We start from the raw sequence: 144,179 nt of genomic DNA on the forward strand, positions 1-144,179 counted from the left end.
TTTACCACTGCACCACATACGTGAAAGCATTTTTATTTCTTTTATTATTGTGTTGATAGGAGAGATGTCACATTGTTAAAAAATGATGGATGTCAATGGATCTTTGATGCGTATGAATTATGCTAGCACTTTATATTTTATTTCTAATTCATAGATTTTGCTGCTTCAAATTTTTTTTCATTTTTATTCATTGATATTGATGTTTTGATGGAATATACCGGACATGACAAAATTTTATTTAGATATTAGCATTATATAAAATAGGAAAAATTGATGACAATTCACTAGAGATTTCATCAATTTTTAAAAATAAAACAATAATAAAGTTTAAATGAAGAATTTTTAGCAAAAGCAATAGTACAGTGAATGTAATATTCATTATTCAAATATATGTGATTCATTATTAAACTCTTTATTAATTCCGAATACCATAAATTGATGGATTTAATTGTACTTTATTGATCACATATAAAAAATTTCCAATTAAATTCATAGTATTTTAAACTCATTTCTTTTTTTTTTTTCTTTGTAACAATTCTATGAACTAAACATGTAACTAAGTATTCCTTATCAATTTTATTGCTATGAAAGAAATAAAGAACAATCAAGTCCTTGAAACAATGTCCATCTCATTCCAAGTCAATTGTATGAACTAAATGCACCATAAATGATATTTGTATCGCAATGGATTAGTAATTGTCTTTACCATTTGAAAACCAACTTGCAACATTAACAACTATATATGTATATAATAACTTTCTTAAAATTTTTTACTATGACAAACATTAATACCTTCTGCAGTCGATGCTCAATATCTATTCTTATAATACTCATGTCAAATAATTTCATTACTATGGTCCAAGACTAGTTAATATAGTCGAGATGATCATATGTACATTTCAAAACTTACGGAGAAACAGCTAGTTTTGAGAATATGCAAGATATGTTTTCAGCATTGTTGCTCCTGTTGGATCAGACAGCAAATGCCTCACAAGGCACATTCTCATGCTGTTTGGGGCTAACACAAACATGTAGAAGGCAAACCATATCAGGTCCACAGATGAAAGTGTCGATCCGAGAAAGCCTTGCCACATCCTGCAAATCAACAAGAATACAAGATGTAATAACACCAGGATGATTGATCAAAGGTGAGACTCTAGTCTCTATCTTTTTATAATAATACATGAATTAAACAAATCAAATTTTAAAAAAATATTATGCTATTTATGGATCATATGTGTTCATGGACAAAAGCGCAATTAGATTAAACTTGAATTATGAAGAAAGCTTGAAAAACTTGGGATATGAAGGCCAAAGAAAATTTGAATTGGAGTGGTTAAGATGAATCGATATAAAGTTCTATTATTCAATAAAAAAAATATCAATCAAGATATAATTAAAAGGATAAAAAATGAGGGCAATGCTAAATGGTTAGAATCTTACGGGCTAGAATGATTTTTTTTAAAAAAAAATTGGGTCCTTATTAAAGATGTTCAAGTAATATCATATTTTATGAGTCAATTATATCCTTTCTTATTTATTTTCATGTTTAATTTCAAAAATAATACCTAATTGGTTTTTATTAATAATACTTAATTAATTTTTTAACTAGCTTCATCAATTTTTTAACTAGATAAATTCATATTCTGGCTGGTCAGATTCTGTCCAACCAGATTTACCAAAAAAATGAATGGTTCAAATCGAGGCTAATGTTTAGATTTTTATACCCCTTGAGTTAGAAGGAAATATTTTTAAGACTAGTATGACCTACTGAAGGGAAGTCTTGCCGTAATAGAAAAGTTATTGTCACGAGTTTGAGTCGCAAAAATAGCCTCTTGAGATGCAAGGTAAGGTTGCGTACAATATATCCAGTGTGATCCAAGCCTTTGTCGAGACCTCATATTGACGAGAGTTTCGTGCTCGAGGCTTCCCTTTTAGTATGATCTACTAAACTTTATGGATCTGAGTGGTGTTTATTGGAAAATGTTAAAATGGAGTAGTTCCTAGAAAGAATAAAATAATAATATTAAAGAGTAATTAGGAGTAGTTGCAATAGATATTAAAATATGAAAAAATAAACTGAAACATCTTTAAAACTAATAGATTTTATACTTAGATCACCATCTCTAGTACTTGAGTTGGTGTTCATGTGCTTCTTTTACATTGTAATGTTGATTGCATAGAGCATAGAAAAATGAAATTAACTCTTAAAACTCATGAAATGCTCACAAAAACTTTAAAAATATTGTATCTTGAATAGTAAAACATGGACAAGGATAGGCATACCAATTTGGTAAACGGAAGAATGTTTGGAAGAAAGTCCTGATTCCCTCGATATCAAGTTCTATTATCAGTGCTAGCCCAAAAAGAAAGAATGACCTTTGCCTTTTTCTTTCTTGTGGCCAAAGAACTTTCCATGCTGCAAGAAAACAACAGAATAGATGATATAATATTAAGTGCAGGACAACCAATTGAAAATAAATGAAAAACAGTGTTTTCCATTTGCCAGTAATTGGAACAATAATACAGAATCCCTCATAATGCTTGGGTTCCAAAATAAATAAAAAAATAATGCGGAACACCCAACAATCAGAGATTAAAGAAATGGAATATTAATCTCTATCTCCCTAATTCAAAGATGTCCTTTAATTTTCTAACCATATACATCCAATAAAACATTATTTTATCCTCTATGGCCTAAATTATATATCTGAAGTTGTTCAGTCACCTTTCTTGTATACTTAGGTCAAGCAAGTAATTAATTTTCTGCAGCTGATCAAGTTTCAGAGTTTTTTCCTTTGAGAATTTGCAAATCGGTGATTGAGGAACTCCATAGTGGCAGAAACACATACTCATGATCATTGTTTCTAGATGTGATTTGTATGCACTAGTTGTTTTAGAACATCTATACTCTGCATTCATAAACCAAAAGGGCCACTAAACTTTTTTGCTATGGTCTAACAGATGGCCTATTGGAAGCTGAAAAGGATGGTGATCGTTTCACAAATCCATATTTGAATGTGATACTTAAGTGCTAATTCAGAGAGACAAGGTTGTGCTGATCAACATGAACAAAACATGTTGTTTCACCAGCAGACTGGGAAGTGGACAGATTGAGGCAATGAAAATGCCTGACATCTTTTCTTTGTGCGGTCCAGAACACTAAGTTCTTATGTTTCTTCACGGAATGAAATGAGCACGGATAAGGCAGAAAACAAGTCTCCTCAAGCAACAAATCTTCTTCCTTGATGATGAACATGAGCTTCCTCATCCGGATTAGAGTTTTCTTCCTTTAGTGACAACAAGCAAAAGCCTCAGATTTGGAGCCTTTTTCTCAATAGGTATATTGTACTCCCAGCTCCACGTCGTCCTCCTCTTTTACTCATCCTCTTCTATGTTTGCTGTTAGAGCTCAATACAAAGCTCCATTTTCTTCTCTTTTACCGCGATTGTTGTTAGGGCTCAATGTTAAATAATTGTCTTTGGGTGACTAAATAAACGACCTAAAATTTAAAAAAAATACTTAATTCTCACAAGTAACTTCCTAAAATTACTCTCATCTATCCACATAAAATAGATACCTAATGGATGCACAAAATTAAAGGGACTACACATACATTGGTCTCTTTGCCTATAAATAAAAAGACATAAATGATCCATCATAGAGTTTATAATTGACATGAAAGAAAGTTAAACTCTCGATCAGTTAGTAGTTACTTTATTGGTTACCCAAAAAAATCTAAAGGTTACATATTTTATTATCTTAACCATAATACAAAAATAATAGAAACTAGTAATGTGAAATTGCTTTAAAATAGTGAAGTTAGGAGTGAGGAACAACGTGTGAAACTGTGAACATTAAGGAAGTTAAGGTAAATATATCTATGAGTGTTCCTTCATCTAGTGTTGCTCCAAAAAGTTGTTCAAATTGTTGAAGAACCTCATAACAACATTAAAGGTCATTTAAATGAAGAAACACCCCTGAAGAAACTAACTTGAAAAGAGAGCTCATGTAAATGAGTAACGAGAAATGCTATTGAGGAAATCAAAATAATTTATTCCAAGATTCCAAGCGACTCTAAAGCTTATTTGCAAGAATTAGATCTACAAATTAAATATTCAGTTTCATTTTCATATGTCATAGAAAGTGCAAAATCTAAGAAATTGTTTTTTTAATAATGATGTTAGATATCAACGAGTTGGGTATATGGCTTTTCAAGACTAAGCCTTACTCATACGGTAATATTACACGATATAAAGCTAGACTTGTTGCTAAAGAATATACTCGGAAAGATAATGTTGATTATAAAGAGCATTTTGACCCGTCTCAAAGAAACACTCATTACTTATTATTATAACTTAGAGTTACATGGGATAGATGTGAAAACAATCTTTTTTGAATGGATTTTTTTTTAAAAAAAGTTTTATATAGACTAACATGAAGGCCTTTCAATTGAAAAAGGCCCTCGTGTAATTTTATGAAATCAATATATCGACTTAAAGAGGCTTCCATGCAATGGTATTTTAAGTTTAATCCGTGATAGATTATAAGAATTATTATGATTGTATCAAAAAACTTATATTGATGGAATTCTAGAGAGGGCTAATATAGCAAACTGATCCAATTCAGAAAGAGATAAATTAAGTCTCATGCAATGTCCAAAGAATAATAATCAACGAAAATATATAGATTCAATTCCATATGTTTCTATTCTAAGAAGTCTAATTTATATGCAAATCTGTACAAAATCATACATTAGTTGTACGATTAGAATGTTAGGCACATGATTTGAAATCTCATACCGTGCCGAAACTCGATACCACTCAGTACTAAGGTTTAAAATCTCAAATTGTGTCGTAGTTTCAATTTTTGACTTGGAAAAATATGCACACTGCTGGTAATAAATTGGAGGTTAAAGGAGGAAGGAGATGAAGTATGGAAATGAGACATTGTCTGAGTGGTATCAATTTTTGATAATTTACCCGGATATTATGTTTCAATCGTTTCACCCAGCATAGTACAAGATTTAAAATCATGTTCGACACTGAGTGTTTCATCTCCTTCAACTCCAATCCATTACTGATACCATGCATCGAAACATATACTAAAACAATATCGCTTTGTTCAAAGACTGAAACTTCAACATAGTTCGATATTTTGAACCTTAGGCAAATATCAAAGTAATCCTAGAATTGATCATTAGAAAGTTGTTAAGAAAGTTTTAATCCATTTGGAAATGGTTGGTCACTTCAATTCAGATTTTGCTAAATGCATTGACAACACAAATCCATTTTTGGTTATTTATGAAAGCACAATATCATGGCAAAGTGATAAGCAATCTATCATTGCCTTATCTACAATAGGAGTTGAGTTTGTGACATGTTTAAAGCCACAATTAATGCATTATGGTTGCAAGCTCTATTTTTGAACTTAGAGTTGTCAACACTATTACCAAGTTGCTAAAATTTATTGTGATAATTATGCAATAATATTCTTCTCCGAAAATAATAAATACTTCAGAGGTGTCAAACATATAAAATTAAAGTATTTTGTCATTAAGGAAGAAATTCACAAACAAAGAGTGTCTATTGAGTATATTAGAACATATCTTGTAGATTAGTTAACAATTAAAGTTTTCCAATCAAAAATATTCGAGGAACATTACATAGAATGAGTCTTGGTTGGTTGTGTAGTAAAATTAACATTCCGAGCTCACTTATGTGTTTTTATTATATATTTATTTTTTATTTCAAGTAATGGCATACACATTATTGTGTTTTAATATGATCTAACATAAATTGCCAAAAATATTACTATGAACCAAGGTTCAAAATCTCGATTTGTACCAAAGTTTCATAAAACAATTCTATTTCAATACCCTACTATGGTGCTAGTGAAGAATTAAAGTGGGAAAGGGGAAGGAGATGTAAAGAAGAAACCACAACTATATGTCTACCTTCAAGCTATATGTCCTATCTAGATTAATACGACAATTTTTGCATTGTATTGTACGAACACAATCTAAAAAAAATAACAATAATTATTTCAACTTATCTTGACGCATCTTATATCATTTCAAGGGGTGTCGAATGTTAGTATGACACAATACTCATTGACGTAATTGACACAATGACATAGGATAAGTTCCTTTTCTCGAGTATTATCAAGCAAATTTTAAAATTTCAAGCTATACTAAATTTTTTATCTCGATGATACGGTTTTAGTACCATATCATGCTAGGCCAATAAAATTTTACTTAATATAAGATCATTTTTAATTAGTTTTTATTATAAATAACTGTTTATATATTAATTATATTAATAAAGTATAATATGTTTGTTATTCCAGTAATATTTTTTTTATTAGTTTGATTATCTCAATCTTTAAAGTAAAAAAATGTTTGCAACCAATTCAATTTTAATTTTTATCTTTAGTCACTTATAAATTATAACTTTTTCATCTTATGATAATTTACACATAATTTATTCAAATGTGTCGAGCGACATGATTCGGCACCTTAATATACGATTAAGATAACTAACAGCTGAGTATGAATATATGACTCAAGTTGTAGATCTAAATCATCATAAGTTCATTAACTAAAAAAAAAGGACAACCCGGTGCACAAAGCCCCTGCTATGCGGGGTCCCGGGGAAGGATTCATTGTACGCCCTTGCTTTTTGCAAAAGGCGAACCCATGACCTTTTGGTCACAAAGCAACAACTTTACCGTTGCGCCAAGGCTCCCCTTCCATAAGTTCATTAATTAAAAAGAGATAATTAAGAGCAGTATAAAAGCAAGTTTTGCTATCAACAAATTCATACACCATTAATCATATAAGCTATTTCATAACAAACTCAGAGGTATCCTCTTCCCCCTGCTAGGGTTTCAATCCATACTAAAACAAGATGTATCAATGGTGGCGATGATGTATCAAATTGATGTTGATTGGTACTAATTAGGAGAAGGCAAAATTAAAGAAGGAAGAAGAAACAGAGGTGGCCTCAGTCACAAATCCCTCACATAAAATTATTGGCCAAGAGATCATGAGCTGAGCTGCTCATGGATTGACCTAATAGAAGAACCCTAATTCACAAAATCCTCAATTCACCTCGCACAACCCTCTCTATTGTTTGTCTTGTAAAGAAAGGCTTGCAGCTATGGAGGTGGCTCACAGAACTAAAGAAGATGCTCACCTTCTATTCCATGTTGCACCTCCCATTGTAACTCCATTGACATCTCATGGCACCAAGGGACACACTCCCCCAACCTATGTAAGGTGTATCAATATGTCATTGTGTCACTCGGTGATAAACAGAGCAGTAGTTTTTGTCCCCGCTAACCAGCATAAAATAAGATTTGGATCATTGTTTCATAAAACAAAGTTACAAAGAAGCAGAGATATGGCTTCCACCAAGAAATGTGTGATAAGAAACATATTAGTGCAGAAAGCCTAATAGATATAGTTTGAAATAAAAACAAACAAACCAACAATCCTGAAAAGAAAGACAAGGAATAAAAGATCTCTCAAAAAATGATAATTCATACCAAGCATCGAGGGACTACGATATGTTTGCATCATTGAGTTCTTTTCACAAAATATATCTTTCTTCAATATAGCTGCTATCGCAGATGCATAATTTGGAGCTTCTGAAAGGGACCGGACGACCGAATATCCTGTTTATTTATGAACTATAAATAATGTTGCTGCAGACATGAACATATAGAAAGAACTTACTAGGTCAGTGAAACCATAATGGAAATTGAATTCCTACCTGTAGCTGGATGCACCATGCTAGCTGCAGCACCAAATGCAAGGTTCTTCTGTTCTGTGTTTGGTAATGACCCGCCAACAGGAATATATGACCATTCCTACAGAATATTTTACAAAGTTATTGCCTGAAAGGCAAAGGGGTGAAAATCCATGCATATCAACAAGCTCTCATTAAACTTTATTTAGTAGAAATTTATGACTAGCAATCATAAAACTTCAAAAGGTGCATGACAATCTGTCTCTCAGGGAATATTGTTTAAGCAAACTAGTCAAGAAAATCAGTGCCCACCTAGGGCATAGTTTCTTAAGGCAACTTGCCAAGACAATCAGCGTCCGTGTAGAAACAACTACTACAAAATCCACTATAAAAATATACAAACTGTCAGAGGATAAGAGAGTGAACAAACTTGAAAATTAAAATGTTTGCATCAAAACATAAGGTAATAAAGAACTTTTAAGTGTCAACAACAGTAGTACCAGTCCCAAAAGATTGTTGTTTTTATTCAAATTCACAAAATAAAGGAAGGACATGACTGTTGAAACTTATGCCAAAATGAAAATATTCAGGTATAACAATGAACTATTCTGTTCAAAATCTTAGCTTCAGTTTCAGAAAAAAAAAATATGTTTCTTTCATGGTAGGTGAATAAGAAAGATCATATCTCAGCAAACAACATGATTTCTTAGCAAAGAAAAGGACTATAGATATTGATGGCATATACATGATTCAAATGAACTTTCAAAGACACTGCAAGTACTCTGACAGCTCAGCCTTCATGTGTAAGTATATTCCTTTTCTTTTCTTTTTTTTTCTGTTTTTCCAATATACGAAGAAAATGTAGAAACTTTCAAATCTTTTACCTCTTCATATACTTTCAGCACTTTAACACCCATAGTGTCCAAACGAGACATTAGTTTCTTCTTTAGAAGATCAAAAGGCATAGCATTTCTTGATGCTAAACATGTTTCCTGTAATCATGTCATGTTTAAGCCATTCATTACAATGTAAAATGAGATTGTATAAAAAAAAAAAGGAAAGTTCACAAAAATGTTAAAAATGAAACCTCAAAAAAGACCCTTGTAGGTGACATGGGCATGGCATAGAGAAATGTTGGATACTCTGCCTCAGGACATCTTTGTTTTTCCTTCATATAGTCTCTGTAGTCCATGAAAACCATTAAGTCGGGATCATATGGGTTGTTTTCCACCTGAAGATGAGATCAAATAGAATGATTACCAAAAAATAATTAGAGTTAAAGTTTTCATGCCAAATATACATCACACGTGACTTCATTGAAATAATTATAAAAAAAACATTTTAGTTTCCTTGCCTTGTTGATATTCATTTGGCATGAAGAAAAGAATTAGTTAACTAGTAGGCAAAGTTTCAGGACTAAGATGTGCTGAGAGGCCAAATGAACCCTCAATGAGCCCAAGAATCGATGAGAAAAAGAGGACACAAAAAACAATATGGTTCAATCAATCGGCCTACGTTCACATGCAAAATGACAGAGATCCTCAATTAAATTCACAAGGAGCTTACTGTAGCTCATAGAGTAGAAAAACTCTAGTACCATATATAAAGACATCCAAAATATTTTAATGATGGCTCATGAAACAAGGATATTCCAGTATAAAGACTCTCATCAGAGTTGCATAAGATAGCTAAATTCCTTGCAAGATATTTACAATTTCCTCATAGGGCCTTTAAGCTTGCATATGGAAAACAAGCATTTGAATCTTGTGAAATAGCGTAGCTGAAAGAGCCAAAAAGAATAAAAATGGGTTTCAAATGGTTGATTGTATGCGATGTTTGCCATTAATCAATCATCCACTCTGAATGGTGAGCTTGCAAATGAGTCATAAGCACAAATGCAAATGTCATTTATATCATGGACACATTTGTAATGTTTAAGTTGAAATAACCAACTTTTGTTCCAGTAACATGGTATCAAAGACCTTGGTGTTTTGTTCTCTCTCTCTCTCTCGGACACATACCAATAAAGTTTTAATTGCTCTGTTAGTTTTCAAATGATTATCTGGCATTCTTATTTATTTTATGATGATTGTTTTGCTCAATTTTATCTTTGGCCTCTTGGGGTAAAAGTATAACCTATAAGTCCAAGGCATCATCATTAAGTAACATGTTGATTGGTTATCAAAGGGATCAAGTCCTTCATCAAGTGCTTCATCTAAAGAATTACCAAAGGGCTCTTTCAAATTCCATCAGAGGTTTCATCTAAGATTAAGTCATCATGGGGGTCGAATCTTATAGTTCAACTAGATTCATCTTATTTTAGGTGAGGTAGAGACTTTCTTTTTCCTCTAGTTTATCTATTTCTTCTCCTTCCTTTTATTCCTTCCCAGTTGTATAGTCTCCTTTACATTCATCTTCATCAAGTCGTGTCACAAGGGGGAGTCTATGGGTACTTGTCTTCCTCTTCCTTCCCAACAACCTTTGTTTTGTTCTTCCTTCTTCCAACATATCCAATTTTAGAATATTTGCATGTATCATATGCATGGTAAAGAATTAAAACAAAAAAAATATTATTCGCATATTACATTCAGATTTTACAACATCCAACAAAGTTAAAGTTGTGCTTTCCATCTCTAGTGAAGACCTACCAGAGAAATCTTGTATTAGCATTTTGCTAAGTCAAGTAGAAGGTCGAGTTGTTCTAACTTTCTTCCAAAACCCTTGAATGTTTTTTTCTTTACCTGCAATCTATTATGCGTTGATGTAATTCCAGCTTTAAAAGAAATACTCAATTCAATTGAGAGATTAGTTCCTAAGCTTTCTCACTTTGCTCTCTCTCTCTTTTCTCTTTCTTTGTCAAAGTGTTTAATTTATAGACAAAGATGGTTATATGCAAATCGAAGTTTTATGAAATGAGTTAGACATAGAGAGTATTTTTACCTTGAGCTTACAAGAGAATGTTAAGAGTATTAAGTTAATAGGATATTATATAGTGAGTCAAGATTTAAGATTTTATAATATTTCTATATATGGTCATAAAATGGATATCTCAACGTAATCATCATAAGACAATATAATATCGCCTTTCTTATATTCTGGAGCTTATTGACTGGAGTACCTTTAGTCATCTGTATTTTAAAAAAATTGCCTAATGCAAGCTTCCTAGAGAGTCTTTTGGAGATAAGGAGCTCTTCAACAAATCTTTTCATGTTCTTCTTGGTCTCCTCACTCATAATTTTAATTGTCAAAGAAGAGATGAATTATTGCCGTGAAATTTTAATGTCTCCTTTCCCTTGTCTATGTCAATTAGAGATTCCTTTGCTCTAAATCACCTTAACATAATCTTTCATTTGAAGAATTGACATGATGCTAAGAATAAAATTGAAGTAATATCACACAGTTTAATATGGGTTTGGCAATTGGATTATGTCCATAAATAAAGGAGAACACATTAAATATGATAACTATACAAGCTTTTGATATTGCTCATCTATTAAGCTTGTTTGTTTCTTGTCTAAAGAAATTAAATAGAGAAATAAGTTAGAAAATACTACAAAACATCTACTCTATAGATTACACCTTATTAATAACAAATGAGTGTAGTGGATCATATAGAAGTGAAGTTTAAATATGTTCCATGTTGAAGTTTTAGTCGTCACCCATAGCCGGAATAGTATGGTTCCAGCACCATGTTATGTTGACAAAAGACACTTTGAAGTATGCAGAGATGAATTTAGACTGATTTTATTCTTCTAATAATTTCATTAAAAAAAAGAATGTTGAGATGTTCATATAAAATTCCTCCTAAAATTTTTTTCGCTTAACATGTTACTTTTAAAAATAAGACTAGAGCTTTACAAAAACATGTTACAAAAAGATATAAAGCATTACTTAAATTCATTTTAGCACATACCAACGGGGGCAAACATGCCATCAGTCGTGCCAATCAATAGTGGGTTTCAGTAATCTATCAGAATGCTACATTTCGATTGTGTCACTTGACACAACATGAAATTTCAAACCAAGCCTAAACCCTAAGAATAACATATATGGAGGCAAGCTTTAAATATTACAACTACAACAATTAAAATCTTTAGTTTCTCAATCCTCCTACATTAAATATTTTATGAAACATTTACATAACTTTATTTATGGTTGTACAAATCCTCTTAGGCTACATCTATTTAGAGAGAGGGGGTTTAGAGGGACAAGAAAAGGAGGGCAAAGGAGAGAGAGGAGTGATAAAAAAATTCTCTAATTGGATGTGAAGAGAGGAAGGAAAAACAAATATGCCTCAACATATTTTCCACTCTATTTGGAAAGTGATGATGATGATCAATGTCCAACGATGGTCCAGTCATGGTCTGACAATGGCTAGCGGTGGTTCAAGGATCAGATCTATAGTTCATCATGGTCTAATGGTCAAACAATGATTTGTAATGGTTCTGTGGTCAAATTTAATAGTCAATGGTGGTTTGACAATTAGATCGGTAGCTGTCAATGGTCCATCAACAATCAATGACGGTTTGCAATGGTTCAGCATAAGTTGATGATGGTCGAGACTGATGACTCGGGGCAGTCGATGATGGTCCAATGGTGGTTTGACAGCCACTGATAATTGACAATTGGCAATGAAGAAAAATATATATTGGTTTTTTACCATTTCCCTCTCTCTTCTTTCAATCTGTCCATAATTGGGTGTACTAAATTTGGATGCGAAGAAGTCAAGGGATCCTTAATTTTCTGCTCCCCATAGTTTCATCTAAGTAAACATATGCTTCTCATCCTTTCCCTCTTCCTCCCCTTCATTTTAGCTCCCTTCCTTCCAAGTAGACACTGCCCTAGGGTTTTGAGGGTTGTTTAATGATAAAGCAATCTAAAACCTAATTAATGCCATTCCAAATGGGAGGAGGTAATGAGTCTAAGTAACAAAGACTATAAATACCAACTATATATCTCTATCACAGTTCAATCCACCACATGGTTAAACAAGGTTTATTATATGCGAGCGGCTAAAATCATGTATTCCTTGGGTTTTATATCAAGTCGTCATTTTATACAATTGTTCAGAGATGTTGTATAAGATTGTTTATATGTCAAAAGTTAGTAGCTTTGTTAAATTCGGCCAACAGTTTAATAATCTATTAATATGGTACTATACCTCAAATTAAAAGATGTAATAAGCACTATAAATTTCATCTATTAAACAATAGCTGATAACTTGATATTGAGAAGAAAAACTAGCCAGAAGAATCTAAGTGTAACAACAGGGTGACACAAAGATTAATACGAATTGTGCTGTACCTCCACTTCAACTCCATATGCTGTTTGCACTGAAACACGAGGACCTCCTACATCATACTCGAGAAGTTTTCCTGATGCAGCTCCAGAAGCAACAGTAGTGAGCCTGCACTTTTGGAAGTTAGCAATTTAGCACTGAATTCTCATATCAGTAATAACATACATATCTTGGAGTACCTGCAAGTAATCATATAATTCTTTTCACAAACAACTATGCTACATCCATTGCTTCCTTCAATAATTTTTTCCACTTTTGAATTGAGGTACATGACTCCATATTCATGACACCTGAAGATGCAAACGGTATTAGTTACCGTTACATTTAATCACTATGTTTTGATGAGAAATGAATTACAAACAATCATGTTACCTTCTCAGCAATGCTTCATGCAATAAATGTCGGCTAACCCTACCATATGGACGACCAATGAAAATTGGTTCATTACTATCAAGATAGACAATTGTATCACGCCAGACATGCTCAATGCAGCTCTCTAAGCCAAGATCTAAAAGGACAAAAAGGATCAACAACAAAAGGCAGCTCTTATCCAATAGCTCTCAAGATAAATGCGAGGAAATCAAATACTAAGGCAGCCAGCCATTTCTTAAATATTCTGCTTAGTCTAGATTTAATTGATACTAATGAAATAAAATAAAATGTGATGGAAAACAAAGTCAGTGGATATATAGTAGGTTATATCCCCTGTGAAATTAGGTATAACAGGAAAGACATCAATCTGCATTAAGTTGGAAATTATCAATGGACAAAAAGGAATTTAAAATACAAAAATCTATATATTAACTTCACAATCGAGGCTTTCGACCTTCCTCCAGAAGATGAGGCAAATGCATGACAAGCTTTCCTCCATAAAGACTACAAACAGTGAGCCATTCTGGAGAAAACAATCAGCTTTCCTACATGATGACAAGGCTTCCTCTATGAAGATGAGGAACAAGAAGTCTTTTGCGAGGTGTGGGCAAGATTATAGGGACCAACAAGGCAGGAAGCTCCGTTTCTTCCATTAGGGTGCTATACAAGGATCGACACCGAGATCATAATAACTGATATAAGCACTAGCATGTCTCATTCTGATCGATGACTGATATCCTAGCTCGAAATAAGATTCTAAACTTGTATTAACTTGGATTTTTTACTTAACTAACGCAATTGTAAGGTGTGTAACTCCTTATTCAATTCTTTCTACATAATTGTATACATGTTAAGTTATACTTGTTGGAATCGGAGCACAACAGAAGACATATACTAAATCATGGATCTCTTCGTGGTACATATAGTTTTATACAAAATAACATAAAACATACCTCGAGTACTCAATAGGCGTGAATGATATCACAGACAGATAAGAGCCCTTGACACGATCTGTTAGATGCTAGTCTCTTGGATCGACAAAGCCTTGGAAGCACTACCGATCTCTTTCGATGGAAGAAAGCGAAGAAGAAGACGAGGGAGAAATGGAGAGAAGGAATTCGCTTGAATCTTTCCAAGGATGGCTACTTATAGCCTCTAAGGAATATGAAGAGTTAAGGTCTCCATTAATTTTTCACTTATGATCTCCGTTAATTAGGAAGATAAAGAGTTATGACCTCTATAAATTCTTCATTTATGACCTTCATTATGATGACTCTTCGAATTCTCCATTAATCATCATGATTATGACTATTCGAATTCTCTCTTCTTTGAATTAAATAAATTCATATTTGATCTGGATCTCGACTAGCTTTTGATTTTTCAGAATTAATTAATAATCTAATTAATTAATCAATTGATTAATTTTTATATCCACTAAAATAATCAATTATAAATAATGTTCATGTCTACGTGCTATGCGTGCGACCTTTTTATACATAAAGACAATGTAAATCCATACACAGACTAAGGTAACCGTCTAACAACAGTTTTTAGTCACCCAACATGATAAAATTAATATTAATCATAAACTATAAACCACTATAAACCGATTATTGTATAGTTCAATCTCTTCATCTAAGCCTACATCTCAATTAATTTAATACATTATGCATCATTACAAAATTAATTGTTTTACATTATTTCCAAGATATAATAGATTCCTCTTGAATGATAAATCATTCCTCCCATTCCCATGAATTTCGAATCATTAATATCTCTATCAAGTGGCCCGGATGCTAACTCCTAATCCAAGAGAGCGATGAATCCTCTATTGACTTAATACTATTCTCTCTACGCTTTGTCATACACCCAACTACCGTATTAATCACAATCCAATTAAAGATTGTTTTTAATGGCGTAAAAGCACATAACTCCACGCATAGAATAAATGAAAGTCTCAAATCAAAAGATCAGTTACACTCGTTCATAAGAGGAATGACCAATAATCCTTAATATGTAGTCTCCTCTTAAGCGAGTCGTGTCCAGTGTACCTCTAAACTCAAGGCACCCAAGTATAACATGGATATCCATCCCTTGGTCTATCTCGACCTAATCATACTTAGCATTGATCTAGATATTCATGTCCCCTCTAGATATCTATCTGATCAAGGACTGCTTTCATATTGATATACCCATTAATAAACTTTATCATTAATCATATACGTACAGAAAAGTAAATAATTAATGATAAATATTTTTTTATGAAATAATTATCCACAAAATAAATAAGGAGTGTCTTGGCATATAAGTGCACACACTAACAATCTCCCACTTGCACTATTGTCAAACACTATGAACTCTCAGTCCTAGGCTCCTCACATGGGTCTCATGTTTCTGTAGAGCTAAGGCTTTTGTGAGTGGGTCTGCGATGTTCTCGCTGGTATCTACTCTGCTAACCAACACATCACCCCTCTAAACAATCTCTCTGAGGAGGTGATACTTCCTCAGTACATACTTGGATCGTTAGTGAGACCTTGGCTCCTTTGCCTGCGCTATGGTCGTATTATTGTCACAGTATAGCACAACTGGATCAACAATGCTAGGAACCACATCAAGCTCCGCTATGAAGTTCTTGATCCACAAAGTTTCCTTTACTGCCTTTGAAGTTGCTATGTACTCGGACTCAGCTGTTGAATCTGTAACTATCTCTTGCTTGGAACTCCTCCAACAAACAGTTGCATCATTTAGACAAAACACATAACCTTGTTGCGATTTGTGATTATCCCGATTTGTCTGAAAACTGAAGTCAGTATATCCTCTAACGACCAATTCTTCGTCTCCTCCGAAAACTAAAAACATGTTCTTTGTTCTTCTAAGATACTTGAGAATAATCTTTACCACGGTCCAATGATCCTCTCCAGGATCTGACTGACATCTACTCGTCATGCTTAATGTATACGAGATATCTGGTCGAGTGCATATCATAGCATACATTATGGACCCTATAGCTGAAGCATAAGATATCTTATCCATTTTACTTCTTTCCTCTTGTATTCTTGGACACATAGGCTTTGAAAGATGTACATCATGTGACACTGGTAAATATCCTCTCTTGGAGTCCTGCATACCGAATCTATTCAGCATTTTGTCAATGTATGTACCTTGACTCAACCCTAGTTACATGCTTTGTCTATCTCGGTATATTCTAATACCTAAGATATAGGTTGCATCCCCAAGATCTTTCATTGAGAAACACTCTCCCAACCAAGTCTTGGTAGATTCTAGGCTAGGGATGTTATTGCCTATAAGAAGTATATCATCAAAATACAACACTAGGAACGTAATCTAACTTCCACTAATCTTCTTGTAAACACAATATTCTTCTGGATTTTTGTCAAAAGAAAAATCTTTAATGACTTCGCCAAATCGCATATTCCAACTCCGAGATACTTGTTTTAGTTCATAAATGAACTTCTTGAGCTTCCATAACTTATTGGCGTTCTTTGATTTTATAAAATCGAGAGGTTGTACCATAGATACTTCCTCCTTAACCTTCCATTTAGGAAAGCAGTTTTAACATTAATTTGTCAAATCTCGTAATCCTTGTAAGCTGCTATAGGTAGCAAAATCCTAATGAACTTAAGCATTGCAACGAGCAAAAACGTTTCATCATAGTCAATTCCTTGACGTTGATTGAAACCCTTTGCCACAAGCATAGCTTTATAGGTACTTATGTTCTCTTCCATGTCAATCTTTTTCTTGAAAATTCATTTGCACCCTATGGGTTTTACCCCAGCACATCAACCAACTCCCAAACTTGGTTGGTGTGCATAGAGTCCATTTCAGATTTCATGGCTTCTAGCCATTTCTTATAATCATTTGAAGCAATTGCTTCCTCATAAGTCGACGGTTCATCATTTTTGATGAGTAGCACTTCCTCATCTTGGGTTACCAACCAACCGTATCTGTTTGACTCTCAGTATATTCTTGTAGACTTACGTTGATCTCGTGTTTCTTGAGCAGTCTCGGATGAAGGAGACACTTGTACTTGTTGCATTATCTCATTGTCCAAGTGTTCATCTTCCAACCTGTTTGTAGAGTCTATAATTTCTTCAAGACTTACTTTACTCCCACTCCTTTCTTTAGAAATAAACTCTCTTTCCAAGAAAGTAGCATATCGAGCAACAATCACTTTTTGCTCACTTGGGAGATAAAAATAATATCCCATTGTAGCTTTGGAATAACCTATAAATGTACATTTTATGGATCTTGCTACAAGCTTATTAGAATTTTCATTCTTCACGTAAACATTACAACCCCATATCTTAAGGTAAGATAAATTTGTTTTCTTTCCAAATCATAATTCATAAGGAGTCTTATTAACTGTCTTGGTTGGAACTTGGTTAAGTATGTATGCTACTATTTCTAAGGCATAGCCCCAAAATAACATTGGAAGACTTGCATGACTCATCATTAATCTAACCATATCCATGAGTGTGCGATTTCTCCTTTCCGAAACACTGTTCCACTCTGGCGTTCTAGGAGGTGTAAGTTAAAAAATTATCCTACACTCTTTTAGGTAATTAATGAACTCTTGGCTTAGATATTCGCCACCTCGATCACTTTGAAGGGCCTTAATCTTCTTGCCAAGTTAATTTTCTACCTCATTCTTAAACTCCTCAAGCTCGTCTAGAGTTTCAGACTTATGTCTCATTAAGTAGATATATTCATATCTAATTAAATCGTCAGTAAAAGTCACGAAGTAGGTATACGCTCCTCTAGTTTAAACTTGCAATGGCCGACAAACATCACTATGTATGAGTTCTAGTGGTTCCTTTGCTCCTTCACCTATATTGGTTAAAAGCTTCTTGGTCATTTTTCCTTGTAAACATGCTTCGTATTTATTTATGGGCTCTAATTCAAAAGAGTCCAAATACCCATTACTGAGTAATCTAGCGATGTGTTTCTAGGTTATATGACCAAGTCTACAGTGCCAGAGATATGTCAAGTTTGAGACATGCAATTTCTGTTTCAATACAATAAATCGGTTCATGTAAGTTAAGAACATAAAGACCATTATTCAATGAGTCATTCCTATAGAATACATTGTTCAAATAAAAGGAACATAATTTATCCTTGAATTGAAAAACAAATCCCTTAGCGTCCAAACTCAACACTGAAATGATATTCTTTGAGAAATTAGGAATAAAATAACAATTTTCTAAATTCAAAGCAAATCCATTAGACAAATTTATTGAATAAGTTTCTACAGCTAACGCAGCAACTCTCACTCCATTAGCTACTTGTAGGTTCATCTCGCCCTTGGACAACTGTCTGCAGTCACTTAGACCCTATATATTCGCACAAATGTGAGAACTACTTCCAGAATCTATGACCCATGATGAAGACACAGAAAGATTGCACTCTATCATAAAGATACATGAAGCATCCGCTCCACTGGAATTCTTCTTCATAAAAATATAGCAGTTTTTCTTCTAGTGACTTTTCTTGCCACAATGGAAGCACATGGCCTCCTACTCATCAGATTCGGGTGCATGCATCCCTTTCTTAAGCTTCTTCTGAGCTTGATATCTAGGATTCTTCACTGCATTAGCCTTGGGATGAAATTTCCTAGTGCTAGGACGCTTGTTGGTCTTTCTGACCATCATTACATGCAATAAAGGATTTATCTTCATATCCTTCTCAGCAGTTTTCAGCATTACCATCAGATCAATCAAACTCTTGTCCATGCTCTTGTTCATGTTGAAGTTCAACACGAACTGGAAAAATGATGGAGGTAGTGATGATAAGACCAGATCAATAGTTAAGCCCTGGTCCAATTTGAAACCTAAGCTCTCAAGCCTCTCTATGTACCCGATTATCTTGAGTACATGAGACTCAACTTGGTTCCCTTCCTCCAGCATGGTACGCAATAGTGCTCGAGAGGTTTCATACCTCTCTACTCTCGCACTTTCTTGGAAGAGCACATGCAAGTGCTGATCAATCTCCCTTATTGACGATAGAATTCACATATTATTAATGATGGCATATGGTATATATAAATATCATTACAAGTGAAAATAGGAAAATTACATAAATTAGGAAAACAATAAGTATTTCCTAATAATAATTATTCTCTAATAACTAAGAAACAAATAACTATTTTTTAATAATAATTATTCCCTAATAACTAAGAAACAAATAACTATTTACTTATAATAATTATTTCCTAATACGCCCTCTCAAGATGGTGTCCCAGAAATGACACCAATCTTGCTGCAAATAGCAAACAACCGAAGTTGAAAAAGCGACTTTGTAAGTGCATCAGCCAACTGATCCTTAGCAGGAATATGAGTAACTCGTAGTTCAGAGGTCCGCACCAAATCACAAACAAAGTGATAGTCAATAGTCAGATGTTTCATCCGAGAGTGAAAAACAGGATTAGCTGAAAGATACGTGGCACCCAAATTATCAGTAAAAAGCGCAGCAAGCGTAGTAACCAGAAGAAACAGATCTATCAAAAGTGATTTAATCCATTGGATCTCAGTTACTGCAGAGACAATGACACGATATTCAACCTCAGTCTAAGAGCATCATCAAAGTCAACTTTGACATTCATAAGCGCAAGAGCATCAATATTTCTTTGATGTCCTGCATATAATCTGTGATAGATCTGTTACCCTGTTGAGGGCTAGCAAGATTTTGACAATGAGTCATAATCCTGCCATGTGAGGGAGTGGCGTAGGTTCTCTCCAGCATCTGTCATGCGTCTCTAGATGAAGTTGATGAAGAAATAAATAGCACAAGAGTAGGAGACATCGAACCTATAATAGCATTGAGGAAAAGTTGATCCTAGCGGAGCCATGATCAGGATTCGCCTGAGGGAGCATGGCATCTATAGGCGTTATCTGCGTAGGGGGTAGGGACGTGAGTCATCAACAAAACCCAGTAAGTCATATTCGAATAAAAGAGACGTGAACTGCAAGCACCAGGCAAAATAATTGGAGGTGGTGGGTTTCAACGGTGTCTGAGCATTGACGTTGAGAACCACAAGAGAGACAGGAGAATCAGGAGTATTTGTAAGAGATAGCCGACGGGTGATGTCGTCAGCGGCAGCCATTGTAGAAGACGGCTGGAGTCGGCGGTTGATGTCGTCAGCGGCAGCATTGTAGAAGGCGGCTGGTAGGTATTGTGGAGAAAAGAAAGAGAGAAAAAAAAAAAGGTTGTTGTTAAGCTTAGGCTCTGATACCATATTGACGATAGAATTCACATATTATTAATGATAGCATATGGTATATATAAATATCATTACAAGTGAAAATAAGAAAATTACATAAATTTGGAAAACAATAAGTATTTTCTAATAATAATTATTCTCTAATAACTAGGAAACAAATAACTATTTTCTAATAATAATTATTATCTAATAACTAGGAAACAAAAAACTATTTACTTATAATAATTATTTCCTAATATCCCTAGCACTCATGTTCTCATGATATCTCTGCAACTCGGGAGACATAGAAGACAACATGATGCATTGCACATCAATGCATCTGTCATATATTGAGAATAATATGATTGATCTTCGTCTGAAGCATCGGATGTAGGTTCATCTTCGAGCACGTAAATTTTCCTCGCATGTCTTAAGACGGTTTTCAGTTTCCTATACCAATCCAAGTAGTTGGAACTAAGGAGGATATTCTCTTTCTCGAGAATGCTTCGCAGTGATAAGGTACTTGTGTTTGTCATCTAAAATTTAAAACAAAGTTTTAGTATTTGTGGAATATATTTAATAAAGGATTTTATAACTCCTATTATTTTATTCAAGTCCAACAGCCCTCCCTGTTAGAATCGGAAATTAGTTGATAACAATTCCTAATAGGACCGAAATCCTGAATCATATAGAATGCACATAGCTGAGTTATACCTACATGCTACATCATCAAGTAGGCCTTAACTTGTCAATCACAAATCTATGTGACTTTCAATATATTCTTGTTGAGCCTTATATTCTTAACACTTGTCCCTCAAATCAATTGACCTTAGCTAAACATGTCAACGAATTCGAGTTAAGTCGACCCACTAATAATTATGATAAATATAGATGTTTTAACACAAACCCACGGCTGAGTTGTACCGACTTATGTAAAAACTCTAACTATCATCATAGTTATTAGTGGAGGGCTTTTAACAAATTTTGACTTTAATATATTTAAGGGATTTTATAATTATTAAAATGTCTCATCATAATTAACTACTTGTGCATTTGCACAATCTCATTACGAGATTTATCTCCATTAATCATTATAGTCTTTTAAGATAAATAGGGTCTCAGAGATTTTAACATATTAATCTACTTATGCCATAAGAAATTTATACCTAAATTACAATATGTATTACTTTATAAGTTTTTAGACAAAATTCATTTCTATCATGAAATGTTAAGGCATATAACTTGAAATAAAGAAATTAAGATTTTTTTGAAATCTCTCAAAACACTGATTCCTCAAATAAATTTTGAAGAAGAGGCTTCGTATTATACGATCCAACCACGAATTGGCTCTGATACCACTATTGGAATCGGAGCACGGCAGAAGACATATACTAAATCATGGATTTCTTCGTGGTACATATAGTTTTAAACAAAAATAACATAAAAACATGCCTATCAAGGACTCGAGGTATGTTCTTATGTTATTTTTGTTTAAAACTATATGTACCACGAAGAGATTCATGATTTAGTATAGGTCCTTGATAGGCATGTTTTTATGTTATTTTTATTTAAAACTATATGTACCACGAAGAGATTCATGATTTAGTATAGGTCTTCCGCTGTGCTCCGATTCCAACAATACTTTTCATTTTGATGTAGAACTAAGACAAAAAAAATCACACAACTATAAAAGAGAACCAATTATGGTTTGAAATCTTGCATTGTGTCGAGCGACACAATTGAGATCTAGCCAGTTCAGTAAATTATCAAACCTCAATCATGTTAGGTATGGGTATTCTCTCCCATGCCAATTGTACTTGTGTCAATGAGTATTCTACCTTGCAACTTGTCAAACCTCAACATGCGATAAAGTGTGTTTTTGTAAAGTCTTCTAAGATGTTAATTTGAATCTTTAATTCCCTCTTCAATCTAGGTTTGTGTGTTTTTCGTCTATGAAATTTTGTGCTCAAGTAGTATTTACTCTCTACAACTTTGTGAGAAATTTCCTTGTGTTCAGCATAGTATTCTATTTTTAGTGAGGATAGTCCAATATCTATTTTGAATTTCTAACCTAAGTCTGTTGGCTAAGGGTTAACCAAGATCTTCCCAATGTCACATGTTGCAAATTCTCAAATTGATAACAATACTCAAATACATTTAAGAATGATTATTTTAGATTTATCAGCATGTAACATAGCTCTCAAGTAAGTGTGGCACCATATCTTTCTTCAAGTGTACATTTGCTTTCAGGTGAATGCTTGATAGGTGGTTGCCTATTCATACTAAATTGACTTGAACTCATTCAAAATTTCTTAGCATCTAGAGGAAATTATTATGCTGGCAAGTCATGCATGTGCGAAATCAGGCTTTTTTACCATCACTCCAGTGAGAAATCATTGGATATACACAAAAGCGTAAAACTTACAAGTTAATCCATTAGTAATAAAAAACATAATGTTCTCATGGAGTGAGAAAACATATTGACCACATCCAAATGGCTTTTGGAAAAGATAGTACAGACCCACTTTGTCTCATACAAATGCTGCTTTACTACCATTAGATATGCTCGAACCAATGCTATCCCCAGTCAGCATCAACTTAACATATAGGTTCAACTTTATTTCATGGGTGGTTGAATTCTAGCTTATTAGGATCAAGCTCAGATAACTGTAGTCCAATCTTGATGCTTTGTCTTCAAAAAGTAATTACTTGGTAAAAGGAAGAAATTGGTTAATAATTTAGTCAAATCAGATTAATACAGGACCAATTGGACTGAAGTTATCCTCTATTGTCAAGATCCATTTCTATCTTGTGTCAGCTATGACTTGAACATTTTATTTTTTTAGCATCTAGTATAATAATAGAACAGAAGGAAAGTCTTGGTGCAATGGTAAAGTTATTGTCATATGGCGTTGTGGTCACATATTCGAGTGGCGGAAACCGCCTCTTACAATGCAGGGTAAAGCTGTGTATAATAGACCCAATGTGGTCTGACCCTTTTCCGAGACCTGCATAGGCAAGAGCTTCGTGCACGGATTATCCATTTAATATAATAATTGGATGTCATTCTCATCCCATTTTTATGATTAACAATGACAAATTTCAATTATAAACAACTTAGTAAGATTATGCGCAGCATATATCTTATCCGACTTGGTAAAAACTGTATAGTTGAAGGGATTAATTCCTTTGAATTTATGATTTCTGATAAAATCTCTTTTGGCTTGATGAAGTATGATAATAATGTAGTCTCCAGTATAAAATTAAGAAGAAGAGTTCAAAAGTATCTTTTGTCAGCAAGACAAAAAAAAAAAAAACTATAAAAACTAATTCATACTCTAAGAGAGAAGAAAATTTGCCAATATATGAAAAGATGATAGAATACTTACCCTTAAACTCATCTTCCCACACACCATAATTATTGGTAAATGGAAGATCTGGTCCAATGAGACCAACTTGCAATCCTTTTTTAGCTGATTCTGCAGCAAGAGAAAGACCAGCTGGACCACAGCCAATTATTATTAAATCCAATGTAGAACCCTCAGCAGATATAGGCAACAGCTGAAAGAAGGATTTGCAACTACTTTTATTAGATAGAAAACATACTAGTCCAAACAAAAGTGAATTATACATTAAGATGAATTCAACATTACACGAATATCTAAAAACTAATACACACTACCTGTACACTGGTACTATTCCTTCTGTTAATTCACAAAGATTAGCAAATCTGTTACATCGTAATGTTTTCCTGTAACTTCACTCTCTAGTATAAATTGAAAGTTCATGCAACAATGAAGAAGCACTAAATATATTGGTCATACAGTGAAATGTTATAGATGAACCATGATTATCCAATTTGGTCACATGCTGCCGTGGTTGTTTCAATGTATATGAGTTAATTAGTACTTGGATGCCAAGTGTGCTAAAGATGGTATTCTGGCAATCCTTGCTACATTGACACATTTTTGTGGTCAAATGATATCATATGAAATTCATGTCAATACCTGAAGGAAAAATAAATGCATATTCACTCATAAGCATTTCTTTAGCTTACAATGAAAAGTCAGCTCTAGCCATCTTACTTTCTCAAACATTTTGAGAAAAGATGCTGGAAATCTAACTTCTATCATCTTTGTAGGATTTCAAACTTATTAGCAAAGGGCACTTTTCTCAACTAAAATGGTATTCTAAATTTCCTTGAAAAGTCTAGAAAAAGGAATCAAAAATAAATGTTTTGGCTCATATCAACTACAATTGAGAGTTTAGTTGAAAAACATTAGTGATGATTTCACAATATAGCATAAATCCATTACAAAACTCGGCTACAATCCGTGATTTTCTGATTTATCATAACGAGGTGGAACCTCAAGCATAAACTTATCTTCCACAGTTCAGGCACCTTATTCATGTCAACTTGTCACTTTCTAAAGTGCTTAACGTTGAGAGTACAAAGATTTAACATTGTATGCCGCGATAAGGAGAAGTGAATTCGAACTTGTTTTGACGTCCATGAACAACAAACAGAGGGATAGGGGAAAAAATTGAAAAAAAAGGATCACATCAGTGTATAAAAGAGAAGCCAGATAAAACCTTATCTGCGATCTTGCTCTGTCTCTCCATTTGTTTAGTTTCCTGCATTCGGACAAACAGCCGCTCACTCCCTCCCGCCTTAACGAAATCCTCCTCGTCCGCAAACTCTTCCACTCCAGAGACCTCGTCCCTGGTGGCGACGCAGCTGTCCGCGCCGCCTCCAACTACGGCCCGCACCCTGAGCAAGGCCAGCGACCGGCGCCGCTGGCTTCGAAGAAGCTTCTGCCCCGTAACTGGAATCCTCCGCCTTCGAAAAATCCACTCATCAGGATGTACGGATATTGCAGCGGTGCTCGCGCGACTGAAGCACTCCATTGCCGTCGCCACCTTCTCCGCTGCCGCTGCCACTCCTCTTCGGCCAAAGGAACTCGAGCGGTCAAAGATATGGATCAAAGCTTGAGGAAGACAGAGACTACGCTCAGATTAGGTTTTCGGAATATGGGCTCTCGACGGAGCAGATGAACGAAAGAGAGAGACAGAGAGTAGCAGGACAGCAGAGAGAAAGAGGAAGTGAAGAGCAGCGTTCTGCCATTCTCTAAAATGAACGGTTGAGCTGTTTCATCCGCAACGATCCCACGTGTCATTTATTTATTGGAGGTTCTCTAGAAAACGGTCCCACTTCGTGGATATGCCTCGTCCTTCGTAGTGTTTCCTTTCCGTCGTGTCATTTCTACCCTTCGCGTGGGCCAGCGCGCCGTACCCATCTGCCTTGTGGTTGCAGAAACTGGCCGGACAGCTTCCGACCCACGTAAGATTCTGTTTGGGGTAGCGTCTTCGGGTTGGCGTAAGGACTCTTGAGAGCGACCCAGCGTATATATAAAAATGGAAAAGAAACGAACAGGGAAGGGAAGATAAAAAAGATAGATAAGGGAAGGGATGACATATGGTACAGTGATATTACAGCATGTGTACGGAGACAAGGACGAAGAAAAATAAAATAAAAGATTTTCTAAAAAAATATTCTAATCCATTTTAAATGGATTAAACTCATTTAAACGACGTCATCCTAATTTAACCAAATTAATTTTTCCTAATTTAAATCAATATAATCCATATCTTTACGCTTACTTATTAGATTTAGTTTAAATTTTATTATATTTTTAATCTAGCACTCCCATTTTATAAAATTCAGATTCTATATCTCAAAACATCTCTGTCTAATATTCTCTTATCGATCGGATGATCATGACATCGTTAAGATGTGTATGATATCCTCGTGATATGTAAAGCCTCCAATCAACAAGAGAACACAGGGATAAAATTATTTCGAGACAGAGAATCTAAACTACACTTTGTGTCTTACAATTTAATTCATCTCATCTATTTGTTATTATATATTTATTTTTAAAATTAATACTTAATTTTAAAGTCATGATATTTATTAATAAAAGTGATACCAATAGATACATTAGATCGTGGGCTTTTCAATAAGTAATCAATTTCCAAAAACAAACAGTAATGAATTGACCAATCAAAGTGATGATGATAACTTTCAAATATATAATATTACTTTTTTAACCAAATATGAGAGGGGGCGACCGCACCCCTCTTCTCCATGTCGCTACGCCTTGTCCACATCTAAAAAGCACTCTATACTACTTAAGTGGAGCAGTGCGATGGCGGAAGGAATAATAATAATAATAATAATAATATTCACGTGTCCTCCTATGCAAGAAATATTTAGGGTGAGCATAATCATCTTTTACTATAAAATTTATAGTAAGATTTATTTCCTAAGAGAATGATTCTTAGTAAATTCAAATATTATTCTGTGATGTAAATATCAACTTAATTATGTTCGTGATAAAGGAATGAAAGTGTGATGGAAAGAAAGAGGTAATAAAAGTATGGATAAAAAATTTAAAACTATTGGATTATTTTTTTATAATACAAGTATATAATTTTGATGATCCAACTATCATTATGGATGATCTAGTACCATAAAATTTTCAAACTTGAATATATCCTGGATGAAATTTGAATTTTCATTACTCAAGAAAACATAAATATAGCATATATTACTATTGCTTTATATAAATGCTAATAAAGAGATGTAACGTGATTAGGGAGGTAATAAAAGGTTAATAAAAATTTATAAAATTAATTGATTATCCCATATATCTTCTGTCTTCACTTTTGCTGGAAGCCTCGCAAGGTCGTATAAAAATTAACACGATATAAATGAAAATATAAATATAGCATGTATCACTATCGCTAATAAAGAGCTGTAAGATTCAAGAAACCGGTATCAGTGATAGGGAGGAGGGAGGTAATAAAAGCGTGAATAAAATATTATAAATTATCTGATTATCCTATCTTCGCTTTTACTTCAACCTTTACGAGATCATATAAAAACTAACACAATTTAAATGGAAGCATAAATATAGTATGCATGTATCACTATCGCTAATAGAGAGAGGTAACGTAATTTAAAATTCTGGTTCTACTCTATAATTTATTATTCATTTATGAATCACCCTAGGAGAACTCATTATCTTTCTCATTCGAATAACTTTTGAAGAAGAATAAATTTTTTACAAATTAATAGTTATAACAAAAGTAAGAAAGCGGTTGGGGCAGTTGTCATCCTTTAGGGTGCGTTTGGTTCGAAGTTATTCTTGATAACCTTGGTTATCTATCCAAGGTTATCAACAAAAACCTTGTTTGGTTTAGGTATTCGATGATTCCCAAGTAATGTTCCATGCCCGACACGTCAGCAAAAGGGTCATGTAGCCCGGAATCGGAAAACCTCAGAAAACTAAGGTTTTTCTTGATTCCGGGGTTAACGAATTTTTTTTACCAAAAATACCCTCCGATAAGAAAAAACATGAAAAAAAGAGAAAAAATGTAAAAAAATAAAAAAATGTTTTAAAAAATTTAAAAATTTATTTTTTTAAAAAAATAAATAATTTAAAAAAAATAAAAAATAAAATTTTTAAAAATGTTAAACAAATTTAAAATTTTTTAAAAAGTTAAAAATTTTTAAAAATTTTAAAAAATTAAAAAAAAATTATAAAAAATTTAAAAATAAAATAAATAAATTAAAATTAAAATTAAAATTAAAAAAATGTAAAAAAATAAAAAAATATAAATATAAATAATATAAAAATATAAAAACATTAAAAAATAAAAAAACACATAAAAAAGTAAAAAAATATACAAGAAAAATAAAAGTAAAAAAACATTAAAAAAATAAATAATAATAATAATAATAATAATAATAATAATATTATTATTATTATTATTATGTATAGTTAGTTTTGTAACTGAGGGTAATACGGTAAAATATTAAAGTAGGGTATTCATTAAAACCTTCAAACAAACAAGTTTTTGTTGCATTACCTAAGTTGAACCAAACAACATTTGATTATGTTTTATTCCCTATAACCTTGGTTATGTGATTACCTGGTAATCACATAACCAAAGTTATACATGATAACTTGAACCAAACGCACCTTTAGAGGATTGATATCGAAAAAATTAACAAATTATATGACTTTAATTCATTTTTATCCTAAGTGGACATATAAACAACTTAAATAAGTTTAGGCCTTTTATTTATTTATCTTTTTCACATTTATAAATTTTCAAAATATATTTGTTTTAAAAAAAATAAAATATAAATAATAATTTCAATTTGTCGTGAATCATGAATTGAATCGTAATAAGTGATTTCAAACTATAGACTGTAATCGTCTATGAAGATTAAGATTAAAACTAAGGATTAAAATTTTTTGAACGGGTGAACTAATGATTCAGAACCGTGATCGGATCTAATTACAAGAAGTTATGACAATATGTTTTATGTGAAAAGAGCAAATACACTGCCACATGATCCATATCATATGCTAAAAGCAACCAATAAAGTGTAATAAAAGTTTGAACTCAACTTTATTATTATCTGACCTGGTTATTTGAATTTAATATTCTTATTACTCTTATCAATTTCTATGAATTTTTATTTAATATTTACTATCTTAGAAGGTTACCAAAATATCATATATAATTTGACATAACGATACATTTCTAGAAAAGCAAATTAAGTAGTAATTAAGAGAATTCAGATAGAGGAAGAGTGGATTATAATAATTACATAATGTTTGAAATGTGAACACCCAATAAATACAATAAACTTTGTATGATGGGCTAACATGACTCCATCACTCTCCTCTTCTTATCTCCTTTATATAAATTAGAAGGTCCCCAGGACTATGGTATCATGGTAAGATATCTAAACTGTCATCCAGGTATTCACAGTTCAAACCTCAGCTACGATATATTTGTAGAAATTTTTCCTCCAAATGGGAGGCGTAATCAAAGGATGTTGAACTTCTGGACTGACTGTCTCGTGCGCTTCCCGATTTACGTTGGTGACTGGTGGAAAACTTTTGTGGGACCGGATCGGTCACCCCAGGGATAGTCAATGAGATTAACTGAAATTATCATTTTTTAAGATAAACGAGATGATTTTTCATTTTGCCCCACTGGATATGATGTAATGGTAAAAGGCAAGATTCATTGTCATATAACCATTGTTCAAATCTCACGTTGAACATTTCCAAACACTAGTGATGCTGGGTGTCTCTACCTCCATGATTAGTTGGAAGTGATGCTGGGTGTCTCTACCTCCATGATTAGTTGGACTACTCAAATACCTGGATATATAAAAAAAAACATCAGTAACTTTTCCTCTGGAGCAATGATACAACTCTCTCTCTCATTTCAGTGATCCTCCTTCCCCCTCCTCTTCTATGTTTTCCTACATTAAGTTTTCTCTTAATTCCACGGGTTATACGAGATGATAAATGATGATTATGTTTACAGTTGAGAATATGGGGTCGAACCATAGGGATGTCGGGGTATAAATCTCCGAACCCTGTGTACCTTACCCTATCCATCGCTTGTCCTTTCGACTACCATGATTTACCTTTTTCATGATAACCTTAAGTTGGGTACAAAAGAGACGTCGGGACGAACGATTTCACCTTTTACCGCTACATTAAACTCTCTCCTTCCATCGAGCAAACTCATTCCTGAAATATTAAAAAAAATCCTGTAAATTCAATTCAAGCACTAGAGCTTATCTTAGATAAAGAAGGCATTAAAGAAGGGTATCCACTTTATTTACTAGACTATCTATGCTAGAAATCTCTTTCAAACGTAACCATGAATATTTCAATGAAGGAGCTTTCGTAGAACAACGAAGAAGGAATAAAAAAAAAGGAAAAGCAGGAATGGATAAGACAGTTCATTTCCCCTTGTGCATAGTAACTTCAACCTGGTGCCTTTTCCAATCTCCACGAAACCCACCATACATCCAGGTTCACTGTTCCAGGACCTTGTGGACCAGCCGAGAACGACAGACGAGAGGAGAGGATTATGGATTCAGTAGTCCCGAGCCACGGCAGAAGCAATTAAAGCTGAGGATAGATTCAAACTGCAGTCACACCAGCTCAGTGCTCACTCCGATGCATTGCAGCAGGAGTCAGTCCAAAAACTTCACTCACCCTTGGCCTTGGCCATGGCCAGACTCACTGCTTCTACTTCGACGTCTTTTCTGACTATTTCTTTCTCCGTAAATTAGGACAACAGTGATTTTAAAATAAATCTAACGGCATATTTGACTGAAGATTATATTGTTGATAATCTTAATTATTTATCTAAAATTATATTATTTAATTTTGTTTGATTCAAATAATGAATGATTCTCGAGTTAGAGTATGTCCGTCATGTCAATAAATGAGGATATAATCCAGAATGTAGTTATCTTGTAAGTATAAGGTATAGTTTTACATGATTTTAGGGTTAATATAAAATTTTCTTAATTTTTTTTTCAAAATTTTTTCTTCCAAAATGATATTTCAAATGTTGAACCAGCTGCATTTGTCTTTACCCTAAAAATATTACTTCTAACACATTATGATTCCCTCCTATTGGAGGATTCTTTACATTCTTGTTATGGGAGGATTCTTCTTGTGAAGAGATTTTCATATCCCTCCTTATGATCGCACTACAACATATGAATTGACAACAAAAGATTCAAATGATTTAACACGGGATCTATCGGAGATGTATAATAGATATGTGAAATCAAAAGCGGAAGCATAGAACAAAATACTATAAATCAACACCTTAATATTGAGAGACATCCTCATCCTCATTGTCGCGGGAAGAACTTGAAGATTTAACACGAGGGCGTGATCTTCCATAGTTGTGAGGGTGACAACTCCAAAATCTCGATTTGATCGATGGAGAAAACAAGAAAGCCGTTCAGTTGCTCTCCTACGGGATCACACCCTTATATACATAACGACCCAAACCCATTAGCCATCCATCAATGCTAACAAGATCAAGTGGTATTTCAATTTCAAATTTTGTAACATTTGAACAAGATAGACTCAGGATAAGTCGATTGATGATGCATTCAGCATGAGATTTTGTCAATATATAATGCATAAACTCAAGTTTAGTCGACTGATCATAAAGCAACAATCAACAAGAGATTCAGTCATAATGCAGTCTTGATAAACTCAAGACCAATCAATTGATGATAGTAGCAGTCACTAATGACACAATCAGTAGATGACTTATTCATTCAACGTGGATGACGAAATTATGGTCTAGAGGATTCAGTCTCAATTTATGTGGTCCAGTCAACTAATGAACTCGTAAACAAAAGAATAGGTCCAGATTCAGACAAAATGGACTATGTGTCATGGATGAGTCGGCTAATGAAGGCAGTTGACTTATAATCAATACATAGTTGACTGGAGATAGTAACAATAAGGTAAGAACCATTATAGATAAGGATCGAAACTGAAACACTAGTCTATTGATTAATAACAACCAATAGACTGATGATTATCGATCAACAAGTGTTAAAGGGACTTGAAGGTTTTTCGACAAGAGCATCAAATCTCTTTAAGTATTCACCTTACGAGTCCATAGATGGTGGAAATTAGTGGTTTTTGAGGGACAACTCATCTTACGAGTTCATAGATTGCGGAGTAGGAATTAAGGTTTCAAACCATGTTAAATCATGATGTCTATTTTCTATCTTCTTTTGTGGTTTTTCTTATTTGTCACTTGCACAATTATTCATGTTAAGCAAGGTTCTCAAAAATCAAATGTCCTTCTTACTCTAAATTATATCATCATGATTTTCTCATTAATATTCTGTAAAACCATTTGGAAAACAATTCTTTCTGCTGCATATTTCAAATTATCTATTTCAGTGGATCTAAACTCTCTAATAAAAAGGATTTTAAAAGGCTTTAAATCAGAGTTCTTTTTTAACATAGTATTCACTCCTCTAGCATCCATCCATCTCAATCCAACAGGTGTATCAATTACTTTCATGCTTATATATTAGTCTTTCTTTATTCCTAATTTAAACTCATTTTTAAACATACAAAAAGGGAGATTAATGGGATAATGATTCCTCTCTAGTGGTTATGTTTAACTATTATGTTTTGATATTTAAGAATGTGAATTAAGTTAGATGTTTATATTTGATAATAGGCATCAAATGTGTATGTTGTCATAAGATTAACAAAAAATTGAAGGTTTTCCAGTTTTATTGATGGATCTCAAATTTTTTTAACCAAGATATCCAACTATTCGACAACTAATTTTAAAGATGATCACTTTAGCTTCATGAAAATTTTTCATCGGTCATCGGGATAAATTGAGAAGTGCTCACGAAAGTTGAACCAAACGACCATTGTTCTTAGAGTTGTCGTCCCATGGGAGGAGCATCTTTGCAATGTGCTGTAGGTGTTATTAGACCTTTAGATGTTTGATTAATTATTTGATGGTCCTTAACTTCGAGGGCTTATTGATGGACCTCATTGGTGGCAAAGGATCATTGACTGCGGACACTCAACAAGATTGGTCCCATAATTATTTACGGAGAGGTAAAGCACGAATGATTTTTGCCTCCGAATAGTAACCATCATATGAAGAGAATATGAATTTGATAAGTATTTCGTTATCAAGAATTGAAGAATTGACGTCCAGACTTTTTAATGGTAACCTTCCATATAATGATATCTGCCCGTCCTACGAGGACAAATTGCACCTCATTGATCAGGAGAGGAGTCGTGAGGAGCTATGTGGCCTATCTATTGGATTGTTTATTTTGTAATATTGATTTTGTTTTATGGTGTAGATTAATTGTATTGATGTTAAGTAGAATTTATTTTATTTAGAAGTCCGGTGTGCCGTAGGGCTATGTGTAAGATATGTATTTATCATGGGGCCCATAAATTGACCTCAAATTCATCTGTACCAAACGAATATAATTGTCTTCTGGTTGATTGTCCATGTGTTAATAGACGAGAGGAAAGGTCCATTAGTCGAAACCTAAAAGAAAATTAGTCAATTGCAGCCTACCCCAAGGATTGTAACCTACTTTATACTTGAACTGTGTTTATATAAGATCTTTTTTATAATTTATGTATCTAGCTAATCGATTAATTCTAAAAGTAATCGATTCAATCCTATAAAAATTTTGAAAGATAAATTGATAAGTACTCAATTAATTTTCTTATATTTATTGTCCAATTAGAAGATAATTGAGTTTTCTTGTCTTTTTTTTCTTAAAAATTAAAAACTCCGCCCTCCACTGAGTCCTGGCTAATGGAGTTTCACATGGATGAATCAAAGTCAGCTTCAACTTCAAGGAAACCATCATAGCAGACACCTAGTTTTGTTTCCAAAGTGAACAAACAAACTCAACAAAAGACTTCACGAGACAGGCGCTGCTCCTGTTTTCCACAGCAGACCCACCTTTAAATGTAGATTGTGAGTAGGTATAGCACATTTTTAATGGAGAATATGGCACGACGGGATCGAATGACTCATCTTACCATGGTGCTCCTCCTGATATGGACAGCTCAGACAATGAGTGTAAAACACATCCAAACATTTACTTAGTGGTGGGCAGAATCTAGAACCGGGCTGTCTATCTCAGGGTTAGTCGACTCATTCATGCTTTCTGACAGAGGATTCACATTCACCTATCAATATGTCATCAATGGAGCTCCTAAATTCACACACAGAGATACGATACAATTCACAGTGAAGAAAAAAGTACAAGATACCAAGTGAAAAACAAGATCATCATAAAACAAGGACTCGAGATAGATGAGAATAACAAAGATGATACACAGTTTATTGTAACTCTAGACCCACTGACTCATGACATAGATGACCCAAGAACAAGGATCTGTTCTAAATCTTTCACTTATTCAAATAGCATAGGAACATCATCGACGATATGCTAATAGACTTATTTAGCTACATCTACAGAACGCAGAAGTAACTAGACTATCTAAGCACAGGGGTTTACTATAATTCACCTCAGATTTCTTCTTTTTGATCAAGTTCATGATGACTTTGGATCAGCTGGAGCCACAGAATTCACAGGTTGGCCATGAGAAGCAATTGATGGAGTGGCCTGAGAGTAGTACATTTGAGGACGGGTATTATCAGTAGTAGCAAATTGATACCCATAGTTAGCTATTGTTGCAGGGGACTGGGAAAGATGGTGCTGCTGCACCACATGATACCCCATTCCGGCTACATATGGGTGGGCTTGGTCGGCACCGATGTGGATCAAAGGCGGCGGTGGCGGTTGCACTGTGGCAGAAGGTGGTGGGACTGCAGTTCGATATAAATTTGCTGGCACATCAGGCTTCACGGCGACTCTAGGGACAGGCATGGCACCCATGGAAGGTACTGAATTGGTGTCCCCTGGAGCGGGCTGCAATCCCCCTAAGTTGTATGCCGGACTTGGGCGAACGGGATAGTAATACATGGGGATGTGAGCTTGTGGTGATTGTTGGATTGTTTGGGTTGCAACAGGAAAGTAAGAAGGGGCAGGGATTACACCACCGGTGGAAGGGTCTTGGATGTAATAAGAATTTGTAGGGATATATTGTTGTTGTTGCTGCGGCGGCGGCGGCTGCTGCTGCTGCTGACGAAGTTGAGGATGGAGGTGTTGCTCTTGAAATTGCTCCGGCTGCACCAAGGGCAATTGCAATTGGTAGCTGGTAGAATCTGTGGCAGCAACCGATGGGACTGGGAGTTGTCGTTTTGGATCGGAGATGACATTTGAGTATGTTGTTCTGAGGAAAGAAAAAAGAACTTCTTTTGTACACCTTCACAAAATTGCATTCGATGTTGTAATTAAGAAACAGATCAATACCTAGAGCCTAAATCGGGCATGGAAGCTTCGATCTGGGCTGGATTTGGAGGCTGCACCGCCGGTTTCCGGAAGCCACCATGATCGGACTTCTCGTCGTCGGAGGAGAAAGATCTGCTAGGGTTTTCGGAAGGGGAGATGTACATGACGGATGATGAAGCAGAGAGGGGGATCGGCGGTGGGGCTTGGGGCTGAGTGACGCCCGATTGTTCCTTGAAATCGTCATCCATCCTTTGCCCGTCCCTGCTGGCTTTGGCGGTGGACGACAGGTTCATGTGGGCGAGGTGCTCATCGAGCCCGGCGATTCGCCGATCGGAAGGGCGGTCGTCAGGGCGGACTCGGATAGGAGGGAGGTTGGAGAGAGACGGAACGGAGGAGGCGGATCCAAAGGAGGAAGACGTGTCGAGAATCGGCGAGTCCGGCACCGAGTGGACGTCCTGGCCTTGGCGAGCGAGCTTGCGCGATGAGTCCGGGTGGGGTAGGACGAGCTGCTCGGCACGTTCCGACTGAGGGGCACCCAGACCAAGCCCTGAGGGAGCGGTTGCAGTACCGCCGCCGCGTGAGTGAACGGATGAATCGTCCTCAAGCCCGAGGAGACAGTTCACGGAGGCAGAGTCGGAGGACAGGCCCCGAGGGATCCCGTCGATTCCCATCCCGCCCATGGCGCTATTGAGCGCATCCACGAACCAAGTCTCCGACTTGGAATCATCCAGCAACGAACCGATCGAGGAAGTCGGCGATGTATCCGGCTTAGACGGAAATAAGAAGAGGCGCAGGCGGGAGGAGCGGGTAGCGCCGCCGCCAGAACTGACGGATAAGGCGGAGAGAATGCGATCGTACTCCTCGATCATATTCTCGAGGTCTTCGTCGGTGGCGATGGAGATGAGGGAGTCTAGGTCCTCGTTGGGTAGCTGGTATTTGAGGGTAAAGGGGCGGCCGCCGAGAAGGGTCCGGGAGAGCTTGGCGGAGAGTTCAGAGAGAGAAGAGTGTCGATCTACCACGACCATGCGGGTCTCTCCGCCGAGGTAGCACAGGGATTTGTCGGTGGGTCGGGGGCAGATGCGGCCGCCGTAGCTGCACATCAGCCGGAGGCGACCTGGGGCAGCCACAGACGAGAGAGGGGGGTCGTCCCATGAGTCACCTCCTCGTGAGCGAGGAGACGAGTCGACGGAGTCCGCGTAGCCTGCTCCTCCGCCTCCAGATGCGGCCGCCGGCGTTTCCATCACCGGGTGGGGCAGCCGATAGATCGAGTGTGCCGTGAGGGGTACCGCGTTTATATTATTCCAAGGGTAAAATTTCATTTTTGCCCACCCATTTTCACTCTAAAACAAAGATACCAACACTAACAAAGACAGTGAAATGAGATGAGAAAAAAAGACTTAAGAATTCTAAAAGGATAAGTTTTGACTCATTATCTTTTTATTTTATATTTTATTTTCTTCTTAAAATTTGAAATTATTAAGTTTTATCACAATTTATTTTCAAACAGCTTTGAATTTAATTTAATTTTATTTCTCACTAACATATTTGAAAAACCCCTCTTTTGTTTTTCTTCCCATTGTAATATATAATTAGTAGACATGCTTTTTTATTGCTTGCTCATTATATTGTTAAAAAAATACTTTAAAAAAAAAATCAAAATAGTGGTCCATTGTATTTTTCATCTAGAAAATAATTTTATTTTAGTGTTGTCGTAAAAGCTACCATAGTAATTTCTAAAATATAAAATGAAATTATTTGAACTTAATCAAAATTATTACACATACAACATTAGTATATCAAAGCCATTAAAATTATCTAACTTATCAAAATCACTTCAAAACTATTATAGCAATTATAACCAACCATCTTATACTTGAAATAAAACTTAATCACTTTTGATTTATACTTTGAAATAAAATTCAATCACTCTTACTATCAATTAGCAAGGGCATAAAACCATTAGTACACTAAAATACAAACATAAACAAAGAAGTAGTTGCACAATCTCTAAGGTTTGGTAATTTACTAGACTTTTACTCCACAAGTTAGGAATCGTTATTGAATCATTCCCAAAAGCTCTACTAACTTTTTTCTTAGTCAATAATTGGAGGTGTAGGAATCCCTTACAAATAATGAATATAATGAAAATTAAAATGCAAGTATACAAGACTCAAAATAGATTTGATCAATCCAAAATTGCATGTCTTGTGCCACCTAGAGCTCCCCTTTTTATAGCCATCAACACTTTAATACTTCATTGTTAACTGCCACCAATTAATTAATTGGCCTAAACCCACATTGATTGATGTACAATAGTTGTTAAGTATCCAACCGTTGTCACATTCTTGTACATCAATAACTCTTGTTTTGCTTTCTATATTTAGCATTAGTTGACAAGATTATGTCCTCTTGAGGCGGTGCAGTAGTTGAAGTATAGAATGTTGCTATATGAGGTCTTAGAGTCAAAACTTGATGCCTCTGAGCATGTCTTTCCCTATGTCTTGGCTACCTGCACTAATGACTAGTAGTTATCCATAATTCATCTTCTCCGTATTAGTCTAAGAATGAATTGACAAGGACACTAGAGACGAACGAATCGTCTTTTTCCATATTAATTGATAAGATTCCCGTATCAAACGACTACTCTCCCTGACATAAATATTATATTCACTAGTTCATTGGGTTGAGTTGATTGTCCAATCAACTCAACTATCAATCAACTAAATTCCACATCAATCAGCTAGAGTAAATCACAAGTTGGTCCAAATCACATAACTTGAATAATGTTTAGAGTTTACTAATAGACTGATTTGCCTCATCAGTTGATTCATCTACTAGTCGATTGAATTTCCAACTATTCTTAATGATCAAGTCTACTTAAGTTGAGTTATATTCTCACCTCATGCATATAGGTCACTCAACTCTTATAACTAACCATTGGAGTTTTACAATTGCAGCTTGACTTTGCTCTAAGGTCTTCTCCTATTAAGCTTCTCGTCCATTAGATGCACTTGATGCTAGATTTTGAGAAATATCCTAAGGCGATTAATCGTCTTATGATTTTACTATTTACTTGATAAATATAAAATTACTATTTGAGTGCATATTATATGTTTGAATAGTCTTAAACTCATTTACTGAATGTCCACAATACAATTCATAGCATGAGAGAATTTGTGATTAGATCATAACTTATAATTATCTCTACATGTGTAATTATGAATGTAGTGGAATTTCCCAGTCGTCAAATTATTGTATTTAGATATCATCAATTTTGTAATACTAGCACGAGGTATACTCCTTGATCGGCCAAGCAACTATTTCTCACTAGCTGAAGATATTGGAATGTTAAGAGTTAAACGTTGATGCTAGTTATGGTAACTAGTTCATTGGAATGACTTATTGTAAAACTTCATATGGTTCTCTACATATATGGATATGTCTATAAAGTTCTTACTATTGCTCGAGTGCAAGTTTCCTTCGACTTGAGGTATACAAGTCATCTTAGTCATAAAGACTTATAATTTGACATCTTAAGTAGACATTTCTTGGAGGTGTGGACCCGAGATAATTGAGTATAAGTCAAAGTGCTTGAAGGTGTTTGGATAGCCCACAGGTGATTCACCGCTCCTTGTGAGGAGACATATGTCCTATGCCACTCGTTAGAATTATTACTCAAGTCTTAAGCCAAAGTATCACATGTAAAAAGTATAGGACTCTTATACTTATGTACGAGTAATTTGAATCCGAGAACGAAGAAGTATTACTTGGGTTATGTATGATGTAGTCAACCTAGTGGGGGCGGACACATAGATCACGTCCTGAACCAAGTGGGGTATAAGACGAGTGAAAGGAACGAGCCACGACTCACTGTAGCCGTTGAAGGGTTCATAATTAGTTCTGAGATCAACTATGATTTTTCAGTTAATTGGGGAGGGATCATGATGTACTACTAGGTATCACTTATAATCATTCCATAATTAAGTAATTAATTATGGAAGAACAAAATAAATCAGGAACCTATTGGGTCACACACACTACGAGTCTATAAAAAACGTAAAACAAGTTAGATAATAAGATTCTCAGATCAAGAGATAAATGTTTGGTTGGACCATACATAGAACAAATATAGAAATATTTGTCGGAATTGAAGCCCGGATGAACCACATTTCTTATGAAAGAATTGATCATAATTTGGTTTAGCCATGAACCAACTTGATTTAATTGTGAACTAAACCAAGGGGTTAATGGATTAATTTTTTGTTAAAGCATAATGGGTTGTATTTGGAATTTCTAATCCAACTCATTAAAGAGGACTATATATTAATATGGTTAAGAGATAATTAATATATAATTTATTATTGGTTTGATTAGGTTTTAGAAACCAAAACTCAATACCTCTCTCTTCCTCTCCCTCTCTCTTGTCGTCGGTCATAACAAGATGTTCTTCTCTTGTTGCTGTGAGCCACCCAAAGGAAGAAGATCTTTCTTTTGCTTCTTATTCCTCTTCTTGATCATTCTCCTTAGCTTGTAGCTATTACCTTCCGAAGGTGAAGCTTGTTCTCTTAGAGTTATCCTGAAGAGCTCAGCATGGATACGAATAGAGATGAGGTTCGATAACATCATAAAAGGTTGATACTCTTCTCGTTATAGGTCATTCGTAAGGTATACTTAGAATAATTGTTATTCGATTTCATTTTGTTTAATAATTTTATCTGCATGATTGCATCTTGCATGCATGTGATGTGTGTGATATAATAAATTAGTTTATATATTGTTAAGTCTTCTGTTGTGTATATTTACGACATGTATTTTTAGTACATACCGCATCAAACATATCTCAACATTCTTTTCATTAATGTCACATTAATCTCTATTAATGGACATTAATTCTCTTTAGTGGTTGAGTCTAATCCAATGAGTCTAATTTGGATTAGACTCAATCCAATAATATAATGATTGGATTCATTTGAGTCTAATTCAGATTAGACTTAACTTTATAATCTTAGGATTCATCATATTTTAGTCAAACTAAAATAAACACATCTCCAAATCAATACGTTCTTTGTATGTGACATAATAGGTTCTCATAACGTTGACAATATTTCTAAAAATATTTTAGATACATATGCAATGAGTGAAATCTAGCAGTGTATCATTACTACCCAAGTGATGAGAATGTAGAGATCTAATCTAACTTTTCTGTGTCTATTATCTTGTATAAGTTGATCCTTCTATTCTTGAAATGTAGATTGATCTATGAGGCATATACCATATCATTCTTTTATTAATCTCTATGTTTCCTGATCTCTAAGTAAACACACTCAATCAAATAAGCTCAATATCTCATATTGACTAATTTGAGCATGACCATGCATTCTTGTGTACTACTTAATCAAGGAGTCCACAGATATCACTTTCGTCATATAAAAGGGATAGATCATATTTACGTCACTCACATTCCTCCACATAACTTATTGCATACTCAGTGATCAACTTTATAGTCCACCTTATTATAAGTGACGTTTGCTGATACCAAAGTACATAACTCCTTATGTAGGAAAGCACAGTGATTTCAAGTCTAAGGACTATTTATACCAATAGTCACTATGAGAATGTTTATGACACTAATATAATGATCCATGAAACATTCTCATGGCGGGTCAATTCAGTATATATTCTCTAATATACACTTATGTGTCAACTTGATATATTATATTTATGACTTTGAGATTAAGTCATCAATTGAGCTATATGCTAGTCTCAATACATTAATATTGCCTTTGTATATTAATGTTTGACTAGGAATAGCTAAAAGTAATGTTCTATATATATATCTACAGTTTTCCATTGTCAATTCGATCAATTGATATACTGTAGGCTAGAACCTACTACCGTAGAACATTATTATACTTATTCATCTAGTACAGTTCTAAAGTAAATATAAAAATCATAAATTTTATCTTTTATTAATGAAATATGATACAAAAGTTCTCTCGTCAATCGTCTCATAATTGATTCTAAGGGCTAATACTAACAAAAGATTGACTTGATTTATTTTTTATAAGCTTGAACTTGGTTCAAACTTGTCTTGAGCTTGGTTGATTTAGATATTATCAAGTTCTCAATTTAAGTTTGTTTGATTGTTGAAACTTTTACTTGTTTGATTGGCTATTGAACTTGATAATTCAAACTTTTTTATTCATTTTAAAAGTTTCTTTATTTATGTAGCATATTGATAAGAGTTTTATTAATGAATATCATTTGTGAACATTGTTCATGAATGTTGTTCATGAACTTTGTTTATGAATGTTGTTTACAAATATTCTTTACAAACGTTGTTCACAAAAATTATTTACGAATATTAATGAGTTAAACATATATGTATTCACAAACATTGTTCACGAATATTGTGTTGGATCGAGACGCGCTAGAGGGGGTGGAGGTGAATAGCGCTCGCGGCTATTCCGTTCGATTATCGGAATCGTAAAAACTCGTTCAGAAATAATGCAGCGGAAAGTAAATAATAAAGACACGAAGGAATTACTTCGTTCGGAGCCTGTGACGACTCCTACTCGAAGGCCCGCGATCCTTGATCGCTTCCGGTGGGCAACAACTATAAATTCGTTAAAAGTACAATAAGAGATTTACAATTGTAAGCACCAAAATAAATTATACCGACAATAACAAAATCGAAACTGATGTTCCAGGTCGTCGGTATGTCGCAACAGCACCTCGGAATGATCTTGTTAGCAGCACGTTGAAGAAAGAAAGTCTGGAAGTTGTTGTTTTGAATTGCTGGTCGAACCCCCCTTATAAAGGGTGTTCAAGGCGCCTTGAAAGCTATTCAAGGCGCCTCCATGCTGCCGAGTCACCCGCGTGGATCAAGCTTGAACTGGTCGAATTTTATCTGTTCAAGGCGCCTTATGCCTCATCCAAGGCGCCTTAAGCAACTGGTTTAAGGCGCCTTATGACTCCTTTAAGGCGCCTTATGACTCCTTTAAGGCGCCTCCAGGGTGCTTCGTAGCCAGCTCCAGCTTTGCACCCGAGGCGCCTCCAAGGCCCATGGAGGCGCCTCGGACACTGTTCATCCGAGGTTCACTTGTGCTCCTTTGGTCCTGCAAAAGTGTTAGTCCCAAACACATACCCTGCAAACCAAAGCTAGCACAATATAACAGAAAATATGATCACAGAGTAATGACAGTCTCCGGACTGTCCGGGTCTGACTTCGGATTTCCGTCCGGAAACCCTAGGTCTACCCGACGCCTACTGTTCCCTCTACGGGGAACGCGTCCTCACCTACTCCACTCAGGAGATTTACCTGCTGCTAGTGCAATCCTCTAGATCGACTGGACTTTTGCTCAGTACTCGACGCTTCCGGACTTTCTGCTGGACATCCGCTTCCCGGCTAGTCCAGTCTTTCACCTGGTTTGCGACACCAGGACTTTCCACCTAGGGTTACCACCCCCTAGGACTTTTGCCTGAAGCCATCAACCTGCCAAGACTTTCCGCATAGGGTTACCACCCCCTATGACCTAGGGTTACCACCCCCTAGGGTTTTCCCTTTGCCTAACCGCAGCTAGGACTTTCCTGAAATACTCAAGCATACTTGTTAGATCACAAAACACCTTAACTTTGAATCCTTTGCCATTATCAAAACACGAGTTCGATCGTCGGATGCTTCCCGCACCAACATATTGTTCATAATATTGTTCAAAATGTTGTTCACGAACATTAACGAGTAGAACACATATGTGTTTAAGTTTGTTTGTTTAGTTTAATGAGTTGTTCAAGATTTTTAATTTAATTGATCTCATGTATTAAACGAATATAAATAAATTTTTATCAAACCAAATACCAAACTTATTCACGAGTATTTGATTCATTTACCGTCCTATTTATAATCTCCAGATTAATTATTCTGAGTTAGATAGACTTAATTGAGAACCTTTGATAAAGGGGCATGAGTTTCTTTTTGAATAAAAATATTAACTTTATCTAGTAGAAATGCAATGACTTACAAGGGGTAAGATGAACAAAATTAGAGGATTCAGTTGTCTAATGTTTGCCTCAATAAACTACTATGCTTAATTGATTGTCTAGTCGATTAGAATCTTGTGCTCGAGTAAAAACTTGTTTTCTATTTGAATTAAGTGAACTCGAATGCTAGTTGAGTCAACTCAAGTGATTATTAAACAAGATAAGCTTGTTGTATAGGCTAGCTAAATCGACTATCATGGGTATTAGTTGATTGAACACGGTTTAAGTTGAATGGATCCTTATGGGTGTCAGTTGATATTCGACTCAATATACACAAGTCAATCTAAGTAGATGTATTTTAAAATTTTGCCCATTATTTAGATATACAAGTAGACTACTCTATAAATCAACTTTAACTTTATACAAAATTTAAATGCATACAAAATTGAAGTGCCCAATTTTGCCAGTGCTAAACTTTTTTTGAAAATAATTTATACCTCAAGTTGATTTGGATAGAGGATAAAATTAAAAATGCAACTAAAAAAATAAATTTGAGATAAAATTTTAGTAATAATATATTAATATGGAAGTGTAATTTCATTAAAGGGAACAAAAGAGACGTGATTGAATAAAAAAAACTATAGAATGTTTTCTTATAATTAACGGTTGATTTAAAAATACTAAATTGATAAATTATCTATTATGTGTATTTTTTAATTTATCTTGATAATTGATAAAATTTTTTTGTAGAATTAGATCATGTAAGCTAAATATTTACTACCAACTAAAAAAAATTATATTGATTTACTTATTAATAACATGGAAATTTATCCAAACACTCTTAATTTTTTATAAAATATTTTATTTATATGAGTTGGAAATTTCATTTTTTGGAATTAAATTATTTTGTCATTGCACCCTATTATCTTTCCAACCCTAAATCAAAACGTGTTAATTTCTTTAATTAATTACTTGACAGAAAAAACACACCTCTAATTATTTATAATATCCGCTCTAGTATTTCATCTATACTTTGATATTCAATTAAAGCTACACCATCTTTGAATATAATTGACCAAAATTATATTATTAAAGAGCAACTTTTACTAATTTTGATTAAAGTTGAATTAATAATTTTGATCAAAATTATTTATATAATTATAATTAAAGTTACCCATACCATTCAAATATTATATTTCTAAGTGGAATACTTTACTATTTTATTAAAAATCTAGACTCTTTATTAACTGTAGTGAAGGTTAAAAGTAAAATTACATTAATGTCTTTTTTCTATTTACAGTAAAAATAATTTTAAAATTTATTAATAATTTTCACAGATGCATCAATTAGTAATTTAGAGTTCAAAATTCAACTGCGGTGTATTATTAGAAAAATTAGAAAATTTTCTCATTAATTAATCAATGATTTAGAATTTAAGACTCAGATGCGTAGTCTTATTAGAATTTTTCTCATTAATAAATTAATGATCTAAAATTTGAGATTCAGTTATGGCATATTATTGAGAATTTTTCTTATTAATAATTAATTAGAAATTTAGAGTCTCTTTAATCTTATATCTTAAAATTAATAATACTATAAGCAGAGAAACTTTTATAAATATCTTGAGCTAGTAACATTAGAAAGCATATTTTTATTGATTTTTTTTTTACTAACATCAAGTATGATATATTAAATTAATTTTTATAAAGATGATTCGTTTGTTGGGATTTACAAGTAATTAGCCTTTGGTCAAACTAAAATCCTTTTTCAGTAATTTTGTATATTTTCTTAGAGCAACTTTAATTAAAATTGTGTCCACAATTACGTCATGCAACTTTAATCAATAGTTGAAATTACTTTAAAATGTTAATTAAAACTACTCTAAATTAAAGAAACAAAAGAGATTTTAGGGATTAATTATGAATAAATTATTTTTTAAATAAATATTAGAAGAGGAGTATTCTTTTACTACCTAGATTCAAAAAGTGCTCTTTTATTTATTTATTTATTTTCTAATTATCTCTCCATAATCTTGAACTATTATTTTACGTGTTAAAAAATATATTAAATTTATTATTGTAATATTATTTCTAGAGTTCTCTTTCATAATTAAAGTTCACATTAATTTATCCGCGAATGAAAAATTTATATGTGACCATTAGTCGGTTAAAAAAAAACCCCTGGATTTTTAAGAAAAAATAAATGTAACGAATTCATGTCTATTTTTGTTTAGAAGAAAGAAATAGCAACAATTTGGGATCTTGAAAATAATACGAGGGAGGTGCCTCATCATCCGCTTTCACACCTCAGACTTAGAGATCTGGCTGCCCTTGCCATGGAACCACTCCGCTCTGCTGCTCTCCTCTCTCCCGCCCCAACCTCTCTCTCTTGCGACCTTCTCCCCTCCACTCGGCCGCTCTGCCGCAGCTGGAGGTCTCTCCCCTGTCGGCATCCAGCTCGTCGGGACTTCCTCTTCTTCTGCTGCGCCAACACCTCTACCGGCCCTTCCCCGACCAAGCAGCAGCCGGCCACTCCCATATCGTTCGGATTTAACAGCCTCAAGGAGACCCTCACTGTCAATGTCGCTAGCGCCGAGGGTCGGGCCCTTGACGTCCCCCTCGCTCGCCCCTTCACTATCGCCTCCTCTCGCCTCGACCGCGTTACAAATGTTGCCGTCCGAGTGGAGCTCCGAAATGGCAGTGTCGGATGGGGAGAGGTCCCCGTGCTACCCTCGGTCACAGAGAAGAATCAGTCTGATGCGCTAGCAGTTGCCGCCACGGCCTGCTCCGCCCTCGTTCACAGCTTGCCGATGACGCTCGGAGATGTGCTTTCCGAGGTCGGCCGCTTGCTTCCGGGTCACGACTTCGCTTCGGTGAGTGTGGAAAGTAACTTCTTTTGCTGTTTGATCGATCTGTTTCGCTGGCTGTTCTGTTCAAAGCTAATTTTTGTTCGGAATTAACGATCGAATTCTCTTTTATTCGTTGAGACATGAATACATTGTGCTTCTTAGTCAAAATCACATTTAGGTAAGAAGATTGGATTGGAGTTGACCACGACTGGATAGAGTATGATGCAGATCTACTTACCGTCATCTTGTTTCACCAATTATACAATCTCTGTACAAAGCGCGCTTAGCTGTTCCCAGGCTTGACACATTCCCACGAATTTGTTCTTTATTTGTCAGATCACATGTTCTAAGGAGCCAATTTTTCTCAGCGTTGTTATTCCTATTTTTACTTGCTTAGCGCTTAATTTAAAATTGTTGGAAAATTTGTCCGATCAACTCTTCACAATCTGAAGCATATAAGGATGAAGCTCTCTGATGAGCTCTCCCAAGCCGCATGGGGGTCGTGTGGTGATGTAATATAAGTTCAGCGTTGATATGATAACTCTCTGTGTGCAGCCATATATGCTTGTGCTTGTGCGTCTTTATTTGATCTTTTTCTTCGCCTTTCTGTATTCCTAGCTTCTTGGAATGCAAGGATAGTGTCTGACTTCCAACAACATTTCAATGATCACATCACTAGTCATAAAAGATCAAAAGTGCTTATGGCACCTAAACAGAGGGTAGTTATTATTTCTAGAATTATTTGTGACTTGAAGACAAAAAAATTGGCAATGAGATAGGTTTGCTAAGGTAGTAGATAGATAGTTAGCATAACTTGGATAGTATGTCTATTTGTAGAATTTTGGATCAGATGGCCGAGCTAGAGGGGGATGAATAACGATTGAACACCTACAAGTGTGATTCTAGACTGTTCTTGCCGTTGATAGCAAGATCGCAATCAAAACATTAGCAATGGAAAACACAACATAAACAATCACATTTACCACAATTACAAACATGTTTATTTAACGTGGTTCACAACTTCCCAAACTCCTATTCTACGACCTATGATCTGTGGATCACTACTAGAAAGCCACTATACTTTCTCCTTCTTGGTCAACTATCGGAGGTGGAGAAATCTCTTATAATGCTCAAGGAATACAAGGATTACAAAAGAGAGGAGCATAGGGATTACAAGGCTTCTAATAGGGTTTAACTAACTTTATTTCACCAACATAAAAGCCACCCTAGAGCCCTCCTTTTATAGTCTTCGGAATCCTATTGCAAGATTGCCTATCGCCCAACAATCGACTGCTCATTATTCATCAGTTGACTAGTCCTCGCGATCCGACCGTTATCATGCAACAACGACTCTTTTCTACTTTCCACATGACCACCAATTGACTGGTGCCATCAATTGACTGTTCAATCAACTCAGCCACAAACAAATCCATTCTGTTTTCTTGCTCCATTGATCGAGTCGATTGCCCTAGTTAGTTGATAAACCCTAAATCCTAAACCTTGAATCTATTTGGGATATTGAATTTTTCAATCACCAGTGAATTGATCTTCAATGCTAGTCGGCTAATAACCCCAACGATGACCATCTAAGGTCGAGTTCGCCTGTGTTGAGTTCTACCTTCGTCCTCATGGATACAGGTCACTCAACACTCATCTCAGTAGTCTTACCATTACAACTTGACTTTGCCTCAAAGTTATTTTTCTTCAGCCCCACGTCCTTTGGAGGCACTCGAGCCCACGACTCCTCTCCGTACCATCCTTCATGCCTTTGCCTTGGAAGTCTGCTTCTCTTAATTATCGGCCTCACTACCTTGGTGTTCTTTGTCTGACAGCCCCTTGGTCTATCTTATGTTACCTTCTCTAATCTCAACGAGACTTGAGCCATCGAGTTGCCAGCCTGGCAGTGCCAAGTTAATGCTCCGGAGCTACTCCAACACCACTTCACTACTCCTTGTTTTGTGGGCTCTTTGATGTCTCAGATGATCCTTATCTGATCTCTCCGGGCCTCCAAGCCATTGAGCGTGCCGCCTTGGTCACACTAAGACAATGAGCTCTCCGACCTCTGTGTATTCCTATTATTCCTGCACACTTAAACACGTATATCAAATCATAGGGTTACACCTAACTTAAACTCTGTGCTCAAACATCAAAACCTAAGGTAACACCCGAGTACTTGGGGCATGATTGCACCCACAAGATTTTCTTTTTTGGAATATCACTTTGGTTGATATGGAAAACTGCATGTGTTGGAAAATATCCTAACATCTTGTTCCTTAACTATTTATCTTGTGAGTGTTAGATTTGAGGAGAGATTTCAATTAAAATCATTTTCTTATTTTTATTTAGTCCCACATATGGAAGAAGAGAAGACATGGGGGTTTTATAAAGAAACTAGTATTATATATTTCTTTCACATAGTCCATGGATATTAGTATGCATGGAGGTGGGTAGGCTATAAACGAGCCAAGCTCTGTAGTGTTCAAACGTGTTTGATAAGGTAACCAAGCTAAGCCAAACTGAGCTTAAAATAAATCAAGCCGTTAAAATAATTATTCAAGTTTGGCTTAGTTTCCTTTTTTATGAGCTTAAGCTTGTTCAAATTTGGTTTGAAAGTTTATTTATTTATTTATTTAATATGTTGATAAGAGTTTTATTAATGAACATGTCTCATGAACGATGTTCCTGAACATTGTTTCTGAATATTGTTCACGAATGTTGTTCCCAAACATTGTTTATGAATGTTGTTCACGAATATTGTTGACGAACGTTAACGAACTGAACACATATGTGTTCAAGCTTGTTCGTTTAGTTTAATGAGTTGTTCATTTAATTGATCTTATGTGTATTGAGTGAATATAGACAAGCTCTTACCGAATCGAACTCCAAGATTGTTCACAAACGTTTAGTTCATCTCGAGCCCAACACACACACATGTGCTGGTGGGCAAGACTTTGGCTCTAGCACAAATTGGGTTGCAATGGGCATGACATGGCACAGCACAGATGGTCAAATTGAACCTTCAAGCAAACAATAAGGAATTATTTATAAAATATATTCTAATAGAAAAGGGTTGTAACCTTTCAATGAAATGGTTATTTTTGAAATGATTCTTTTAATTGCAAACACATATGGAATTAGATTATTATAATGAACTTACTCATTTGGTATATTTTTCTTAATTAAGTTTCACACAAAAAGGTTTAAGTTCATTGCATGATCATTTTCTATGTGATTTATTTTTCTCTCTGCAATGAGTTTCGTTGAACTAGTTCATTATATCATTTAAATCTTTTGTTTATATCTTTTAGAGCTTTTAAAAAAGGGTCCCGGCTAGTATATATATTTTATTATTGTTGTGGCAATGAAAAACCTTAGTTTTCCATTGTTAAAACCTAGGTGTCTTGATATTTCTACCTTTCATTCACTTGGAGGTGGTCGGCCCCGTGTGTAGTATTTGTATGATCAATTGCAATAAAAAAATGTTTAAGCACTTACAATCGCCGATGCCTTATGAATCTTTCGCTTGTTGTCAAAAGGATGATTACCTCGAACAACCCTTGCATTCCACAAACCAAATCCCTCTACTAGAGAATGTTCTTCTCTTGCCAAGCATCAAGAAGAAGCCAAGTCCTTTTACTTGGACTTTTATATAAAGGGATAAGTGGGAAGTTTTCTAAACTGCACGTTGCAGTGTACTTTTAACTTTGTGTGCAGTTGCACTAAACGCCTACAACCAACACCACGGACGTTTCCCATTGTGTAAATCTAGGAAGCGCAGACCATCACCATGAGTGGTTAGAGCGCCGCCCGGACGTTTATTTGTGCTTTAGTTTTCGATTGTTGTTCCTATTCTGAGGCTATTATGATCAAATTAAATTTTGTTCGTCCTTTCTTTTGGACTGCACTTATGAAACTTGTGTTGGTTTTCTTATACTGGGAGAAGGTTATTGAATTTTTTTTACATCATAGAAAGATAATACTTTCTTTAAACAGATTGGATTTGCTAGCACTTCAATTAGATAACATTTTTGACATTTTGTTCTTTGATATTTGAAGAGCTAGTTTCTATGTATTAAAAAAAAAGAGCAGCCCGGTGCACGAAGCTCCCGCCATGCGGAATCCCGGGGAAGGATCCATTGTACGCAGCCTTACCCTGCTTTAAGAGGCTATTTCCAGGATTCGAACCCATGACCTTTTGGTCACATAGCAACAACTTTACTGTTGCGCCAAGGCTAGTTTCTATGCATTAGTTCTTTCTTAATTGGATTTTGAATACTATGGTTTAATATATCTCTTGTTCATGTCACTTTTTCTAATAGTGCATACTAAGGCACTTCACATCTTTCAGCTAATTGTTTATTTATGGAGTTTGTAAATTATCAACTCATATGGGTTGCACTTTCTTTTACCACCTTCTGAATTTTGGTTTTCTTACTTCATCCATCTTTATTCTGCTATGTACCCTGCCTGGTAGTTGTGTCTTTGGGTTTGGTTTCATGTATTGTGGCCTTTTACTTTGGAAACTTCATATCTGATTGTTTTTTAAAAACAGTAATTATTGTAATTTTTTGTATGAATTTAGGTAAGAGCTGGAGTTGAGATGGCGCTGATTGATGCTGCTGCTAACAGTATCAGAATTCCTCTTTGGAGATTGTTTGGTGGAGCATCGAATTCTATTACAACAGACATAACAGTTAAACCCTCTTACTAATGCAAATTGTAGTACTACACTGTTGCTCTCTTCAGAATATCTCTTTTTTTATATATATATTCAGATTCCAATTGTATCTCCAAGTGAAGCTGCTGAGTTGGCTGCAAAGTATTGTAGACAAGGGTTCAGCACTTTGAAACTAAAAGTAGGGAAAGATTTGAATTCGGACATTGAAGTTCTAACAGCAATAAGATCAGTTCATCCTGAATGTTCATTTATTTTGGATGCAAATGAAGGGTATAAAGCTCATCAAGCGATTGAAGTTCTAGATAATCTTCATGGTAGTCTCTACTGCAGAATATGGTGCATCTCTAAATTTCTTGGATGATTTTAGATAAAAATATTTTTTTAGTTATAATGTCCAGTTAACTTGTCATATGGCAAACGAAAAATGTCAAGTTAAAAAATTCCTATTCTAACGTGAGCTACAAAATTTGTTGCTCGGATCTTGTTCTCTTATGTTGATCTATCTTTATTATCTTTCAGCTATGGGTGTCATTCCCATTCTATTTGAGCAACCTGTTCATAGAGATAATTGGGAAGGTCTTCGTCTTGTTAGCCATGTTGCAAAGGATAAATATGGTGTATCCATTGCTGCTGACGAAAGTTGCAAGAGTGTCAATGATGCTAATAAAATTATACAGGGAAATCTAGCACATGTAATCAATGTCAAACTTGCTAAGCTTGGTGTTGTTGGTGCACTTGAGATAATCAATATTGCTAGAGAAGCAGGCATCGCTCTTATGATTGGTGGAATGGTCGAAACAAGGCTAGCAATGGGTTTTGCTGGTCATCTCGCTGCTGGCCTTGGTTGCTTCAGGCATGCCTAAATATTTGTCCAACTATCCTACTTTAACTTGTTAAAAAGAGCCATCATTTGGCCGTCACTTCTATTATATGTTCTCAAGGTCATAATCCTACTGTGTTACAGTTTCATTGATCTTGACACACCACTCCTTCTTGCTGAAGATCCAGTCATTGGAGGTTATGAAGGTACACATGCATTTAAATTTTCTTAAAGCATTTCTAGGATTTCCCTCGTTAGTGGGACCCCTGGTTCCTCTTCTTAGTCTTACTGTTTAAAGGTCCTTAGTTTTCTTTAGTTGTTTAAAGATGGATCTTCTACAAGTTGTTTTTTCTTTCTTTCTAGCTTCCGGTCCTGTCTACAAGTTCAACAATTCAAGTGGCCAAGGTGGTTTTCTTCATTGGGACAATGTCTGATGGTGGGCTTTATTCTTATCTGATTACAAAGATAATATGTGATCGTGCTTTTCAACTTATTTCAGTTATTTACCATTAGTTTCTGTGAGTCTCAAATTTATGAATTTGCTTCCTGTGGACTTGACTGACTTTTAATATGCCAAATTATAGAAATCCTAGACTGCTCAAGTTATTTGGTTTCAGAAAAACTTCACTGATAAGAGCCTTCTGGAGTTGCTCCTTTTCTGGCATATTGCTAAGTACAGAGGACTAGTAACGGGCTCATGGGTGTTTAAATTAGTGCTAAAAGAGAAATAAAATGACCAAATACCTTCAAACATTTGACAGAAAGATGTCGCCATGGTTGATGTGGGGATCATTTGGGATAAACACACTATTGCAAACCGTATGGCTAATTTGAACACTTTCTGTGTTTGACAGAGGCATCCATGTAATCTGTCGGAGAAGTATGTGTCTATCTTCACGTTTCCATTTGATTAATGCTAGTTCTTGGTCCTGTCAGTTGCTTTTATCTCAACTATGTCAATTTTCTTTTGCCCTGATTATTTCTCTTGAACAATTAAAGTGCTTTGCTTTAATGGTTTATCTACTTGTTCTACCACTAATCTATTTATGATTCTAGTGGTATTGATGCCCATTAATATCCATTAATGTTTTATATCATTGATTCTTCACTTTCCCCTAACAAATCAATGTTAGAAAATTTAAATTTATTAGCTGCTATGCAAATTTTGCAGAGACGAGCAGTAAACCTTCCTGATTATTTATCTTCTTGTCATGGGTGCTGTATCACTGCAGGTAGCTATTTTCTAAGAATGTTATCCGATGTTACCGAAGAGTTTCGTCTTTGAGTTGCACATAATGATCATGTTTGCCTTGTGAGACAATTTCATGTTTAATCATCTTTCATGCTTCAGGAAATAATGTTGCCGAAGGTGCCATTCCCTTTGGTTATCTGTTAATCCATATGCTAAAAAGTATTAAATGGTGATGACAAGTTTCAGTTGGAAATTTAGAGTACAATTTTCAAATATAAAGAAAAAACTAATCAAGATTAAATGATCACAACTTATTTAAGTCTATTGGTTTAATCTCGATTTAAATTTCTTTTATTTGAGACAATCAGCCCTAGTTCATTTGTCTTTTGGAACATTTACAAATTGTCACTGAAACTTAAAAGGTTTTGTTAACTAATTTTATCGCTGTCTTTTCTCGGTTTGGATTCTGTAGTTAATTTTATTAACAATCATGGTAAGTTTTGTCAATACATTAACGGTGATGTTTTTATTTATTATGCGTGACCAAGAATATCTTAGTGACAAACAATTATGATGAACATTTATAACAATATATTTATTCAAGAAACTACTTCCATTACTAATGATAAAATGTAATAATATTCTCATTAACAATACCATTATCGATAAAATTCTTTTCATTAATGATAGAAGAATGTGCTTTGCATCACAATCTTCTCCTTTGACATTCTTCATTCAACAGCTGAAGGTAGTTGTTGTTAAGGGCTTAACAACAACTATATACCCATTAAAAGAGATGCATGCACTTTGAGTATGAACATAAACATTAACATGAACATTTAGATGAAGTGGTCACATCTAGTTCAGGAACATGAAGCATGAACAACTACCTTTTAGTGTAGAAAGTGTAAAGTTTGTGAAACTTCTACAATTTTGAAGATTCAACAATTATATTAAGATCTGCACAATCATGTTATTAGCTAAAAGCTCATCTTTAGTTCTACTTACAGAATAGTTTCATGTTTCATTCGATATCTTTTGTTAATGTCTAAGAACACTACCAAAAAAGGTGATAATAATCTTATTATTAGAGCATATGATAAACTTTGAAGAGTTGTAGTCAGTAAAATTAAAACAAAGAAAAATAAACAAAACCATGCATGGTAAAGTCAAGTTTGATGGTTTTTAAACCTATAGGCTTTATTTCTCACTATTCCCACAAGAGAAACAAGCATATATTTCAGAGAGGACTTAATTGTTTACTTGTTGAATACTTTTTGATTAAAATTTTTGTCAATGAAAATTTCTCCTTGGTCCTATAAATACAATAAGCTGTTCCTTCAAAATTGCACAAGCAATGCAAGATAAACTATGTTAACATTGTTCTTCCTTCTCTTCTTTGATATTATATTTTCACCCTTATCAAGACCCTAAACTGCCATGCTCAACTAGATTGTAAACCTCACTGCTATTCTAGATGAGTATCTCAGTCTATGCCTCTTTGCAAGTGTTTTAAACTCAAGTTCTAATCCCCCACCAAGCTATTTGTTTGAGCCCTTAAAAAGTAGCCTAAGTGCCATTTGGAATAAAAAACAAAAAAAATTTCAACTATATAACCACATATAGTTGATGACATACAAGCAAAATACAAATGACAATTCAACTATACAACTTACATAACTATTGCAACATAGTTAACAATTGTATTGAAGCACACAATTTTAGCAAAAGTAGAAATGAGATCTAAGAAAAACGATGACCACCAAAAATTTACACGGAAAAGCTTCAATCAAATTGAAGCAAAAACCACAGGCAAACTGTAGAAGAATCTCACTATCACAAAAGGATTATACCTTTTCTACCTCAAGAGGAGAAATGGCAAAAGGAAAGAGTATTTATGAGAAACCTGCCTTACACTTGATTCTCTCTAATACGCTCTCTCTTTCTCTTTGTTTCAGCACTCAACGTTGGATGGTTCAAGATTAAATTTCAATACCTACTTATAGTCTTGAAGTGATCTTGTGTTCAATGTAATCTCCCACTTTTCATGAAACCAAAATTGAATTGTACTCCTCCATAGTTACAAAGGAATTGTGTTTTCTAAAATTACTTTTCTACTTAGTAACTTTATCAATTTCCAAGTCAAGTATTTAAAGTTACAAAAGTGACTTTATTATCACACCATTTTTTTTCCCATTACATAATGTTGATTTACACCAACAATCACCCTTTGAATACTTACCTAAATATATTGGAAGGTCGAGAATGAATAAATGTGGATGGGGTATATATATGTAATTGTAATGTTTCAACCATATCTGAAACACTTCAGTATTTCAACACTATGGTCGTTGATTGAAATACACTCAAAGTTATTTGTTTCTTTTGATTCAGTTGAATGTATTTTGAAATTCTCAATAATCCAAATCTTAAAATTCATAAATAATTCTATACTTTTTGAAAAATCATAAAATTTTACATAGTCTATTAAATAAAAATAGCTTTCTTAAAAAATGAATAAAATCTCAGAGGTCTAGAGTCTCTAGGCAAGGTAAATCCTAGAAGTTGGAGGATACAAGGTAATGTTGAAGTCTTAGTAAGGATTGACTTGTACTGGCAAACGAGGAAGTCTCAACATGACATGGATCTAACTTTGGTGTGACTGGAATCAAAGTATTAACCGATTAGGGAAGAGGAGCAATTGATTGATGAACTTGAAACTTTGAAGATGTTATTTGGTTGAGTTTGGGATTATAGCAATCGACTGTTATAGAGTAACAGTCGACTAATGGATCAATTGACTAATATATTTGGTGTAGTCGACCATAAAGTTGTGGTTTGGACAGATTCTTAGTTTGAGTAGTTGATTGATGGTTGAGTCATTGAGCAATCAACTCAAGCCAAAATGAAAATAAACAGATAGTTTTGTGGTCTGACTATGATTGTCGATTGATGTTAAAATAAGAATCTATTGACGTCATGGGATTCAGATAAAGCTTCGATAATGATCGATTTACTACTAGCTACAGTGCAGCAATTGACTAGAAGGAAGATATAGTTAACTGATGAGCAAGTCGTTGACTAGAGGTCAACAAATAATTGATTGATTGACAAAATTAAATCATGAACAAAAATCCTATAAAGAGGTATTTCACGAAGGCCTTGTGAAAAACATTTTAAGATCTGTTCGTGGAGGTTCTAGGATGAATGTTACTGCATTCAAAATCAAAGCAACAAAAGCAACCAACCAAACAAAGTCTTTCATTTTTGTAATTTCATTTGCTTCTACTACTGCATATTTGCTTGTATTTCTGTGTATCTGTGTGCTTCTGCAAGAACATGAATTTGTAATAGATTTCTCTACCTTTGGAAGATATTTGAAGAGGAGAAATATAGCAATATTTATCGGGATTGATCCACTAACATATCATAAATTGTGGAGTAGGAATTGAGGATTCTGAACCATATAAAATTAGTTTTGGTTTTTATCTTTTCTTTGTGTTTATTTATTTTATTTCTGTTGTGCAAGCTAACACATTGTAGAGACGAAAATGATGATAAAATTGAAAGTACTATTCACCCCTCCCTCTAGTTATGTAATTTGATCCGATAGTATGGAATCCAATCGACTAGCGATGAAACATGCATCCAACTCATAAACTAAAACCCTAAAGTTGTGGTAAACTAGGTTTGTAGTTTGGAGTAGTCGATTTATGTGAATTGAGAAATTGACTCAATCTAAGGAGCCAAAATAAAATGATTATATTTAAGACTGTTAACTAGGCAATTGACTGATGGTGACAATTATTTGATAGCAAGTGAATAATCAACTGCTTGATAATGTGGAAAATAGAAAAGAGTCATTATTGTGGTACTATAGTTGGATCATGATAGAGCAGTCAATTGATGTCGGAGACTCGTCAATTACTGGACGGTAGACATATTGATGCAGAACCAATCCATTATGACCCCTTAAACATCAAAGGATTATAACTTTTGATTTGAAAACTTTGCCAGTAGTCTTGCGTGCCTAATTCAAATATCTATATTTATGATGAGGAACCCATTACTGTCAAGTTTCGGACTCAAAAAACAAATGTTTAGGTCATTGTCGAGCCTTCGAAGATCTTTTTATTATTTTTAATAATTTTTGTTTTAATGGTATTTATGGTAGTTTTGGTATTTCTGGTATTTATAGGTTAGAGTTTATCTATATTAGTGTATTGTTTTGTTAATTTCGATTTCTATAAAGATTTTTTGTTCTGAAAAGATTTTTTTTCTCCAAAATAGGAATTGAAGTCCATATATTATTTTTTTTGTCTTAGGATCTAGAGTTTATATAAATATCTATTTAGGTAATTTTTTTAAAAAAAGTTTTTTTTCGAATTTTATTATTATCTTCTCCTCAATTCCTCCTTCTCGTCTATCCTGCTTGGCGTCACACACATACAACAAAGTTTTAAAGGTTGTAAAAGGAGAGCTTTAGGTGACATCAAGGTTGGCAAAATGGAGATTGTTGATATCTATTAGAAGCCTTATATTCTCCAAGCTTTCCTACAAGCTTTTTTTTCACTTTCAAGAGTGGATCGAGGAGGAAGATAGTGACTTTTTAAGAGTTATCCACTGACGAATCATAGACTGAGTAAGAACCTATGATCTGGCGAACTATGTTAAACAAATGTGTTAGCAAATCCTTATAGTGTGATTGATTTTATGTATATTTTATTGTGCTAATTGTTTTTGTGACCTTGCTACTAAGAGCAACAGTAGTTTAGAATCACACTTATAAATTGGAATCATCACCCTCTCTAACTAGTCATCCGGTCCTAACATTGATCACCCTTGATCTACCTAACTTCATCTTACCAAACATTTAATCACTCTTGATTTGCCGTTAAGGTAGCGGATCTACCTTTAATCACTTTTGATTTGTTAGGATTTCCTCCTGCCAGACATTCTATCACCATTGATATCTTGATATCTCATGACTTTCTCTTTCTATGTGATTCGCTCCTTACACTTTCCATAAGTTTATCAAATATATATTCTTAACTTAACTCCGTGCCTAAATATCAAAACTGATTGCACCAGCATAATATACTTCAACTATCATATCAAAGGTTTCTTTAAGATCTACTTGCCTTTCTTTCTAAATTAAATCATAAAATCAAGCATCCAAAAGACACTTCTATATTTTACAAGCACACAATTATCAACAGATCAATTGAACAACATGACCCACCAAATCATAAAACATAAAGAAAATAGTGAGATTCATCAAGTAAAGATTTCCTCAATTTGAATCTACAAAGATAAATCTTAAACAATGGTAAAGAGTAGAATTGTGCAACACGGTAGAGGCTTAGTTTATGCAATGACGAGCACAAGCGATCAACAAGAATGGGTGAGCGATTGTGGGCACAATGAAGATCCAGAGAGGAGTGTTGGTTGCAAGTAGCGCGGCTAGAGATGGTATCAACTATTATGCAAGCTAGAGCTTTGATGTGGAAAGCAGCAAGCTAAATCTCCAATGCCGCGATGAGTAGGCTAGGTACCAATTGCGACGCGCGGGCATGCGTTAGCTTCAGGTTAGGGTCTTCATCCAGTGACAAGCACCTATAGGAGTAAAGCTTTCTTAGCGGTAGTGAATATAAGTTTCAACAATGGTCTTTCACGGTGACGATGCAAATGATCCAATAGAGGTGGAATGCGGGTGATAGATTTTATAGATTTTTAAAAAAAAAATTAAATAAATTTTAGAGGATAAAATTGTATTCCAAAACAAAGAATTTATATTGTAGTCCCTCTTCAAGCATGATCGTGGGAAGTGCTTGCACATTCTCACATGAATTTTGTGACGGGATCAAATCAATTAATAGATAGTAGGTTAGGTCCCTCCTACTGTGATGAACGGGCAGGAAACTTACGCAGGACAGCATACATTTATTGTGTTCAAATCATTCGTTATGTTGGGCTGCCTGTTATGATTTATCTGTACTTTTTTAATTTACCTTGATGATCGATGAAAATTTTTTATGAGACAGGATCAATTACTTTCAAAATTAATTAGTTCAAAAAGCGAGATATGATTACTAAAAAACCATGTGAGAGTGTCAAGTTATAGTCTTCATGCAACCATAAAAAAATGTGAAATCGTCACATCAATGGTCCCTCTAGAACCGGTCCCACGAATATGAAGGGAGGTAAATGTAGGTACACAGTTGAAGGTGCATGGTAGAGACGTTAATCCCAGACCGTGACACCCCGAGGATTGAATCTTGGATCTCTCGATCACAAGATTATGCACTCCCAACTGTACTACGCCCTAGGGACAGTCTTCATGCAACCACAAGCTTCTATGAGAGTTGGCTTTCTCGGTGGCGATGAAAATGAACACCAACAAGATACTAATGTAGAAGCGGTCACAATCCATCAATTGTAATAAAAAATTATTACACTCATAATTAGATGCTAGGTAAATCATAGGATCAACTTATAACCGACAGTCAAATGATTAAGGGTGGAATGATCCTAGTCTACCAATGATATTTTATAGTGACAATACAAATGAACACTACTATGAGTGGAATGCAAGTAAATCTTGAACTCTAAAATTTTAAATTTTAAAATTTAAATTTTATTATATTAAAATACTTTTTGTCAACAAGATTAAAATTATTAAAGTTTTATTAAAATCATTTTATATTGGTCAAAATCATTTTAAAACCATGATAACAGTTAAGTTAATTAAGTAGTTGTACTTAGTTGCTATAATAACGTTTTATATTTTATTTATTTAAAAAAATTCAATTTTTATGTTTTCCTTTTAATTTATGGCAACAATCCTTATGGGATTTTTAATGCCAGGATTTAAAAAAAAAAAGGTTTTCTTTTTCCCAAAACAAACTATGATTTGATCCGCATAAAATCCTAAACGACCGACAATCAGAATCTAATGTTGGTCCGGCGAGATCATTCAATCTCACAACACGACAAAGCGGCCTCCCCACTAACTCCAGTAGATTCGTTGCCTTGGAACTTCTGACTCCTCCCCTCATCCTCTTTTTCGAAAAAGCGGCGTTGCCCTCTGTTTTTCGAAAAAGTTGCAACTTGCAATAGATATAGATAGATAGATGCCTTCTTTTCCTTCCACTTCCAGTTCGCTGTCGACGATCCTTGGTGTTTTCTTATTTTGCAAGAACAAGAATAAGAAGAAGGAAAAAAAAAATGAGATTTTTGCAGAAGATCAAGCTACTGGTAGCGCATTGTGCCACCGGCGGCGGCGGCGGCGGCGGCGGCGGCGGCAAATGTTCTACCCTGATCCGACGGCGTCGCAGGCGGCGGAAGAAGCCTCACGAGTTCAGCAAGTTCCGACGGATGCTACACGGAGCCGACCGCATGGTCGGCGCGGACGAGCGTCGGAACTCGGAAGAGCTGAAACAGAGGCTGGTGGATTTGTTTTTCGAGTCGGAAGGAGGAGGAGGAGGAGACGAAGGCGGCTGCGGTGGCGGCGCTGAGAGGACGAGAGCAGAAGAAGGCATGGCCCGCGGTGGCAGAAGAGGGTGGAGGTTCGGGTCTTCGGTGGGTCTCCGGTGCCGGCTGCTCCGGCGGGCCTGGAGGCCGGTGCTGGTCGCCATTCCGGAGAATGACTGACACTTTAAATTACGGTACGTGCATGAATTTCGTTGTGCTTCTTGATCGGCTTGAAATATTGGGCATGATCAATTATTCTTCATCGAATTGTAATAAGCGAAAACAGCAAGAAATTGTGCATGAATTTATTTGTTGATAATTTTATCCTTCGATAAGGATTTACTTTGTTGTAGAAAGTTTAATGGAGGAATTTGTTAAGCTACTAGACAAGTTTCTATTGTAAATTCTTTAAAAAAAAATATTTTTTAAGGATATCTATTTTTTACCTTATAAAACTATTTATTAAGATATTAATTATATATTAGGCATTTTTATTGGGCAAAAAAAAAAAAGTGATTATGCTCGCCCTAACATGGTGACTGATTCTGTCTAAAAACGTGGAGCTGTAAAGATGGAGATGTGGCGGCTTCGCTGATCGGCTGTGGACTTCACACCGCTATGCAAAACAAGTAACATCAGTGTCAAGCCAGGGAAGGGGTCCCTCGCGTTGGCCTTCCGACGCTCAAGTCAGTCATCGGAATATAGAGAAAAGTGGAGCAACTGTAGAACTATGCGCAAACACTAGACAACGCATACCTTTGCCGGTGAAGGACCCCCTTTATATAGAATCCTGGTAAGCGACGTGCGCACTTCGTGAGGCATGGGCACGCTCTCTAATGTGTCCCACGAAAGAGCCTATCAGGAAAGTACCTCTGACATCATACCTTAACAGGACATGCATATCCTTGACAAGACAATAGAAGCTTCCGCCGTACGATCCGCCTGTCGACCATGTCTCGTGTCAGCGACACTACCTTCCAAAAGGATGTCGAGAGATACTACAGTGGTTTCGTTGCTGGGCCGAGCGGGGTAGCCGCTCAGCCAGGATTCCGCTCCGAGCGAGGTACTCGCTCGGCCGAGACCCCTCCGCTCTATCGATCTCAATGATTCTTCTATGCGATGGCTTTATAGCACCTGCCTTCCCCCGTTCGGACAAACTACTCGACCTCCCTCAATGTCCTACTGCCTCATCTCGAGCGTCGGCTGTCTTACACTTCATCCTGAGCTAGACTGGAGGTCTGCTCGGATATGTCTCTTGTTGGTCGGGGCCTAACTGTCCGACAGATCATTGTCATTGTCATTGTCCTCCGTTCGACCCTTTGGCATTCGGACGTTGATCATCTTGACTTTGACCTTTACCTTGACATTTGACCCCGTGTCAGGTAGGTCTCCCTCCATAGTCATATCAATGACTAAGAGATAAGATGGATGAGAGAATGAGTTGTGTCAAAGGTGTAAGAGCCCTAGAATTCAACCCTTTGCTCATTAGATAAATTTGTCATCTACTTATCATATCAGCAAACTCCAAACTCCGTGGGGACATATTAGGTATTTTCATGATTCATATATAATGGGTATATTTAGAATATAAGTGGACACTGACTATCAATAATTCTTAAATATTTAATTCGCTGACATTAGTACTATTTAAAAATAATACAAAAGACAATTTATTCATAGTAGAAATTCATATAACTCAATTTTTTTAAATTATTTGGTACTAAAATTCTAAAATATAAGAAATTTATATTAAATATATATTTTTTACACTTACATTTAGAATACCTAACTATCTATATATACATAGTTTTTTTTTATTAATATTACATTTTGTATGATTTTTAAATATTTTTTTAAAAAATTAGGCTATTAAACATTTTAACATTTAGTGGACTACCTTAGGGATTTTAGTCGAGTTGATTGGACTAAAAATGATTTAGATTTTCAATGAGAGCTTCCCATTTTAATGGCCTTCATTCACACTTAAATGATTGAATACAATTTATAACATAATTAAAACATGTTAACTCTAATTTTCATCATTTATAGTATGCCTATGTCGAATTTTGATAGGAAGTTAGCATTTAGGATTGGAATTAGGAAATTTAGTACTGATATAGTTACACTTAGGAGTGATATATGTACACTTAGGATTTAGTTACACTTATGAAATCTAGTACTTATTGTTGACTTCTTTTTATAACTTCTGTCCCATCATCAAAAGTGCCTGAGCTTCTAAAAAGTAGAGAGCATATGCACAATACGATGATAAGAGACAGGATGTTCTCCCATACAATAAGGATTTGATTCTCATGCTAGACATTTTAAGCCTCAATGCTTGAACTGCTCCTGATGCTAAGTCTCTGCATCAGGAGCCACTTGCATTAGCATAGCCAGGATTTTCAATAAGGAGAGGTGATTTTCAAAATTTTGAAAATTTATAATAAAAAATTATATTTTCTTTTTTATTTAAGGAGTTGAAAACAAATTAAATACAAAAAATTTAACCTTAGCTCTTGATTTTAGTTGAAATAGATTGATCTCAAAGCTTATCTATAACACAAAGTCAAAGAATTATTTATGATATTGCTTTCTCATATAATTTGCATTTCTACATATGATATTTCCATTCTTTTCTAAATAACTATCCTAATTAGCAATCTAATAAAAAATTTATACTTTATAGCTTTCCTTCAATTAATAAAACATGAAAGAAGAACTTACTTCTCTTGTTGTTATTGTGGTTGGACAAAGAAGAAAAAGAGTTTCTTGTAAAAGGTTGTTTACCGGAAAACATAAAAGGAATATTGTTGCTTTTGAGAAAAATTAGAGAAGAGAAGATAGGGAGGAATAAGCAAAAGAGAATAACATAAGGAGTGGAGCTAGGATTTTAGTTGAGTGTTGACAATAAATAATATAATTAATAAAATAAAAAAATTATAATCATAAAACATCACAAAATAATTACCTTACAATTGTTCTTTTCGAGCGTAATTACAATTATTCTTTTCGAGTGTAATTACAATTGTTCTTTTTGAGTCTTCGTATTTTGAAATCTTTGTACAATATATTTTTTACCTATATAGATAATAAGGCTATCATTTATCCAATCATCACTCATTCGATTGCATAATCTTTCTTTCACAATCACAATTATCATTGTAGAAAACACTTTAGCTATCATCGTTGTAGCAACTGGTAAAATTAATGTCAATGTCAAAAGCTTATAAACCAACAAATACACCCCACTTTTCTTTGAAAAATCACCAAAGTCTTTTGATTCTTGAAATGCTTTGTTAGAACATGTACGACATATATAAGTTTCAAGTTGATCATAAGGATATCGAATCTTAAGAAATCTTATGAATAAAACTCAGCCAGTTGTATCAATTGTTTATTGTCAAAAGATAAAAATGAGTTTTATGGGCACAAACAAGCTATATAAAGAAATATGTATTTGTCTATGAGAAACAATCATTTAACTAAGTTGCATATCAATAGCACCATAGAATAAATTAACACAATAGTGATATAAATTTGACACTTCTGGTGGATTATGATAGGGACGACCACGTGATGTCCCTGATGTATTAACATATCATCCATTTTTAGAACATTAATGTAATGTTATTGATAAAAATGGTGAACCTTTTCTAAAAATGGATTCCAACTAGGGGTAAGCATGCATTGAGTTAATTTGATATTATTTTTGTATAAATTTATTTTATTATTTTTTAAAAAATTCAATTAATTTGGTATTAAGCGAAATAATCGATTCAATTAATTTGGTTTTAGTAAAATTTTGATTCGACTCGGTTAGCCAATAATAAATTGATTTTTGATTAATTCAATTAATTTATGAACTGAATTAACCGAATGCTCACCCCTAATCCCAACCATCATCTCTCATATTTTAGAGTCGGTGTTTGTATATTTGTACTAAATCCATTTCATTCACAATATTATGATTATTCTTTTGTAATATTGTCGACAATTCACTTGAAGTCACTAAGACATGTTTGATAAGTGTAGATTGAATACAAAATCAAATAAAAGTATTTACTCTAATAAATTAAATGCCTAAGTTTTTTAAAATCATTTCAAGCACATCACTGACAATAGAGAACATAAAAATCAAGTTAATCAAAGAATTATAATGTGACTCCCAACGTGTATCCCCAATACGGAAGGATAGTTTATTGATTAAGTCCCTGATCACTTGAAATTTCATTACTCTTCGATGTTTCAACAATAAAATCTGAATATTTCACCTTAAGAAGATCATAATATTTGCAAGATGATCTAATAATATTTGCCACATCACTAATAATATGAAAGAAATTAGAAATTGGAAGATTGCTCTTGGCCACAACTGTAAGAGATAATTGAAGTTGATGGACAAAACAATATATGTAAAATACATATGGGTTCTCCTTTAAAATGAGTGTTTTTTTATTAAATTTACCTTGCACATTATTTGCTCCATCAAAACACTATTCTCTTAACTTAATTGGCTTAAATTATAGTTAGAGAACATCTTATCAATGATAACTTTAAGTGAAAGCATTGTGGTAGCATGTTCAATTCCAATAATATGATCATTTATATGGGCACTACTATTCACATAGTAAAACAACTGATATTACTCCTTTATTGACACATCACAAGATTGATCAACTAAAATAGAGAATAATATTGAATCACCAATATTTCAGATAATAATATTAATCGTTTCAATTACACAAGCGCTAATTATATCCTTTTGAATACTAGGTGATGTTAACTTGTAATTTTTAGGAGCGTTTTCAATTTCACATAATTAATTTCTTCATTATAAGTACTTAAAAACTCTAGTTTAATAAGAAAGCTAAGTTACCTAGATTAAGAGAACTTTTAGTCTCATTATGACCCCGAAATAAATTCTCTTGTTGCAACAAAACTCTAATACAATCAATCGAAACATTGAGATAGATACTATAATCATTCAGCATTTCCTTTGACTATTTGTTCAAAATTGATTGAATGTACTTATCTTGATTCATCAAACCATCACAATTCATTCGTGCTTTATGATATTTACTATCATGTTGGCCAATATGAATATTTAATCTATTTTTACACTTTCAATTTGTGAATCCTTCAAAAGTTTCTCCTCCTACATGTTTTCCCTTAGTTATCTTAAAGAGATAACAATCCATGCATCTTTGTCTATAATATATTCCTGACCAAATTATTTAAAGCATAAATGATTGAACCATTTAAATTGGCTTACTCCACATTTTTATTTTGGAAATTCATAACCTAAAGGTTGACATGAACCTTTTTACAAATATATCATTCAAATTTGATCCCTAATGTTAGCATTATAAGCACAAATTGGAAACCTTATTTCATGATCTACTAATAATTGTGAAAAAAATAAATTCTTCAACTCTAACCTCTCCGATATTTTGTTCTTCCGGTTCTAGAGTTTTTTTTAAAAAAAATATATATACGTTGTACGTATAATGATTTCCTAATATAAATAAATAAAAAAAAATTAACAATCCAAACTTAAATATTGAAAAACCATAAAACTATTTAATATCATAGATAAGACTCACATACTTATTGCTTAATTGCATAATAGAAGTGTAAGTAGTTGAATTTGAGGGGGGAAATCATGCATAGTTGTATAATTACTCAAAGCTTTAGAATGTTAGAATTTTTTAGTTTAGTAGCAAACACAATTAACTAAATATCAATGTACAAGACGGAATAAAAGAAATATTTTTGGAAAGCAGTGATGTACACGACTGCAAGGTAGCGGTGGTCGGTGAGTGCATGAACTGAACAGGTCTCATTGGTACACAACCCCTCGCAGGTGGAGCTATAGACTACGTTTGGTTGGGTGTAATGTAATCTAGCTTGTAATGTAATCAAATTTGTAATGTAATGTAATGTAATCTTGATTACATTACTACGTTTGGTAATGTAATGTATGTAATCTTTGATTACAAAGATGATTACATTCTTTTGTTTGGTATCCATTATTTTTTATAAGGAATGTAATTCATATTATTATAAAATGACAAAAATATCCTATGACCTCTATCGGCAGTCGCCACACCTCTGTCGGAGTTTGCGGTAGCCATCGGCAATCAGCTACCGCCGTCACCGGCGACCGGTGACCGGCGACGAAGGTCGGCGACCGGTGGCGGGCGGCGGTCGACAACAGACTAGGGGTATATTCGGCATTTAAACTTTAGTGAAACAATGACCTCGTAATGTAATCGGATTACATAGCATTTGCTTTGTAATCCAGATTACAAATCTTCACTACCTTTTGTAATCCAGATTACATTACATTACATTACAAGTTTTAAATCAAACCAAACAAAATAATCGACTTTGTAATGTAATATGGATTACATTACATGGTAGATTACAGGCTACCAAATGCAGCCATAATGTCATCCTCGATTGCAGCCAGTGGTACCAGCAACATTAGGTGGTTGAGGGTTGTTGATGATCCTGGCTATTGCTGACGATGAGGATTTGGGCACTCGACAATGACCATGTCACTGCGTGGTGGGGCAGCGAGTCAGTGAGGGCTTTCCACAGTTTGGTGATTAATTGGGCGGCCAAAATGGTGGTGAGAGCATTCAAAAAATATATATATTTTTTATTTCAGGGGGTGCGACCAGTCGCACCCCCGTTGCTTGTGCTTCTCGGATTTGTCCCAGTGACTAATAGAAAATTTTTATAGGACCATGTCAATCATCTCCAATATTAATTAGATTATAAAAATTAGATAACTGGATTATCAATTTCAAATTTGTTTAACATATTTTCGTTCATGTACTTAACATAAATTTATGTATATGATTTGTAAGATAAATTATTAAACTTTATTGAGGTGTTGATAATAAATAAGCAAACATACATAAGTATGGGATAACTGATCTCCCAATTGTTCTTCAACAATCAATACCATTACTTCAAAATTTATGTAATCCTAGAGCATTAACACGATCAATGAATATAGGCTTCACAAAGGGATTTACAACCATTTTGTGCATAGATGCAATCTATGTGAGCTTCTTTTTGTACAACTGCCTCTCACCAAGTTGTACTCATGTCAATGTGTTTTATAATCTTTAGTGAATTCACAGGTAATATTATACGTTAGATGCATTTTTGTTGAACCCAAGTGACTAAAGAATCTCTTATGTCAAATAACTTCTCGAACATAATGCTTTCTCCAATCCTCAGTGACTACTTCTCGAACAACACTCCCTTCAACCCTCGCCATCTGCCCTCCAAACAATTGCCCTATAATCCTCTACAACGGTTGTAAGCCAAGCTCTCATGTTCCACTGTTTCCGTCGCCCCTTTCTTAAGAGAAGAGAGAGTTTATCTCTCTAAACAGTCTATTTATAACTAACTTCCTTTGCACAATCTAGATGTTGTATAACAATTTAGGGTAAATCTATTATAACTCGGAGTAGTTTTTCCAAAATTATTATACTTGATGAAACAAGTCAGGATGCTACGCATGGAATCTATGCATTGATCTTTGATTATTGTACTTTAACTATCAACATATCAATTTATTTTTTTTAATTGGACGATTGATTGATTTAAGAACATTAGACTGATGTATTATTCACTGTGAGCATTTTTCAATTTATTTGGATGACCGATGGAGAATTTTCATAGACCGGATCGATCATCCTCAAAATTAATCGGTATAAACTGAATATCTTATACCAATTAAAATAATTTTAAAAGTGTAAGATGGAAATGAACAAAACTAAAATAATTTTCAAAGAGGAATATGAAAATCAACTAAAATGAGAAGTCAACTTTTAATGGGTTTAGTGAACAACTGATAATTCAATTTGTACTAATCTTGTCCAAAAGTCGATGAGATAGAAAGTTGAGGATGCGACTTCCGTTGACCGTTTGTAGACTCCGTTCCGATCTACAACATAGATTACGTTAGTGTTGAGTCAGAGAAGTGGTCTCCTACGCCGACGATGAAGTAGAAGGTGGAACAAAAAAAAAAAAAATGAGACTACAAAAAATAAAAGAAATATTAAAACATGGGATTAGGTGATATTTTGATATTGTTTTTTTAAAAAAATTGAGAACATTATATGCTTAAAATTATTTGAAAGTATAAAAAATCATATAAAATAATTAACATAATAATAATTTTTTTAATTAACCTGATACCGGTAGGGCAATAGCGTGGAGCGACAATATATATACCGAAGCCATCGAAGGGAGCCGCGACCATCGAAGCTGGAACCAAAATGGCTAGCAGCGCCGCTGAGAAGACGGCGGACGAGCTCCGTAAGGAGATTCAAGAACTCCATCGACGACAGAGGGAGGTGCGTAGGAGCCCTTTCTCTCCTCTCTCTCCTATCGATCCTTCTTAACGACACCCCGTCACTTCGTTTTTTTTCCGCTAAACCCTAACTCCTTTTCGCTGCCAGATCACGGAGCGGCTCCGAGATCCAAGAGGCATCCGCCGTGGTGGCCTGGCTCAAGGAAGCGCAGCAGGACCCCGCAACCGCGGTGTCGTTCGACCTGTATGATAACCTAACCATTGCACATCCAGATATCTGGTTTCATTTTGGTTGATTTCTCCGTCTTGATATTTGTGGTATGGGTTTCAGGCGGTTGATGCGGAGGACCAGCCACCGCAAAAGAGACGCCTGTCTTCTGCCATCGTGAAAGTAATCATCTTTCTGATCAATTTACATATACTCTGTTCATTTTCAGCGTTTTGTTGCAAAACATGAATTTTTTTTTGGGTTTGCATGGAGTTGGAGGATGGAGAGATCAAAGAAGATGCAGGCGCAGCAGAGGGTGGCAACACAGAAGATCCTCTTTCCAGGGGTGGTATTGCTGCCAACATGGATAGGAATGATCAGAATATGTCTTATCCACAGAGCAATGTTGGTGGGTTTAGAAGGGATGGTGGTTCTAGGATGCGGAGGATGGTGAGCTTTTTCAACCTAATGTTTCATTATTTCATCTGTTTCTAATTGTGTTCGGTAAATATGCTAGGATATTGATATGGCATTACCTGAGCCAACACCAAGAGAGCCCAAATTAATTCAGGATGCTAGCTTGATAAAGAGGAATAAAAGAATGCTGGGTCAACTATTAGGGACGCTGGAGGTAACTCTTTTAGTTAGATACACTTTAATTTATGGTTTCTTCATCTTTTGCATTGTGCTTATTTATGAAAATAAAATATAAAAAAGAGAAGATGATGCCTTTATCAATGGGTTTTTTCAATTCCAATTAAGTATCCAAATGGATGGGCGACCTTATTATTCACCATATCTGCATGATGCATAATATATGTTCTTTAAACTAATTTTCTTAAATAAAAATGGGTGCAAGCTCATATGTATATCACATGAAGTAGCAGTTAGTGAGTTTACCAAGTGGTTGAACTTGAGCTCAATACTTCATTGTTACATAACGCTAAAAGGTTATAACAAAGTGAGGAAGTGTGCAAGCTCACATGCATATCGCATGAAGTAAGAGTTAGTGAGTTGACCAAGTGGTTGAACTCAAGAACAATACTTCATTGTTACATAGGAACACTAAAAGGTTATAATAAGGTGAGGAGGCATGAATACAAGTTAATGAAGCCAACAAAGCTCCTAAAGGAGTGCAGAAAATGTAGAAAGATATTTCCATTTTGTGCAATATGCTGTGTTTTGTAAGAAAGCAAGGAGAAACAAGTTCTGCAGTAGTCCTGTTTTTGTGGAGGTTTGCTGTGGAAGATTGCTTGGTTATGATGGAGCCAACATGTTCCATGCTAGGCTTGCAATGCAGTAAAAATCTAGCTGATGTAGGGGTGGGAAGAATGAACAGAAGAGAGCCTGGAAGGAGGTGATGTTTAGGGAGTTTTTTCAAGGTCATAATGCAGTACTGACAAAACAAGAGATGTAGGTGCATACCTGACATGAAAATAATGTAGAAGCATTGTGGAGAATCCAAGTTACCATAGTCTAGCTCATGTGCATCATTTTTAGTTTGAATGTGTGCCAAGAGAATATCTTAACCTTCAGCGTTGAAGTGGATCAAGTCTTTGTGGATGGGATCACAACCATCACCATCGATGAGGGTTCACTAAGTGGTTGCCACTGAAACAGCTGTTGTCTGAATCTGACGAATTCTGTGATTGAAGAACTTCAGTTGCTTGTTTTTGGAGTAAGAGGAAGCATTATCTCATGACAGGATTGTGGAAATGCAGACGTCTTCTTGGGAGAGAGAAAAGTTTTCAGCAAAGTTAAGTGGGCATTCTAGTTGCAGCTGGCAGAAAAGTTCAAGAAACAAAATTCCTTTAAGCAGCAGCCAGCAGTTCTACAAAAAGTGGAGGATAAAGTGGTTGTTTGCTTGATGACTGCTATATTGACAGAAATCTCTAACTGTCTAGAGTTTCTTCCTTGTGTATTGCATCAGGCTAGATTATGCAACCTGAGCCCTCTCAAAAGGAGGTTGGCATGCATGTCAGTAGTTGGAATGTGGTTTCTGACATACCAACTTTTCTAATCTAAGGAGTGTAATTATCTAACCCTACTCAAATTAGCTATACATTCACTGATCAAGATGCATGAAAAAAAACTTAAATTATGCATATATTTATAAGCTAGATTAACTATACAACATAAATAGTGCTGTTACTATCAAATTTGATTATCACTGTTGATTCCTAATCTGATCACAAAATCATATATTAAACTTTGTATATTGTCAATGCAGAAATTTCGTGAAGAGGACGAGAAATTATCATCAACAGAAGCATATATGCGTAGATCAGATTTATTGAAAAGGGTTTGTAACCTTAGCTTCAACCTTTGCTTATTCAATCTGTTTTCTTTTGTGATCTGTGTTGATAAGGTTTGTGTGCACAGTTGTATAGATTATGGAAGAAATCTTTTAAGTGGAAAAATCAGTATACTTTGGCTACTAAAGAAGTATTATCCATGCTAATGACAACCTTGAAGATTCATAGTAGCTATAGGTCTTCTTGTTAGGAACAAATTTTCATCATCATCAGTATAGAAAGTTTAGAAGGGGAGCCTTGGCGCAACGGTAAAATTGTTGCTTTGTGACAAAAAATGTTTTCAAATCCTGGAAATAACCTTTTGCAAAAAGCAGGGTAAAACTGCGTACAATAGATCCTTCCCCCGGGATCCCACGTGGCGGGAGCTCCGTGCACTGGGCTGTTTTTTTTTTATCATTATAGAATATTTACTTGCCATGCTAACATGTTATAACCAAGCTTCTTTATGAAAGCGATTGAAGGTGTACCATATGTTAATCTATAGTTGTTTTTCTATTTTAATATAATTATAAAATTTTACTGCATTTACTCTACATGCGATCAGCATGGTTTTATAAAGCCTCCCACTTTAGCCACACAATAGGTTGTGTAGGATGATCTTGAAAGGGACCACTTAGCGACCACATATGACTACCAACCCTATTTCCTAGCTTATAATTTGTAGATAAGCCTTGTAGTGATAAATACTTTGATACTTAAATATATAATTTTTTAATATTTTAATACTAATCACATGCCTCTACTAATGCCCATATGCACTATGCAGTGAGTTCACTACATAGTGTCTACATGTGCATTGTAAAATCTTAGTGATAAGTGTTCACAAGAGTTAATATTTGAAGTGCTTTGGTTGTCGTCGTCTTGGTTTGGATTATTTATTTAATTTAGATGCTATTTTGCATTTTATGTTAAAATTTTAACTATTAATTATCATTAAAGAAAATTTAATACAGTATGAACCTATACTTCTCAAGTGTTTGCCTTTTCTTTTTTGTGAAATTAGTATTTATCCTTCCAATTTTGTTTAACCTTGGATTCACTTAACTTATTTGACTTCCTATTCTTAGGACATGTTTCTCATAGGCGAATGAGCTAGGTTTGAACATATGCAATCATCTAAAATATTCTCGAGCTCAAGCCTTTATTGAGCTCCAGATATTGAGGTTTTAAGTAAATTTTACCGTGTTTACACACTTTGTGTTTTATAAACAAGCATAAACAAATAATTTTAGGTTTTAAAGTATGTTTATACTAAGTGAATAGTATGCAGAACAAACTAGGCAAAACATCTATGCAATATGACCTTTTAGCTTAATAAAAAATAAAATTTTCCCAATGCATATAAAAAATGTTGGTGTTATTGTGCCTCAAATGACTCAGTGCAACCTTGGATTTTGATATTTGGGCAAAGGTCCAAGTTAGTCCTTGCCTTATAGAGACTTGGAGGAACACATGAAATTTGGAGTAGTTTTGGAGCATGACTTAACATTGTCAAATTGACAACTCACTGGCTTGAGGTTTGAAAAAATTGAAGATGGCTGTATGAGGTAACCAAGTGACTGCATGATAAGGAGCATTGAGGACGATAGCTAGAGAAGGCAAACTATGTAGGTGAAGTGTGAAGGATGGCACGTGGAGGAGCCGATGACTCGGATGCATCTAAGGGACAACAATCTTGATGGGAAACCATCTTAAGGTGAAATCAATCTGTGATGATAAAAACTCATGGTGAGTTGTGAGAGTTGGAGGTAGAACTCAATATAGGCGAGATTCAATTATTAAGAAGATCATAGTTAGGAATCTAGTCAATTGAAACTTGAATCTAGTCGATTGGTGGAGTCAACTGATGGAAACTTTCAATTGATTTGATAATTTTAAAACACCAATGCATGTTCGAGGTTTGTGGTTTGGTTTAGTTAGTTGATGGTTAAGTTGATTAGATAGTAGACTCAGGCCAAGGAGTGAGCAAACGTAATATTTTTGTTTGAGGTTTGTGGTGTGGTCCATTGTGGTTTGTTCCAGTTGATTGATGGTTGAGTTGGTTAGGCAGTGGACTTAGGTTGAAGAGCCAACGAACAAATGGAGTCAACAAATAGAATGTGTCAATTGTCTCAGTAGTCAACTGATGGTAGCTAGGTGGAGGAATGATGGTCAACAAAATAAAGTTCTTTCCTAAGCCTTCGTTTTGTAATCAGTTTTGTAAGAGGTTTCTTCACCTTCGGTAGTTGATCGAGAAGGAGAAAGGATAGTGGCTTTCTGGGAGTAACTGACAGATCATAGGCCGTGAAGTAGGATTCTTAGGAGCTCATAAACCCCACGTGATAGCGATTGGTATGTGCCTTTCTTGTGTTTATGTTTATTTCCATTACTAAATTGTTTGTAACTTTGCTAATTGTTTTGCGGTGTGAAGTCCTAGAAGGTCGTGAAGCTAAGCAAGGAAGTGACGAAGGCATGGTGGGCAAAAGGCACGATGATAAGTTCTTGTGAGGAGAGTCAAGTGCACTTGTAACATGGGAACAAGTGGGAATAGACTTAGAAGTGGACTTGACCTTAAAAGTGGCTGGAGTAACAGGAATTATACGAGTGACTGGAGTGAAAGGAATTATCGATCGGTGCAAGGGTTGACTACCCAGTTGACTCATGGTTGAACAAATAAACAAAATGTTTTTATTGTGTGCTAGTCAATTAAATAGTCAACTGATACATTAACCATTTGACTAATGCCTTCATCAGTTGACTCGACACCAAATAGAAATGAATAGAATGCTTCTGTTTAGGTATTGTTCGAGTGCTAGTTGACTAGGCATTTGACTAATACATTGATTAGTTGACTTAGAAGCAAACAGAACTGCAGTCCATTGATTAGTCAATTGTAGCTAAGGCAGTGGATTGTATAAATCAATCATTTGATGTCATAACAAGGATTTGTGAGGAGCCATTGATCTAATAAGATCAAGTTGTAACGTTTGGATTTGCTACTATATTGTTCACTAGTTGACTGATGGATAAGCACAGTCGATTAATCAGGATGTGAACAAACAAAACAATAGTGAAAATAGAAGAGTCTAAAAATACAATACCTTAGGGGTTGACCAATGAGATAAAAAGTTTTTAGATTTTTCATTCCAAGCTCTCTACAATCACTTCCTGTGTTTTAAGATTCCCTTTCTTCCTGACATCAAATTGCTATTCTTTTGTAAGAAGAAATAGTGTAAGAGGTTCATTCGCCTTTAGTTGGTAAGAAGGAGAAAGTTAGTGGAAACTTCAGAGGGTGATTTGTCGAACCATATTAAATACTTTGTCTTGGTTTACTTATATTATGTTTTGTTTGTTTACTGATTATGCATATCTTCTATTGCACAAACTAATATGGTACCATACGTACATTGTTGCACAAACTAATATTGTACCATGCACCCTTCTCTGGGATCCTCATTGACGGAAGTTTCGTGCATTGTGTTGTCTTTTTTTTCTAAATAAGGAAACAAACGAAAGTGAAAGAGTCTAGTGACTACCTCCTCCACACACCCCCATTCTTTTAGGATCAACGAAATTAGAACCAATAGGAAAATTAAAATGAAAAAATAAAGCTATTACATCTTTAGGATTACATAGAAGTTCAAATATCTTATGTCTAATTTGAATGACAACCAAATTATTGATACTAAATTATATGCATAATAAATAGTTTGTTATTTTTATAATATTAATATTGTTTATAATCATATTATTATTCAATTATCCATGTTATTCGGTTGACTTAGACCCTTAATTACATCTAAATTAGATGTTTGAACAAAAATAAATTTTTATGCTATCCTGGATAAAAAGAGATTACTAAGCTCTGTATCAACAACAACATCATCAAGCCTTATCCCACTAAGTGAGATTGGTTATATGGATTCTTTTATACTATTGAGCTATTATCATTTATATTTAAATAAATTTTATCTTATTTTATTATTGCTAACCAAGTCTTTTTTTAATCTTTCTCGTCCTCGTTTGATGTGCACATTTGTAATAATTTCACATCGCTTAACTAGAGCATAAATAGCCTAACTGGAGCATCTATTGGCTGTCTATGTACATGTTTGTATCATTTTAAACGTGTCTCCCATGGTTTTTCCTCAATAAGTGCAATCCCGACTTTCTCTTTAATATTTTCATTTTTTATTTTGTCCATCCTTGTATGTTGCACATTCACTTTAACATTCTTATTTCTACAACTACCTTCTACACATGTATTCGAATTATAACTCAACACTCAGCTCCATATAACATAGCAAGTATAATCGTTGTTTTGTAAAATTTTCCTTTTTTCCTTAGAAGTATTTTATAATCACAAAGAACATTCGATGTTCTCCTCTTTTTAATCATCTTGTTTGTATTCTATATAAGATATATCTCTCAATCCCTCTATCTTTTTGCAAAAAAGTTTTTAAATACTTAAAGCCCTTGGTCACCTCGTCATTTATTATCTTAACAATTATCTTATTGCATCTAATATTATTAAATTTAAATTTCATATATTTTGTCTTTACACTACTAAGCCTAAAACCTTTCACTTATTACATTTTCCACTATGCTTCGAGTTTAGCATTTACTCCTTAATATGTCTCATCTATCAAAACAATATCATCTGCAAACAATAAGCATTATGGTACAATATCTTGAAGTGAGTTCGTCCATGATTATTGACTATTTTTATGCGAAATGTTTCAGTTGATTCGTCTAAAGTTTTCACTCTTGTTATTACATTCTCATGCATATATTTTATTAATTCAATGTACACTATGTTAACACCTTTATTTTCTAGAATTCTTTATATAATTTCTTTTAGGACCCATAAGTTTTTTCAATTAGTTGCTTGGGAAGATGTAATATTGTCAGTCTTCTAAGTATAAATTAAAATTAATTTTCGGTCATAGTGTTCTCCTTTAGTCTTTTTATTATTACTCTGTTTAAAGTTTCATAGTATGACTCATTAGTTTAATACTCATATACTTTACATAATTTTATTCGTCTCCTTTGTTAAGATATAAGGGAACTAAAGTACTTACTAAGGTTTAAAATCTCGACCCGTGCAGAGGTTTCGGTCCTAGACCGGAATGATACGATTTCGGTATCGGATCGTGCAGTGTCGATAATGTTTCGGTATTTTTTATTTATAAATATAGTAATTATTAGATAGATATATTTAGTGTATAATTTAAAGATAAGTTATATATTAATTTTATATAAATTCTCCATTATTAAACAATTTAATATTGTTAGAAAAAATAATTAAATATGATTTTCTTTAAAAAAAAATTGGTTTATCAAAATTCAAATTAAAATTAAAATTGATACATTATAATATCATAATATGTTACATTACTAATACTAAAAAGAATGACGTGAATCAAATTAAAGGGTTCTTGTAATATTTTGCTTAAATAACCTATATAGTTCTCCAGTGTTCAGATTAAATAATTATAATTATATAAATTAATACAGAATATTGTTTTATATATAATAATCATATAAATTAATTAATTATTTATTTATTTAATTAATATTTTAAATAATATATATTTAAAATAGTAAAAATAATTAGAATATTAATTAAACATTAAAATAGTAAAAAAAAACAAAATAATTAAAAAAATATATAAGAATATAAATTTGACTTATTATAATTTTTATATATTTTAGAATTTTTAAATAAAATTTAAAACAGTAAAAATAATTTTAGAATATTATTTAATAAAATTTATTAATTTTTTAAAACTTTTAAATATATTTTTTATATTGTATTAGGATAATTTAATTATGGTTTATGAAAACCTCTTTAAAATATCACAGTTAAGTGGGAATCGTTTGATTTAATTAGGGGTTTGCACAATAACGCTATGTCCCACAATCGAGACACACTCGCGCTCATGATAAGCTCGCGACCTGCGGATGCCTCCGATTGCGCCGGAGGTGTCCGGCGACACCTTCGGCGGTACCGGAGGCGTTCGACGACGCTTCCGACCGTATCGGAGGGGTCCGACGACGCTTCCGATGGCGCCGAAAGCGTCACACCTCTAGAAACGTTGCATTGCGAGGCGCTTGCGACGCTTAAGACGTCTCGCGACGCTTCCGGTGGCGCCGGAAGCGTCTAGCGATGCTACCCGTGCTGTTGCGCTTGTGCGATTCTTCTTGATGCACATAGGGACGCGACGAAATCGTTGCTGGCCTGGTGTCGTTTTTGGTGCACGGGCGGAACAGTAAGTTTCGTCCGTTTCGCCCGGCACGGAACGAAATTTTGAACCGTGGTACTTACCCTCCATTGATTTGATATTTTTTTCGTTTTTAATATCAAGTTGAACTATTTTATAAGCCATTCAATACATTGCTTTCTTAGACCCTTCCATACCTCTATCAGAATATTATCAAGTCTGATTACTTTTCTATTTTGTATCCTATTTAAAACTTATTCTCCTTTTGAAATTTAAATTTTATAATAAAAATTTAAATTTGTATACTCATTTAACCTACTTAAATTATCTAAGTTAATTTGTTCACCTAAATCTAAATTAAAAGTTGCTGAAAATATCTCTTCCATCGCTCTTTTATTTTCTCATCATTCAATAGTACCCTATTCATTCATTTTTAATACATCTTATTTGTATAACATCTTTTATCTTCCTTTCTGTCGTTTTAGTTATTTTTGTAAATATTACTTTTCTATATTTTGTATTCAATTTTTTATATAAGTGTTCATAGGTTTTATTTTTTTGCTTCATTTCCTCTTTCATAGCCACTATATATTTTTAAAAAAATTCTTGTTCTGACAAGCTATAATACCTTGTTGTTTGTTTTTTCTTCACTTTCTTCTGTACTTTTTCAGTCCACCACCAACATTCTTTACTTGACGATGCATTACCCGTTGACTCACTTAGTATATTCTTGATTATTATTTTCAATTTTAATGTCATCTTATCCTATGTCGTATTCGAGTCACCAACGGGTCGACAAGAGGGGAGGGGTGAATTGCCTGAAACAAAAAAATACCCTCCTCGTTCTTTCAACTTTTAAGGTGCAACAATAATAAATAAAAATAAAAGAACAGAATTAAAGAAGAGACTCAGAGATTGACTTGGTTACAACCTAGGTGGTTGTTAATCCAAGACGGTTGAAAAGCTCAGTCAGAATCTCCTTCTCTGAAGGCGGAGAAGCCGTTTACACAATAAAAGCTTAAGTAGTTGCCAGGAAGTTAGTACAAGAGTTGATGATTAATTCCCTAGCTCCAGGCCCTTTTTATAAGGTCTGGAAACTCTATCTTCGACTTGAGGACGCCTCCCATAAACATTGAGGGCGCCTCCATTATGACATTTAGATAAAGTTTTATCCAAATGCGAAACAATCACTTTGACTGGTTTGAGGGCGCCCTCAACGCTATGGAGGGCACCCTTAATGTGGAGGGCGCCCTCAATGCGGAGGGCGCCTTTAATGCTACAACGTATAAATAGCTCCAGCTTTCCTTTGGATCTTCCGTTGCTCTCTTCGCTTGGGTGATTGCGGCCAATCGAAATAGGGTTCACTCGAACCCAATTTTTCGTCCCTCGAACGTCGGCTCCCTTCCCGTGCCGTCTTTCTTGCCCCTTGCGTCTTCCATTCGACTTCCTGTGCTCCTAAGCTGCTGCACACTTAGACACAGAGATCAAAATTAAACAGGACCTAATGTAACTTGGTTGATCACATCAAAACAACCACGGGGTCCAACAGTCTCCTCTTTTTTGATGTGCATCAATTTAAGTTCAAGTTAGGGTAATAACAGACAAGTATTAATTTAAAGAAATTACCATACTAATAATTTAAGCATAAAAATTGCAATAAAAGGAATTGCAACATTTAAATTAAAAATTTTTTAAGCTAAATTTTTTTTTTCAAAGTTATAATAATTTTCTTCCCCTAAACTTATACGTATTTCTCCCCATTTGATCACATTAAAAAAAAATCAATGTAAAATTTTTTAAAAATTCTGAATAAAAATTTTCAAGTTATAAATTTTCAAGTTAAACAAAATTTGAAACAATTTCTAAGTTAGAAATTTCCAAAAAGAATTTGAAATGTTTAAATAGTTGACAAGAATTTAAAAGTATTATCTTAATTGCTTATCAGTTTGTCAATTAAACATTTAATTCGATAATAGACTTCCAGGCTGTGGCGAGACACTAGACTTTCTTGATTATTAGATTATCAACCACTTCTAGACAAAGCCTTTTAAGGAATTTAAACATTTAATTTCTTCTGAAAACCTTGATTAACAGAAGGTATAATCTAGATATGATTTTCGAATCCAATAAAGGTTCCTTCCTACTGAGTTAGTTAGATATCTCGGGGGTACATATTCTTTAGGTATTCTTCTAAGTTGTCCTTGATGTTTTCTAATGTATCAGTTTAATTTTTCATAAATTTTAAGTTTTGACTTTTGAAAATTGTTTGGTTTTTGACATGTATCTGTTTTCAAATTTTCAATTTGCAATTTTAATTTTTTATTTTCTAATTTCAAGTTATCTAACATTTTGTTTATCTCAGCATTCTCTTTTTCTATTTTTACTAAATCTTTTGGAAGTACTTTAATGAACTTGAGTGCTCAGGTGAAAGAGTATGTACCTCACTTACCGTAAGTGCTAATGCTCTCTCTTCATTGCTACTTTCTTACAATGATCCTCCCCCTTCATCTATGCTCATCTGGTCTCATCTTCTTCTTGATGGATTGCCGTTAGGGCTAGTCAGGCGTATGCTTCGACTTCAGATTCGGAGGATGATGAATCATCCCACGTGATTTTGAGGTTATGTTTGGACCGAGCTGGTTTCTTGTTCTTTTCCTTATATTTGCTCTTCAATTTTGGGCAATCGTCTTTGATATGCCCTTCTTCGTTGTAGTTGTAGCAACGGACGGTCCTTTTGTTTCGTTGATGCCTTCTTAACTGCGATTTAAACTTATTAGACTTAAGAAATTTATTGAACCTTTTTATCAGTAGAGTCGTTTCGTCTTCATCGATGGATGTCTCAGACTCTTGATCTTTCGTTCTTGTCTTTAGGGCAATGTTGAAGTTTGTCTTTTCTATGTTTTTTGAATTTGTGATTCGAGATTCGTGAAGTTCGAAAGTAGAAAATAGATTTTCTAGTGTACTTACCTCAAAATCCTTAGAGATGTAGTATACATCTACTAAGGACACCCATTCTGAAGTTCTCGGAAAGGAGTTGAGCGCATACCGGATCGAATCTCGATTTGTTACTGATTCTCCGAGATTGTTTAGTTTAGTTATCAACTCCTCGAGTCGTGCTTGGAGTTGCGCTACCTTTTCTCTATTGTTCATCCGGAGATTTGTTAGCTGAGTTCGGAGAATGTCCCGCCTTGTTAACTTCGCTTTTGAAGTACCTTCGTGGAGCTCCAGGAACTTCTCCCAAAGATCTTTGGCGGAGACGTAGTTGTTGATTCGGTTGATCTCCTGGGGCGGAATGACGCTGAGCAGATGGAACTCTGCTTTGCCATTCGTCACGAAATCGACTTGCTCTTTTTTCGTCCATTGATATTCTTCTTTATCTTTTGGAACTACAAACTCGTATTTCATTATTAACAAAATTTCAAAATCTGTTTTGAAAAATACCTCCATCCGACTTTTCCATTGTCCGAAGTCTCCGTCGAATTTTGGAGGGTGAATGCTTGCACCGGCCATCGTCTTGATCTTGATGCTTCAGTCGGCGGTTGGGTTCTGATACCACTTGTTGGTGCAGCGGGCCGACAAGAGGGGAGGGGTGAATTGCTTGAAACAAAAAAAATACCCTCGTTCTTTCAACTCTTAAGGTGCAACAATAATAAATAAAAATAAAAGAACAGAATTAAAGAAGAGACTCAAGGATTGACTTGGTTATAGCCTAAGTGGTTGTTACTCCACGGCGGTTGAAAAGTTCAGTCAGAATCTCCTTCTCTGAAGATGGAGAAGTGTTTTACACAATAAAAACTTAAGTAGTTGCTAGGAAGTTAGTACAAGAGTTGATGATTAATTCCCTAGCTCCAGGGTCCTTTTTATAGGGCCTTGAAACTCTATCTTCGGCTTGAGGGCGCTTTCGTCGTGGCATTTGGATAAAGTTTTATCCAAATGCGAAACAGTCACTTTGACTAGTTTGAGGGCGCCCTCAACGCTATGGAGGGCGCCCTTAATGTGGAGGGCACCCTCAATGTGGAGGGCGTCTTTAATGCTACAGCGTATAAATAACTCCAACTTTCCTTTGGATCTTCCGCTGCTTCGTTCGCTTGGGTGATTGCGGTCAACCAAAATAGGGTTCACTCAGATTCAATTTCCGGTCTTCTCGTGCAGGCTTCTGCTTCGGCTCCTCGTCTCTCGAACGTCGCGTACGTTCTTCTCGTCCACCGATGTTCTCTTCCGTAGCTCTTTCGTCCCTCGGACGCACCGAGCCCGTCGACTCCCGTCCCGTGCCGTCTTTTTCACCAGCTGCGTCTTTCGCTCGACTTCTTGTGCTCCTAAGCTCTTACACACTTAGACACAGGATCAAAACCAAACAGGACCTAACTTAACTTGGTTGATCATATCAAAACAATCACGGGGTCCAACAACCGTGTATTTCTCCTAATACTTGTTCTCCTACACTCATTAAATATGTTTTGTTTTTTATATTTTAACTTTCTCTATTAATTTTAGGTGTTGCACACATTTGCTTTCTATTGATACTATGCTTGATGCGTATATCCAATATTACTAATTTAGGTTGAATCGTTAAGTTTTCTCTAAGGTTGACGTTACAATCTTTACAAATCTTTTTTTCCTTCTTTCTAATCATAAAAAAAATCAACTTGCGACTTATTGTTTCTATTTTTGAACGTGGCTAAGTGTTCTTCTCTTTTCTTAAAAAACATATTTGCTAGTATAATATTATATGTTATTGCAAAATCCAATATATTGTTTCCTTCTTTGTTTCTTGTTCTAAACACATAACCCCATCATATTTCTCATTTTTCACTCCGATATCCACATTTAAATCCTCCTATTGAAATCATTTTAGTTGACGGTATGTTTTGCAATACCTAGTCGTCCCAAAACCTAGATTTCGTATTTTCATGTAATCCTATTTGAGGTGCATATTTGTTAATTATATTAATAATTTCTTTCACCATTACTATTTTGAGAGTTATAATGCTATTCTCCTTTCTAACTACTATTATTTCATCTTTTAGCGAACTATCTACAAAATACTTATTGCAATTTTTATTTTTCTCCCCGTGTATCAAACTTAAAACATGAATTCTTTATCATTTTTGCATTTTATCCTACTCAATTTGTCTCTTATATACATAGAATATTAATTATTCTCATAATCATCGTATCTACTACCTCCGTGACTTTACCTGTAAGCGTTTTTAGATTCCATGTTTCAAATCTTAGACAATTAGTTATACTATTTAACCTATGATGTGAGAACTTTTGCATAATTAATACTACACTCAAGTTCTTATGGAGATGTAGTGGTTTTGCCATGATGTTACAGTTGGATTTTGCAATGCGCACATTCCAGAGAACAACAGAATATTAGCATAATAGTTGATGAATTTATTCATTGAATATTTGCGTGAAAGTCCACCTGGGCTGGTAACTTGACGTGCAATCCTCATCTTTTTTCATTCGGGCTTGGGATCAACATTGGTGGATTTTTACTGAGCCCTCTTTCGATTAACAATAACCTAAATGGCAATGAGTGAGAGAGATGACCAAGAAGTATGTTTAATGAGGTATATTTTGAAGCTTGTGGGGGCTCAAGCTGCTGCAAGGCTCAGAAATTCAAGGTGATATTGTAGCAAGCCACAAAAATTCCTTTTCATTCATGTGAGTTCAATAAAATTCAAGTTTGGATCAGCGATATTTAGTTTGTACTCCAAACCCAACTCGGCCAATTTTCAACTGATTTTGTTCATTTAACTCTTAGTTTTATGTAATTCAACTGATCCATTTTCTAATGTAGTCTTAAGTAACCCCTTGCAATTTATTCAAGGGGGCTTAGTAGGCTCCCAGACACCCACAGTTTGATTCCCAACTACGGCGTATTTATAGGGATTTTTTCTTCAAATGGGACTTGCAATTAAGGGTTGGGTTTTTGGGCCGCTCCCGCAAGTGTTTCCCGATTTATCCTAGTGGCTGGTGGGAAACTTTCGTGGGACCGGACCGGTCATCCCAAGCTTGACATTATTCAGCTTGATTAATTATTTTTTTTTAAAGTAAAACATGATTGCTCCATTCATGTAGTTAAGAAATTGCGTTCATATATTATTATAACCTAAGATCGTCAGATTTTGGTGAGAAGGGGAGTCTTGGTGCAACGGTAAAGTTGTTGCTTTATGACCAAAAGGTCACGGGTTCAAATCCTGGAAACAGTCTTTTGTAAAAAAAAAGCAGGGTAAGACTACGTACATTGGATCCTTTCCCGGGACCCTGCATAACGGGAGCTTCGTGCACTGGACTGTCCTTTTTTTTTATTGTAAGATTTTGGTGGAGTTCTGGCCCATTCTGAAATTTTACTTGCATACCTGTTTATAAGCAATTATTGTTATATATTAAACAATACAAGTTCTTAGGGATTCAACGTGAAATATATAGTGCAGCCAGGGAAATCTTTTCATTACCTTTCTTCCTCCCTGGTTTCTTTCCCTTGTAGCAAATCTTTTCGTGTTGACATAAAGTTTTTTTCTTGTGAATCTTTTACTATTATCCTTTCTTTATGGTACCTCGTGTAAATTCGAATCACTTTCATTTATCTATACAGTGATTGCCATGCATTTTAAGTAGTTCTAACTCAAGCAGGCAGAAGAAAAGGCTCGAGAAGAAAGTGAAAAATTAAGGCAACAAGAGCGAGAGCAAATTGCTGAGAAACGGAAACGTGATCTGGTATATCATGTTTTAACATGCTGTGTAACCTGGAATGCATTTGGAAGTAACTAACTTTTTTCCTATGTCGTGGGTATGATAGACTCTTCGAGCTCGTGTTGCTGCTAAGGCACAAGAGAAGAAGTGGGAGTTAATGTTTCTCTCCTGGTCTGAACATCATAAGAAGCTTTCCAACTTTTTAAGGTTCAGATGTTTACCAACTTTTATTTGGAAATATCCTACTGTTGTCTTTGCTTCATCAGATCTAAATGAATTTCTTGATTATTGCCTCTTCTCTGTAGGACGCTTTGCTTCTGAAAAACTTAAACTTTACATGTCAGCAAGTTGATTCACTTTTTTCTTCCAGCTAACTTATTGTTTTAATCAAACACTTCATTTTTGTAGGTTATTTTTATTTCTGGCCCAAGTGTCCATATAGACAATTTATTTCAGACAGATAAGTTTCTGTTTGTATGCATAGTTTTTGCATTTGATGCGACAGGAAGCTTCTCTACTAATGCATTATTGAGATTCTCAAACCTGTTTTAATTTGTTAACTATTTTCCATTTTTCTATCAGAACCAAGGCAGAACCTCCTATATACTATCTGCCAGCCAAACCTCTTCTTGATGATCCTGCAGCAGTTGAACAGCAAAGAGAACAGGCATGATTAATCCAACTCTCACTATTTCCCCTAGCTTTCTCTTAAGTTGGCATGTGTTAGATTCTGCATTAAGATTCATATTGTACCGGTAGCCCGAAAATCTTATCTCAGATAAGACAAACAACAACAACAACAATAACAACCAGGTCTTATCCCACTAGTTGAGGTCGGTTATATGAGTCCTTTTACTCCATTAAGCTCTATGCCCTACTATATTATCATCTATACTTAAATAAATTTTATCTTATTTTATTGTTGTTAACCAAACCTTTTTTGGTTTTCCTCTTCTTCATTTGATATACGTGTTTGTCATAGTTTCACATCACCTAACTGGAGCATTTATTGGTCGTCTAAGTATATGCCCGTACAATTTTAAACATGTCTCTCGGAGTTTTCCCTTAATAGATGCAATTCCGACTTTTTCTCTAATGTTCTCATTTCTTATTTTGTCCATCCTCGTATGTCCACACATCCATCTTAACATCCTTATCTTTGTAACTCTCATCTTTATTCATGTGATCTAGTCATTAGTCCATTTTCATATAACATAGCAGATCTAACTGCGGTTTTATAGAACTTTCCTTTAAGTTTTAGAGGTATTTTACGGTCACATAAAACACTCGATGTTCTCCTCCATTTCAACTATCCTGCTTATATTCTATGTAAGATATCTCTCTCAATCCCTCCATCGTTTTACAAAAATGATCCTAAATATTTAAAGCTCTCGGTCCCGGACAACTCGTTCTCTTCTACTTAATAATTGTTTCATTACTTCTAATATTGCTAAACTTAAATTCTATATATTCTGTCTTTAATCTACTAAATCTAAAACCTTTCCCTTCTAGTATTTCTCGTCAAGATTCTAGTTTAACATTTACTCATTCACTTGCTTTATCTACCAAAATAATATTATCTACAAACAACATGCACCACGGTACTGTGTCTTGAATGTACACAGTGAGTTTGCCCATAATTAGTGTAAAAAGATAGGGACTTATATCTAATCCTTGATGCCCTTAATTAATTCAATATATGTTATGCTAATACCTTGTTTTTCTATAATTCTCCATACAATTTCTCTTGAAATTCTATCATAAGTTTTTTTTAAGTCAATGAATACCATGTGTTGATCTTATTTTTGCTTCCGGTATTTTTCAATTAATTGTCTAAGAAGATATAAAGTTTCTATTATCGACTTTCAAACCATGAACCTAAATTGATTTTCAGTTATTGTGGTCTTTTTCTTTAATTTTTTTTCCTAAAGTTTCATGGTACGACACATTAGTTAAATACACCTATAGTTTGCACAATTTTCAGTCACTTTGGTCTCCCTTGTTGATTACTCCTATAGTTTCCTCCATTGATTAGACATTTTTTTCGTTTTCAATATTATGTTAAATAATTTTGTAAGCCATTTAATATCTTGTTTCTTTAGACACTTCCATACCTTTATCGGAATATCATCTAGTCCAACAGATTTTTTATTGTGTATCCCATTTAAAGTTTGTTCTACTTCTGAAACTTGAATTTTACGATAAAAATTTAAATTTCTATGTTCATTTGGCCTACTTAAATTATCTAACTTTCATTAAAAAGTTAATAAAAATACCTTTTCCATCGCTCTTTTATTTCTCCATCGTTTACTTAATACTCTATTACATTAATCTTTAATATATTTTATTTGGATAAGATCACTTTAGCTATTCTATAAATATCTTTTTCTCCTTTTTTTTGTATCTAATTTATGATATTATGTTAATAAAAATAAAGTTTTATTTTTTGTTTTGCTCACTACTTTTTCTTAGCTTCTTTCTTGAATATTGCATATTTTTTTAAATTTTCCTCGTTCTTATAAATATATAATTCTTTATAAGTTATTTATTTTTTACTTCACTTTCGCTTGTACTTTCTCATTCCACCACCAAGATTTTTTTACTTAGTGGTGTATGTCCTTTTAACTCACAGAGTACACTCTTAATTACTATTTTTAACTTTGATACCATCTTATTCAAGTTGTATTAAAGTTATCGTATATTTTATCTAATGCTTGTACTTTTACCTTCTTCTTAAATATATTTTGTTTCCTATCCTTTAACTTTCACCACTTAATTCTAAGAATCGTATATATTTTCTTTCTATTGATATTATGTTTGAGGCGTATATCCAACACTACTAATTTATGTTGTGTAGTTAAGCTTTTTTCAAGGATGACTTTGCAATCTTTACAAATCTTTCTATCATTCTTCTTAACTATAAGAAAGTCAATTTGCGATTTGTTATTCCCATTTTTTTTTGAACATGACTAAGTGTTATCTTTTATTAAAAAACATATTAGCTAATATAAGGTCATATGCTATTGCAAAATCTAATAATTTTCCCTTCCTCATTTCTTGTTTGAAACCCATAATTCCCATGTACCCTCTCATATTTCTCATTCTTCATTCCGACATGTCCATTGAGATCACCTCTTGTTAAAATCATTTTATTTGGTGGAATATTTTACAATATTTTATCTAAGTTGTTCCAAAATATTGATTTAGTTGTTTCATCTAATCCTTCTTTCGTCACAATTATCTTAAGGGTTATAATTCTATCATCTTTTCTAACTACTTCTACAACTTCATCCTTTAACGAACTATCTATAATAATATCTACTCTATTTCTTGCTTTACTCTTTCCAGTGTACCATAACTTAAAATCCAAGTTCTTTATCATCTTTGCCTTCTCACTTACTTATTTTGTCTCTTATACACACAAAATACTAATTTTCTCTTAATCATCGTATCTACTACCTCCATTGATTTACTAGTGAGGGTTCCTATGTTTCATGTTTCAAATCTTAGATTATTAGTCTTCCTATCATATTTATTCTTATTCAACTTATGATGTGAGAATTCTTATCTATTTAATACTACACTCAAGTTCTCATGGAGATGTAGTGGTTCTTGTTTTTACGTTATAATCGGACCCTATAACGTGAACTCTTACATATTTAGTACTACACCTGAGTTCTGAAGATGTAGCGGTTCTTGCCGAGATGCTACATTCGGATTCTGCAACGTGTTCCTTCCGGGGGATAACCTAGTATTAGCACAATAGTTTAATGGATTTATTCATTGAATATTTGTCATAGTTCTAACGCTGACTTACAACTTAACGTAATCCTCCTTTATCCGGATCTGAGACCAGCCATGACCATGACAAGCAGAGTTAAAATCTGGTCTCAGAGAAGAAATTTCATTAAATTTGTAACCCCTGCTGCATAGGTTATTCAAGAAACTGCAACATAAATTGTGACAACTAATACTGGTGGTTAACAAAATTCTGATGAGCTGCCATGACGAATTGCATGCACTGTTAATTTGATATGCTGTTCTAAGACTTTTTCCATACATTTCGGTGGTGTTGAATGAATAACCATCATTGTGCTTGTATTTAAATGGTTGGTGGACCGGCCAAATTTTGTTGGTGCGATGCTTCTGTACATCAAATTCGTAGATTGATTGATAGCCACGTTTTTTGACGGCAAGCTTTGTAACAACTGCTCTTAAAGATCGACTTGGTACATTCTTTGACACAAAAACTGCTTTATGATGAAAGCTAAAATCTCTTGCATCCTTTTTTAGGCTTTTATTAAATGGAAGACTGCAAGAAGGGCTGAGCTTTCAGACTACCAAAAGCAGATCGAGGAGCAATTTCTATCAAACGTGGAGAAACAACTTGAAAGGTGGCAGAATGCTAGGAATAACAGGAGAGCTGACAGCCTGGTGAATCTACAGGAGACAATGGACAAGGAGCTGGAAACACATCAACTGGAGCATGGTCCAAAGACACGGAGGATTGCCGGAGGCAATGACGACGAAGAGGATGTGGAGGATATAGCTGCCGAAGATGAGTTAATGGATGAGGTTCTCGGGGCACATGACCAGGAAAGGATTGATGCGGATGCAACAAAGATTTCTGACGTTGATAATGGCAATTGATAGTCATGATAATCTCTACTCAACCGTCTACTTTATTTACGCGCCTTGTCCATGTTCTTAAAATTTGGGTTTGTGTTCACGCCTTGTTTGGAACGGCAACTTGTTGTGGCCTTGAAGATCTGGAGTTGTTTAGATTGGCAAAAATGTGTATCTGCACTCCGCTTTGGTTAATTCAGTCGCCTAACATGAAAGCTTGTTGCTTTTCAAGATTCTGTTGATACTTCATAATTGGCTGATTTATAAATGAACAATGATGGTCTTTAAGCACGTTCAACTTCATGCCTGAGCATGATTATAAAATCTTTAGACATGTATTACTTGCTGCTAATCTATTCGACAGATATTGAAGATGGTATACACATTGATTGCAGTCGTTGCCAATTTTGAAATGATTTGCAGTGATGTATTTTTTTTAAAAGTAATCTAGGTATTTAATTTTTCCTATATAAGTTTTCTATCATTAGCGTAGTGAGTTATTAATCATAAAGTAAATTGGAAAGTGTAGGTGATCTAATATCACAATTTTTTTTCAACTTGCATGATATAACGTGCTTTGGGTGATATTTAAACTTTTGAAAATTTGTTCCATCTCTTACCATCACACCAAAACCCCAGGCGAGATTCTGTAAGGTCGTGCCTTCAAAACTTGGCTTTCAATTTTGATTTGCATGTGGGCTGTTTACTCGTCGACGTTGCATTCTAGCAGAGTATTTCTACGAAGACTAAAATTGTAAATAGAAAATATTTTTAATAATTTCAAAAAGTTTTGGAGGTGGATTAAAAATATTTGCGCATTTTTTATCTTAAAATATATTTGTTTTAGCTGGTAGATTTGATACTGTTATAATATAAAATAAAATTAGTTATACTTAAATTTACTATCCCTATATTATAGTTTGGATTGAGATAAATAACTAATGACTGTTGACAGTGGACAAATGACTAACGAAGAGCCTCTAATCATCCGTTCCAAATCCATTATTATTTGGGGACGGTAAATTTAGGTATAGATCATAATTAATTGTGATCACATCATGATCACGATCCGATATTAATTATAAATTAAATTATCTTCTATACTATTATATTATTTTTATTCAAAATCCACTATAACATATAACGATCTTATTTAAAATTATTATATAAATGTAATAACTTTTGTTAAAATTATAATATGTATTAGTTTTCGTTAAAATTAATAAGAATATGTGACCGTTTCAATAAAATTGCTATGAATTCTAATTAAACAAAGATGCTGTTTTAATATTTTTAATAAACTTTGTCGTTTTCTGGCCCAAAATATCTTTCTTTTGCCGCTTTCCCTTTTCTCTCTCTCCCTCCTTCTCCTAGCCATGGCATTCTTCCTGCAGATAACATCAATATCTGTCCGTCTCATACTTGTGGGGCCGGGGTGAGGAGGCCGCTGGGTTGGCGGTTCCAACCTTTGCATCATTCTTCCTGCAGCAGCGCAACTTCGAACACCACCACCGGCGGCGGCAGCAGCAGCAGCAGCAGCAGAAGCCGCAGCAATCCATTCTCTTCAGGTTTTGAACTCATCTCGTCTCCTCAATTTTGTGTTTCTTCTCTCCTCTCTTTCAGTTGACGTGACCCGAAATTCCGCAATTCCCAAACCACTTCTACGGCAAAAGCAGAAACTTTGTGCCGATTGATGGCCAAATCTCGCCCCCGATCTCCTTGCCCAATGCTGCAAGCTTCCCCGATCCTCCTCGCCCTTCCGGTAATCTGCTACCTTGCGCTCTTTTTAGGGTTTCCTTCCCGTTTGCTTCTCTCATTAATTTTTGACTAATCGCAGTCGTTAACGTTATGGGCCTTGCACCTGGCCCTACGGTGGCGGCGGACGGATGGGAACCGAGGACGAAGCGGCTTAAGGAGCAGGATTCGCTAGATGACTCGCAGATAACGTCCATCGATTTCCTGCAGACGGGACCGGTGTCCACAGGGTTGGGACTGTCACTGGACGACCGGAGAGTGGCAGTCTCGTCTGGGGAGTCGCCGCAGCTGCTCCTCCGGGTTGTCGATGAGGAAATCGATCGCGAGTTGCAGGGAATGGAGGCTGAAATGGACCGCTTTATGAAGATTGAGGTATTGACTGTTTACTGTAGCATCGCTACGTTTGCTATAGGTTAAATTCTGTTTGTTATTTTATGCTTATTGTTGCTCCATTTTCTCCAATTCTGAAGTTAGGGCGTGAAGTTAATGTGATGCATTCAATATGGCTTCATCTTTTGCATTCTATTCTTTCAACTCAAGTGCAAAAAGGATATCACCGCCTTTTGTAGCACACCAAGTTTGTGAATGATTTGGTTGTTTTTGCCTAGATCAGTTGTGTTCTGAACAATTACTTGTTTTTTTTTCACTGATTGCCATTTAAACATCACCAAAGCAATGTGCTTCTTGTGAGAGATTCATCTTTTATCGATGTTCTACATCTGTTTTCTCTCATATGATAACAGAGCAATGTGTTTAGTTCACTAATTATATAAATAAGTGTAAAATGTCTACAAACTGATAAGAGCTTGAGTTTAGCTTATGCACTGATTGACATATTTTCTTCTCATCAGCATTCATGTTTTTTTTTTTAAAATCTTGGCAATGGTGTGCCATTTTGAACGGAATGGATGAATTCATTGTCGCCAGAGATATACGCTTGTAGTGTCTAATTGTTTTTGCATGTTTGTCGTTGATTTGTTTTTAAAAGCTATTCCCTTTTGAAATGAACCATCATTGCTTGCTGTTTTCTGGTAAACTTGCTTGTGCGTCAACAACATTTGAGTAGGACAGGTTGTTATGTCAAACATCCTACTCTCCTGCTTATTCCTGCTGAGCAGAGAGTTGATGTTGCAAACTACATGTGATTCTTGATAAGAAGTAATTCTTTCTCTTTTGGAGCTGGTTTTCTTGAATGATATCTGTTGTTTAGGTGTTCAGATTCACCGCTGTAGGTTGTTAGTCAGGTTGAAGTGTATACCTTAATGATTATGCATATCCTTTCTAGGTATATTTTTGTGTACCATGCTGTGTATCCTGTGTTTGTAGTATCGTGCACTAGCATGATTTGCTCCCATATTTCTAGGGTGAGCGTCTAAGACAATCAATATTAGAGAAGGTTCAAGCGAAACAGTTACAAGCTCTTGCATTGGTCGAGGATAAGATCCTCAAAAAGATGAGTGAGAAAGATTCAGAGCTGGAGAACATGAACAAGAAGAACATGGATCTTGAAGAACAGATGAAACAATTGTCAGTAGAAGTAGGTGCCTGGCAGCAACGTGCAAAGTACAACGAGAACTTGATTAACTCGCTGAAGTGTAATCTCGTGCAACTTAATGCTCAGAACAGGGACAATGAAGAAGGTTGTGGCGACAGTGAAGTTGACGACACAGCCTCTTGCTGCAATAGTGATGTCAATTTGCAGCTCATGTTAAAACAAAACAGGAACTTGAAGGAGACTGCTTGTAAGATTTGCGGAGTCAAGAAGGCTTGCATGCTTTTATTGCCTTGTCGGCATCTTTGCTTGTGCAAGGAGTGCGAGATCAAGTTCAACTTCTGCCCGCTATGCCAGTCCTCAAAGTTCATCGGCATGGAAGTCTATCTATAGTGAATTTTGTTGCCTATGGCTGCCTACTTGCTCTTGTATAATATGTTGGACTACTCTTATTGATGACTTGCTATATGCTAGAAGCTATCAATTGCTGTTGCATACAATGCTATCAATTGCTGTTGCATACAATGCTATCAATTGCTGTTGCATACAATGCTGTAATGGGTATTGTATTTGAAATTTGTAAAAGCCTCCACATGATGTGAATCCAGTCTTCCACAGAAGTTTAGAATGTCTATGAGTGACTTTATAGCAAACTCAGACTATGAGTGACTTCATAGCAAACTCAGTCTATGAACAAGCCATCCTTAAAGGATAGTGACAAGTTTGATGCATTTCATGGTTTAGGGTTTTAGGATTTTATGATACCCCAAAGAGTTTCAAGATCTATGCTTGTCTCATGGTATGTTCACTGCTAGAGTTCATGTGATTTGAAGCTCGTGGAGTCATATATCAATGTTTCTATCGGGTCGGTTTCTGTCATATCAGCTTTTCGACTTTTGTCAGATCGATTTCTGTCGAGTAGGCTTCTATCAGATCGACTTCTATTGGATTGACTGTGGATGTACTGAGGAACATAAGAACTTGGGCAAGGATCTCCAACGATAGCAAGTGGAAAGACTTTATATAGGGAGTGGAAAGGTGACCGTTCTAAAGGGAGCTCGGATCCTTTGATCGTTTTTTACGGTCTAAGAGATCATCCTTAAACATGTATTGATGGGGATGAATGATCCCTACTTATTTTATAAGTGAGGGCTATGTATTCCACCAATACATATTTAGAGATCATCCCCTGGATCGTAAAAAGTGGTCCAGAGGATCTGTCCTCTCTAAAGGTCGTATCTCTTTCATTTTCACCAAAGGACGTGTCCTCTCTCTGTAACCGATGCCTTTGTAATCGCTGTTAATTGCCGCATTGCGTCCAAGTTCAGGAGCGGCTTGGACTTAATTCGGATGTGACCTAGATTGACTCGACTTGAAGTCAATTAGAGTTAGCTGACCTGACCCGAGCTTGGCCAAGTCAATCTTAGTTTGACTTGGATTCATCATGAGAATTGAAATGGACTTATTGTTGACCGAATTTTGGGCTGGCCAAGTGGTCTATGTCGTCTCCGTCTTCATCACATAACCTACCGTATTTCTTAATGTCTTTTTTTTTTCCTTTCAATTTATACTCATATAGTAGTTGACAAAACTAGTACATGGACTCAAAATATCCAAAAATCAAATATGAACCCTTGTTGTGTTCCTATGATTAGTGCATGAGTTTTGATGTTTGAACAAAAGCTTAAGTTAAATCATGTCCCGATAGATCAAGGCTAATTTGATATTTAGCAAATGAAAGTCTTGATAAGTTAATATTAATTGGATGCTCAGCAAGAAGAGGAAGATCCGGAAGCAAAACTTCTTAGCAACTTAGAGTTGTTTTGTCTTACCATAGCACATCCAAATTCATTCAATATATTTGTGTCACTAGAAGGAATATTAAGTTGAGAACTCATCTCATGTGATTTCCACTATGCATAGATTAGATTCAAAGATCATTGATTGAATCAACTGTCTAACATGCTCTCTTTAACCATAAATATTAAAAAAATGATATACATACGGAAAAAATCTCAGGAAAAATGTAAGTAATAGAAACATAAAATGATGACCCCACAAAAAGTAAAAATAATGGACTATGAATTTATGTATCTGTCTCTGAATTTTTTTCCGAGATTTTTTCTATGTGTATATCATTACTCAAATGTTAAATGCTATATGGATTTCTCCCTCATCCTCATAAGATACAAACATACAAAATAGTTGTGCATAACTCTTTTAGTTCCAACCCCTAAGTGTTAAAGTATGCTAATCATATTATGAGAAAAATAGTAGTCTCAAGTCTAAAGACTAGTTGCACTCTTTTAGGTAAGACCCCCATTGAACTAGATAACCATCTTATAATAAAAGTACTAATACCAAGTTTAAGGACTAGTTACACTTATACACATGAGACCCCATATAATTAGGAAATATATCAAATAGGTTCTTATAACTAAGGGCGGAGCTAGGTTATCGCCAACCCGGGCTCTAACCCGGGATTGATGAAATTATAATTGTTATAATTATATAGAAACTACGAACTCAAAGTTGCTATTATAATACCACTAAAAGTTAGTTTTAAAAAACAAAAATATTGGCGCGGGATTGAGTGTTATTTTGATCTAAATTCTGCATTTGGCCCTTCTATGATGTCATAATACAAATTTTAAAATAGTATTAATTTATTTACATGATAAAAATGCAACTTAAATTAATGAATACAATAATAGAAAAACAAATCTAAATTGTGATGGCTGAGATTTGCCAATTGAGATATCTAAACTCAACTCAACCCAAAATCGGGCCAGTCTAGCTCAGCCCAACATTGCCGTATGGGGCCTGTATCCGGCCCATTTGGCATCGCTAGGACAAATCGCTAGGCCCATTTGGCCTGTATCCGTATGAGCATCCAGCAAGAGTCGGTTCCAGAGGCGCTCGCTTTCCTTTTCCAGTAATCGCCGTCCTCCTAAAAGCTGCTCCGTTACATCGTCGTGGTTGTGGAAGCACGCAGGGAGATGAGGGGAACGGGCATGGATCACGCGGAGGCGACGCTACCCTCCCCCTCCCCTCCCTCCTCCTCCTCCTTCGCCTCTCACTTCAGCCCTGGGCATCATTTCTACGTCGCGGTCGATCGGCTTCAGTTCAAGATGGTACGCTCCGGAACGCCTCACTTCAGAAAGGTGTGTTACTCTTAGTGAGGCTCAATTGGACCTAGCTTGAGTTGTGGATGGCAGGAGACGCTGCTGGATCTTTTAGGGGTCGCAGGGCGCCGCCAGTCGCTTCCCATCGTGATCTGCTGCAGTTCACGCGACGAGCTGGATGCAGTCTGCGCTTCCGTATCCAATCTCTCCTTCATCTCCCTTACCCCGTTGGTGCGTGATCTTTCACCTTCGAACAGTTGATTTACTCGATTCTTGCACAAAATAAATTGGCGGGCATTAAATGACAGATTTTTGTTTAGCAGAAGACTAAGCTTATCCTTCCTAGGACTTTTTTGGTTATTTAAATTGAAGTAGGAACAATTTTTTCATACGACTATTTACAGAAACAAACTCTTGTTAGAACTTAGAAATACTAGCATCAGAAATCCCATCAGAGAAACCTAAAGCGTTTGTTAATGTTGTGGCCATGGAATTGGGATTCATTCCTAATCTATAGTCAACCGGTCTCCATACTGATGAACCGTCCATTTGTTAATTCATGTCTCACAGTTTAACATGATGCATTACATTTGGTTTTCATAATTATGATCCCTGCAAGATGAGACAACAAATAACAATATGATTTTTTTTCCTGATATTTCTTATACCTATAGTTCTAAGTTTCTTCATTTCAGTTCTTTATAAAATAGTGGCTAAAGATAGTCCTCTTGTATATTTATTTATATGCGAGATGGGAGTTAACAAATACATGCTAATTGCTACTATTAGGTGTTGGCCACTTGCTGAACAATTTTCTTGTTTTCTTCAGCAATTGCTAATTAAATAAGAAAATTATCCCTATATATAAGATCACTATGGTATTACTTGCTCTCCTGATGGGAATTAATTGTATCAACAGAGTCCTAAGAGCTAATTCTGTTACTTTTTGTAACTATGCTGTTTGGTTAGATGTAATACTTTTCATTTTGCTATCGCCATAAATTGACTAGTAAGAAATAATATTGCCTCTGCAGTACAGTGATTTGGCTGATAATGATCGTGCATTGATACTGGAAAAGTTCCGCCACTCCAGTGCTGGATGGAATCAAAACAGTAGCCTTTTTCCAGGGGATGGTCTGGAATCTAGTAGTGAAACCAAAAAGTCATGTATGATAGTTGTCACAGATGCATGTCTGCCTCTAGTTGGCATGGGAGAGGCCCCTCTTTCTGCTCGTGTTGTAATTAATTATGAGCTGCCAACAAAGAAGGTGAGTTTTCATGCATATACGCTAATCTCTTCAGCATTTTAGAACGGGAAAATGACCTAGGTTCTGAAAGCATTATTGGAATTATTTACCTTAGATTCTTTAGCATCTGAAAGTGTAACTGAATCATGTGTTTTGAATATAGTCAGACATATATAGAGAGAGAAAGCACATTCATCCTATTCACTTATTAGTAATCTAGAACATGTTCTGAACATGTCTAACCATTAACCAACTTCTCGGCAGTATCAACTTGTAGCAATGCAGAATGTATAATGTATCTTTGAGTAAATGCTGGAAACAAACCCATTTTATAAGTTTAAGCATTGAACTCTGACAATCTCCTAGAACCATTTTTGATCTGTAGTTGTATCTTACAATTATTTGCAGGAAGTGTACTTGAGGCGTATGTCAACCTGTTTAGCTGCAGGTACCCATTTTCTTCCACTTTTCATTCGCCAACTCACTCTTTGAATTCATAGCACTGATCTAATATGAGCCTGTTCAGACGGTATTGTCATCAACATGGTCGTTGGAGGTGAGGTGGTGACACTTAGAGGACTTGAAGAAAGCAGTGGCCTCATTGTTGCAGAGATGCCCATAAATGTGAGTTTAGCCTTTGACCAACTTTTTTGATTGCATCCTTTTGGTTAACATTGAGTTTTTCATTCGGCAGATATCTGAGATTATATGATTTTATTCCTCGCTCTACCTTTTGGAAGCCATTCAGTTTCAGTATACATCAAAATTTTACCTGTTTGTGGTCGTCGCCAAAGATTCAACAGAGATGATTTCAACTGACATGGTTAGCTAATTAATCTTTGACTTTGAGAAGAAAAATTGCTTTTGATATCACCCATGTTCTTGGCTGCTATTCTAGAAAATATCACCCATGTTCTTGGAAGCCATTCAGGTTCAGTATATTTATTGATTTGTTTTCTCACTTTTTTGCTAAATTAAACAGATCCTAAAAGAAATGATGTCTAAACAACTAGTGCAATTCTTATTACATATGCACCAACATAATAGAAGTACCGTAGGCATGAGAGAAAATAATTGAGTCGATTGGGATGATCAAATTGATTGAAAATAAGCAGTAGTGAAAAAAATCATATGAGGTTATCCAAATAAGTCGATTGGTTGGAGATGTAGTTGATTATGAATACACTTGTAGAAGACATGGTTGTGGTTATTTAGGTGACTCAGTTGGAGATTGATCGAGTCGACTAAAGACAGTTGTTAGAAGAAAAGAAATGGTTATGTGATTTATTTAGGTTACTCAGTTGGAGATTGATCGAGTCAACTAAAGACAGTTGTTAGAAGAAAACGTTAAAAAATAATCTAGATGAGTCGATTGACAAAGGCCAAAGAAGACTAATAAAAAATTGATCCACTAATGAACAATTAGGGTTGTAAACGAATCAAGAGTGTTCATGATTGTTTGATAAGGTAATCAAGTTGAACTAAGCCGAACTTAAAATTAATCAAGTTTTTGAAATGATTGTTCAAGTTTGATTTGATTTGATTTGATTTATTTTTTTTAGAGATCGAGTTTGGTTCGAGCTTGAATAAAGCTTGACTCGTTTAATTGGCATTGAGCTTTTAAACAAGCTTGAATCGGACTTAGTTTGAACTCAAATCAAGCTTGGCTTGTTTAGACAATACCAAGCTCTTCAGTCGAGTTTGTTTGTTTGAAATTTTAATATTTTAAATTTTATTTAATTGATTAGTGAGTTTGGTTTATTTTAGAAACTTGTTTCTTTATTTAAAAATATATTTATAAGCATCTCTTTCAAGGCCGGCTCAAGTATAGGCCACTAAGTTTTATGGCTAGGGCTCCTATTATATTGGGACATATATATATATATAATTTTTATAATTATGATTAAAATCAATTTTAATCCAGGTTTATCTTCATCGGTAATTTAATTTTTTACTAATCAAGTTAGATTTATTCAATAATTTTTATTTTTTTACAAATTAAAGTTAAATTTGGTAGTTTTTTTTTAAATTTTTTTACTCATTAAATTTAGATTTGATTTAAAATTTATTTATTTTTACTTAAAGTTAGATTTGGTTGTTAATTTTTATTATTTTTATTAAAATTTTATCTAAATTTTTAAATCTTTTATTAATAAAAAATTAATTTAGTGATAAAAATTAAGTTGATTAATAAATTAAAAAATATTCATGCGTTATACTTATATTTTATTTATAAAAATATTTTTAAAAGTTAAAATCATATTTAATATTCTACTATTATTCCTCTCTAAATTTCAATTTTCTCTCCTTCCTTCCTTCATTATCATTTTTATATTGTCATATGTTATCAGTTAAATTTTTTAAGTAAATAAATTTGATTGATAATTTATGTTTGAATTGATAAAAGACAACTGGATGCATAAAACTCTCAATAATATAAAATTCCAAGGAAAGATTTATTATACGCAGTATATAACAATAATTTTATCTTTGCGTCAAGACTTTTCTTTATTGAAATTAAAATTTATTGATAAAAAATTTTAAATAACAATTAAAATGTATATTATTAGAATTATTATAATTTATTTCTCAACAAATTAATTAGTATTTTTAACATGTTATTTGATGAAATTTAATTTATTTAATTTAAAAATATTGATTAGATAAATATATTATTTTTAATAAATTATGCTTCAAAGTTTAGCATAAAGGAATTTTCATATTTTAAATTTTATTAATAAAAAAGTTAGCTTTGGTATAAAATAAAGATATTGGTAAGTGACCTAATTGGTAATTATTTTTAATTGTGAAAATATTTTTTTTACAATGTATAAAATAAAATTAAATATCTCTAATAATAGTTTCCAAAAACAATCTATTTTTTAAAATAATATTAAGGCCTTAGAAAAAATTTTCTGCCTAAGGCCTTGAGGTGGCCCTGATCTCTTTCATAAGAGCTTGTTGGTTTATTTATAAGCTTAATAAGATTTGTCATAAACTTGATTACTCAAAATTTGTAGGATAAATATATTTTAATGATCATAAAAATCATATTGTGAATCATGATAAAGAAATATCATTTATAAAAACTTTAAAAATGACATCAAATAGTATCATAATTCATAAATAAATAAATCATACAAGAATATAACTTTGTACCAAAACTACAAAACAATTATATAGAGTATCAAACTTCTAATTCATAACTTTAAAATAAGGAATCATACTTTATCAAAAAAAGATGACTGAATTGCAATGTTTATGAAACTCACAAGTATTTATGTGTCTCTAGAATGTAACTTCCCCATCTCTAAAGACTCACTTTACCCTTTCTCATCCTAAAAAGAAAAAAAAAAAATCAACAATTGAGATTGCAATATATTACAAATATCAATTTATACTATAGTGAGAGGAAAAGAACAATTTAGCCAATAAAATATATATATATATATATATATATATATATATATATATATATATTTTAAAAAAAATCTTTACTATATGGACAATCAAAAGGAGTAAAATAGAATTTAGTTTGATAACTTATATTAGCATATTAAAAAAAGATCATCTCTTACAAGAAGAAGTCAACCACAATAAAAAAACATTAAAGGATCAATTATTTAATAAAAACATAAGTCTAAAATCATTACTTTAGCATATAAAAATGGCTAAGATAAATTATACTCCTTCACATCTTTTGTGATCCTATTTAAAATAAAAATATCATAAGTTAAATAATAAATTATGAAAAAAATCATGAAAACAAATAATGAATTGCCTTCTTTCGTTTGATACCATCAAATGACGAAACCAATCCTCGCCACAAAGTAGAACTTAATTGTTTCAACTCCTAATGAAGCTTGATATTATTGATCGCCTACCACTAACACTAAAAGTTGATTCTGACATAACACTAGTAATGAGAATAGATAATATGTCACATCATTTGACAAAAATTTAAAATTTGAGGTTGTTTGTTTTCCACCACTAATGCATCAAATTGAGTTTCATCATTTTGACATATTAAACACCATCATTTTGATAAGTTTTAGTTTGGTTTGTTTAGATGTTATCGATTTTTCAATTCAAGTTTGGTTTGAACTTGCTTCATTTAGATGTTATCGAACTCTCAATTTAAACTTGTTGATTATTTAAAATTTTTACTTGTTTGATTGGTTATTGAGTTTGATAATTTAAACTTGTTTGTTTATTTTAAAAGTTATTTTTTTATTTATTTAGTATATTGATAAGAGTCTTATTAACGAACATGATTCACAAACATTGTTCACAGACGTTGTTTAAGAACCTTAACAAGCCGAATGCATATGTATTCAAGCTTACTTGTTTAATTTAACGAGTTGTTTAGGCTTATCTATTTAATCGATATTCTATATATTGAACGAACATAAACAAGTTCTTATTGAACCGAACACTAAACTTATTTATGAACATTCTGTCATCATTTCATCCCTAGTTTTGGTACAAAGTTATATTCTTGTGTGATTTATTTATTTGAGTTATGAATTATGATACTATTTTATACACTTTTTAATGTTTTTTCATCTCCTGCAAGGAGAAATTATTTCATGCAGGGAGTTTTATAAAAAAAAATTATACTTTCATAGGTGAATTTCATACTTTAATTTTTTATCTTCATGTTAAAGAGAAAATAAGATTTTTGTATGAGATTTTTTTTTTCCTTCATTTTGTGCTAGGACAGATTATTTCGTGATTGAGATTTCAACAGGCGACTCATCTTAAGAGTCAAAAGTCGTAAACAACATTTTTAAAATTGCTAATATTTGTGTGAGTCCAGTTAATGTATGAACATTGACTATCTTGTTTTTTTTTTCCCCACATTTTTTTTATATGAATTGCGAATATTTAATAGAGCCTTGCATTTGCAATCGTAAAAATAAAATTTTAAAATTTCAAGTTGCCTATTCACCTCTATCTAGTCCTTGCATATGATGCTAAGAGCATCCACATGAGATACCCTATTCAAAAATTTTACCTTAAATTTTAGATAGGGTAGTAAAAAACCCTATCGATTCTCTAAATTATGCATTTATGAATAATATTTTTCTAAATTTAGGGAATGAATTTCATTCCCTAAATATTAATATATGATGTATTGAAAAGTGGATATCCAAATTTAATAAAATAATTTTTTTATTCTAAATTATACATTTTGGATAGAAAAACTGATATGAATGGTCTAACGAATGATATCAGAGTAAAGTTGCTTTCGAAAGATTAATCGTCAACAAATTTGTTTAAAAAGTTGTTTTTTGATACGGTAAGTTTTCCAATTGGAAATTTAGAGTACAATATTTTCTCATGACAAAGTTTGAGAACTAGATAACCATTGACAATGGTTTTGAACCTCCAATTAATCAACTTTGAGAATCCCAACCTTGCCATTTGTTGTGCTATAAGGTTTAATAATGTAGATGCAAACAAGGTGTTCATTGAATCGCTTTCATGAGGTGAGATGAAGATTAGACAATATAACCTAGGGGCACTTTACATTCAAGGTGCATCAATGTCAATTGAGGAAGGGAGGATTATGAGGTGGATTAGGGTATCTACCATAATAGGTGAAATTCTGGTCGTAGTTTCATATTAGTGTCATTAATAAATAAAAGATAACAAATCTTTTATCATGAACTTCAAATGCTAAATTGTCTCACAAACTCAAGACCTCAGTTACACACATTAATGGAGAAATATACATAATGCAAGTTCAATTGAAATAGTATTTACAGAATACCATTTTTTGCCTCCTAGATCTCAAGAGAAACAACAACATTAACCCTAACAACTTACATGCTCACCTAAGTCATTACCTTTTCTTCATAACAAGATCTCTTGCGGATATAGTATTGAACATCCGCTAAGCCACCGCCTTTTCCTCATTATTTCCAACCCTTCTTGCTTCTTCTCAATATAACTAGTGTATTAATACTTGCATATGCCTATATGTGCTCGCAAGTCCCTACACTATGCGAATGTAGCACCGCGGTTGAACCGCTATAGGCACAGAGACACAAGTTTAGCCCAAGCAGCTTCCTGCTAAAACCAAGAAATCATTTCAAACAGGGTTACTGCATCTATAGTTCATAAACACAACAGTACCAAGTGCTCAGTCTCTTCTACATTTATTTTGGGTCATGTGTAATCTTTTTCATTCTCAATAATTGGAGATACTAAATGTCAGGAAGATCACTGTGGCCAAACAAGTGCCCATGCCTTCCATCATTCAACAGAACTAATAGTTTGTTAAAGTAGAATTTCACGATCATTAATAGTGATGAACCCACTTAATGTAGTTCTCTATCATTCAACTAAGTTTAGAGTCACAACAATGGAGATGCATAGATTTAGCCTACAACCATGCATCTAGAGCTACCACTAAACAAACTATCAAAAGAAAACAAATTCATCGTAAAGAAATCCTCACCTGTCAAAATTTTCTTTCTCAATTAACTGTGAGAAGAAACCAGACCTTGTAAATTAACTCTTTGTTATGTAGGGAGCTTAAATTTTTAGAGGCTGAGAGATATGTGGATTAGCCTCCAACCATACACTGGGGTTGTAAATGAACTAAATGTTCATGAGTAAGCTTAGCGTTTGAGAGCTTGTTTATGTTAGTTCAATATATACAAGGTCAATTAAATGAACAAAGTTGAACAAATTATTAAATTAAATAAACAAGTTTGAATAGATACGTGTTCAACTCGTTAATATACATGAACAATATCTACGAATAAAGTTTGTTCATCATCATCATCAATAAAGCTCTTATTGAACTTGCAAATAAATAAAACACTTTTAAAACAAACAAACAAACTTGTAATATCAAACTCACTAACCAAACAAACTTCAAAATGTAAAAGTTTCAACTAATCAAACAAGCTCGAATAGCCCGATAATATCTAAGTAAACCAAACTCAAGCTAAGCTTGAATCAAAGCTCACGGTGCATAAAAAGAAATCAAGTCAAACTTGAACAACCGTTTTAATGACTTATTTCATTCTAGGCTCGGTTACCTTTTCTAACAAGCTTAAACAACCCAAAGCTTAGCTCGACTTAGCTCATTTACAGCTATATCTGCTGCATATAATGAGGGGAAGCTAAACCTATCAAACAGGGTTTCTCTACCAGTAATATTTACATTGGTAAATAGTCCTTAATCTAAAAGTGTCAGATTTGTAGATTAGAAACGAGGAATAGCATGAAACCCAATTCCATTATCAAATCGAGAAACTTTATTAATCCTTACGGCACAAAATCTTTACCGATGGCATGATCACGTCGAGAAGCTGTGATCTGGCGGGTTCACAAATTTGCAGTTAGGGCAAGACAAGGCCGGCTTGCTCATCATCACCAGCATGTGGCAGCGGGCGCAGACGGCCGCCACCATCTCCTTGGTGTCGGAATCAGCGCCGGCGCCGGCGTCAAGCGAGTTCCACAACAAGGAGAGGCCTTTGACGTCGCGGTGGTCCGTCTTTGGCTTCTCCAGTGGCGGCGCCGGGGGCCTTATGGGCGTCGAGTGGCGGCTGGAGAGGTTGAGCTCGAGGTCGAGGCTCAACGGGGCGGTGGCCGGCGGGTCTAAGATCAGCCGGGGGTCCGTCGACGTCCGCCGCTGCGTCCTTGTGTTGTAGAAGTGGATTTCGCCGGACTGCAAGTATGTTCCTCCGCAAATTTATCATAAAAGTACAGTTTCTTAATTTAATTGCAGCCGCACCCACGGTACTACAAATATTTGCACCGTTTTGAGAATTATGCAAAATGACCACTGAATGATTTAATTATTACATCCTCACTCAAAGTCTTCTAGCTCCAAAACTTTGCCCTCGAAATATTTGTCAAGTTATTTTCTTTTGCTTGTAATAATCCTTATAACCTTGTTTTAATAATATTGTGCATCGACTATTTGAAATCATGATTCTTCCTCCAAAGCTGAATTATGTATTGTTTACCTTTATATCGAGGCATCGTTGCCAATCCAAAGGCAAGGGAACATCGAGAGTGAGCTCAATCGCCTCTTTCTCCACCTTCATCTCCTTGACGAACAACCCTTCTTCCCTCTCTTCACCTTCTCCCATCTTCCTCTTCTTAGTGTAGAAGTTCTTTGCTTCGCGGCATGACTTCTTCTCGAGAGGCATGGCTTCTTGCAAGGACACCATGACGGAGCCTAAGCCAATTCTCAATTCTAGTGGGGAGCTTGAGCTTTTAACTTATATAGGACCGGATTCTAGTAAAGGCAGAGGAAGAAGGGGTGGTCATTGAATTTGAGGGCACACAAAAGCAAGCAAGAATCTAATGCGACATACCATAGTAGAATATCATCGGAGGTCCTACAACTTTTACAATTTTTTTCTAACTAAAATCTTACTTGCCACACCCCTCTCTCTCTCTCTTTCTTTTGATAATCCAGATGCCCAAATTGCACCCGCTAATTCTAGAGATAGACGATCTTCTCCCGGTTCACCTACCGAGTAAATCCAAAACACTCTCTTGAATAATTTTGTTGTTCTTATTTGTTCCCCTAAGTGAGGGGACACCACCTCTCCTATGCACACATACATGTTTGTTATTGCTATCCTTTTTTCTTCTTCTTCTCATAATCTAATCTTGATTTGCATCTACTTGTCATGCCACAAAGCTACTAACCTAACCCCCAAACATAATGAATTGAAATAATAAGGTGTGAAGGAGTAATGACATGGTTGGTGTGCATTGTAGAGGCTATAAATGAGTGGTTGTAATGCTTAAGAAGAAGATGAAGGCATGCAGTTGAAGTAGTAAATGCAGAGCTTTCATTAACTACTCCAACCTCCCTCCCCCTTCTCTGGTCTGCTACACCAAATTTAAAGCATCCTAGCACCCATTTTAACACCCTAATTTAAAACAATCACATCTCACTTCTTTCACAAAATATCAGTGATATCTCGAATAAATTCTCTGTCTTTTCTTTCATATGCTTCTATTCAATTTGAATTGATTTAATTCGATGATATTTTACTAAAGTGCACATTTTAAATTTTATGATGGTCGAGAGGGCCAATATACTATGTTCTCTATAAGTATCTCGTGATGATTTCGATGTGATCAACCAAGTCAAGTTAGGTTATGTTGTTATTTTGATGTTTGTGTCTAAGTGTGCAGAAACTCAAGAGCACAGAAAGTCGAGCGAAAGACATAGCTAGTGAGAAGGACGGCACGGGAGAGAGCCGACGGGCTTGGTGTGTCTGAGGGATGAGGCATTACGGAAGAGTACGCTGACGTACGAGAAGGAGGCACGCGGAGTTTCCGAGGGAGGAGAAGTCGGAGCGGAAGACTGCTTGAAGGCCAGAAAATGGATTTGGGTGAGCCCTATTTCGGATGGTCGAAAACATTAGCTTGAGTAAGCAGAGTTGGAGCGAAAACCCTGGACCAAAAAGTCAACAGGCAATTGACCTTTTGGGTTCGAGCACTCGGATCAAAAAATTTATCAAAACTTGACGTGTTGTGATCCGTTGCGAAGAGGAGCAAATTCTATCCACGTCCAGGGGCCTGGAGCCCTTACAGGTACCCGAATCAGGGCTATAAATACAGCTATGATCCCAGTAGCTTAGAACAATCACTTGTAATCAATTTCTTTGTCTGTTCTACTACTGTGTAAGTTGTCAATGCTGTAAGAGGCTTCTTCACTCAAAGGAGACTTGAGTGAACTTCATTTGTCTAGGATTAGCAATCCTCTGATTGCAAACCTAGTAAATTCTTTTGCCTCTACTTTTTAATTTATGCATTTCCATTTTGTTATTATACAAGTGTTTTCTTAATTTAGTTTGATATGTCGAGAAGTGTTGATTTTAACTTTCAAGGCAATTCACTCTCCTCTTGCCTGCCGTTAAGGGACAAATAATTGGTATCAGAACGAGGTTACTTCAGAAGGACTAATCGTCGACTGAAGCAAAATCAATGGTCGGACCAAGCCTCATCCCACCAAAGTTCGAGGGAGATTTCGCACACTGGAAACACCGAATGGAGATATTCCTAAAAATCAACTTTGAAATTCTTTTAATAATTAAGTATGGTTTTGCAGTTCCAAAAGATCAACAAGACGTAGAGAAAGAAGAATACATCTAGACGAAGAAGCAAAGTAATTTCGTAGCCAACAATAGAGCGGAATATCACCTCTTAAGTGTATTACCGCCTTAAGAAGTAAATCGCATCGGAAACTACACATTGGCAAAAGACCTTTGGGAGAAGTTCCTGAAATTCCACGAAGGAACATCCGAAGTGAAACTTGCATGATGAGACATTCTTCGGAACAAGATAACGAACATCCGTCTAAAATAGGTGAGAAGGTAGTCAAACTGCATACGAAGATCAAGGAGCTAAGCACCAGACTGGTCAACTCGGCAAAATGGTGACCAACCGAGACTCGGTACGCTACGCACTCATTGCTTTTCCCAGGCTCTAGAATGGACCTCGATAATCGACGCCCACTATATCTCGAAGAATTTAGAGGTAAGTACCTTAGAGGAATTCTTTTCAACTGTAGAATTACATGAACCAGATGTACAAGTATAACAGAAGAGACAAGTCAGAATCTGGCACTAAAAGTCACAAAGAAGGATGAATCTGAATCAGATTCAAATCCGGAAGGAGACCAAGAAGCTTACATGATATGGAAATTTAAGAAATTTTTTAGATCTAATAAATTTAAAGAAATGCAGAATATGAAAAATCCATGAAATAGAACAAAGATTTGATGCTACTAGTGTCAAAAAGAAGGACACATAAAAGAGGATTGCCCGGAACTCAAAAAGGAAAAAGACAAGGGGCCCAAGAAAAACATGCACAAGAATCTCAAAGCCACTTGGGATGAAAGCTCATCATTCGAGTCAGAAATAGAAGCATACGCCGGAATAGCATTAATGGCTAGCCATGAAGAACAAAGCACCTTAGAAGCTAGCATTGATAAAGGGGGAGCGACTTCAGATGAATGCAACGAAACAGGGGGAGAATCAAGCTTCAGATCAGACATGGTAAGTGAGGTATGCCTCTTACTTCCTAATCAACTATATTATGGTATTAAATCAATATTTAAATCCATGTATAGATTGAAAACTAAAAAGGACAAATTGAAAAAGCAAAACTTAGAAATAAAAAAAATCTACGCAAAATCTTGCTTAATAGAGGAGCTTGATTAATTTAAAATGCTAATTTAAAGGAACAAATAGAAAAATTTAAAAAATTTGGTGTGCTCATATTTTAGATATTATCAAGAATTAAATTGGTATTTTAGATATCATAAAGGACAAATTAGAAAGTTATCACCACAATATGTTCCTAAAAAATACTTGATCAATCTAGTAGGAAGAAACCTATATTGCATTCTCAAATCCTACTTAGAATAAATTATTTTTTTTAAGTTACAATTTACAGTAAGAAAATTAAATGTTTAATTTATTTAAAAGGCTTTGTCTAGAAGTGGTTGTTGTTCCAATATCCAAGAAGGCTTAGTGCCTTGTCACAGTCTAGAAGTTAATTATTGAAATGCATGTTTAATTGACTAACTGTTAAATAGTTAACTACTATAAAAAAAATTTTGTCCAATCCAAAAATATTTTTCAATTACTCGAAAAGATAGTTTTTAAAAATTTAAGTTTTTTTAGAATTTTTTTTCTACTTAAGTTAACTTATTTGTGTAAAATTTTATATCTGTTTCATAAATGTTTGTTCAACCCCTATTAAAATTTTTAGAAATTTTCAATGCTTAAAAATATTTTTCAAATTATTTTTTTATAACTTATTAAAGTCTAGATTTTGTCGAAACTTAAACTTTCAAGATTTCTTGGATAATCGTTTACAATAGTATTTTCTGTAGACTTTGTTTTGGACTTTTTCCAAGTCATTTTAAAGTACCCCTATTTATAATGTGATCAAAGGGGGAGAGTTAGAAGTTAAGTTTAAGGAGAGGAATATATTTATATTTATTGTTTCAAAAACTTGCAATTTCATTCAATGTCTTTAATTTCAATTTGATTCAATATCTTTAATTTAATATCTTATTTACCCTAATTTAACTTGGGTTGATCCATATCAAAAAAGGAAAAATTATAAGTATCTCGTGATGATTTTGATGTGATCAACCAAGTCAAGTTAGGTACTATTGTTATTTTGATGCTTTGTGTTTAAGTGTGCAGGAACTTAGGAGCACAGAAAGTCGAGCAAAAGATGCAGCTAGCGAGAAGAACGACACGGGAGAGAGTTGACGGTCTCAGTGCGCCCGAGGGATGAAGCGCTACGGAAGAGTATGCTGGCGAATGAGAAGGAGACGCACGACATTTCCGAGGGACGAGAAGTCGAAGCGAAAGATTGCTCGAAGGTAAGAAAATGAGTTCGAGTGAGCCCTATTCCGGATGGACGAAATCACCCAAGTAAGCGGAGCCGGAGCGGAAGATTCGAACCCAAGCGAGCGGAACTGGAGCGAAAGACCGGAATCAAAAAGTCAACAGATAGTTGACCTTTTGGGTCCGGGCGCCCAAACAAAAAAATTTATAAAAATTTGACGTGGTGCAATCCGTTGCGAAGAGGATCAAATTATATTCATGTCCAGGCGCTTGGAACCCTTTTAGGGGCCCCAATCATGACTATAAATATAACCCTGATCCCAGTGGCTTAGAACAATCACTTGTAATCAATTTCTTTATCTGTTATACTACTGTGTGAGCTGTCAATGCCGTAAGAGGCTTCTCATCCCAAAGGAGACTTAAGTAAACTTCATTTGTCTAGGATTAACAATCCTCTGATTGCAAACCTAGTAAATTCTTATGTCTCTGCTTTTTAATTTATGCATTTTCATTTTGTTATTATACAATTTTCTTAATTTAGTTGGTTACGTCGAGAAGGGTTGATTTTAACTTTCAGGACAATTCACCCTGCTTTTGTCGGCCGCTAAGGGACCAACATTCTCATGTTGAACCCCATGTCCTAATGAAGCATTGAATCCCAAACCACACATCATACCATAGCACACACAATATTTATTGCCTCCCAAAGTCACTTGTCTTGCCATTATGTCATCAAGGTTTCGAAAATCATAAAAGTTCAATGGTGATCCCTGGACTTTGTAATGGTGTATGGAGAGCTTTTTTTAGTTGTAGTAATATCATTGGAGCTTAAGTGTCAATGTGTTTAACTTAGAACATTTTAATGATAAAAAACTTTTCAAAATGGTCATTTGGGACTACCAACGAGTCTAAAATAACATTAAATGATTCCTTTATGTTCTTAGATGGCCAATTTGGAGTGATTTTATTCTTCAAAATGTTTTGGCCAAAACACTTAGCTTATTAGGTTGAAACCCTTCAAAATGGTCATGCGAGACTACTAGTGACTTAAGAGTACAATCTATGATCCATCAATGTCTTAGATGACCATGGGAGAATTTTTTTTGACCATAAAGGGTGTTTTGTCCAAAATTCCTTGATGGGCAAAAGCACTCTAAAATGGTTATCTAAGGACACTAGTGGGTCAAGAATACTATATGTAATGATGTCTCAAATCACCATGATAAGCTAAAACCCCTCCTCGTTAGTTATCTAAGACTAGCAATGAGGCTAGAATACCATCAATCCATCTATAGTCTCACATGGCCAATTTGGAGTGGTTTTCCCCATCAAGCTATTTTAGTAAAAAAAGAAAACACCTAATAGGTTGAAATTATTCACAATAGTCATCTAAGAACGCTAATGAGGCTATAATACTTTCAATAATCCATCCACAATCTCAAAATAGCCATTTGTGTAGTTGAAGCATAAAGGATGACATGTGGAATGATTATGTGCTCAATGCATCTTAAGGGACAAGTAACTCGGCAAAAAATGGTAATGGTGAAGTCAAGTTATGAAAGTTAAACTTTTATGTAAGCTATGAGAGTTGAGACACATGTATAAAGTGGCATAATCAGGATTTTTAACTAGACAAATAAATTCGTTACATTTAAAAAATTAATACAATATAAAATATTTAGCCCTTGGTTCTAGTTGAAATAATGATCCTTCAATCCCCAGACCTTATCTATTACTCGAAATTGAAAAATTATTTTTGATCTCACTTCCTCGTAATATTTAGTATTCTTATATATGAGACCTTCATTACGATCTAAATAATCATCCTAACTAGTAACCTAATAAAATAAAATTTATACTTTACAACTCTCTTCAATTAATGAAATATGAAAAAGGAAAGAAATCACTTACTCCTCTTGTTGTTATTGTGGTTGGACAAAGGGGAAAAAGAATTGCTTGTAAAGGATGCTCGTTGGAAAAATAAAAGGAAGATCGTTGCTTTTGAGAAAAACAAAGAAGAGAAGATAGGGAGGAAGAAGAAAAAAAGAGGAGAGCTTTACTTTTTTGTTAGCAACCTCGACTAGCTTCAGTGAGCTTGATAATGACACAAAAAGAGCAAGGTAAGGTAAAATCTTGCTATTCTTATGGTGCCTGATGTGTGTATTTCATGCTTAGTTTTTAGTATTGCTTGCATGCATTGTGTCATTTCATAAGCATATTTTTCATATTTGTATATTCTTTTTATTCTTTTTATTGTTCTTGTTTGGAAATTTGCTATTTGTGCTTTTCATTGACAGGACATGAAATTAGAAAAAAAAATAGAGTTTAAAACCCTTGGAACATAGATTCAAAGCAAGGAATATACTCTGACCATATCATATAACACAGGTATGTTCCTCTAGCCAAAGTTAGAAGAAGAATGAAGCAAAAATGAGGCTATCAGACCTTGACACGGGTTGGCCATTCCCCAGGCACGACCATGCCCCATCTAGCCATAACAGGAGTTGACACACCCAAGCAGTACCTTAGACACGGTCGTGTTGTTCTCCATAGTGCATGACATGACCTAGTTGTGCCCCTGGCATGATTGTGCCCTTCCTCATATCGCTCGACATGCATTGGTCGTGCCCCTGACACGACTATGCTCCTCTTCACAGCGCCGAACATAGTCTAGTTGTGTTGGCTGGCACGACCATGTCTGACCCTCGATTTCAGCATCTGAGTGCCCAGTCATGCCTCCCAACATGGTTGTGGTGCAACAGCGATGCCCCGATGCCCTGATAAATTAGGCAAATTTCAACCGTTTCAATCTGTTCAAAGGGCTATAAAATGCCTTGAAAGGCTCTTGATTGAGGGAGAGGGTTTTCCCTATGATAAGGAACCCTATGAGCGTCATTCCAAGGAGTTGTCAAAGTTTCTATCCACCCTAGGAGCTTAGAGTTCTCCCAAAGACACTGACAACAATCTTGATTAAGCTTATTCTTGTCTTCTCTCTTTGTTTTGAGTTGCAGGATGCTTTCTTCATTATCTTTCAATTGTAACTTCATATCGATGAAATAGTTCTCTAGTTCTAGGATGAGAGAGTAGCCCAATGTATTTGTTGACATTAGTTTTATATGCCTATTTATCTTTTTCTATTGCATGATATGTTTATTCCATGATCCTGTATTATTGAGCATACACGATTATGACACTAAATATATATCTTCATATCTCACATGACACGAGGAGGGATCAAAAGATAAACCTAAGTCTTTGATCCAAAAATACTGAGATATGAGGGATTGGCCACAAAAGTAGTCCAAAACCTCATGAGAACATCATTGGCTATCACAGAGCTTAATGAGTTTGTCCCAACTTGACATCATGAAGTAGAGGATGACACCTAGAGGACCATGGGGCATCATGACAGGAGCTTTCCTGAGAAAGCAGCCGCTCTAGTATCATCACTGATCCTGTTTGAAAGCTAGAGATGGTGCGCTGAGTTTAACACTCCGATATCAATCGCCTTGAAAGTAGGCATCGAGTTTGGGTAGACACATAGGTATAATTCCAAAAGTCTATTTCAGTATTTCAAAATAGACCACCTATATGCGAATAAACATTGAGATAAGATAGTAAATAGTATTTAGGGTATCAACAGTCATCGCGACAAAACCAAAATCCTAGAATCATTCCCCAAAATTTAGATTTCTTTTTCAACTTCATGTGTGTGCTCGACTTGTTTTCTTTCTTTCTCAACTTTTGCAATTTGTGACTTTTTAGATAACCTATTTTGCGAATTCGATTGGTACTAGATTTACAGTTCTTGTAGGATCGATCTTTTTATTACTTGATGATATGCATGCACTTGCAATTTTTGCCCATCAATGCTAACAAAACCCTAGAAAACATGAGAAAAGGAAGAAGATTCGAGGGTTGAGACATGCTCTTATTGTTGGAAGAGGGCAACAACTGATGTTGTGTTTCTTACTTGCTAAAGAAGAAGAAAAGAAAGTTTTGTACTTCATAAGAGGAGAGGAAAAAACTGTTGGATTGTGATCGTTCGATAGAGGGGGGGATATCGATTTAAAATTTATCAAAAAGAGTTAAGCACAGCGGAAAAAGAAACGAGCCAAAGACGACATAGAGATTTACTTGGTTCGGAGCCTTTGATGACTCCTACTCCAAAGCCCGCACACAAGGGTGCTTTCGGTGGGCAATTACTAATAATTCGAATAGTAATTACAGAATTGAGGTACAAGAATTAATTAGTAAAATAAAAATCGACAATTAGAAAAGAAAAAAAAAACAAACTAGAACATTGTCGGAGAGCTTTCGTAGCGTCGCAGGAACACCAGAGATCGAATTGAGAGTTGATGTTCTGACTCCAGCCTTGACCCTCCTTATATATGAGGTGGCACCCAGACCCTGTTTTCCAGCGGTTCCCTACCTGCAAGAAAACATTAGTCGGAGATAAATATATATCCTGCAAAATAGAATGTTAGCACAGTTTATCATTAAATAAATATTAATTAGATTCCGTCTCTCCAAGACCGGAATCTAGTCAAGATCTTAACTTAGAGTTCTGAAATGGTTCTAAGTCGGATCGACACCTAAGTTCCCTTCCCGGGAATGCGTCCTCACAGTCACTCCCTTCCAATGACTTACCTTTACTTACCTGACAGCTATCCGGTCAGTCCGTCGACCTATCTGGACTTCGTGCCAAACGTCCTGTCAACCCGTCGACCCGTTTGGAGTTCGTGCCAGCTATCCGGTCGGCCCGTCGACCTAGCTGGGCTTCGTGCCAGACATCAGGTCAGCTCGTCGACCTGTCTGGGCTTCTCCTGCACACTCGATCAGAGTGTTAGATCAACAACAAGACTAACTTAACATATTTTATCATTCATCAAAATCTGGGTTAGACCGTTAGTACTAACCGCACCAACAATCTCCCCCTTTTTGATAGAATGACAACTTGGTTAAGTTAGTGTAAAATGCAAGTAAAACAAGCATTAACAGGTTTTTAAGTTAGTTTTTATTTTCAATTTATTTTAGCTAATTTAACCACCTAGCCCACCCCCTTTGGCCTTCATCAAATATAAACATGGATCAAATAATCATAAATACAAAAATGTTGCAAAAAGAGTGGAAACACAAATCAAATCGACTTAGGGGAGTTAAATAATTAGAAATTTTGCTTTAAAAAGTATCTCTTATCCTTTTCAAAAATAGCTAAGAAAGATAACTTAGAAAGAGTATTTTTTAATAACTTTTTCAAAATAACTAAGTTTTGAAAAATGACTAAGTTAGAAAGAGAACTAATTTAGCAATATATCTTAGTAGTAAGTTTGCTGATTAATTTTCAAAAGATAATTATTGCAATCATAAATTTATACAAGCTAATTTTTCAAGTATAAGTTTAAAGTTTAACCAAAACAAATCCAAAACTTCCAAACATAAGTTTATATGTTCCAAAATAAACTTGAACTTGAAACATTTTTCAAACATAAAAGATAATTTTACAAAAATAAATTTTCAAAAACTAGGTAAAATTCAATGTTCAACATCTAATTTTTCAAAGTTAAGTTTATGAAATCTAATTTGCAAAACTAAGTTTGTAACATTCGATTATCAAAATTGATTTTCATACAATTTTTAAAACCAAAGAGAATTTGACATAAAACTTAGTTTTACAAAGGTTAGGTTTCATAAACACATTTCTAAAATATTTTTAGAAGAATATTTTTCAAAACCTTATTTCAAAAATATTTTTAATAAAAAATAGATGTGAAAGTAATTGTTGCTCCCCCTGAACCCGATATTACAAAATTTGTCTAACCAGTTAGCTACTTACTGACTATTCAGAGGATAGCAGCTTTCACTTGGTTAGTCAAGTTAAGTCTAAGCATCAGTTAGTGTTTGACTAAACCGAATGACTTAACTTGATTACTATTTGTTTGGTATTTAACGCCCAGGCTTATATTGATGCATTGACATAAGCATCTTAAGTCCAGGCAATTTGCCTATGCATCTCACCCCTTTCTATGTTTGACAATCACAAACAAGGGAATCCTAGGGTGTTGGTGAGATGCTCAAGTACTAGCCCTAGGGGAACATGATTTCTAAGGAATTATTCTAGTCTAAGGCTAAAACTGTTTTGAAATTCTAAAAATAGGAAATTTTGAAATCATTTTACTTAGAATTTGAAAATACCTATTTTTGAACACGATTTTAAAATTCCTAATCTATTAGGCACATCCCTAATTTTCTACGTAGATTGCTAAATTCATTTTCAGGGAGGGGTTTAGTAAATATGTCAGCTAAATTAGACTTTAACTCAATATACTTGAGTTTAATGTCTCCTTTAGTGACATGATGTCTGATAAAGTGATGTCTAATTTCAATGTGTTTGATTCTGAAATGATGCATTGGATTTTTTGTTAAATTAATTGAACTAATATTATCAATTAATACTTTTACATTTGTAAGGTTTAAGTTGAAATCTTTTAAAGTGTGCATCATCCATAATAGTTGTGCAACGCATTCTCCTATGGCTATATATTCTGACTCAGTTGTAGATAGAGCAACACAGTGTTGCTTTCTACTGAACCAGCTCACAAGTGATGGACCTAGTAGTTGACAACCACCACTTGTGCTTTTGCGGTCTAATTTGCATCCAGCATAGTCTGAATCAGAATATCATATTAATTCAAAATTATTAGTTCTAGGATACCAAATACCTACATTTGTTGTTCCTTTAAGGTATCTAAAGATTCTTTTGACTTGAGTTAAATGTGATTCTTTAGCACAAGTTTGGTATCTAGTACACATACTAACTGCAAACAAGATATCGGGTCGACTTGTAGTTAAATACAGTATACTACCAATGACACTTCTATAGTATTTTAAGTCAATTGATTTTCCATTTGCATCTTCATCTAGGATTGTGTTTACTGCCATAGGTGTTTTTTATTTCTTTAGTGTTTTTCATTTCAAATTTTTTAAGTAATTTTTTAGTATATTTTTGTTGATAAATATAATTACTTTCATTTGTTTGTTTGATTTGTAATCCTAAAAAGTAAGTTAATTTGCCAACTAGACTCATTTCAAATTCTTGTTCCATTAAGTTTGTGAATTTTTTTAAAAATTCTGAATTAGTTGATCCAAAGATTATATTATCTACATAAATTTGGGCTATAAATATGTCCTCTTTTATTAATTTAACGAATAGGGTCGGGTCAATTTGACCCTAGTTAAACCCTTTGGATATGAGGTAAGAGGTTAACCTTTCATACCATGCCCTAGGTGCTTGTTTAAGTCTATATAAGACTTTTTTTAATTTAAATACATACTCAGGGTGTTCTAGACTTTCAAACCCAGGTGGTTGTCCTACATAGACTTCTTCTTTTATTAATCCATTTAGAAATGCTGACTTGATGTCCATTTGGTATAGTCTAAACCCTTTATGGACTGCATAGCTGAGTAACATTCTGATGGACTTTAGTCTAGCTACTGGGGCATAGATTTCATCATAGTCAAGTCCTTCAACTTGACTAAACCCCTTGACGACTAGCCTAGCCTTATTTCTAGTGATTTCCCCAGTTACGCTTAGTTTATTTCTAAATACCCATTTTGTCTCTATCACCTTTTTGTTTTTGGGTGGTGGTACTAAGTCCTAGACTTCATTCCGCTCAAATTGAGCTAGTTCCTCTTGCATAGCTATGACTCAGTCTGGATCAAGTAAGGATTCAACTATGATTTTAGGTTTGATTTTTGAAATTAAAGAAATTTGACTTAGGTTCCTAAAGGATGACCTAGTCTGAACCCTTAGATCTGGATCACCAATTATCTGGTCAGTTGGGTGATTTGGGTTAACTCTAATAGTTCTAGGAGGTTGACTTTCTTGATGTTCTTCTTCCTCTTCATGATTTAGGAATTGATTGGTTCTTTCAGAATTATTATTTTCTTAAACAAATTCAATTGGTTGAAGTTAGGTTTATTCTTGGTTTAGTTTGGATTCTTCAAATTTTACATTAGTGGTTTCTTCAATTCTTAAGGTAACATTATTATAAACTCTGTAACCTCTACTATTTAGGGAGTATCCTACAAAAATTCCATTCTCTACTTTAGATGTGAATTTTCCTAAGTGTTCTCTTGTATTTAAGATGAAGACTGAGCATCCAAATTAAATACTTTAAATATTTTATATTAGGTTGTTTATTATAATAAAGTTCGAAACATGTTTTATTATGTGTTTTATTTAATGTTGTTCTATTTTGCACATAGCAGGCTGTGCTTACAGCTTCTGCCCAGAAATATTTGGGAAGATTATATTCATTTAACATAGTTCTAGAGGTTTCAAGTAAAGTTCTATTTTTTCTTTCTACAATCCCATTTTGTTGAGGGGTTTTAGGGCATGAAAATTCGTGATGATAACCATTTTCAAGACATAATTTATTGAAGTTATGATTTTTAAATTCTCCCCCATTATCTCTTCTAATTCTTTTAATTTTAAGATCTTTTTCGTTTTCAACTTGTTTACAAAAGTTTGTAAAAATTTCAAAGGTTTCATCCTTATTTTTTAAGAATTTCACCCAAGTGAACCTAGAGTAGTCATCTATTATTACTAGACAATATAAACTACCGTTTATAGACTTGACTCCATGGGAGTCAAACAGGTCTAGATGTAAAAGTTCAAGTATTGAATTAGTCTGAGATTGGTTAATTGGTTTATGGGTAGATTTTGTTTGTTTGCCTTGTTGACAATCATTATATATGGTTGAGTCTAAGTTAGGTAATTTTGGTAAGCCTCTAACTAATCCATTTAATTTATTTATATTTCTGAAATTGGTGTGTGACATTCTTCTATGCCATAACCATGTTTCTTCTTTTTGTGTTAAATAACATTTAAGTGAAGAAGTGGTTAGGTTAATTGCATAGATGTTGTCTTTTCTAAACCTTTTTAGACTTATTTTAGGGTTATCTAGGTGCTTGATTAGACATTCTGAATATAGGAACCTAACCTTATACCTAGTGTCACACAATTGACTGATACTTAGAAGAGTATACTTAAAATTTTCGACAAGTAAGACATTTGTAATAATGAAGTCAGATTTTAGCTCAATGTTACCTATATCAATTACCTTGAGTTTACCATTGTTTCCAAAGGCAACTGTCTCTAAGCTTTTGCAAGTAAGTTGGGTGAATTTGGTGTGATCTCCAGTTATATGTTTGGAGCAACCACTATCCAAGATCCACTTGATTTCCTATAATAGGTAGGAACTAGAATTAGTCTAAGTTCAGGTTGAGAAAATCTTGAGATTAGTTTTAACATAATCCTTAAGTTAAAAAAAGTTAATAATTTTTTTTAAATAATTTTTAAAAGATTTTTAAAAAGAGTTTTTAAAATAATTTTTAAAAGAGTTTTTAAAATATTTTTTAAAATATTTTTTAAAAGATTTTTTAAAAGAGTGTTTAAAATAATTTTTAAAAGTTTTTTTTTTAAAAAAATAATTTTTAATTTAAAAGATTTTTAAAATAATTTTAAAAGATTTTTTAAAAGGGTTTTTAAAATAATTGTTAAAAGATTTTTTAAAATAATTTTTAAAAGATTTTTTTTTAAAAAAAAAGTTTTTAAAATAATTTAAAAGAGTTTTTAAAATAATTTAAAAGAATTTGTAAAATAGTTTTTAAAATATTTTTTTTAAAATAATTTTTAAAAGATTTTTAAAAGAGTTTTTAAAAGATTTTTTAAAAGAGTTTTAAAAATAATTTTTAAATGAGTTTTTAAAATAATTTAAAAGAATTAATTTAATTATAATTTTAATTGAGTTCTTAGTCATCTCACCCGATCTACGTTTTCAATCAGGGAATCCTATAATTTTATGAGATGAATTAGGTTCAATTTTAAGGTTTGGTTTAACTTTGTGTTAGATTTAAGTTTAGCTTTGAGCTCAACAAATAGACATTTTTTGGATAAACTTCTAGGCTATGGTGAGTCACTTGGACATCATTAAAGTAATCATGCCTTCGATGTTTTCCAAATAGTCGTATCCACTGAACTTAATACAAAACCTTGGTCTAACTGGTTAGGATCCACAGAGGATAGCTTCGGTCAGTTCCACTTAGTCAAATGTACCAGGTCGAAGCCATATCTTCCTAGACATGCATAGACTTAGCTTCCCTAACGTACTATCATCCAAAATTTCGCTAGTACCATGGGTCGAGTTAAACTTAGTCCCTTTTTAGTTAGTCCTTATTACCCTGTCGTGTAGGTTGGTTTGGGTTACCCTGTCGGGTAGGTTTATTTTGGAGGTGCCAGCTATTCTGGAGCCTCCCCCTGAATCATTGGCCTTTAATTTCTGGTTCTTGGTTTATGTCTGTTCTTTTTGTAGTTGTAATTTACTTGATGATATTCTAAGTCTTGGTGTGGCTTAAAATATTTAGATTTTGAATTTGTTGGTCTAGGTTTCAATTTTAATTTTTGATTTGGTTTTATGTAATGTATTTTTTTCTTTGGGTATGTAGTATTGGTTAAGTCCTACTTGTGTTGTTAAACACGCTTTCGGAACCCAAGCTTTACTTGTTGGTTTATGTTGGGTTATTAATGATTTAAATGTTTTACTTGAACTTGACTTATAGCCCAGTCCGGTTTTATTGTAAATTACTTTTTGATTATTTAAGATTAAATCTAAATTTTTAGATCTTGTAGTAAATTTTTCTAACATTTCTTTTAATTTATTAATTTCTTTTTTTAGTGATAAATTCTCCTCCTCAAGTGTTAAATCTCGAGTTGGATTATTTTTTGTAATTTGTTCCTTGAGGTTTTGGTTTTCCTCAAAGAGTAATTTGTTTTCATCTTCTAATTTAACTAATTTCCTATTTAAACAAGAAATAATTTTAAAGAACTTTCTATTTAAATTTGGGTATACCTCTTCGGGACCTTCGGAAACTAGTACGGACTCGTGGCTCGATTCGGGTTCGAACCCGTCTTCTGATTCGTCTTCTGACTCTGCCCGAGGTAACTCTGGTGCGTCTGATCTTCGACCTCTGATTCGTCTGAGGAAGAGTCGCCCCACGTCGATTTGAGGGTCTTCTTTTTGGTCGTCTTCGGTTTGTCGATCTTCAATCTCGTGCACTCGTTCTTGTAGTGGCCCTTCTTGTTGCACCCGAAGAATGTCACATTTCTTGGTTCGGTTGGAGAGTTGATCTTCTGCAGGTCCTTCTTGCTGAAGCTCTTCTTCCTCCTGGTGAATATTTTCCTTTCCAGGTTCACCAAGTACTCTTCGTCTTCAGAATCCTGGTCAGAATCTTTTTCAGGTTTAGGCTTGTTTTTCTTTTCTTTGGAGGAATCTGCAAACAAAGCAATACCTTTCTCGGTCCTGACGTTAGTTTGCTCGTGTAATTCTAATTTGCAAAAAAGTTCGTCTAATTTTAATTTATATAGATTTTTTGAAATTTTGTAGGCATCCATGATAGATGCCCACAAATTATTGCGTGGAAATGTATTTAACGCGTACCTTATCAGATCTCTGTTTTCCGTCTGGTGGCCTATCGCGTGGAGTCCGTTGAAGATGTCCTTGATCCTCGCGTGAAGCTGACTCGCCATTTCTCCTTCCTGCATTTTTATATTAAATATTCTATTTAATAACAAATCGCGTTTCGTTACCTTAGCGTCGCTGGTTCCTTCGTGCAGCTTGATCAACTTGTCCCAAAGTTCTTTCGCGTTCTGGTGTGGTCTTACCTGGTTCAGCTCTTCCCTTATCAGTCTGCATTGTAGCGTGTTGATTGCCTTGTTCTCCGTCGGTGCTTTCTTCTTTATATCCGAAGTCCACTGTTCAGGATCAAGTAGATTTCCGGAGTTGTCAACTGGTGCTATGTAGGGTTTTGTGATGCTGAGCCATTGGTCAAAGTCCGTCTTCAGGTAGACTTCCATCTTTTTCTTCCAGTACGGAAAATCATCCCCGTTGAATAGGGGAGGGCGTACCGTGCTGAAGCATTCAATCTGAGACATGCTGACCCTGCACACAATAAAGCAACGACAAACAAAGTCCCAAGACTTGGTCTTGGATTAGTAGTGCGGGAAGAATTAAGAATAATAAAAAGAGCTAAATTGGTGTTGCACCAAATTAGATTTAATTGCAATGGAAAAAATTTTCAAAAAGGTAATAATACCAGTTTGGAATTATGCGAAAAATTGAAGGTCGAAAACGAATAAAATGAAAGTTTCACCCCCTTGTCTGATTAGTGGTTGCACCAAATCAAAGCGGTACCTGCTCTGATACCACTTGTTAGATCGTGATCGTTCGATAGAGGGGGGGGTGAATATCGATTTAAAATTTATCGAGAAAAGTTAAGCACAGCGGAAAAAGAAACGAGCTAAAGACGACACAGAGATTTACTTGGTTCGGAGCCTTTGGCGACTCCTACTCCAATGCCCGCACATAAGGGTTCTTTCGGTGGGCAATTACTAATAATTCAAATAGTAATTACAGAATTGAGGTACAGGAATTAATTAGTAAAATAAAAACCGATAATTAGAAAAGGAAAAAAACAAACTAGAACTTTTTCGGAGAGCTTTCGCAACATCGCAGGAGGACCAGAGATCGAATTGAGAGTTGATGTTCTGATTCCAGCCTTGACCCTCCTTATATATGAGGTTCGGGGCGCCTGGAACCTTCAGGGCGCCTAGGTTGTGATGTAGTCGAGCCAACCAGCGAACTCCACGTGGTACAGCGACGTTGGGGATAGAATTTGCCTCCGGGCGCCCTGGTACCTCCCGGGTGTCCGGACCCTGTTTTTCAGCGGTTCCCTACCTGCAAGAAAACGTTAGTCCGAGGCAAATATATATCCTGCAAAATAGAGTGTTAGCACAGTTTATCATTAAATAAAATATTAATTAGTTTTCGTCTCTCCAAGACCGGAATATAATCAAGATCTCGACTTAGAGTTCTGAAATGATTTTAAATCGGATCGGCGCCTAAGTTCCCTTCCCGGGAATGCGTCCTCACAGTCACTCTCCTCCAGTGACTTACCTTTACTTACCTGCCAGCTATCCGGTCAGCCCGTCGACCTAGCTGGACTTCGTGCCAAACGTCTGGTCAGCCCGTCGATCCATTTGGACTTCGTGCCAGCTATCCGGCCGGCCCGTCGATCTAGCTGGACTTCGTGCCAGATATCATGTTAGCCCGTCGACCTGTCTGGGCTTCTCCTGCACACTCGGTCAGAGTGTTAGATCAACAACAAGACTAACTTAACCTATTTTGTCATTTATCAAAACATGGGTTAGACCGTTAGTGCTAACCGTACCAACAAAAACTACAAGTTTACCGTTGTTGGAGAAGAGAAGGAGAAGAAAGAAATGAGGAAGAAGAGGAAGGGAAAAATAAAAGAGAGAGATGAGCGAAGACACGATAGGGTTGCAACGTGCTTAGGGAGAAAAAAAAGGAGAAGGTTTCTTCTAAATATCCTAATTCATTTTAAACGGATCGAATCCGTTTAAACATTAGACTTGGTTCGGTCATAATTTGATCAAATCAACTCCAAATCAATCTTGATTTGAACCAACATAATTCTTATCTCTGTATCTACTTGTTGAATTTAGGTTGAACCCGATCTAATTTTAATTTAGTACTCTCAATTCGTGTTCTACAATTTAGTTCATCTGTTTATTATTATATATATTTTTTATTTTTAAATTTAATACTTAATATTCCAAGTCATGATATTTTTTTTATAAAGGTGGCACCAATAGATAGTTTAGGTTGAAAGTTTTTTAAATATATGGTCAATTTAAATTTTGTTGGCAACGAACAATGATGAATTGGCCACCCCTCTTCTCCACTTGGCTACCCTGTATACTTGGGAGGGTCTCGGCAAAATGCTGAGGATTCAAAAAGACTCTCCCATGCATTCACTATTTGCAGTTTTCTGATTTAGCTCTTCCGTATTAGCCGTGGGACCGATTAGCAGACGAAGGACCGGCCCTAGGATGGTTAAGGAGGGGTCGGCGCATAGGGCCCCACCTCGGGTAGGACCCCACTTCTATTAGTAAAAAAAATGTTAGTATTTATTGAATACAAAATTAATTTAAAAAGATCTAATTATAAAATCTAAAATGATTGTAGATTTTTTTTATAAAAGTGTCAATAATAAAAGAAAGAAATACCTATGCGAGGGAGCTCGATCATATCTTATTTTCCTATTTCTTTCTAAATCCTAAATTCACTTTTGCTCTCTGTTTCATACTCAAATTCTTCGCTTTCGCCTACTTTGACAGTCACCGATAGGCATCTTCCGAGTTCCCACATTGTGATTTTCAGTGCCGTCGTCATTGCATCGTTGCGACATCACCGATGCCCATTTAGTGGGAATTTTCTTGTTCGGTCCTTGTTGATTTAGTTTGGTGCATGATTAAATAAAAATATTTCAAATTACTCAATTAGTTTGTTTGATCTCTTTTTATTATGACAAAATTCTTATTCTGTTAATAAAATTATTTTTATAGTATCGATTTTATTATTATTATTTATAAATATAAAGGGTATATTTTTTTGCATCGGACCCTTCAAAATTTAGGGCCGACCCTGAGCAAGGTGTTAGAGGCGAGCATTTCACCTTTTGCACAATGTACACTTGGGAGGGAAGTGATTTCAACTAATGAGAAGACTAAATCGTAGTTGAGGCTTCAGTTGATTGGAAGCTATTCTAGTTGATTGGTGAACTTAGTCAACTAAATAGTCAGCTTAAGTTGACCAACTAGCAAATAGAATATTTCTACTCATTGTTGAGTTGATTAAGTCGTCAATTAATTTGTGGTTAGTCAATTGATGATGAATTTCAATTGATCCATGTAATAGCAGCAAAGCCAAATGTAATCATTGATCTAATAATTTGCGTGCAACGGTCAAATGACATGAAGCTACATTGGATCACTCAATTGATAATAGAATTCAATCAACTTAGCTAGGCTTCGAAAGACTAGAAAAAGCAATAAGGAAGTCAATCGACTTATAGTGGATTCACTCGACTAATCGATAATAGAGCAATAAAATATAAGTGAAGCTTGAAGGCTAACAAATAAAAATTGTCTAAATTCATTGAGCTTGAATTCTCTGGTTCACTTTAGCCTTCATCATAAAATTCTTGCTATAAATGATATATTTTTTTTTGGAACGATACGGTAGTTAAAATATGATGTACTGTCATATTAGATTTTGGGATCGAAACTCGTTGTGTCTGAGCATGTCTTCTTTCATATCTTAGCTAGTAGTAATCTATGATTTATCTCCTCCATGTTAACCTAAGGACAGATTGACGAGGGTGTTGAGGATGAGCGAATGTCTTTTACCACATTGTTATAAATGACACTTTGTGTTTATCCCCACAAAGCTTAGGGGTGCTCAATTAGCTAGAATAGGGTAAATTTATTACAATAGGACATAGATCAAATGTTAACATGGAAATGGACGGAAAAAAGACGTTTAAGATGAATATAATAATATTTTACTATAATTGTTATAAATGATACCTAGTGTATATAAAAATAATATTATAAATGGTCCTTTCAATTTTAGAAGTTATCTAAAAGGAGAAAGATTTAAGACTTTGAAAGTAACTCATTGATACGAGCCATATGCTATAGAGTAGAAATGATGATAGTTTTAAAGTGGGCATCGCATATTCAATTTAGTCTATTAATGGGAGGTGAACTATGTTATATGCTTGTGTAAGCAATTGATATGAATGGATTTCTTACCTTTTATTTTAATTTGATTTTTGTGTTCTTGCTAAGGCATTAGAGAGAGTAGAAAGATATTATTTCTAAGAATATTATTCACCGATTCTAGCTATTCAAACATTTATCATTTAATTTCATATTCAAGTTTATTTTTTATATTAAAACAAAAGTAAATGAATTCGTATACATTAGTTGTAGATTAGAGCGCATTGTTTATTAAAAATATTTTCTTTTAGCTTCAGATGTATTAATAAATAAATTTATTTATAAATTATTTTAGACATAAAAATAATACTTAAGCGATTTCAAATCTCAGCCCAAACAAAAAAAACTAAAAATAAAATTAAAACATTTTAAAAAATAGTTCTCTCTAAAAACTCAATCAAACTTAAAGACCTGCTTTTCCAAACAAGAGAACCTACCAAATTCACTCATATAAATTGTAGAACTTTTGAAAAATTAATTTCTTAATCTAAATTATATAATTTTACTAATTATATTCTAAAAAAAATATAAAAGGGAGGGGGGAAATGATTACTCCCTGATAACATAAGAGCAGTTACCATAGTTCATGAAGACTATACCATCTATAACGTTGAGATCAATGCAACTTTTGATCCTTCAGCATTTGGAGATGAGTGCATGGCAGAGGACGTCATGCACATAAAACTTGATGAAGAGAGAAAAAGTGTTATCATTATTATCTATTTAGAAGACTAATTTTGCATTGAGCAGTATAGGAGCTTTGCAATGACTCTGATGATCCTCAAGTAAAGAGGTTGACATTGAAGAAGGAAGGCCATGTTCATGAGCCACTCCAGCCACCATTAACACCCCTTCTTCAATTGCCTTCAATGCTGGTTCTTTGCTCTCACAGCTACAGAGCCATCAATCTTGCCACCAGTTCCAGTTAAATGCATCTCCTACCTCTTGTGCTTTTAGGCATGCCATTAAAAGATTTAACCGTTGCACCGCGATAAGGTATCAGAGAATTAATGTAGCATTTAAATGCAGGAAGAGACTGGAGCTTCGTGAAGAGACTATCTAGCATGAAAAGGATCTGTAGTGTTCACCCCCTGTTGATCTCACTGAGCTGGAAATTAAGACATTCTTGGGATACTTGTAGCACCAAATGTTACAAGTCATGTGTCCAATGTATTGATGAACAGTTTAAGTCGCTTGTGCATTTAAGAAGATAGTTATTGTTGTCAACAAATCTGGTGGGAATTAAAACTTGAACTAGTTAGCAGTAACAACAGTTGAAATAAAACAGTTTAACTGGTAACATGGACATGGACATGGACAGGTTTATGCACGCTTTGGAGGCACATACTGGACATTGTTATCAGCACAAATAGCCTGCATGAATGATAAAATATCAGACCAGAGTTGAAAGTAATGTGATATTTCCAAACATGCAACAAAATATGTAGGGATTCTTACAAATAACATAGAGTACCTGGTATTCTTCTGGAAGTTCTTCAGAGACGGCGAGTGTGTAGCAACCAGGAATAAACCTCCCTGCGGAGTTTATAAGGTTATAAGTTGGTTCATGAATGAGAAAAGCTTTCATGGTTTCATTTGCTTGACCATGTCAAAACATAGTAATTGTATGAGAAAATGCTGGAAAAGATGACATCCAACCTAAAAATTGTACCCTAGAAATTAGTCCCTTGGAAATAGTAAGAATTTTGGACTGCGCTTGAGTCTCTCTTTTACATATGGATTTCCTTTCAATGAAATACTCATTGAACAAGTAAATATGATTCCTTTTCAATTTTGATATGGAGCATATATGTTACTTTAAACTGCTTTAGGATCAGTATTGAGTTTTTTTTTTTTTTACAAGGTAAAAGAAAAGTTTACAATACTCCACCTTAGTTTGGAGACTTAACAATGAATCTATGATCTAATTTATTTTCTGTTTATTTTGTTATATGTAAATCAAAATGTTGACAGAGTAAGATAGAATGAATACAAAAAGTAAGATTAAAATATTAGTAGAGTAAGTCAGAATTAATAATTTTTCTCCAAAGAAGAAAACACTGTCAGATTGATAGCTTGGATGACAAACAAGTCGGCATCAACATAGACCAAAATCTCCCTTTTTACTTCCATTAAGTGACCAATGCTTATCTTGGTCTATCAATATCTTATCCATTGGAAACAGTCAAGGTCATTGACATTTTAAAATAATAGATGCATTATAATAACTCGCTCTATTATGAGAGATGAAAGGATAACCACATTTCAAGCTCCCAGATTCACAATATCATCGCCAGTCACTAATGAATCACAAATAGAAAAATAAAATAAAATCCCAAATAACTAAGAACAAAAAGAACCACGAGATTTTGGCCGTTTGTACATGTCTAATATTTATCCATCCATTTCCTATGCATACCTAAGCATAAGACGAATGCTTTGATGTTTCAATATAATCCATGTTAGGAGACATCAGAAGGATGAAAATAAAGGATTTAAGGAAAAATATCAAGTAGAACTAAGAACAAACCTAACACCGTGATTTTTCGGTAGATTCATTTATTGGATCATTTACCATTTGACAGAATAAGGCAATTTTATTATCCTTCCAAAGTTACCTGCACAGTTTTTGTCTAAGTTTTCACGTACCGTAATAAATATATATATATATATATATATATATGTATATTCAGATTATGATTACCTCAATATTTTTGACACTAGCATACCTCTGAGACTTAACATAGCTTATTTCAAAGCTTGCTCAAATTAGAAATAAATGGATGTGTAGGACTTGCAAATTGTTTACTTGCATTGGAGATCAAAGCTACAGACACATCCAGTATGTTGGATAAGCAATAAATGCTAGGATGGGTGTAATGTGGAAAAAAAAATCCAGCAGAGCATTAGCATCACCAATTATGATCGACAATTATCCTTTGAATAATATGTTACGGTTGCTCATCAACATAATTTTAATGCAGTGCCATATGATTGCTAAGAGAAATTTAATTACAAACCTGACAGAAACCAGGTCTGCAATTTAATGATAACAAAAGAATAAATGAGCGGAAACTTGACTGATGAAAATGAGTTCAAAAAAGTATAAAACGTTTGCATCATGAAACTACTTATAAAATCATAAACATATTTGTGAAATTAACTTGTGCATAAGTTCTCCTTAGTGTAACAGTGACACTTGAAACTCACCTATTCTTAACCATCTAGCAGCCCAACTTCTACTGGGATCCATCATTGATATAATCCTGCAGTGATATGAACCATTTATTACAGTTGGAGTTAAAATTAACACAAGATCAAACATCAGTTTAGCTTATACAACAAGATCAATCCAAATAAACATGTAAACATAACTACATAAAATCCATGTAGAAATACAACAAAATCCATTGCAATTATACACAAATGAAGGATTGAACACATCAGTGTAGTTTAAAAAACGTGGTTTGTCCTAGTCAACTTTTTAACAGGAAAACCTCAAGATACAAGATCAAAAATACAAAGCGTCAAAATAGCCATGTAGGTAGAGATCTTAATAACTCAATTTGACAATTGTCATTAAAGTTAACTACAAAAGCCAACATAGCGCGTTAAGCTTGCAAAGAAAATTCATGATTCTTTCTGTTAAGATTTTTCAAGGAAATCAAACTTTTAGACAATCTAAGACCAAAACTAGATTGTCGGAGGATCATTTTAAATTTGAAAAACTCAGTATGAATGACCATATTTATTTAGAAGTATATTCAATCCATTTTCCAAATTTACCTTTTTCATTCTACTGTTTTCCCACTCTAGTAGTCATCTCTATGAATGTCAATTTGTAAGATACCACAATATCCCATGCCAGCAAGTAGCATTATTGATAACCAGAATTAGATCATCATTATAGTTCAACATCCCGCTAAGAAATAGTACTAACTAAAATCAGAGATGGGTCATCCAGTTGGAAATGATAGATTTGCTGAGTAATTTAAAAAAGCTAAAGAAAGAGGTGGAGATCAACGTAGATCAATACAACAAGCCAACATCATAAGAAGGTGAAAACATGGTTTCATTCAGGACAAAAAAAACAAAACGGCACCATGTTTACAGCATCAAAGAAAGAAGAGTCTTTTACTAGTATCTAATTTAAAATTTTTAAGGAGAATTGAAAATAAAACTGATACTCTAAAAATTATTTTAAAACAAAAAATGATAACAAATAATTATGAGAAAAAGGGATGGTGGCATATAAAAACTTAGCTTCAAACAAATGTGTAGGAGCCGTGAATTAGCACAAGTATTCTTCAGTGCATAAACCAACATTTTATATTTCATTTGAAAATTTTAGAAGATGAAGATATAGAAGGATGACACGTGAACTTTAATGCATAGAATAATTCAAAGATTTCCTATACACACTCTCAGTCTACCATTTTATAAGTGAATGGAAGAGCACAAGTCATGCAATATAGATGGCAGAAGGTTGTGAGAATGTGTCATTAATTCTCATATATTCCAATTAAATTATTCAAAGGGTAGGTTACCAATGACTTGAAACTGATCCAGATAAAGAATATATACCAAATGCATTGTCCAGGACCATACTGACATATAAGCAATTTTGTTTTTTTTAATAATATTTTCTCTCAAGGTATGCCTAACCATCATGCTCTTCAAGTGATGTATCTGCAGAAACTGGCATCTAAGCTCAAACTTTGGTGTTCCATAACTTAATGTGTGTACATGCTCACGATGGTAGAAACTTCCTCCTATACACTCAAGAAAAGCAGCAAATCCCTCGAGCAGAGGAATTGGATGTCATCGGTGAACAAAACCCTAAAGAGGGGAGACAAAGGATGACACATAGAGTTGTTCAGACCCTACATCTACCCCCCTGTTTATCTTATACAAGAGGGAAAAAGGGAGGAAAGATAGAGAGAAATGGTGTTGGTCACATATATGCAAGGAATTAGAAAAACAAGACTGCATAGAGTAACTTTGTGTTAGAAACAAGGGGGTAAAGGGAACATGACAACACTATGGAGCAATAAGGAAGTCAACACAGTATAATATTAATGAACATGCTTGTTAATTCATTTATTAATCTAAATAAATACAAAAAAAAAAACAGGCATCATATCTAATGTTGGCACATAAAATCTGTAAAACAATTAGCCATTATTCTTAATTTCCTACATTTACTAATTATAGATATATAGAGTAATTTAATGGGCATTATTATAATTCATACACATGCAATGTGGTAGTTACATCTCATGCCTTAAATAAAGGAGAGGTAATGAGAGAAACACTAATATGAGCTTATCATTCATTATAAAGATGAAGATACCATTATTTTCTATCCCTCTTCTTATGGTTAGGAAGAGGAATACCGTAAGAGCATCATCCTTGGAGCAAGCTTAGTCACCCAATATAGGTTAGTGCACCTCAAGCATAGTATCAGTACAAGAAAAATGTGGATGACTCATACGATCAAGTGGTGAAAGTTAATGATGGAAAGCAAAGTATTTTTATACAACATGAGATAAGATGGCATCAAATTTAAAAATGATGGCTAAGAGTGTACTCAATGAGTCAAAAGAGCGGACACCACCAAATAAAGATCTTAGTGGTGCAATGAAGAAATACAAGAGAAAGTGGTGGAAAACAAATAACCTATAAGTTACTGTATACTTATAAGAACGAAAAAACCTTTTCAAGAAATAAGCAATAACTAAGAAAGAGTCTAAAAAAGCAATGAGTGAAGCCAAGAATGAATCTATCAAATGCGTATATCGATAGCTTAATACAAAAGAAGGAAAAAAAGACATCTCGAATAGTTAAAGTGAGAGAGAGGAAAATAAGGTATTTTATCCAAATAATAATCATTAAGATGAGTCCAATAGAGTATTAGTGAAGGATGATGAAATAAAGAAGTAATGGGATATATATTTTTATCAACTTTTTAATAATAATTTAGGTGACCAACTTAGCTTGAAAATTTTAAGTTAGAGAAAAAAAATAAATTTTGTCAAAGAATTCAAATTTTAAAGTAGAATGGTTGTTAAATTGACGTAAAACAAAAAAGTGGTTAGACTGGATGATATTTCAATAGAGATACAATAGTACTAGTGAAACAGGGTATTTAGTGACTTAGTAAGTTATTCATTCTGATATTGAAAACGGACTGATAAATGGAGGGTAAGTACTTTAGTCCCCTGTATAAGAAAAACAAGACAAACAAAATTGTGTAAATTACAAGGCATTATACTAATGAGTTATACAATGGAACTTTAATAAAGAATAATAGAAAAATTATTTAAAAAGGAGAGCAAGGTGATCGGAAATCAATTTGAAGTCATGCTTGAAAGGTCAATGATAGAAACTATACTTAGACAACTAATTGAAAAGTATCCGGAAAAGAAGCAAGACTTGCACATAATATTCATTAACCTAAAAAATTTTATAATATAGTTCTAAGGGAAATTATGTAGAGAGTTTTAGAAGAGAAAGTTATTAGTGTAGTGTATATTGAAAAATTAAGGCTATATATAAGGATATAATGATAAAAATGAAGATTCCAAGAAGATTAACAAAAGCAATTCCTAAAAAAGATAGGGTTACATCAAGAATTAACTAAATCCATATCTTTTTACAATAGTTATGCATGAACTCACTAGACACATCCAAAACATGTATCATAGTGTATGTTTTTGCAGACAAGGGTTGAAATTTCGACCCGTGTCGAGGTTTCGATCCCAGACCGGAATGATATAGTTTCGGTATTGTATTGTGTCGTGTCGTGCCCATATAGTTTCGGTATTTTTAAATTTTATATAGTAATTATTAGATAAATATGTTTATTGTGTATAATTTTAAAATAAATTATATATCGATTTTATATAAGTTCTTTGAACAACCTAATATGGTTAGAAAAAATAATTAAATATAATTTTTTTTAAAGATGTATTAATTACTCAAATTAAAATTGATACATCATAATTATATAAATTAATTGTTTATTCATTTAATTAATTATTAGTTTAAATCTTATATATTTAAAATAGTAAAAAAAATCAAAATATTAATTAAACAGTAAAAAAGAATATAAAATAATAAAAAAATATCAAAATATAAATATGTTTGATTAGAATTTTTTATAATATCAATTAATATTTTTTAAAAAAATTTAAATATAATTTTTGTATATTTTATAGGGATAATTTAATTAGGGTTCATAAAAGCTTATTTAAAATATCATATCTCTAGTTGGGAATTGTTTAAATTAATTAAATCTTTTTTCTTTTGTAACGTACGTAGCACAGCGATCCCGCGATCCCGATGCCCCACGAGCGACACTCGACACTTCCAGTGGCGCGGAGGCGTCGATTGCAAGCGGATGGCGAACGAGAAATTTGTTCACGTGTTGTGCCGATTTCACTTCCTCACCGAAACAGTAAATTCCGACGGTTTCGGGCAGCACGGCTCGGCACTTCAAACCCTGTTTGTAGATAATATTATTTTGATGAATGGGATACATGAAAGAGAAAATATTAAGCTTGAATCTCGACCAGAAACACTAGAAATAAAAGCTTTTAAACTTAATAAAGACAGAATACATAAAATTTCAGTTCAATAGTATTAAAGATAATGAGATAATTATTAAGATAGAAAATGACAAATTACCTATAAAGGAGAATTTTAAATATCTAGAATCATTTTTACAAAAGAATGGAGAGGTTGATAGAGATGTTTTATATAGGATACAAGTAGGATGATTGAAATGGAGGAGAACGTTAAGTGTCATTTGTAATTATAAGGTATTTCTAAAGTTTAAAGAGAAGTTTTACAAAAAGACAGTTAAACTTGTTACGTTATATGGACTTGAAAGTTGGGTTATGAATCAAGTACACATAGAAGATGAGTGTCATAGGTATAAGGATATTAACGTGGATATATGGATATACAAGAATGGATAGGATAAGTAATAAGAATATTAAAGAAAAAGTCGATGTTCGGAGAAAACACAGAAAGACACGTTTAAAATGGTATGAATATATACTTAAGCGGCCAATAAATGCCCTAGTTAGGAGATGCGAGAAAATGATAAATATGCACATTAATCAAGGAAAAGGAAAACCAAAGAAATAATAAAATAAAAAATGTTTCATTTAAATATAGATGAGGATATATTAGAGGATTGTGCCCAATGGCATAGAAGGATCTATATAATTGACTCCACTTAATGGGAATAAAGGCTTGTTGTAGTTATTGTTGTTGTCAGTTAACACAAACAAAATATGGGCCATATACGCCCCTTGATGTCACCTAGATATGCATTATGGATTGCATTAACTACATCCAACCAATAAATTTTTTGAAAAAAAACTTTGATTACTAAATATTTTTTATTCATGAACAGTGTCATTATGTTTAATTAGAGTGACAACTATATATATAAATGCATTGGGCATGAAGTTCTTATTGATACAGGTTTCATATTTAATGGATATATTACTTAACAAGAAGAAACTAGTCATACTATCATTTAAAGTACTTTTGAAGTGAGTGACTACAATGTTCTCCTTAGACACAGAAAATTACTATAAGATTATGGTACCACCTTCTATACCCTATGGATCAAGAAAGAAATATGTAAAAAAAGATAAATAAATGAAGATAAAGGACATTAGAATGTTTAGATTGGTATGTAAATCGAGAATAAATAGGTATAGCTCCATGATAAAATACAAGAAAATTAGTTGAGATGATATGAACACATTCAAAGATGACCAATAAATTGTTTAGTTTACAAATTTGAATAGAATGTAATAGGTAATGTATAAGCGACAATGGGTTGATGTAACACATATGATTCATTTGGCACTCTTGCATTTTTATTTTTTTTAGTTGACATCAAGTTATCCAGCTTTTTGAACAGACTAATCTTATGGGTGACTGGCTCGGCCCTACGGAAGTTTTCCACGAACCACCAGGTAATTTAACCTAAAAGCGCTCAGATGGGCAGCGTTTTTAAGCCCGTTTCTCACTGGCATTTGTCACTCTTTCATAAAGCATAATGGAGTGGAAATTTCATATATTCAACTCCAAATAATTAGGGAAAACACGATCTGATGATGACGATTATATACACATACAGTATTAGTGGAATTTAAGGTGTTGTTCAGCAAACATCACGTGTAAATATTAGCAGGATAAAACAATATGCAAGAATGATAGGAAAGCGTATGACTCACCCCGTGAAGTTGGGAGTCGTACAGTTGACAACGTTGTCATGCTCCTTCTCCATCTCCAAAAAGGGGCAATTCTCACAGCCGGATTCCCTGAACTGAATCAAAAGTAAATGAATCAAACTTCCGTACAATAGAATCCAAAAGATATAAAAACATTGGTTAGGCAAGCATAAAGGGTTTGGGCACGAGAAGGAACCCTAAATAATACCTGATCGTAGGTCTTGACGAGGCGGCAACGGAGGCAGGCTCTGAGCTCCTGGCCGAAGCTGGTCGGAATCTGGGCGAAGCTGGGTGGCCTATCATCCTCCTCCTCTCGGAAGTAATCGCTTCGCTTCCCGCTCCCCATGGCCGCCGCCTCCGCCCTCACGCATGTACAGTCTCCGAGACCGAGAGTGCCTGACCTTATGGGAAAAAATTGGTTTCAGCCCCCAGAACTTTCGAAATGACCTTTACACATCCATCGGCCATTGCGATCGAAGTGCGAAATTTTCATTACATCTCTATGAGATTCCGTTAAAGTCGGCCTGACGTTACTAAATTTATTAAAATCAAATTAATAAAAAATAATAATTAATTTATAATTATATTTAATAATTTGTTTTTTAAAAAATAAAAATATTAATAAAATTAATAAAAAATTAGTCAGTTTAATATAAAATTAAAAATCTTAATATTTATTAAAAAAATTATTATTAAAAAAATTAATTTAATGGATTTTTAATTCGATTTAATTAAAATAATAATATTTAAAAAATAAATAAACCGAATCAAAATTTCAAATTAACTTAATTTGATTGGTTATTTCGGTTGAATAAAAATTTTGCTCCTCCTACCTAGACTTGCCCATACGACCGAGTCTGAATCGAACTCAGCTCGGAACCAAAACTAAATCAACGGTCCAATTAGGGATCGGACCCCGAATAAATTGGAGAATGGACATTTTGAAAATCGACGAGGAAATTACCCATTAACCGCCTACTATTAATATGTATTTTAAAATTCTTTTTTAATTTTGTTTTAGATTTTTTAAAAATATATATATAATATTTTAGTGACATTAATGATGTAGTTTAATATAAATTAAATTATTGTTTAAAATTTTTCAACGTGGAACTAGAGTAAATTTAAAAATTCCTATAAATACATCATACTGTATCTGAGTGATAATCTGAATATTTTAGCATGATATTATAATTTTATGGATATAAAATTCATCAATAGAAAAAAAATAATTAATCAAGTTAGGTAACGTCGAGTCTGGGGTGACCGGCCTGACCCGACTGAAGTTTCCCACTGGCCACCAAGGTAAATCAGAAAGTGCTCACAACGGGCAGCCTAAGAGCCCAACATCCTTTAGTTGCGTGCCCCATTTGGAGGAAAAATTCTTACAAATTCACCATAACTGAGGCTTGAACCGTGGGTGTCTGTGTGACAACTTGATTGGGTAACTCGTATGAACAGAGAAACAATTCCTTGATTGGGTAACATGAAGGATAAGCAATAGGAGACTCGTTGTTCTCATGGAATCAAATCTTGGGATCACAAACTCATAAATGTTGCTTGCAACTTTGTGAAGGAGAAGATAGCAACCAACAGGGTCAATTTACGTGGTTCAGAGATTATGGCTCCTACTCCACAGCTGCTCATAAGGTGGGTGATCCCTATCCGTCGATGGATTAGTTCCCGGAAACTCTGCCTAGCACAATTCTCCTTGTCAGTGGAGAAACCTTACCACAACTCGACCAAGAACACACGGATTGCAACGTGGGTTTGGAGACTCTAATTAGACTTTAACCAAGTCCAATTTCGTCACCTTGGCTAGTCATCCCAAGCTCCATCTTATAGAGCTTGGGAAGAAACAACAAGGTTGTTTACCATTACCAGTCGACTGGTCCTTGCACCAGTCGACTGGTGCCTGGACAACGGGGCTCTCAACGGCTCTTTACCATCGACTAGTCCTTGCACCAGTCAACTAGTCCCTATCGTTTGGGCACAGACTCTCTGTGCTCACCCCCAGTTGACTAGTCCCAGAACCCGTCGACTGTCACAACCCTAAACCTAGAGTTTCCCTTCCCAAGTATATTTCTCTCACACTTGGACCCTCACGACTCACTTGACTTTTCTTCGCAACTTTGACTTCTTGTCTTCAAGCCTACTTCCTTTGGCTCTCGTCCCTCGGATACATTCAAGTCCACGGCTCATCCCCAATTTCATCCTTCGCGTATGCCTCAAAGTCACATTCCTCGGCCCTTATCCTTGCTACCTTGTCCACGGTCCCTCGGATGCTCCATCCTTCACCGGACTCGAAGCTATCAAACTGAGTCATATGTGTATCTTGCAAACCTGCACACTCACATACACATATCAAATAACAAAGGTGAACCTAATTTAAACCCTTTACCCAAACACCAAAACATATGATTACACAGATTATTGGGATTGCTCCTACACTTACAACGTTAATAGCTCACAATTAAAGTAGTAGAACAGAAAAAAAAAATTATGTACATGTGATTGTTTGAACTACTGAGACCAGAGCTCTATTTATAGTCTATTGGTCGAATCTGACCGTTTGCTGACATTGTAGCTCCGGGCACCTAGAAGGGCTTCGGGTACCTGGGTGTGGATAAAACTTTATCCATGTCGCAACGGTTTGCAACAACTCATCTGGTCCGGGCGCATGGAACAGCTCTGGGTGCCCAGACCGTGTTGACCAGCCTTTACAGGGCGCGCCAAGGAGGCGCCTTGGGCTACCCCTAGGGGTTCGGGCACCCGAACCAATCTGAGTGCCCAGACTGTTCAGGCGCTTGGACTTGGTCTAAGCACCCGGACAGTCAACAATAGATTGACTGTCCGGATTCTTCCCTGTTCCGGCTCTGTTCACTTGGGTGATTTCGGCCATCCAGAATAGGGCTCACCCAAACTCATTTTCCAACCTTCTCCTCAAGCAACCTTCCGCTCTAACTTCTCGTCCCTCGAAAACACCACATGCTTCCTTCTTATCCACCAGCGTACTCTTCTACAGCACCTCGTCTCTTAGACGCACTGAGCCCGTTGACTCTCTCCCGTGCCGCCCTTCTCGCTAGCTGCGTCTTTCGCTTGACTTCCTGTGCTCCTAAGTTCCTGCACACTTAGACACAAGGCATCAAACATACATAGGACCCAACTTAACTCGGTCGATCACATCAAAACTACCTCGGTATACATATAATCTCTCCTTTTTTTATGTGTATCAACCAGAGTTAGAGTTAGGGTAAAAGACATAGTTTTAATAGCATGACAATTAAAACTGTAATTTTACAAACTACAAAAATACAAATATAACCTCCCCCAAGATTTAAGCTCCATCTCTCATTCTTCCTTTTTGATCACAGTAAAAATAAAATCAGGAAAAAAGTTATTTAAAAAAATAATAAAACTTTTTCTAAGGGTTAAAGAAATAGATTTCAAAGTAAAAAAGAATTACAAAATATTTGTTCAAAAAAAAAATCTGAATTTCCAAGATTTAATAATCACATTTGCAAATATAATTTAAAAATAAGTTTAACATTTCAAAAAAAATTCAAAATTTTTCATAAAATTCAATAGAAGTACATTAATATACAAAAAAAAAAAATTTAAAAAATATAAGTATTTTAGCACATAGAAATTAGTTTACACATAAACATAATTTTTACAAGTTAAATTTTAAAAATTCATTTTTATTCGAATAACTCTCTAAATTTTTTAAGTATTGAGAACAGAATGTACAACTAAAGAAAAATTAAAATTTTCAAGACTTTTTAGTTTTAAAAATAAGGTTTTCGGTAAATATCCCATAGAAAATTTATTATTTATTAAAAATTTATAAAAAAAATATTTTAAATAGAAATTCAATGATTTTATCACTATAAAAAAATTTGGATAAGAATTTCGAATAAAAAGTGTGTATGAAAAATATTTTAAAACATTTTTTTTTTTGAAATTGAATATTTAAAAATAATTTTATTAGCCTAAAAATCAGGTTGATTTTTCTCTTTATTCAAAATATAACAATAATTCTCCAAAAAATCATGTTTTTCAAAATACATAACCAAAAAAATTTAAATTTCAAATTATGATTTTTTTAATTAAAAATTCATAAGAAAAAATAAATCAATTTTTTTTTAAAAAAATAATTATGAGAGATTTTTCATTTAAGCAACAAAAGAAAAAATTTCAACAATAAATATTAACTGTAAGCATACAAACTTAATTTTGCTAGTAAAATTAATATTCCTAAACATAAAATATACATAATCATTTATTTATACTAAACAAGATTTTGGAATTTAAAATAAATTTTTACCAACAGGGTTGATAAGAAATTTCTTTGGAACATATAATATTTTTTTCTAATTTAGCCCTTATGATATTTAACATACCAATTTAGGCTTTTATAATTTCTCCAGGTATTTTGATTAACACATGCAGAATTTCTAGATTTTTAATTTGGTCCTTCAATCTTTCATTTTCATATTTTAATTTATTATACATTTCTAAAGGACATGTATTTGCTCAAATTATTTTCAATTCTAAAATTTCTTTTTCAAATTATTATTTTTGGATTTAAGTTTATATAATGATCTAGTCATAGATTTAATACATGTATATAATTGATCAGGGGGTAGTAAACATACCTCACTTACCAGATCTGCTCAAAAGTTTATTTCTTCCTTCTCGTTGCAGCTTTCTTCTGAGGAACCTCCCCCTTCATCTATGCTCTCCTCTTAGTGACTTGCCATCAGTGCAAGTCTAGCGTACTCCTCCAGATCAGATTCTGATGACAATTGTCCTAAGTTGCCTTCAAAATTTTGTACTTTGTTGTGCTTGGACCTTTCTTATTGTCCTTCATCTTCATCTTTGGGTAGTCCTCCTTGATGTACCCATCTTCATTGCAGTTATAACATATTATCTTTGTTACTCTTCTTTTCTTCGCTTGCACTTGATTAAATTTATTAGATTTAAAGAATTTCTTAAATTTCCTTACCATATATGCTGATTCGTCATCATTGAGGGAAGTGTCGTCGTCTGATTTATCCTTCTTGGTTTTTAGGGCAATGTTGTTAGATTTTTCTATTTCTTGATTATCTACACAACAAGACTCGTGAAGTTCAAAAGTTGAAAATAACTTTTCAATGAATACATGTCTCTGGGTCCTTAGAGATGTAGTAAGCATCTACTAAGACTGACCACTCTTGAGTTCTAGGAAAGGCGTTAAGTGTGTACCTTAAAGAGTTAGGATTTATTACCTTTTCTCCGAGGTTATTGAGTTGGGTGATCAGATCTTTGATCCTTGCATAGAGTTGGGCTACATTTTCTCCCTTGTTCATTCAGAGGTTCATCAGTTATCTTCGGAGGATATCCCGCTTTGCTAGTTTGGCTTATGAAGTACCTTCGTAAAGCTCCAAGAATTTTTTCCAGGGATCTTTAACTGAGTCATAACTTTCGATCTGGCTGACCTCCTGGGGCAAAAGAACACTAAGAAGATGGATCTATGCTTTTCCATTAGCCACATAGTCGGCTTGTTCCTTCTTTGTCCACATGTACTCTTCTTTCTTGGCTTCGTGCTGATCCGTAGTTGCTACAAAACCATAATTTATAATTAATAAGATTTTGAAATCGGTGTTAAGGAATACCTCCATGAGCTTCTTCCATGTTGTGAAGTCTTCCTCAAATTACGATGGATAGAAGTTGAATTCGATCATTTCTTTTGCTTCGGATGGTGGTTAGTCCTTCTGAAGTAAACTTGGTTCTGATACCAATTGATGATCCTCGGTCGGCCTGCAAGAGAGGGTGAATTTCCTGAAAAAACAAACAAACCTTTCTTCTCGATCTTTTGAAATAACTCAAACACTTGTATAAAAAGAATTAATAAACTAATTAATAAAAGAAAGAGTCATAGGAATTTACTTGGTTTGCAATCAGAAGATTGTTAATCCAAGACTATAAAAGGCGTTGGATCGAAAAGAATTTAGATATTTCCACAATGACATGATATTGTCCACTTTGGGCTTAAGCCCTAGACCCGACCCCGGGCCGGGTCTGGCCCGGACCCGGCCCGGGCCCGTAACCGGGTCGAATCGGAACCGGCCCGGCAAGTTGTCGGGCCGGTTCCGGTTCATTCGGTGTAAAAACCAGCGAACCGCCGGTTAACCGGCGGGTTGAACCGGCGATTCAGCAGCAAAATTTTTTTTTAACAGCTTGAACCGCCGGTTCATAGCCGTTGGAACCGCCGGTTAACCGGTGGTTCGTAGCCGTTGGGAGGGTTTTTTAGGTATTTTTTTCAACGGTTAGGATCATTTGACCGTTTTTTGATCAATGGCTATGATTTAGTGTCCGTTACTATCAAAACTCTATAAATAGAGAGCTCATTTCATCATTTTTCACACACATCTTCTCTACTCTTAATCTCATTTTCGTATTCTCTAATCTCTACACGCTTCGTTTTCAATTACAATGGAAGGAGGTCGTAGGTGCATCATCTCGAGCAAGCATAACAATTACAATGGAGGAGGACCCCAACATTCAATCCACCGATGATGAGATCGAGCATCTTCCGAATCCGACACCCGAAACACAAGGAAGTACCGATGCAATTACTTCTAAGGTTCGGGAACTTCCTCCTCTAAAGTCTTCTATTTTTACTAAACATTTTGAGAAGGTCACTCTTCCGTCGGGAGAAATGCGTGCAAAATGTAAGCACTGCAATGCTTCCTACAAATTCCAAGCCGGCGGCGGCTATGGGTCGTTGAAACGACATGTAGAAACGAAGCACCCGACGGAATATGGACTCGACCGTTCTCAAACACAATTATCAAGATTTTCTTCAACTAGCGGTAGTACCGATTCCGGTTTATTTTTATATTCGGATAATAAATTAAGAGAATCATTAGCTAAATTTGTTTCCGTAGAACATCTTTCTTTTAGTTTTGGATCTAAATGCACATTTGAAGATTTTTGTAAAGAATCTCTTAATCCATGTGCTAAACGTGTTCCTAGGACTACACTTACTCGTACAATTAAAAAATTAGTAAAACAAGGAAAAAAGAATTTAATTGATGAATTTAGTAAATTAGATAATAAAGTTTCTTTATGTTCGATATTTGGAGTGATCATTGGCAAACACATTCGTATATGGGTGTGACTTGCCATTGGATCGATAACTCTTGGAATCTCCAAAAAAGATTATTAGCTTATAGAGGTTTTGATGAATCACATAATGCTCATAATATCGCACAATTATTATGTTTAATTTTAGAAGAATATGGTTTAACTCATAAAATATTTTCAATATCATTAGATAATGCTAGTTCTAATACCGCTTGTATAGATGATCTAAAATTTGTTTGTCAACCTATTATTGGAGGTTTATTTTTTCATATTCGTTGTGTATGCCATGTTTTAAATTTATGTGTTCAAGATGGTTTAAAAATTTTAGAAAGTTATATTAAACCAATTAGAATTGCAATTTCTTATTTATGGTCTCATCCATCTATAATGAAACAATGGGGTAGGTTTTGTAAAATTAATGGAATGAGACCTAAAAATTTCCACGTGATGTACCAACACGTTGGAATTCAACATACCAATTATTACAAGATTCATTTCAATATAAAGAATTATTATGTTCATTTTTGCACAAAACACTAATGCTAATATATATTTATTTTCACAACAATGGAATATTTGTAGTAGTATTTGTGAAATTTTAAAAGTATTTAATGATGCAACCGAACAACTTTCCGGTGTTTATTATCCCACTGCTCAATTAGTTTTAGAAAATTTTTCTAATATAGTATTAGTTTTAAATGAACATATTAATAATGAATCTTTATCTCCTTGCATCTTAGCTATGAAAACTAAATGGGAAAAATATTTTTATTTAATTCCTGAAATTTATTTAATTGCATTTGCTTTAGATCCTAGATTTAAATTAGAAGTTTTACAAGAAATGTTAACTTTATATTATGATGCTTTAATTCCAATTAAAGATTCTTCTTCCCCTGATCCAGCTAATATTATATATAATGTTAGAATTTATTTATATGATATTTATAATCAATATTATGCAAAATATGGAACACAAATTAATATTTCTGAAATTCAACAAACTACTAGTAGTAATTTAAAACTTACAAAAGCACAACTCTTATTAAAAGAACGGACAAAACGTCCACGAGGATCCTCAAGTTCCACACAGGAACTTGAGAATTATTTTACGACTTGATTTTAATGAAGCAGATAGCGAAAACTTCGATATCTTAAAGTGGTGGTCACAGAAGGCTCAAAGCTTTCCCGTTCTCTCCGTGATCGCAAAAGAAATTTTAGCTTGTCCAGTGTCAACTGTTGCTGTGGAGCAGACGTTCAGTGCCGGCGGCAACATATTAGATGAACGACGATCAACTTTGTCTCCTGACTCATTGGAAGCCCAAGCATTACTGGACGATTGGACCAGAGCGGAGAAAAGAATCCAAGGAATGCAACTTTCAGATGACGAAGTTGAAGATTTTGATACTGAAGGAACAAATACGACAGGAACAGGAAATGGAAGTGAATGAAAATGTAAAAGGATAAAAATGTAAAAGAACTACGTGGGCTTTGATTCCCCTAAAGGGATACGTAGGCAACTTAAATAAGTGCAAGCCCTTTTTTTAATAAATTTTAATTTCTAATTTTTAATGTTTAATGTTTAATTTTTAATTTTTAATTTTTAATTTTTATTAACATATTAATCTTGAACCGTGACGAACCGTGACGAACCGTGAACCGAACCGTGAACCGTAACCGTCTTGGGCGGTTAAGGTTAAGGGTCGACCTGCCTGGAACCGTCGAACCGGCGGTTCCGAACCGTCGAACCGTCGGTTCCGAACCGTGGTCAGGTCTATTAAGCCCTCATGATTTTGCTCTTGGGCTTTCCCCAAAAGGCATCATGCCAATGAAGATATCTTTTCTCTTTATAAACCCATGATTTTTCCCATGTGTTTTTAATATGGGACTATGTTTACAACCTTGCAACTCCAACAAAAGGTTCACTAGAATTCTCCTTCGTGTGGAGTAGCCTTTTACAATGTTGACAACTCACAATTAAAGTAGTAGAATAGAAAAAGAATTCGTGTATAAGTGATTGTCTGAACTACTGAGACCAGGACTCTATTTATAGCCTGTTGGTCGAATCTAACTATTTGTTGACGTGGTAGCTCCGGGTGCCTGGAAGGGCTCTGAGCGTCTGGGTGTCGATAAAACTTTATTCACATCACAACAATTCACAATGGCTCATCTGGACAAAACTTATCTGATCCGAGCACCTGGAACAACTCTGAGCGCTTGAATTGTGTTGACCAACCTTCGAACAGGGCGCGCCGAGAAGGCACCTTGGGCTACTCCCAGGCGGTTCAGGTGTTCAGACCAGTCCGGGCGCTCGGACTATTCCGACACCTAGACTTGCTCCGGGTGCCCAGACTATTCAAGCACCTGGACTTGCTCCAGGTTTCAACTCTGTTCGCTTGAGTGATTTTGGCCATCCAGAATAGTGCTCACCCGAATTCATTTTCTGACCTTCTCCTCGAGCAACCTTCCGCTCTAACTTTTCGTCCCTCCGAAACACCGCATACTCCCTTCTCGTCTGCCAATGTACTCTTTCACAATACCTCATCACTCGGACGTACCGAGCCCATCAACTCTATCACATGTCGTTCTTCTGGCTAGCCGCATCTTTCGCTCGACTTTTTGTGCTCCTAAATTCTTGCATATTTAGACACAAGGTATCAAACATATACAAGACCCAACTTAACTCAGTTGACCACATCAAAACTATCTCAAGGTATCTACAGATATTATTGTTGGATCATGAAAACGCTAGAGGGGGTGAATAGCGTTCGTTGAAAATCATTATCGAGTAAGCAGCAAAAAGTAAATACGAAAGCAACACCAGAAAAACACGAGCAGTTTTTACTTGGTTCGGAGCTTTTGATGACTCCTACTCCAAGGCTCAGGTCCCACGGACCTATCGATGGACAATCCACTAAAAATCTCTTCCAGTACCCCCGGAAGAGAGAATCGAGTATAAGAGACTTAGGTCAAGTGCAGCACACTACACTTGTCCTTTTGTAGAAATTAAATACAGAAAATACTCAGCAGCTTCACTATAGAGTAGCAGCAGTAACCGGAAGCAGTCGGAAGCTTGAATGTACGTGTAGTAGCTCGAATATTCTTGATGATCCAATGCCTCCTCAAAACTGCCGTATAAAGGCTTGGAAGGCGCCTCTAATAAGGCAAAATCAATCCCGAAGTGATCGATGCATATCCTTGACTTCGACCAAATTTCATCCAGTGGAAGGCGCCCTCCATAGTCATGGAAGGCGCCTTCTATGAACAGTACCGAGGCGTCTTCCATAGCCATGGAAGGCGCCTTCAAGTACAA

The 144,179-nt window shown here is 34.6% G+C and overlaps 8 protein-coding genes and 1 pseudogene across 12 annotated transcripts; 5 read left to right on the forward strand and 4 right to left on the reverse strand.

Moving 5' to 3' along the window:
* Window positions 1–796: 796 nt before the first annotated feature.
* LOC122007002 (lycopene epsilon cyclase, chloroplastic-like) lies at window positions 797–25,751 on the reverse strand. The gene is made up of 11 exons (XM_042562737.1): window positions 25,232–25,751; window positions 24,028–24,199; window positions 13,423–13,558; window positions 13,230–13,340; window positions 13,056–13,158; window positions 8,839–8,982; window positions 8,636–8,743; window positions 7,776–7,872; window positions 7,549–7,677; window positions 2,287–2,419; window positions 797–1,095 (listed from the first exon to the last, which is right to left on the reverse strand). Exons 1-11 carry the CDS (start codon window positions 25,544–25,546, stop codon window positions 921–923), a joined length of 1,623 nt encoding a protein of 540 aa, XP_042418671.1. The 5' UTR covers window positions 25,547–25,751; the 3' UTR covers window positions 797–920.
* An 8,588-nt stretch (window positions 25,752–34,339) lies between these two features.
* LOC122007003 (RNA polymerase II degradation factor 1-like) lies at window positions 34,340–36,698 on the reverse strand. Its single transcript, XM_042562738.1, has 2 exons — window positions 35,442–36,698; window positions 34,340–35,361 (listed from the first exon to the last, which is right to left on the reverse strand). Exons 1-2 carry the CDS (start codon window positions 36,659–36,661, stop codon window positions 34,620–34,622), a joined length of 1,962 nt encoding a protein of 653 aa, XP_042418672.1. The 5' UTR covers window positions 36,662–36,698; the 3' UTR covers window positions 34,340–34,619.
* Window positions 36,699–45,657: 8,959 nt separating this feature from the next.
* LOC122007004 (L-Ala-D/L-amino acid epimerase-like) lies at window positions 45,658–55,043 on the forward strand. 4 transcript variants are annotated; one of them, XR_006118821.1, is made up of 8 exons: window positions 45,658–46,272; window positions 50,831–50,941; window positions 51,024–51,240; window positions 51,446–51,779; window positions 51,891–51,952; window positions 52,110–52,182; window positions 52,918–52,978; window positions 54,897–55,043. XR_006118821.1 is itself a non-coding variant. In XM_042562739.1 (7 exons), the coding sequence occupies exons 1-6, from the start codon at window positions 45,736–45,738 to the stop codon at window positions 52,178–52,180; spliced, it is 1,332 nt and encodes a 443-aa protein (XP_042418673.1). In that variant the 5' UTR covers window positions 45,659–45,735; the 3' UTR covers window positions 52,181–52,182; window positions 52,918–53,302. The 4 variants fall into 4 exon arrangements, 3 of the variants coding, with proteins under 3 accessions (XP_042418675.1, XP_042418673.1, XP_042418674.1); XM_042562739.1 differs by lacking the exon at window positions 54,897–55,043 and having other exon boundaries at window positions 45,659–46,272; window positions 52,918–53,302; XM_042562740.1 differs by lacking the exons at window positions 52,918–52,978; window positions 54,897–55,043 and adding an exon at window positions 52,364–52,681 and having other exon boundaries at window positions 45,659–46,272.
* Window positions 55,044–59,889: 4,846 nt separating this feature from the next.
* Window positions 59,890–60,763, forward strand: LOC122004086 (snake venom metalloprotease inhibitor 02D01-like). The gene has a single exon (XM_042559016.1). It carries the CDS (start codon window positions 60,166–60,168, stop codon window positions 60,589–60,591), a length of 426 nt encoding a protein of 141 aa, XP_042414950.1. The 5' UTR covers window positions 59,890–60,165; the 3' UTR covers window positions 60,592–60,763.
* A 7,886-nt stretch (window positions 60,764–68,649) lies between these two features.
* Window positions 68,650–89,101, forward strand: LOC122007005 (pinin-like). Its single transcript, XM_042562742.1, has 10 exons — window positions 68,650–68,789; window positions 68,895–68,990; window positions 69,078–69,137; window positions 69,228–69,404; window positions 69,472–69,585; window positions 71,185–71,256; window positions 84,118–84,201; window positions 84,284–84,384; window positions 84,760–84,844; window positions 88,471–89,101. Exons 1-10 carry the CDS (start codon window positions 68,712–68,714, stop codon window positions 88,825–88,827), a joined length of 1,224 nt encoding a protein of 407 aa, XP_042418676.1. The 5' UTR covers window positions 68,650–68,711; the 3' UTR covers window positions 88,828–89,101.
* A 1,025-nt stretch (window positions 89,102–90,126) lies between these two features.
* LOC122007006 (BOI-related E3 ubiquitin-protein ligase 1-like) lies at window positions 90,127–92,670 on the forward strand. Its single transcript, XM_042562743.1, has 5 exons — window positions 90,127–90,197; window positions 90,292–90,371; window positions 90,480–90,565; window positions 90,641–90,930; window positions 91,922–92,670. The coding sequence occupies exons 1-5, from the start codon at window positions 90,180–90,182 to the stop codon at window positions 92,441–92,443; spliced, it is 996 nt and encodes a 331-aa protein (XP_042418677.1). The 5' UTR covers window positions 90,127–90,179; the 3' UTR covers window positions 92,444–92,670.
* A 2,286-nt stretch (window positions 92,671–94,956) lies between these two features.
* On the forward strand, window positions 94,957–97,383 carry LOC122007007 (ATP-dependent RNA helicase eIF4A-like). Its single transcript, XM_042562744.1, has 6 exons — window positions 94,957–95,184; window positions 95,269–95,406; window positions 96,210–96,443; window positions 96,831–96,870; window positions 96,949–97,046; window positions 97,117–97,383. The coding sequence occupies exons 1-6, from the start codon at window positions 95,050–95,052 to the stop codon at window positions 97,132–97,134; spliced, it is 663 nt and encodes a 220-aa protein (XP_042418678.1). The 5' UTR covers window positions 94,957–95,049; the 3' UTR covers window positions 97,135–97,383.
* Window positions 97,384–102,074: 4,691 nt separating this feature from the next.
* LOC122007008 lies at window positions 102,075–104,756 on the reverse strand. Of its 2 annotated transcripts, none has more exons than XM_042562746.1 (3): window positions 104,411–104,756; window positions 103,727–104,109; window positions 102,075–102,500 (listed from the first exon to the last, which is right to left on the reverse strand). In XM_042562746.1, exons 1-2 carry the CDS (start codon window positions 104,615–104,617, stop codon window positions 103,738–103,740), a joined length of 579 nt encoding a protein of 192 aa, XP_042418680.1. In that variant the 5' UTR covers window positions 104,618–104,756; the 3' UTR covers window positions 102,075–102,500; window positions 103,727–103,737. The 2 variants fall into 2 exon arrangements, with proteins under 2 accessions (XP_042418680.1, XP_042418679.1); XM_042562745.1 differs by having other exon boundaries at window positions 102,075–102,497; window positions 104,411–104,719.
* Window positions 104,757–125,654: 20,898 nt separating this feature from the next.
* Window positions 125,655–134,190, reverse strand: LOC122007009 (annotated as a pseudogene).
* Window positions 134,191–144,179: the final 9,989 nt, after the last annotated feature.

Source organism: Zingiber officinale, chromosome 7B (genome assembly GCF_018446385.1).
Source record: "Zingiber officinale cultivar Zhangliang chromosome 7B, Zo_v1.1, whole genome shotgun sequence".
Lineage (NCBI taxonomy): Eukaryota > Viridiplantae > Streptophyta > Magnoliopsida > Zingiberales > Zingiberaceae > Zingiber > Zingiber officinale.

Excerpts from the sequence above, each read along its gene's own strand:
- LOC122007002 (XM_042562737.1), bottom strand. The coding sequence starts at position 25,546 with ATGGAGTGCTTCAGTCGCGCGAGCACCGCTGCAATATCCGTACATCCT. Across the intron at positions 13,341-13,422 it reads CATGAAGCATTGCTGAGAAG|GTGTCATGAATATGGAGTCA; the intron begins GTAACATGATTG and ends TTGCATCTTCAG. Across the intron at positions 7,873-8,635 it reads TGCTGAAAGTATATGAAGAG|GAATGGTCATATATTCCTGT; the intron begins GTAAAAGATTTG and ends AATATTCTGTAG.
- LOC122007008 (XM_042562746.1), bottom strand. The coding sequence starts at position 104,617 with ATGGTGTCCTTGCAAGAAGCCATGCCTCTCGAGAAGAAGTCATGCCGC. Across the intron at positions 104,110-104,410 it reads AACGATGCCTCGATATAAAG|TCCGGCGAAATCCACTTCTA; the intron begins GTAAACAATACA and ends ACATACTTGCAG.
- LOC122007006 (XM_042562743.1), top strand. Across the intron at positions 90,372-90,479 it reads CAGCAATCCATTCTCTTCAG|AAACTTTGTGCCGATTGATG; the intron begins GTTTTGAACTCA and ends CGGCAAAAGCAG. Across the intron at positions 90,566-90,640 it reads CGATCCTCCTCGCCCTTCCG|TCGTTAACGTTATGGGCCTT; the intron begins GTAATCTGCTAC and ends GACTAATCGCAG.
- LOC122007004 (XM_042562741.1), top strand. The coding sequence starts at position 45,736 with ATGGAACCACTCCGCTCTGCTGCTCTCCTCTCTCCCGCCCCAACCTCT. Across the intron at positions 50,942-51,023 it reads CTATTACAACAGACATAACA|ATTCCAATTGTATCTCCAAG; the intron begins GTTAAACCCTCT and ends ATATATATTCAG. Across the intron at positions 51,241-51,445 it reads AGTTCTAGATAATCTTCATG|CTATGGGTGTCATTCCCATT; the intron begins GTAGTCTCTACT and ends ATTATCTTTCAG.
- LOC122007005 (XM_042562742.1), top strand. The coding sequence starts at position 68,712 with ATGGCTAGCAGCGCCGCTGAGAAGACGGCGGACGAGCTCCGTAAGGAG. Across the intron at positions 68,991-69,077 it reads ACCGCGGTGTCGTTCGACCT|GCGGTTGATGCGGAGGACCA; the intron begins GTATGATAACCT and ends TATGGGTTTCAG. Across the intron at positions 71,257-84,117 it reads GATCAGATTTATTGAAAAGG|GCAGAAGAAAAGGCTCGAGA; the intron begins GTTTGTAACCTT and ends TAACTCAAGCAG.
- LOC122004086 (XM_042559016.1), top strand. The coding sequence starts at position 60,166 with ATGAGATTTTTGCAGAAGATCAAGCTACTGGTAGCGCATTGTGCCACC.
- LOC122007007 (XM_042562744.1), top strand. The coding sequence starts at position 95,050 with ATGAGGGGAACGGGCATGGATCACGCGGAGGCGACGCTACCCTCCCCC. Across the intron at positions 95,185-95,268 it reads ATCGGCTTCAGTTCAAGATG|GAGACGCTGCTGGATCTTTT; the intron begins GTACGCTCCGGA and ends TGTGGATGGCAG. Across the intron at positions 95,407-96,209 it reads TCATCTCCCTTACCCCGTTG|TACAGTGATTTGGCTGATAA; the intron begins GTGCGTGATCTT and ends TTGCCTCTGCAG.
- LOC122007003 (XM_042562738.1), bottom strand. The coding sequence starts at position 36,661 with ATGGAAACGCCGGCGGCCGCATCTGGAGGCGGAGGAGCAGGCTACGCG. Across the intron at positions 35,362-35,441 it reads ATGCCCGATTTAGGCTCTAG|AACAACATACTCAAATGTCA; the intron begins GTATTGATCTGT and ends TTCTTTCCTCAG.